Raw genomic sequence first — 142,650 nt, forward strand, 5'->3', positions numbered from 1 at the left:
TAAACGCCTGCTGAAACATTTCACTTTGGACCAAAATCATGGACTGATTGACCAAACATCATGGCATTAGTATGGCTGAGAATGTACCGCTGAATAATTTCTAACTTTTTGTCATTATTAAAGTAATAACAAATTGTAACTCAAACCCTTATAAAGGCACCTACAACTGAATTACGATCCTTTCAAAAAGGGATTCGGAGCTTCTTTTTTTAAATGCACAATATTGTGGCTTTTACACAAATCAAACTTTGACTAAAGCTACGGGTTGAAATTTTACTGTAAAGCACTCACACAAATCATATAGATTCATTCTCTGTATCAAACTGAAAGAAGTCTAAAAGCTGTGTATCACATTTACATTTGTGTGGTGTTAGAGGTGAATTCTGCTGAGCTTTTACATGCCTTACGCGTTATAAATAAGCCACAGAATCAAGTTTTATTCAATTTGTGGACTACTTTGAACAATCCACTAACAATCTAATATAACACATATCCTGTAACTTCATCTTCCATTGGAACAGATACGTGGGACAAATATATCTATACTCCCAAGTTGCTTTTGGGAAAATGTCTGTCTGGCTTTACTCGACCAGCCAGTCAGAAGCCCGCCATCGATCTGCTGTCTGGTACTGACCTGAACAGGAAACAGGCAGGCAGGAAGAGCTCAGAGTCCTCATCAATCAGCAGTGCATGATCACAATATCTGAGTGTATCAGCCCACGTCTCCTCCACGTCCCCACAAATCACCGCTCTGAAATCTGAAGAGGCGAGAACATGAACACCGCCTGTAAGTCAGCAACATCATTTATCTTTCCACTGGTCCTGTCTGTCTGTCTGTCACTTATACACGTGTCAGCAGGGACACACACACACACACACACACACACACACACACACACACACACACACACACACACACACATTTGTATCTGTAGCACTGTGTATAAAAAACTTAGGTAATCGAAGGATAGCACCAAATGCTTGGTCAAATTGTTACTGGTAATGCCTGATTTCAATCACAATTTTCACTCCAAATTCATCGAAGGTGCCCCTAAAAGATGCCAAACCTTCCATACTCACATACATTTTGCACTTAAAAGCCATATAAACAGAATATGGGACATACACACATCGCTACAGTCCTCACAGAGGGGCTATGGGTTCACACACCGTCCAACTCTGAATGAAACCAAGTGATTCCAGATGAATATAGGTTTAACAGTAGCCAACGTTTGCAAGCAAGTCTCTCCACACCGCATTGAAATGAATACTGAAATCAAAATTGTACTCCCTTACACTACTTGTTACTAAAAAGTAAGGTGTCAAAAAGGTACAAATGAATATATCTATCAAAATCAATCAGGCATCACATTGGCACTGATCTAAAAAAATTCAAAATGGCATCCAGCACCCCGGTTACAAACAATTGTTGGCACAAAATTGGACTGCATCACCAAATTTATTACAGATCAAAACTGACAATCTAATTACAGCATGTTGTCATGAAGCATTGCCTGTGACATCATTATTATTAACAATTCCCATTCCCATTTTTCTGGCCTTTATCTCTTGTCTGCAATTATAAAAGTCAAATCTCTCCAAAACTTCATCAAGACTGTGGAGCTTAAAAAATCTGACTTGAAACAATGCTTTCAGCAACACACCTCCCCACAATGCTTATCAGCTATTCAGATAAGAGACAAACTGAAGTGATGTGCTGTTGTGCTGCTTACGCTGAGAGAAAAAGGCTTCAGCTGTACAAATAAATAATGTAATACCTCACAAGGTGAGGCATGTTTCCTGCCTAATCAACATGACTTCGTTTGATAGCTGACTGTGTCAACATCCTTGCCCTTCACTATATGTCTCGCTCGGCTGCTACATCTTCCTACGCAACACCTTCCCGTCGCAGCACGGCAGAGACCGAGAGGATGAGATTAAAGAGGCCAGGAGAATGAAGAAGCAGTGTTTTTGCTCAAAGGTAGGAAAGCTGTGTTAATGAGCAGAGGCCTGACAGTAGATTCTAATTAGGATGTTGAAACCTCTGTAGCTTGTAAAGCCCTCTTTTCGTGTCTTGCTTCTCCTTTGCCTTGCTGCCTGCTGGGCTGCCATGCTGTGTGTAACATTTTAGAACACTGATAAGTCATTACCCAATCATTTTCAGGCAACAGAGGACTTCCAAAAAAAGAAAAAAAAAGTCCATAAGACTGGCAGCCTGGGGTCATGTGATGACTTAATTGAAAATGGGCAATGTGAAATGCTTTGAGCAGTCTGTGAAAGCACTGGAGGAGTGTATTAACAACCTCGAAAACCGCAACAGGAGAAACAACATACAGAATGCAGAGGGCGACCTGGTTCTTCAAATCCCTGTCTAGAGTGCTGCGTCTCCGGACCAAAGACACCAGGGGGAAAATTGACGGAGCACACTGGACCCCTGGTACGCCGACTGACCATCATTCCTGGCTGGTGGTAATATATCATCACAGCATCAGCAATATGCAGAAAAGGCTTCTGATGCATCAAGGGGAAGAGGCAGCTCCACTACGACGGACATGTTTTCTTTTAAGACAGACTTCTCACCTAAAGTTTTATCAGTAGGACGTGAGGTTTGCAAAAGTCTGAGCAGATTTGTTTCTTAACATACTAGCTGTACATTCTGTGTCAGTCATGACAGTTCAGATCTTTCCTTCAAGTCGTAGCACAAGGCAGAATCTTTCTTGATAAACTGGGTGAGGTTCTTCATCAACAGCTATCCACAAACACTGACTAAATTCCTGCTTTAACAGCAATTTCATGGGACACTGTAAGTACTCTACACTGCTTTTAGAGCATGACCTGTTTCTGGGAATGGGACTTTTTACAGCAGGTCCAGCCATGCTTTATTTTATTTAAGTTTTAATTTATCAGATGTTCAGCCACACCAGTTGTAAATTTGGGCCAAGCTTCATGGGGTGGCAGTACTGGATGGAACTGTATTTTTTGTTTAGTGTTAAAGTATGTTTTTTGTGAGGCTTTTGGTATTTCTCTTCTTTCAAGGCAATGAGTCTTTTCAGGTTTATGGATCCAGCATTGGTTTTGCCCCTTTTAGCTTGCAGTGGGTGGTGGGCTGTGGGTGTTTAATGTTTTATAAAAGGCTCCCATCACTTCCATCATTCAGGTGTGGTTGTGTATTGCACTTGATGTCTGTTCTGACTGTTCTGACTTTAATGCCTCACCCTTTCTCATTTACATTTATCTATGATGGAGTTAGTGCTTGGTTGCTTGTCTATTATTCTTTTCCATTCTGCTTAACATGAGCTGCATACAGATGTCAGCCTTAACATTCAAAGCATTAACCATGTGATTAAACTGTAAGGTACAAATCTGAAATATACATGATGCCAAAAATATAAACAGGTTAACAATAAGGATAATTCTTGGTGGGATGTCTTAAATATGTATGAGAAGTGGCATATACCGTAGCTATGTACGTTACATTTGATATTGTACGTACTGTACAATATCAAATCTAATGCACTGGTGAGTGTACATGGTTAATTCAGCACGTTAATGATTATGTCTATGACAACGCACATGATGTCCCATTACTGCAGACAGTTGTTATGATTGTAATCCACAGAGAGGCAGTAATCAGTAAGAGAGAAACGAACAGAGCAGAACAGAACGAAAATGGAGACAGGGGCCACCTCAGCACCCCATGCCTCTGCTTCCATCTCTCCACATGAGGCAGATGAGTTGTTTGACTGCGAGGAAGAAAGCATTTCCTGTGGCGTTCTGCAGTGCACTGTGGTGGTAACAGTCAACAGTCAGCTGTCATGCACAGTGCTCCTGTGCACGACCAGTACATTGTGGACAGGGTGAGAGTCATTGTCCATGATGCACCACAGTTTGCGCAGCATTCTCCTCACTGACACCACAAAAGAATCAAGCTCCACCCTCAGGACAGAGCTAGCCTTCCCAATGAGCTTCTGTCACCCTTCTTGTACACAGCTTCAGTGTTCTTTACCCAATCCAGCTTGTTGTCCAAGTGTACTCTAAGGTAGTTGTAGTCCTGCTCAGGGTCCACATCCACTCTCTGGATGGAAATAGGTGTAGGGGGTGTTTTCCGCCTACTGAAGTAAGACATGGGCCAAATGTACACAGCCTCCTTCCCTTTGCTGATGCAGCCCATAATTGCAGAATCGTCCAAGAACTTCTGCATGAGGTGGACTCAGTGGAGGTCTAGAGGGTGAAGAGAAACAGTGACAAGACCGTGTTGCTCACCAAAGTGTCAGGCACGCAGCCCTGCAGTCTAACATACTGTGGCAGACCAGTCAAATAGTCCACAATCCAGGACACAAGGGGAGCATCTACCTGCATCTCCATCAGCTTGCTCTCCAGCAGGGCAGGCCAGATGGTGCTGGGCGCATTAGAGAAATCAAAGAACATGACTCACACAGTGCTACTTGGCCTGTCCAGGTGTGCATTAGGCACGGTAAAGCAGGAAGATGATGGCGCCCTCTCCTCCCACCTTTGGCTGGTCAGCACACTGAGGGGGGTTCAGTGATGGTTTAAGCAAGGGCAGTAGATGTGACCAGCCTCTGCAGGGACACAGCTGGGCTGCACACTCTTTGAGTACCTAAAGCTGCTGGCACCCTCAGTCTTGCCTGGGTGGAGTCTCGTCAGCTCTCTTCTCACTTGCTCCACTGTGAAGGCCAGTGTGCAGTGTGGCAGGCCCTGGAGTGCTGTTGGTTGTGTGAGATACCGTCGTTCCAACAACACAGGGGAATTATTTAGGGAATTATATTCATATTTTTTGGCAATGTAAATATAGAACACATTTTTGGAACTGCACAGATAGGGGCCTATGAAATTCATTTTGATTTTTTCCAGATTTAGTTTTATTTTTCCCCAAATTCCACGCTTTCCATTTTAATTTTTCTGAATTCTGTGTTTTATTATTTAAGAGTGCCTAATCACATGGCGGATAAATAAAACTTCAACAACTCAATAAATACTTAAATTTAATGAGCATCAATAAAGTTGGAGCACAACATCCCTTTTCATGAAACAGATTGTTCCACTATATCTGCACCAGATAATCATTAAGTTTGCCTGTCTTCTGTTTGGTGCTTGGCAGGTAGCGTACAGTGGGCGTTGCACAGCTTTTACACTGAAAACAGTTGCCTGCCTACTGCATCTGGAAACAACACTAATGAGAGCAATGAGAGTGAACCAAAACAGTTAAGTCTTGGGCTGTAAAACCAAAACAAAGAGCTGAAAGATGGACTGTGAGCCAGCATCTCACTGGAATGGGTATGTATACTCCGTCCAAAACATTGCATTTGTCATTTGTCAGTGCATTTCCATTCTTCTAATGCTTGTCTGGTAAATCTGCTGCTAAGGGCTGTTATTGATTCTGATCCATCTTGCAATTCAAATCATGAGGATAAATGCCAAGAAGGGCGAGTTAGACAACTAAGAACACTGGTCTTTCAGCAGCAGAAAGCACCACAAAATGTGGTGTTGGTTTGGAAATCAAAAAAATACTCACTGTGGCACCTTGAAACAATCAGATTCTACCCCAAATAAGAGGAAGGGGAAGGCTGGTTTGAATGGTTTCAGCTTTGGATAAATGCAGAGACAGAGAAAGATGGATAGTGTAAACTCTGCATGTAGAAGAATGAGGAGGCCCATATACGGAGATGTATCCCACTCTATCTGATTGATGATGCAGACGTCATCAACCTGACATCTTTGCTAACTAAGCAGGTGTTGTTCCTAAACAACATCCATTCCAAATACCTCCAGTATTAATGAAGCAAGAAATATATCAGAATACTCTTTGCAAGTTTCAACTTCATGTCAGCTCACCTGGTATAGCACATACCATTTATTAAAGCTGAGGCCCATGCTGCATGTCATCCCTCTCTCTCCTGCCTTTCCTGTCCCTCTTTAGCAGTGACTCAAAGTAAAGCAGAGATAACTATATATATATATATATTTTTTTTATTATTATTTTTTTTTTTTGAGATATATATATATATATCTCCAAAAAATGAAATATAGACCCAATGTAGCAGTGAGTAACAGGACAGTGTGTTTTGTTGAATCTGTGACCAGTGCCAAAAGCCCAGTAGCATTGTGTGTATCGATCTGTCTGGTTGTAAAGGTACTTCAGAAACAGAGCAGAGCTTGTGAAGACACAACCTGGAAGACAGATCCATCTTATCTCCCTTGAAATGAAGTTAGATTTAAGGCTCCTCCTGCTCTGATTTCAATAAGCTTACAGAAGGTCATAACTTCCTTTCTTCTCTGCATGTGTGTTTGTGTGAGTGCGCGCAGATGGCTGAAGAAAGGGAGGGACCTCTTTTGGCAGGCCCGATCTTCTATTGTACTCATCTGGCCGGCACTCACATTCCCTTTGAACTGAACCCTGGGAAAGATCAGGGACACTTCTTTGGGGAAAGATTTGGGAAACCCTCTTTGCATGAGCAAATGTTAATGCTCCACTGTATTTAAGCCATATGAGGAGAGGTATAAAATCCAGTATGAAATAACTGTACAGTCTGACTGAAGTGTCAGATAGAAGAAGAAATGAATGTTTCTGCTGTTTAGGGAACAATGATCGTGAACAAAAGCACTGCTAAAACTGAAAATCAACTGACTGAGAGACAGAAAGTTTTAATTTGACAACTCATGACAACCGTGGTAAGACTACCAACTGGGCAGCAGCCAAGAGGCCCCAGAACACCCGAGGTTCAGTTGGCTTAGATAAGCTGACTGCAAATTTGTTGAGAATATAACCACTAAAGTACCATAATTTAAAAAGGCAGGTCCTTCATTTTCAATCTTGAGGCCCTGTCTTGTCAAGGTGGCGCAATCATATTGTTTTTACAGTCAGCGTCAAGATGATATGGACTGCAATAAATATCTTTTCATTTAAAAAAGCTTGATGTTCTCATGGTGAATATTCCAAAAAGTTGTGTTAAATCAAATTACCAGTTACTGGCACGCCAGGAGAATTATACCAGCATCAGACCACAAATTAGATTCTGGATGTCTCGTTAAATATTGTTACTTAATGGGAATTACATACATATTGCACAAGGGGTGACGGATTAAAGTGTGTGTGTGTGTGTGTGTGTGTGTGTGTGTGTGTGTGTGTGTGTGTGTGTGTATGTGGGGTGTCACTGGGGGCCCAACAACAAACTCTTGCCTTCGGCCCCTCTAACCCATTAATGGCCACTATGACGGCACCTTGGCTTGTTGAAACGTGAGCTGACTGTGATCATGTGTTATCACAGAGATTATTCATAGGTAAACATCACCACCCTGTGGCCAAGGACAGGTTTCATTCAGCAAAAAAGTAGGTAAATGAGCCTCTAAAGACTAGTTCCCTTGGATTGCATCCCTGTATTAAGTGCGAGTAACAATGTTCCTGTTTAAGATGACATTAAATAGACCATAGATAGGAATAGATAATTCCCTAAATCGTACTGTAGGACTTCCGTTACATCAAGCAGCTCCTGAAGCTATCTGTGTGTATAATGCTAATTCTGATATGCTGTAGACTATAGTTTTAGTGTGTGTAGGCAGTTGTCTGTGCGTGAAGGGGGCAGAGGATGTTAAGGTCAGCGAAGGCCTAACTTTAAATTGATGAGACCCTTTGGTGCTTTCCCATCAGCCGAGAGCCTTTGAGACGTCTGCAGCTATGAATCAGTGCCATCGACACGACCATTTGACAAGAAATGAGACGTGGCTTAATGACGGTCTGGCAGCATTTAATGGCGAGTGGAGACACACTACTAAAAGATGGTTTAAACGATGACTCATTTTATGTGTCTGAAAAGCGCTCATCTGCTGCCTTAAGTGGAATGTGTTTAACAACGCTAATACATTCCTGTGATCTGGGAGATGAATTCAACTATTGATTTTTTTCCCCTCGCCTCCTTCCGTTTAATCACAGGCTGGGCCAGCGCTTCTCATTCATCCTCACACTGGTTTCTACAATGATTCACCGCATGCTTTGGATTAGCCAACTCATTAGTCAACAGTATTAGAGATTTCCAGCTATTCGGAATATTACATGCATGGGTGGGGATTTAATGGCAATCGCAGTGAGTTTGAGGGTACAGAGAGGGTTAGCCAGTGTCAAAAAAAAAAAAAAGACAGCATCATCTTTGAGTGATGACACAGTGGGTTTATAGTTGGTCCTTTATACTTGGTCCTCACTCATTTTATGCCACCTGCACATAATTGAGGTTCTGACCTTTGAACCATGTGGATAATGCTGTTGGAGCTAAAGCCACTTTATTACTTAAGGAAAAGAACACCGTCCTCTAAGACACAAAAATGTGTTGAGCTTTTAAAACACCTCTGTAATTTTCACTGAAATGACTTGCAAACCCACTGCCAGTTGAATAAGATGTAATGAATTTTCCTGCAAACAGCCACAGCCAACTTGGGATTAGTTTAATTATATCACATTCTCTCTGAGGTACATCAGGAGAGATCACATGTCTCTCTCTCTCATCTCATTATAATTCCATGTGAAGCCTTTAAATGTCCCAAAACTAAAAGTACTGATCTGCTGTGATGATTCCTTTAGGACAACAAAGATCTGAGGAGACATGGAGAGATTTCATTGTCATGCTCAAAATACCGAAAAGAGCATATAGATTTCAGAGGTAACATTCATGTATTTGCTTGAGGTGAAGATTTTAATGTTTCACTATGTGGCAAAATTGACAACACCTCTTTGTGAACTTTTACACAATACACAGTCATATCTTAAGGCAGTTTTTCTTACAAAAAAGCCATTTCTATATCAAGCAGCAGCACCCCAACAAAACCACAAAAACCTGCACAAGCATATACTAGAAGTGAAGCCTAATTCCGGCCGGCCATCCAGAAAGGCCACAAAACGTTTCAGTGCTAAACACCCCTCCATCTGACCAGACCATTCGTCAAAAGGACAAAGTGCTCTTTGATTAAAACTGCTGTGAGCAATGCATTACAGTTGACAAATGGTCCCCCACTTATCCCATTGCAACAGCACTATGATAAAGCTCTATTTGCACACCATGCCTAATAGGAGCCATTGTCACCTTATAGAGGGCCAATTTAACTCCACACATGTGGTGTAAATTGAATGATGATGACTTTCTAATGGGCGCACAGTCACTCTGGTCTCTGTGATACTTACTGTGGCATGATCTGTGTTTGTTGCTTTAAAGAAGCAGCTTGGTGTCAAACTCTAACCTTTGAGTTGCTGTAGACAAGGATGGATGTTTGCCATGGATCACTGATACGAAAATAAATTCATGCAATGGATGTTTTTGTGTTTTCTGTGTATTGGCAGACCCTCTTGTTCTAACAGTTTGACATTTTCCGATTTGCCATGAAAAGTAGAGGAGGCTGGTGGAGAGCTGGCAGCTGGAGGCTGATTGTTGATGAGTGGCTGAAGGTTGCACCCCCCCCATCAACCATAATCTCCAAATATACACACTTGCATGTACACACACCCATGTACAAACACAAACATTTGTTTCTATCAACCTTAACCCAATGTATTCACCCTAAAATGTAATCATTGACATCATGGGGTCCAGCATATTTGTCCCCACACAAGCACATACCCACACCCACACCCACACCCACACCCACACACACACACTGCACCCTCAGATCCGTAACGTACAGCATGACCAACAAACACAACGTCCAGGTTCAGTGTTTAAGTAGGAGCAGTGAAGAGCAGTGCTGATGCAACACCTTTGGCTTTGCAATAACAGCAAGTTAACTGCCAATCTGGGATCAATGTGCTTAAAGCCCCAGCTGGGCTTTAGTTGATCAAATTCTGTGAAGTAGTGAAGAGGTGATGTTGACTGTAGATTTGACTGAAGCAATTTTCCTGCCTGTGGGTGATGGATAGATTTGAAAAAGAAAGCAAATCAATACAGCATAAGAACCTCTGCACTAAAACTTTGATGAAAAACACTGTGGAGCAAAGGTGAGTGTGCTAAGCTTTAGATATGAGCTCACTGCACTGAGTGCAGGTGGACTGGAAGTTCCAAAAACACACATATGACCAGCTATTAACCTCCCGTATCCCGACTGTAAGACAAACTGATAAAACGACCGGCCGATTAAGACTTTCTTTGACAACAAGTAATATCTTCAAATTTTGAGAATAATAAAACAGTAAATGCAGTAACTCCATCGTCAGTCCACGGATTAACACCTGTTAACTGAAAACCATTCCAGGTGACTTCCTCATGAAGCTGAGAGACTGGCAATTATGTGCAAAGCTGTCATTAAAGCAGAAGATGGTCCATTCATAATGCAATGACAGAATTCAATATGAAAATAAACTCCTTTTCCACTAATTTTTTAATATCTTAGAGATATTTGCAGGATGCCGACAAGATGGTCCAACTCTTTACACAGTATATACTTTCATGGCATTTAGAATGAGTATGGTATATAAAAGTGGCAAATTCTCTTCTCTGGAATGGAAAATGAGACCAGCTGAAACTTTGTCAAATCAATATGTGATCATTTATCCCAATAAGGTGTCTTCAAACATGTTTACAGGTGTGTTGCGCTGAATGCTTTTACTTGTCTGGAGGTGTTTACTCCATCAGTAGACCCTGGCAGGCCAGTTGTCCAGCTCCTTTCCCCTCAATAGGCCCATTAAGTGACTACCGCTGGCAGGCAAATAAATGTCAAATGTAAAATTAAACCATCAGAATCTCACAAGAAATGTATTTCAGAAGGTCAAATAAAAACAACATGGAGCAGCTTAAACAAAACATCATCACCTACCCACACAGACACATTTAGTTCACATAATATATACTGCAATATAAACACAAAAGCACATTTGTTTGTGTTCACAAAAGGGTTCAATCTGGAATCTCTAAAGGACAGGAGCAATTTCTGATGGAGACAGCATCAGTGAAAAGACAGTACATTTCTCTCTCCCTCTCTCTGATCTCAGTGAGCGGGGCCTCAGGTGAAGACAGCTGTCACCCTGATCTACAGCCCCCAGCAGCCTCAGTAATGTAGGCCAAATTGCCTGAGTCGCTGGAAATGATGCAGTCATTGTGGAGGAAATTGGAAATCAATTCTTGCCATCACTGAACATAACTCCCTTTTTTAGCAGAGCCAGGGCTCAAACGTGTTTGTGTTGGCTACGACAGCTCAGACAAAGATACCACTGTGGAGGAAAATGGAAGCAGACAGGAGCAAGATAAAGAAATAAGAAAGGAAACAGCTGGAGGGATAGCAAAGCAACTCTGGTAGTTTCAGCCAAATTCTTGTGTACATTTACCCAGGACGCATGTTTGACACATCATACATAATGATGAATGATGATGACGACGACGACGATGAATTGCAATGCCTTTGAAGTTATACAAAGCAACATCTGACCCCTGGAATATTAATCTATAAATGACTAAAACAATAAGGATTCACTCTGCAATTCTGCCCTCGGGGTAAAGAGTGCTCATAAAACAGATTACTCACCAGTATTTTTAAGTGTTTCTCAGTAATGAGTTTTCTAAACAGAGCTGCAGAACGCTCTTAGGCAAGACTAGGTTTGTTTTCCTGGAGCTCATTGACATTGTTTACAACTCTGTTCATTTCTTCAAGGAGACTTTCACTGTCCCAGTGAGATAGTGGCTTTAAGTGCAATAATGGAACATTATAGAATTGGAAATAAGGAGCTCTTCTGTGGACACAGTAAGTGTTGATATAGTATGCGTAACTCATGTAGGTCATACCACGAGGCGTGACACAGTTCAGTGCTTCTGCATGCTCGGAGCTTCATAACAACAATCCCAAGGGCGCCTGGGCTCAATAAGAAGCAATCTGCAACAGTGGCACGCCCTCCCCAGCTCTCCTCCACCTTCCCACAAGGCACTGCTCTTAGTCAGCCCCCATCCATTATGCATCAAAACCCGCACTACAAATCTCCTCAAATAGAACGGAGTGTCAGGTATGATAAAGAACAATCGACCAAGGGGAGGGAATCAAAGCACCAAAATTCCCAGGATGAAAAATATTCCACTTTGCTCTGTGATGTCGCTCTTTGTTTTTCTTTGTTTGCGTTGTTATTCGAGTTGTATGTTCATGTCTCTCGTGGGATGCTTGCCGAGGCGCGAGTCATCCGTCATCCTAATTGGCTGTGTTTAGAGAGCAACTGTTGTGTTTGATAGAGAAGCTTTTCCACTCCTTCTGGTCAAAACAAAGCTGCGGTTCTGCTATCAAAGATAGATAGCTATGTAAATAGAAGTAGCCACAGATGCGATTATCCCTGCCTTGTCTCTTCGTCTGAAAGTTTTTTGCCTCGGTGTGTTCAGCTGCTGTAATCGAGCTTCCTTCATCTTTATATGCCCAGAGCACAGCCAGAGTGAGCTTGCTGGAAGCCAGCAGCCCTGTGTCTGGTTTTAATGAGATTACATTAGGTAACGTGTTACTGGGTGTGTTAAGATGCAAGGAAAATCTCACAGGGTGGCTGCCACTCTCAGAGAAAACAGTTCCAATCCATTTTTATCAAGATACATGGTAAGTATGACCTCAAAAGCCTTTCTAATAAAAACTGGAATTTGCAGGGGAACAACTTCTCCCTCAAAACATACTGCCTTGCAACAAAACCACAGAATGGAACTGAAAAAACTTAACACAGCAAATGATGTTCAACTCTGTAAAAGTGGATTCCACAAAGTTTAGAAAGCCAACAGGTAGGTAATAAACAGAACGAAAGCACACTGTGGTTCCCACCACAAAAAAAGTTAGATGCCACACGAATGTAATTCCTGTACCAGCTCGCTTGAGCCTGCAAAGAAGAAAACAATGTCTAATGAATATATAATTTGTTCGCAGAAAAACAGATTTATGGGGAACAAATATGTCTAAATATGGGCTTGGGAAACAAATGGAAAACAGGCCTCGCATAAGATTCAACTGAAATTAGGAGAATCAAGGACCGCAACTTTTACAAAAAAAAAAAAAAAAATCTGATCCAAACCAGGGCTGCTAAACATATAAAAGTATATAAAACACAGATAAATCAAGAAAAGTAGTTCTTCTAGTTGAACTGATTGAATCGATGTTTTTTTCATGGCACACAATGTGAGTTGAGTGACATTCCTAAACTGTTTTCTGGCAACTCTTTAAGGCACACTGTACTTATCAGGGTTTACAGTGAAGGACAAAGCCAGCCCCTGGTGATATATTGGACAGCAGGGAACCATGGGAAATTCATCTCTGTCAATCTACTACTTAACATGGTAACAGTATTGCTCATAACGGCCCATTTTTCACTCCATCTAATCTCCTCACATCTTCCATTTCCTCCCACCCCCTCCTGTCAGATGGACATTTAATGGCACTGACCAACCATTACTCATATTAATGTGTGTTATCCGAGAAATCACATCACTTTTTCCAACCTGACTCTCTCACTCTCATTTAGTCATTAAAATTTTAGATCCACGCAGGTTTTGGAAATGTGACACAAAGTTTGCCAACTTCTTTTAATCTACACCACAGTGAGAAACAGTCACAAATGAGAAATAAGGAGTGAGGACAGTGTTTGTGTGACTGTCCTCACTAGAAAAACATCAATTTTGGTTGTTTGACGAAAAGCTTAAAGTGTCATTTATAAATCTTGGAAAGGTAATTGTTATGAATGTACATCATGAAATGAGCCATAAGTTGGGCGAGTATTCTGAGGGAAGTCAAGTATTAATGTTAAGCTATCATGTCATTAGGCCTGCAGAGGGAATCATAAATCTACTGAACCCCTCAGCACCACCAGTCTCTAATCTTGACCTATAAGAAGCCTTTGAATCCTACCTTCACCCAAGCAAAGAGCTTGATGGTTTGACCCTGCCTCACTGACTTGAGAGGCAATTTTCTGCTCAGTTGTCCAGCCACCATCAATGTTATCTAGCTCCACCAGTCTTCCAAACTACCACCAGAAACTTTTCCATGTATGAATCATGTCCTTTGACTGGTCTGACCAAGGAAAAAAGAAAATGGTTTCAAAAGAATCACTTTACCTGCACCCACACGGTCAGTCCTTTGAAGCAGGTTATATACACAGTTCTGTCAATAACACCACAAGTTCGAACATCAGTTAAGTGCATGCAAGTTAACAGCAACCAGCTACAAACATGCTCAGCTAATTAGCATGTTGCCATTGCTGGCAGCATGCAGCCTAGCCCACCAAACAAACCAATCAATCTGTATCCAAACAGTCTGTAAAATGACCAGCTAACACCAACAGCTAACCACAACCAGTTAACAATACTGACAAATGTGGCCCAATCAATAAGGGTGCGAGATAAGAAAATGCTCTCATGAGCCATTTTATAGGCCAATGATAAATTACTTATTTTGTTGACTGTGTTGGAAGGCCAGTGAATATAATTTGGGGGCTTGACACCAAAACATGACAATTAGCTAAAAGAAATCTATCAAACTTGCACACTTTTATCATCAGTAATGCAGAAAATACACTCATTCCTGGCACTTAACACTCACATAGTTCACAAATTTATATATGTCCTCTTTTCAGATTTTGTATTTGTGACTAGTGGTGGGACACTAACAACCACTTCATTTCTTTACTCTGTCACTGCCATGTAGTGGAACAGTAGCGGCCCTCATTAGAGCATTGCAAACATGCAAAGCAGAACATCTGGACATCCACAGCAGCTCAGTCAGCTCAGTATGGCAGGTGCGTATGAAAATGCACATATCAAATGCACAGAGGTTTAAGTCACACTAAAGTCTTCAGGATCAAGCCCTGACTGTGCCTCCCACCCACCATCTCGCACACACACCCACACCCACACATCGCTGTTAATGCTACCTTTCCAGGCCGTGCTCCATCTGCTTGGCCTTCACCGCAGCTGCAGCCAAGAGCAGCAGCAGCAGCATATGTCAGTGTTTGGATTGGAGAGCTGAGCTGAGCTCTCTGGCTCAGCCTTTCATCTGGTCCTTTGATGGGCCTTGCTGGCTCTGCAGCTGTGGATGAGAAGGTGGACAGCACACACTTAATTCATGTACTCTTAAAAAGAAAATCAATTGTAACATATCCTTAAGTCTCAAACTTTGTCTTTAATTTGTGTAAATCAAAAACAGGATTCCACCTCTTTCATTATAGTTGGCCCAGGAATACCAATATATGGCAGTTCATTCAACTAATACTGTTAATAACATACAAGAACATTTCAGGGAATAGCTAATTTGCATTGAAAACAACTGAAACAATCTGGTGAAGCTGGTCATGATATGTGGTACTAAATGATGATGCCAAATGATTCTGGTGACCCTTCAACCTTTCATTTCAATTCAAAGTATCTCTACTAGCAACACTTTGATCTTTGATAAACATAATTGAAAACTTATGGCAAGTTTTCCATGAAATTTGCTGATAATCAAGGTCCTCAGCGGATGAATCCTATTAATTTTAGTAAACCCTGTTTATATTTCTGCAGTATATAAATGAACACGCAATGCTTCTCAAGCAAAGCTTCGACAATCACATTTACATGTCACAAGAACTCCTAGCCTGAGTAACACATCATTGCTACACAGCTCCATAATAATACATAACGTGTTCAAAGCATTTGAAAGGGGACAAGTATGCAAATAGCAATGCTGAGGTAACATTTGTCATGTTACAGTGCGTACCCCCACCCATACTGTTATTCCTCATCAGACCTACAGGCCTTGAGGTATGAAAATATGAACAAAATAAGTATGGATGAAGGGAATCACAGAAAGTCAGTGCCATGACATCTGTGTCAAAATAGCAATTACATGCTGGCCTGATTCATAACGATAAACGCAGAGCGAGGTTACAGAGACCGTGAATACTGTCTGATTGCGCCAAGGTCCCTGAATTCAATTACACACACACACACACGCACACACACGCACACACACACGCACGCACACACACTGCTGGCAGCTCAATCAGGTGTGGAAACCTTGCTATCGCTGATATAACTGGAAGACTCTGTTACCCTTTTTGTGTGCGTGTGTGTGGCACACTGTCAGTATGTCTCCAAAGCTCCTCCACAACACACTGAGCTGTCACTCAAAGCTCATCTGGACTGACAGTCAAGTCTCATACTGTAGAGAAACCAGTCTAAGATCTGCCTCAGACTATGCCGTCTTTTCAGTCAAATGGGTTGTGGTTTAAATCCAGACTGACAGAGACAAACTGCAACAAGCACCTGAAAAGTGCTCTTGAGCAAGGCACTTAGGTCTAATCCACGAGGCTTCATAGACAAACCCATTTCAAGTGTGGTTCCTGTAAATCCACAAGGGCTTAGCAGTGTGCATTTGGGCACTCTCAAAGACACTCTGAGCTCTTTCTGAATGCTTTCCATAATCCTGCAGACCTTGCTTGAGGGAATGTGGCATGATTTATATAGTCGTGTTAAATATGGTAATGATTTGCCTCACAATATCTGCTAGTGATTTTCAGTGGCAGAATCTCTAAAGTGCAGCCAAGGAATGGAGAGCGCCCAGTTCAGTGGACACAGAATTATGTCTCTTATCTTTGCCAATGAAGTATACCTGTAGGCTTCGTTGGGCTCTGACCTCCAGCACACAGTGAGGAAGTCTGCAGCTGAGTGGTAAGTGGTTGTGATGAGGGTCAGCACCCCCAAGTCTGAGGTCATGGTATTGAGGAGGAAAAAAAAAAAAACGCTGTGAGATCTACAATCATGTGGCACAACTATTCAAACAGTGTCACAGAAAAATGTATGTCTTGTAATCCAATTTACATTAAATAGCTATGCCGTGCCAGTAGATGCCATAATCAAAACACCATTATGTCATATGACATGGTGTCATAGGGACTTTATGTATTGGAGAGGTGTGTTTGATGGCATGGGAAAATTAGATAAGGTTTTTTTCAGATGAGACAGCAGCAGCAGAGCACACAGATAACACAGATTATAGATAAGAAACATGCACGCGTATAATACTAATGTTTAATTCCAGGGGTGATAAAAACCACTGTTGGTACTCAGCGACTCCAAAGCGTGAACATGCTACTGTGTTACTATGAAACAGGGCAGCACTGAACAAGAGCATGAATGCTCAAAAATCCTTTGTACTTTATTCTTGTTATCTCAACTATCATGGCAGGGAATATACAGTATGTAGCATTCAGTTAACAGCTGCAAAGTTAATTTAGGGCAATCGGCCAGAGGTGATTTAGTATTAACAGTCCTATTCTCTGTTCCTGACAGGGACTGAGTCTCTTGCTGGAGGTCAAAGACAAAGATGCGGAAGTGGTTTGAAGCAGTAAAGTCTACTTATAATCTCTCTATAATCCTCCACTCACCGCCAACTGCGATTCACTGTCTTCCCTGGAGGAGATGGGGAATACAGTCCTTCTGGGCCGATCAGCTCAGTGCCATGATGAAAAGCACTATCTGATTTACTATTGCAGCTAATTGGAGCTTCACTGTGCTAATTAAATCAAGGAGCCACCTGGCGTGTGAAGCCCAATGTGTGTGTCCTCACAGAAATGAAAACTTCCCACTCATGTTTATGTAGACATTCCAGATGATATTCCAGTTGATTTTTTTATTCTCTCCATATGCACGAGCAGGCTGTCCCTTGTCTTATTTAAAAGCAATGGATAACATAAGAGCCTCGGCTGCCTGGGTGTCCTGAGCTCTCCGCAATCAAGACCATTTGAAAATGTCAGGCTCCCTTGTTAGCAATTCAAACAGGCAAAGAGGCAATTACGCCATTTTCATGTTTCCACCGAGGCCCCGCTGCCTCCGACACAACTCTGACATCGTGCCCCCATGTTTTAATACGGCCGACAGGAACATTACATTCCTCAGCTGCTATGAAAAACTAACCGAACCATATTAATACCCCCCCCCCCCCCCCACCAGCCTCCATTTCCACCGCCTCCCTCTCCTATCTCTCTCAATCACCCTTATCTCTCTCTCCCCAGCCCTCACCTCCTCTTTCATTTCCGAGACAGTCTATCATTTGGGAAACACGGCGGCATGATTGTGGCTTCCGCTGGAGGGGGAGAGTGGAATGCTATCATCACTCCCAGGGCCATAATCAATAGTGTCAGTAATGGCGATGGCGGGAGGAGAACAGTGGATTGCTGCGGGGTCCTCAGAGATCATATTGGAGGGCTTTGTCTTTTCTCTGGCTCTCCCCACAGTCCTGTTAAATTATTCTGCAGGCGTTCCCACTGTCAGCCTCACTCCACTGAGGGCTGCAGGAGGGGAGACACTTTTCTGTTATAAAGAGTCTGGAGATCATGTTTCCTGTTGAAAGGCTTCCAAAGATATAGTTATTGGCAAGGGTGCTCTCTGAATTTACAGTATACTATGAATAGTTTCAGCCATGCTAGGTGGTCAGAGATTCATTCCCAATGTGCTCATATTTCCCACTGAGTCATCTGCAACATTTTATCTCTCTATTAACATCATCACTAATTTATGTAACCCTCTTCTTTTTACTGGGATTATCGGCATTTTGGTGCGGCCTGAAGCACTCAACCTGTATTTAGTAATTTACTATTGCTCCTCAAATTAAAAAATACCCCCGCTGGTGTTATTACCATATTTTAAAAAGCTAGAATATAATGTTGCACTTGTAGGACAGATTCATTCAGAAACATTTTCATGGCGATGGGATTTATTGCACATACTATGTCTGACCAACATTCTGTGCTGCACAGGAAGTAAATCAACATGAGAAAGACCACAAGTGGGATAAGATGACACTTTGAAAATCATTCCAGGTCATGAATCAGACAAGCAATAATAATGATCAATGCTTGACACTGAACCTAAGGTTTGGTGCTGGTGAACCATCAACACAGGAAAAGCTGAATTCACAGCTGTGTTCAATGTTTGTGTGTTTTTGTGACCTCTGATGTCTTTTAAAATTATAATCCTTTTTGATACTATTTATGGTCTGCATTGTCTCATAGCTATTTAACATTTTTACACTCTATAATTTCCTCTCTATGTGGTAGTATCCATTGTTTGTGATGGGGTCTGCCACAATGAATTTCACCAGGATTCAAATCCTCTCTCTTTTACACGCACAAGGGATTCACAGGAGACGATGCAACACCAGTGTTACTGTTTATCTAATTGAGATCACTTTTACTGTTTACTCTCCTTCAGCTGTATCAGAGCTGTATTAAGTTATTGCTAGTGCAAACCAAGCACTTTCTGCTTTTGCTAGTTCACACTAAAAATATTCACATGGCGAAATACGGGATGACTTTTATTAAGAAGCAGTCACAGGAAACTCAAGGCATTTGTCACCAAGGTTAGGACTGACGGCGATCGTTCATCATTTTAGAATTTTGTGACAGCAGACCAGTTTTAAATATTGCAGGAAGTAGTGGAACAGCCAGGAGTAGCCACAGTGAGCTGTTAAATGAAAAGCTGCAAGGGACAGGCCACACACCTCTTCAGCAAGGTATCCAGATCTTTTTACCATGCCCTGCTATGCTCATGCCATGTGCGTCGTTATTAAAATAACGTGAGTTTGTTTGGATGCACTGAAAACAGATACAACAGAAGAGCTACTGTTGCTTCCCCCTGAATCCTGGAACCTGGAGCATTAAACTGCACTTGTTGCTCTTAACACCAGTGACACCAAACCAACCAGGACTGAAATCTTAGGGATAATAACTTAAACATGATCCTGTGACTAATTCCTCTATAGTCTTTGATGCAATTAGCTCAAATTGCCAAATCAAATAATTAAAGGCAATTGTATTCAGAATGAATAGAAGCAAATGAAATCTCTGGCGTGTTATGTATTCCAGTACTGTGACATGTCATCGTTCAGGCCAGCACTGTATGAGCCATAAAGCTCCAGGCAAACTGCTGCTCCCTTGGCCCCCTGGCAGTGTTGAGAAGTGTGGAAGAGCAATCTGTTCTCACAGGGGAAGCCATAGAAAAAAATAGGGCATCACTGTCAAGACATGGGAGAAGCCACAGAGGACCTGCGTAGGATTAGGCAAGCAGGCCCCAAACCGCATGGCTGCGCCATCTCAGCATCGCAGAGTGCACTTAAAAATCTGCTCAAACTACCTTGTAATGTTAACATATGGTACATTTTTGCCGTGCTTTCATTACATCTCAATTCAAATGTCCCTAGACGGAGCTTTTCAGCTCTGTGTGTGATTCATTTCCTCTGAGTGCTCTTACAAGACGACATTAGCACAATCGCCTGGTAATGTGGTAAGTCAGCCGTCTCGACTTGTGACAGCAGCGCGCAGCCGTTGTACTGCTGCCGTGTCACGGTGTTCCTGGGGTTTGTGATCCCTTCATTATTAGGTGCAAGAGAGCCAAGCAGAAGAAGGCACCTGATTATTCAGCTGTGGAGCAGAATGACTTCAGTTCACAACAGGAAGTGGGCTTTTTTTTTTTTTTTTGAAGCCAAGGAAAAAGCATTTTGCCATCCTGTCAGAGGACGGGGAAAGGAGCTGGTAGGAGGGGGTGGAGGGAGCAGAAAAGATACAATTTCACAGCTGAGCACGCCTGCTTGGTTCTCCGATGCAAGCAGGGAAGGATTTCACACCTGAGGAAATAACAGAGCGGAGGTAGAAGATGGGATCAAATTTTTACACAGCTATCCATCTGTTTCTCTTCATCAGGGAAGACGGCGTTGCCCTTTACAAGGTCTTAAACTAGCACCGTGCTTTAAAAGAGCAACACAATTTCTTCCATTCACTTACTACCACTTGTGCTCATTTTTCTCCCTTTCGCCCTTATTCATCTGGTGGCATTTCTTGTTGCAAGGTGTCTATTTTTATGTCGCTCTGTAATGACTGAACTGAACTGAACATATGTGTGTGGATTTCAGGGCTTGTTGTAATCATGGAAAATCTGCTCTTCATCACATAAATGAACTAATCAGCAGTGATATTGTTCTCAAAATGAACACCAAGTCAGTTTCTTAGTCAAAAACAAAGGGAGGTAGCAATCAAAATACATATTGTGGCTGCATTGCATGGCCTACTGAGGCTAGTGAAATTCATGTCAGCCTCATCCACAGTGGTTCTCTCCCTGTGAGGTTGTTGAATGTCAGAGAACCATCCTAGTTTTGTGCATTGGCATGCTCAACATTTGCTCACTATAGAGTGTAAAAACAAATTACAGCTGATGCTGATGGGAATTTCATTAGTTTTACAGGTATTTGATCATATATCAAAGTATTGGACAAATTAAACTTTTGACTTGCTGACTGTGCTAGGTGTAAACTTAAGGGAAGTTTTGTCAAACTCATGGTGGTGCCAAAGTCTGTGCCAATCCATCTCATGTGCATTGAGCCTTCACTAGAAAAATTAAAACTATTACCTGCTGGTGGCACAGGATGAAAGGTAAGAGCACCACATGAGAAGTTAGCTTTCATTCTCTGGGTGCCATGGTGTCTGTACAAAATTTTATGACGATCCAACAGTTGTTGAGACACTTCAGTCTAGACACAACAGGTTGACATTGCCATCCCTAGAACCACGTCACTCGAGTGGCTAAGAATGGCCAAACTTGTGGGAGGCCCTTGCTATTTGATCTTAAGGAATCAAAACCAGATGACAAATTTTGACATGAAAGTGAGTATGAAAAGTGATGCTTTCTGTGATTTCCTCTAGCAATCTCATCTCTGGTAATTTGAAAGCAAAAAACACCACCCACCTACAAATGTAAATTAACTTACTGACAGCTACAGTTGACAGCTACAGACTCCCGTGCTGTATCCAATCAAAGAGGTTTCTAATCTTATTTGTATAGTGAACAGGTACTATTTCCTTAGTTGAGTATTTCCACAATCGAAGAGAAGAGAAGGACTAGACGTAACCTGCTAAGCTGAAACCTTCGTGTGACCAGCACATGCACACACAGACAGAAACCCACATACCCGAACATCCATTCTCTCCAACAATAACACATTTATGGCCATCTTCATATTCTCCAATCTCACCCCTTCAACCCTGCCCCTTTCCATCGTTATGCAGAAGCCATTTCAGCTCATTAGGTGTCAGTCACTTAGGACGCTAAACACAGTCCTCAGCTGAGGAATCAATTTGCAATCTCGACAGCCCCACCGGCAAAGCAACACACATACACACACATCTTATAGCTGTAGCGGAGGATAATCAAAACCCATAATTGCTTTTTAAATCACAACGTTAATGACAAGATCTCTCAATTGTAATGCATTGTAATCACGCCATTAATATGGATATGACTGCAGCAATGGGAGCCATCTGTTTGGCTGAGGCAGCGCTGGAAGTTTTCCAACAGACATCCTCATTTCAAGGACTGTATTTTGGCCAGCAAGCACAGGCAACATAATCAATGTGAATGCCACCACCAGCACTGGAAAACGAGGGACCCAAATTGATCCATCAATCACCTATTCAGACAATGTTTATTCAGCTTTGCCTCACTTCACAGTTATTCACACTCAGAGATGAAAGCTCCAATAAAAAAGATGGCAAGGACTGCCGAGCAATAGCACGGCACAAAAACAGGCTCTCTTTACACAGGGCTTTAGTGTTCGCTTTTGGTGAGGTAGGTGATTGCCTTGGGTTACCTCTGGGTGGAATCAATTATACAAGCTTTTTAAAAGGCCCTCTTTGGTCTTCACAGGAATGCGCGAAGCGAGCAAGCTCCCGAGGTATCTAGCATTATTCCTTTTTATGTTTTTACATCAAACTTTCTCTTTCTTCTCAAACTTTTCCGTACTTGCTGCAAGACTGGAAATGTGGGGCATTTGAGATGTTATTGCCAAACTTCTACTGCCCCCCTCCCTTTCCTTACCCTTATGACTAATGTATTTCCAGTACAAAAGCATATGTATGTTACTTTTAAAGAAGCTCTGCTGAAACTCGTGGGTGCTGCCGCTGTGTTTGTGGTCGCTGGGGGGGAGAGGGGCAGGAACAAAAACACTCCTTATTTAGCCTGTGGGTATTTCTGACTCGTTCACTTTGTGTTTTAGCATTAAAGAAACGAGAGAGTCTAACCCATGCTTTGTTGTGACATGGGTCTCTCTGTGAAAGTCTGGGGAGGCCAGCGGCTTGAGGGGCATGAGGGGCATCCCAAGGGGAAAAGAAAACAGGAGCCACATTTGTCCAAAGGCTTCACAAGTGGAGATCCTGGTGTAAAAAAAAAAAAAAAAAAACCTTCTGTAATTGAATGAAAAAAGCATGCTCTCAAAGAAATGAACATAACAAGATTTTGCCAGACGCCAATGCTTCGGTGCCTCATTCCTTTTACTGTATTGTACAGTGTTTCGTTAATACAGTGATATAAATAGACCAAGAGTCTAGACATGGAAGACTGTGGGACGTCGATGTAACTGCTCCCTTGATAATGATGATGAATGCCAGACAGACTTTATGTGAGGGTGACTACAGACATGTTTTCCTTGTTCAGTCCTGATAGTTATACATTGAAGAAAAGCTCATTTGACGATAAAAGCAGAGGCAATAGGGGCCCTTTACTTATTGCATACAGCACTTACAGTTTATGCCTTCCCTGCACCCAATTTGCAATACTTTCCTGGAGTTACAAAACTCTTGAAAGAGACCATTTTTGTTACATCTTCCTAGCATGGCTTGAAGCACAAGAGTATGCAAACCACATGCTACTGTCTGTTACATCTCCTGCCAGGCACTTTAAATTTGAGTCTTTTTTACCTGCTGAAACATGGGTGCTTTGGGTCTTTTTTAGTCTGTGGTTAATTGGCAAGCCTGCCTACACTCCCTCTGAGAAAAAGACAGTCTGCAGGGAGGAGAGCAACCAATGCAACACATCTCATCTCTCTGCAGATTTCTTCATCTCGTGTAATTAACTGCATCTTTAAAAGAACAAAATGTAAATACGCTGCTGACACACTGCCAATTAATTTTAAATCGCCGTCTTCCTGACGCTTTCTGCTCAACCGAGGGGAAAATCAAAAGTTTTAGAGGGTGTTACGAAAGCTTTAACAGTGTCCCTTTGTTCCGAGCAACACATTGTGAAAAATGCATTCAGGCCTGACAAAGTGCTCCTGCTCCGTTTAATCAATTCCCTCAGCTTCTACCAGCCGAAGAAGACGGGGTGGAGGGAAGATCTGAGAGAAACCACCATCTCACTTGTCTCTCCTTGTTCTTTGATCAGGGAAAACAAGCGTCTTTTCACATCGAGTAAATGTAGAGAAAGAGAAAACCATCTTATCTGCACAGGACAAATATTCATTCACTCGATTATGTAGTTGGTAATTACAAGGTCAGTTCTCATTGACCTCCAGTCTGTGATCACTTAAGGCCAGCAACCATTCAAACCTAATCAACTGCCACATGTCAATGCCCTAAAGGACTAACACATAATGAAGATAAGGAGGTTTTACCTTTAACCATTTTGCATCCACCATACATCTTCACACCGACTATTATCTATTGTCTCAGCATTTAACAAAAAAAAAAAAAGGAAAAAAGAAATCATATGGTGACCAATAATGTGTTCATGAATGTGTGCACCAACTTTGAAGACAATCCACTGAATAAATGTGGAACCACTTTATTCCAATAGTTGCTGAGATATTTCAGTCTGAACCAGTGTAGTGGACCGGCCAACTAAGTGAAAACTGATTATAGCATGCCTTCGGGACAAGTGGAAAACAGAAAAGGTATCTATCTGTAACTAAAACAGTTCACTGAACCAACATGGACACAGACAGAAGCAGGGGAATTAAATGATGCGATATGAAATAAAGTGAAAATGCTCCGGGATTGTTCAGAATTCCAGTTTGGAAAAGTCACACATGAGATATCTGGCACGCTTGGCTCAGTATTGTAAAAATACTGTACTGTATGAGGGACCTTACTTCCAAATTCAAACAGCAGGTTTGAAAAGTCAAATCCCCAAAGAGCACTAGAGAGACAAACATTGTCCTTGTGGATGGCTTAGCAGAAGTCACAGCAGCCTGTGGGTGTTTTACTGCATTATACCTGAAGTGCCTTTCTCTCAAAGAGCCGCTGAGGCCAACAGGGAAAGAATGCTCTGCTAACCTCAATGACTCTTGTAACAAGCTGAAGCAGGATTTTCTGCTGCCTCTTAAGGGCTCGTCTTTTATTACTAGCAAGTAAACAGAAGCAAATTGACCTGTGATGTGAATTGAAAAAGCTGGAGGTAGTGTGTACCTCACTAAGTGCATTAAGAACACCATTTAAGTGCTTCCCTCTGGCGTTCTTGGGGAGATTTCTTAAGAGGTAGAGGCATTGTTGGCAAACAGTTTTCAATAAGGTTGGTGTTTTCACATCCTTGGCTAATCTGTCAGGCCTTTGAAAGAAATATCAAATAAGAGATTCAGCTCAAAATCCACTGACTCTGTGCACCACATTGCACTAAATCCCAATTACCACCATGTGTCTAAATTGAATTCTGAATGAGAAATAAAGCTCTGGTTACCTCTACAGTGAGCAAATAACACAATTCTCTTTTCTACAACGCAACACTACCAGGATTTAAAAAAAAAAAATTAAGTTGTCTTTTTATCAGGATACACGTATTCTGATAGCTACTCTAATCGAATTGTGTGAAGGTGTAAAAACAAAAAATAAAAAAAATCAGTCATTTGTCAACTTGAACTCACAGCTACTTCCTAATTAGTGTGTCATGCATCTGCCTTGAGGTCATGCTTTTGCATCAAACTCACAGCATTCTCTCAACTGATCCATCTGCTCATTAAATATCTATAGATGGAGCTCCTGCTAACATTATGTGGATGGATGGAGCAGTTATGTGTGTCTGTTGCACAACCGCAACTTAATCAGCTCATTCTATTTGATATATTGGAATGCCATCAACTTGTTAATGGCCTTTGCAGCATGACAGCTTGTGTCTAATTATAAAATGTCATCATCAGACTTTTCTAAGGTTGCCAGCATGAGAGAGGTCATGAATGTCACCGAAAGGTTTCCCTTGTGCTGTCTTCATATCAAACAGAGAGAAAATATATCTGTCTCACTTCCTTCTGTCTCCTCCTCAGCTCCCTTTTTCTGTAGTTTGCAAGTATTTCCACTTTCCTAGTATTTCGGGTGGTAGGTGTTAGAAGCACAGTGGCAATGCCAGTGAAAACAAAACCGCTCTGTGATTTCACCCTGACTTGCTTCAGGCATCTCTCATAGCATCAGGAAACTGCAGCAGCACAACAAACTGCTGCAGAGTGCTTCTTAAATGCCTCCACAACAGAGAGAGCGAGATGAGGAACTATGTGGATGCACCTCTTCACATAAAAGATTAGAAAACATACTGTATATTATCACCCAATTTGTACTGGATATAACAGTTTCAGAGGTTCGATAAAATGTACATCTTCTTCTGTCATTGTTTATTTCAGTGCCCGGCAATTCTTTTATATGTACAAGGTCGTTCTGGCTGCTCATACAATGGTGAGTTACTGTGTATAGAGGAAATATCTAAAATGTGAATGTAAGACATTCACATTTTCACTTGCAACTGCTTATTGCTCATAAACACTGTAAATCATAGGGTATGTTCCACAGTAACATCTATAACTAAGAGAGTTTTACATTTTAGCATAATGTGTGCAAACCTTGAAAACTATTCGCAGGTTGCTCTTGAAGGTTTATTTAATTAATGGGCTTAGTCTGACAGAGTGGATCTGTTGTTTTTAGTGTGGCAAGACTGCCCTCTGGTGAATGACCAGGAGATGTCTATTAGGATACCATGGTACAGCTGCAATACTATGGATTCATGTGAAGTAATAAGGGCAGCAAGTGAGTGCTACAATAGAAAAGAAGGCAGCCACTTCAACTAGGCTCTATAACTGTCTGTTGACAGTTAAAGCAGTTATGGCTTTGAATGATAAACTCTAAAAGACAACGGCATTGAAAAGACTTCAGAAAGTCAACAGCGGTTTTCAAGAGGCCCAAACTGAGATTACAATGTGATATGTCATCCACAGAATTGTGCAAAATGTATTTAACCAGGCAAGAATTATTCCATGCAGCGTTGCCTAAGAGTTGCATAAGAGGATTCGCTAACATAGGCCCTTTAACAATCTCACACAATACAGTATTTGTACATTTTAGAAGACACATTTCTGAGTTGTATTCAGGAGTAATGTTACATATTAGAAAGCAACTGCAACAGTGTGTAATAATATGCTTTGCCATGTAAAGATAAGACTAACAGAAGCTCTGTATTTCACCATGTTCATCTGAGTGTACGCCCTGCTGCCTCGGCACAGTCCGTTCTGTGTGTTTTTCTGTGGAAAATGCACGGCACTGTGTATCTATCTTAAATATGACCATGAACCAAACCAGTGAATGTTTTTTACTAGCAGGGCTGTCTGCAATACCAGCACAAGATTGACCACAGTGGAGCAAAGGAAGAGTTCTCTCCCAAGACCAAGTCTGGATGAGGTTTTCAACAGTGTCTATTCAATATTGCTGTTATTCAGCAGTTGAGTGTGATATAACTTAAAGAATCACTCAGGACATTTCACTGGATTTAAATGTGCAGCATCAGGAAAATCCCTGCTGGAGTACTTTACTCTGAAATGAGGAGCAGACTGCAAATTGATATTTGCTAATGTAGCTCCACTTCCAAGTAAATTCTACTGATCATCTGAATTCAAGTGAGCTGAGAGCAAAGGCTGCCATCTGCAGACAAATCCACCACAGAAAGCCACGAATGACTGACTTCACTTGGCCTAATTGGTTGCACTTTCTGTCACCTCTCATAGACCGGTACACCAGTTTGGCCCAGCTTCCCTGAGCCACATGGTCCACCTCCACTAAAATGAACTACTGCCATAAGAAACACAGACCACATCACACACACTGGCAGAAATTTCACAGAGGACCCACTCAAGGACGAAAAACTTCAAAAGAGCATTGCCTCACACTTCAGAATATTAAGACAATCTCCAGGGACCCATCACACCACCTCCCTCTGTTTCTCACACACACACACACACACACACACACACACACACACACACCAGTCAGGGACATAGCTACCATTAAGGACACAGAGGTTACGTCTTCTGTGTTTTCTCTGGGAATTTCAAAGTTTTTGCAACACAGGAGCTCACATTCTGCAATGAAACACCTACATATGGAGGGTAGTGGTTTTAGACGCAATATACTTCAATTTGCTTATTTATACTTACTAAATAACTAATGCTGGAGGGGGGGAACTGTTTTTGAAACACCTAGAACTTAATGTTGAAGGATTTACTGTTCTTGAGTCATGTTTTCTCAGTGATCTTAAATTTTTCTTTTGTTAATTTAAGTTGCGTTATATCTTCAATATCCTCATTAGTAACTGACACCTGAAATTAACAACTGTGTTTCTGTCATACTTCAGTATGTAAATAAGGATGAAATAAAACATATTCGAACTACAGCGGGAATGAAATTCTGTTACAGGCCAGGAACATCAGAGAAAACCTCATACCCCAGTTATTCATTTGCACAATTAGCGTTTTCACAGCTATGTGACATTTTGGCTTATAGGATCATTAAAGATGGCTCCGCTCCAGAAAGAGCACCGTTCAGCCATGACGGTGTGACGGTGAGCCGACGTGAACAGAACCAGGACTTCTGTGTTTGGACGTCACGGCTTCTCACTGGCAGCAGCTCCAACTCTACATCATACATATAACGCTGGACACTGGAGGCCATTTTGTTTTTTTTAATCATGGTTAGCGTTATTTCGTAGCTAATAATACAGAAACATGTACCAGAGGACTGAGCTCTCCAAAGGTTGAACTGAAGCCATTTTGAACCCATGCAGACATGTGGAGCTCTCTAAATTTAGGAACATTAAGAATGTCTTTTTAAACTTGTCAGTAGAAGTTTAAGTGGAGTTTTAAAACATTTTATTTAAGACCAAAATGTCGCTTTTAGCAGTTAATTGATGTCCTCTCACCTGACGCTGACACCTGGAGCTCCACTGTCCCTCTGCGCCTCCTCCTGCTTGTCCGTACATCGTGTATTTCTTTAAAAACACGTTAGCTTCGGCAGGTCTGGCTCCATTTTCAATGGCTTGTCATTCATGTCTACAGTAAACCAGCTAATGGTCTCCAATTGTACTCGTCCGCTCTTCTCCTACTGTTTGTCTCGTCTAATTATGCGCGTTCTCTTGGCACCGGCATCCTCCAACGTCTACGTTCAAACAAATATCACGAACTTCCAAAAATCGCGAGAGCACGGTGCGGATTAGCGTAAACCCTGGACATGAAGAAAAATGACCCCGAAAGCAGCTCGTTCAGATCGGAGACTGAACGGATGGCCATAACACAAAGTCAAACCAAAATGTTCCCCATTTGTTCCAAATACACCTCATCAATGAAAAGGTTTCTTTGTTTTATTACAAACAAATACAGTACAAAAGCTCTACATTTTATTTCAAGGCAACATTTTCCTTTTTTCATTTGCTGAGAAAAAAGGTCACAAGGCTTACAGCTTACAAAAATATGCCTAGCGTTTTTTACTTTCTACAAACTCTGACAGAGCACATGAGCATACATTTTGGAACAGATTGCAAATCAGGCGTCAAAAAAAGGAGTCTGATGGTAGAGAATGGATTCTTCAGTCCTTGACTTTAGTGCAGACTGAACAGAGTCTAATGAATACGCAGTACAACATGTCAACAATGAGAGTAACCCACAACCTTACATTGTCTGAAAGCCCTTGAAGGTGACATCAGTCTGAATCCATTTGTTAAAGATGAATGGATGTGTGTTGACAGTAGCCCTCTCTGAGGATGAATGTCTTTCGGAGGCAGTGTTTAGAGTTGTTGGTTTAAGTCCAGTCCCCCCTCTTTCTCTTCCTCAGTAATATGTGTGTCTGGTCTAAAGTCCATGAAGGGTAGAGCTGATGATGTCCATGAAGGTGGCCTCTATGCAGTAGCAGAGCTGGACATCAGGGTCAGCACCACCCAGTTCCTCTGCTGTCCTCTGAGGTAAAGTCAGCTTGGAAGAACCTCCTCCTGCAGCCAGAGCCCCCTGAGGCTTCTCCTTCAGATACTGCAGGCCTGAGGCAGGGAAAACAACAAACTTATGTCCATGTATAAACAAGGCACATGCACAATGAAAATCTACATGTTATATAAATATCATGTATGCTAAGAGTTGCTGGATTAATCCGCATGATCAGTATTTACAGCTGATCAAGGCTTTTTTTTTTCTTTTTTTTTTTCAGTAGATGAGATCTGGCACACTCAGGTTGGGACTGCCAGATGGTATTAATTGGGACACCTGGATAGAGCAGGCCACAAACTACAAAACATGTTCAACATTGCAGAGGCACAGGTTAAATCACTGCCTGTGGTGCTTCCAGCCAGATGGCAAACTATTGGCAGTGTTGGTGAAGTAGGAATTCAAAAGAAAGTCGTATCCTTTTCTCAGCCATTAAAGGAAATCTTTGAAAGATGCATTTTCTTAATCCAGACCTATATAACTGTCAGAAATGTTTATCTAACTTGTATTAGCTTCATTTGATCTAATGCAGGCCTACAGTAAAGTGTGTAACTATTGTGAAGCTCAGTGACATTGTGAAGCTCAGTGACAGTGTCTCCGACCGACACCATCTTGGCAGCACCTGACCGTCAAACTCCCAGCTGATCCAAAAATGGGCAAAGTGGTGGAGCATGGGTGGAGCTGAGGCAGGCCAAATGAGACCTGGTTGCTGACACCAAGCGCCTAGCTGTCACTTAAAATGATCATGCCAAGCATCAAGCAATTATTACAAATCATGCATCAATTAAAAGTGTAACCCAGTGGTTAAAAAAAAATAATAATACCATTTAAAAAACTGTTATAATGGCACCCAGGCGACTCACTGTACTTACGGGCAATGAGAGGGTCGATGTCTCTGGCTTTGGTGGCAACGTCGGAGGCACAAACCTGGCCCACTTGTACTAACAGAGCTGCCACATCATCATAGAGTGGAGGGAAGGCCTGGCAGAAAGCCACCAGGCATGGCAGGATGGGCATGAAGAAGGAGAAACGTTTGGCACGAGTCAGCACTAAAAAACAGAACACACACACTCAGAGCACTGACAAGAGCTGCATTAACAATAAATACAGTGGCTGCATTGTACACTTTATGTAATGGAGAGATAATGCTGCACTAACAGCCAAAGGCCAGATGGTGGCAGCCAAATATAGGAATACAAATATCACAACACACTGTATGACAACACAGATATGATATACTGATACAGTGTATACAGGCTGCATCGTGATTCACCCAGTGAGGGTGCTGGGAGCAAATTCAAGGAAAAAAGATAAAGATAAAGAAAAACAGCTCACTGACCTGTGAGGAGGGTCCCCATGACACTGATGGCCAACCTAGCCACACTGAGGGACTTGGGTAGGGCATACTGGGTGCACAAGTACGATAGCAACTGGATTGCAAAGATCTGTGGGCATACACACATTCACAACTGCTTTAAAAAAACAAGACTGTAAGAGAGACTTTGGCACAAAACCAGGGCAAGTCCAGGATTTAAAGCCAGGAAAAAGAGAAGAGATGGGAGGGAAGGTTGCAAGGCTTCACCTGCTTTTCCAACTGGGGCTGGGCCAGCAGCTCTGGGATGAAGTCCAGACAGATATGGATGGAGGGGATGCCTGCCACAGTTAGAGGCAGCAGAGCTTGAGGGTAACCCTGACAGAAAGAGGCACAGAGAGTGAGAGAGCAGGAAATATAAATCTTACGATAAAAACCAAGAATGATAAGGGATGAATAAGGAATACAGAGTCAATTCAATCAAGTAGTCATTTAAGTAAACAAAGTACTTCTATATTAAATGTGTGTGGACACAAATGCGCACAGCAGCTTCTGCTTGGGACTGTGGACAAGGGTGGATTAGCGTGACAGAGGAAGGGTTGTTTGATGAAGTCTGCCATATGGCCATCTGCTACTTCTGGGAGTTCTGCAGTAACTGACCACTAAAGCCAAGGCAGAACGCGATGACTAATGCTGTCAACATGATTTGGCTCTTCTTGAAAACTTATTTTCAGCAATATGGCATTATCCACTCAACCACTTACACAGATGATCACGTATGATAACATTACTTTCTAACAAGATAATCTAGTCATGCAGGAAGGTCATTAAGGAGCAGGTACATCAGAAAGTTCCTGATTAACACCAAAAGCCTGCGAACAGACCATGCCCCTGTTGGTCTTGGATTCTGCCCTGTTTCAACACTCTCGCTCTTACGTTTTGGACTCTAAACCTGCCAGCCTTCCCATTTTCACAGTAAAACAACAAGCAGGTGTACACCCTGCTTCTTTTTCCCATTGTGTTACCTGAAAGTGGACCAACTTGGCAATGTTGGGGTCAGCGATGAACATCTGATGCAGCAGACAACAGATGAGACATTGCACCTCCCTCAAGTCACTGAGCAGCCCTCCCTCTGGCTCGGCGGTCTCCACGTTCCCGCTGGCTCTCGGCTCCACGCTTCCGTGTTTCGATTTCCCCAGCAAGGGGCCTCGAATACTCCTCAGCAGGCTCTCCATGTTGGCCCCAAGCTGCTGCTCTTCAGAGGTTGGCAGACACACCTCCAGGAGAATCTGAACGGCTGCACTGTCCTATGGTTACATAGATGTTCTCAGGTGTGAAAGATGATCTCTCACATTTACCAGATGCTCATGACATGCAAACAAAAATGGCTCTTCTGTAAAAATGAGGTCTGAGTGTGTAAGAGAGACACAGTGTGTGTGAATGGGTCAGTTAGTGGTTTACAATACCTGCGCTGCGAGAAGGGCGTTCTTCAGCTCCTCCCTGGTGACCTCGGGTGTATCCGGCTGTCCGGGCACGCCCAGGTTTGAGACTGTCTGGCTCTGCCGATCAAAGTCAGCCGTCTCCTTCAAGTGGCAGTGTAGGTAGGCTTTTGAGGCCAGCAGGTAGCCATTCAGCATGTGAAGGACGATGTCCATCAAAGGAGGACACCTGGCAAAGAAACACAAACAAACATTTGCTCAACCTATAATTTTGTTTGCTTTGGTATGAGTTGCAGGTCTGGGGTCAACTGGTGGAATTTGACAAGGATAACAAACCCAAGGCTCTGGACACACAATAAACAGGAATACAATTGAAAGATGTGAGCACAGCAGAATCAGAGCTCCCCTGAGCTTCATTAACAGTTGAAACCAGACTTTCCTCAGAAATTTTTGTTTGTTTGTTTTTTTTGTTTTTAGGAAATCTGCCAAAACAAAACAAATTAAAAGAGTAAATGCTCAAGAGATCCAATAAATATACTTGATATGAATACACCTTTCATAATGGGCCCAAGCAATGTCAGTCGCTGCTGGACCTGTTGTTCTTTTGTTCTCATTAGTGTTATTTATTTTTCTTTTTTTGCTCTTATTTTTCTCCACAAAATGTTTGTGTCGCAAAAAAACGTAAGACAAACAAACACCAAAGTGAACAGCTGGATTGCAAACTCCAACCAATCAGGCACAAAAAACAACACTCGTTGACCTCAAGGTAGCGCTGTAATGAAGAAGTTAATATTTTTGCAATTTTCTCGAAAAGGTCTTGGCCAAGAGTCAAACTTCAGATTCAAATGCCAGATTTTCTGAAATTATCGCAATTTTCTGAAATGTATATTTTCAGAAACCTTTGGGCCAATGGTCTGAAACTGAGTCAGGGTCATCTACAAACTTTGAGGATCTTAATTTTGATGTGTCAGTCTGTTATTAAACTGAATGCTTTTTAACCTGTGTATTAAGTTCAACTTTACATAAATTCTCATTTATCAGAATTGGCTTAAGTGACTGTAACCAAACTCGGTGCACGTGTTCGAGTGCTAGGTCCGAGCTTCGCCATGCTGTCTTGGGATATTATGTCTCTAGGAGGTGCCACAAATGCAAGAAGTTAATGTGTAGTAGCTGGCTACAGGAATCTGTATGAAATTAATTTCACACATCTAATGTTACCTGTTTAAATCCAGCTTGGTATCAAGGTGTGTGCAAAGTACGTATTCATCTATCTGCTTATCTGCTGTGAACTGCTGTGGTTTAAAAATTGCCATGCCATCCTCTGTACGACTTTTGCAAATTCCCAACTCAAGTTTCCAGTCTCCCAGGGCAAATATAAAAGTAATATAATTTCTTCTTATTTTTCTCTGCTAAAAATATTTGGCAGTAAAAACCTTAAGACCTAGAAGTACCAAAATTTAACAGGAGGGGTGCAAATTCCACCAACCACTTAATTTAACGACAATCATTGAACTCATCATTGACATTTTTGCAATTATCTCAAACGGCTTGGCATCAAAACTCATTTTAATCTCTCAAGTCATTTGGTCTTCTGCTCTAAAAATGTCAAATCTTGCCATTTTTCGCCATCTGCTCGGGCCCATTTAAACACAAAATTGTTGCTGAATATACGTGTAAATTAAACAACACTTCCTTTCATGGATTTTGATATAAGATAATAGTGACTGGCATAGTAGTGTTTCAAAGTTAAGTAAAAATTCATAATGCATAAAGTGAGATTCCCATATCTCTTTTGATTATAAAGAAGGCCTGGGTGCTTTATAAATACTGTGAAAGTATCAAAATCCTCAATCCACTGACAAATGCACACAGCCCATATTCAGAAACTGTGCCTTTAAATGTGCCATCAGGACTTCCTTAAGGTTGTGATGTCACAACTATGGTCGCCGCTCTCAGTCATGTCCTCAGCACAGCTGTGGGTGCAAAAACTCAGGAGAGCTGATGCAGGCATACAGAGGTCAACACCTGCTCAGGCCTCTGAGAGCAGACTGGGCTTTTCGGGAGGCTTTTATCTTAAATAGATAAAACGCAGTGTTTCAGAGTGAGGGTGAGTAGAGGTGCTGCAATAATGGACAGTATAAGAAAGAGACTGTGTTTTCTTAACATTAAAACATGTAAATATTTTTGAGTAGACACTCACAATTACAGCATGAATCTCACAATGTGTGTGAAACCTTTCAACGATTTCTTTGAAGGTATCCCACACATCTTACACCATTCTTGTATATTGTGAAAATAAATGCAGCCAATTGTGTGGGACCATATGGTGAGAATTAAGAAATGTGTCAACAGGTCTGAGTACACAGACACCTAGTGTAGCATAAACAGACCTGCATCCATGTGTCTGTACAGCATTAGGCCTTTTAGAATATGTGCTGCAGTTACCTGTACACTCTCTGATCACAGCGCAGCACGATGAGAGGGTCCACCATCAGGTCATTCTGAGTGTACCTCTGCTGCCTGAGCAGCTTAGCTGAAGGTTGCAGGGCGTTTACTGTCATCACCCACAGCCTGCAAGACAGAAAGATCACTTTTAACCTTCATTCATATCACAGTGTTATGAAGTGGAGGAAATACACGACCTGACTGGGAATGTTAAACTCTTTTTGCTCAGCTTTTGGAGCTTCATGACTCAAAGAATTTCATTTCAAACTGAGGTTTGTTGAGTTTAACATATAAAGTAGTGTGACAACACATGACATTATGGCACATTTCAGAAAATCTGCAATTGCGTGACAAAAATAAACTTATTCAGATGAACTACTTACAATGAACTAATCATGAACTGTCCACCGTATTTCCAAAATGGATTTATTGTATTCTGGTATGCTACTAAAACATGACGCGAGGCACACTTCAGTAGGGGTTTAATGACTTCAGTAATTCAGTTACTCACAAATTAGCCTGTGGCAGCAATTCACCCTCAATCTCTCTTGTCAGACCAATGCTAAACTATAAACAGCAGGGTACTCTTGCAGCTCCAAGCCTTCCTGCAGCTTGTGCACCAGCATCAATCAGTGGGTCTGTGTGAAATTTGGCACTGCTGCCCCCTCCTAGCTTCACAGAGCCCGTCATCTAGCCCTCTGCACCACTGAATACTGTGAGAGGGAGGGGGCAACAATCCCTTACATCTCCCTCACGGAGTCTCCCTCAGTTTTCCTTCACTGAGCTTCTAGTTACAGCCTCCTTTTGGATCGATAGGATGTCTGCTCAGAGCTTTGGTAACTGTGCTCCTGTGGGCCCTGGGGCACAGTGAGGGTCACCCTCTACTGTCCGGAGAGTACCTACAGGTTGACACAGTTGCCTAGCTCAATACCTGTGATCTATTCACACAGTAATCATTGAGCAAGCAGTTTGGGGTTAAGGGCAACAACTCCTGTTTCACAGGTCCTCCTTTAATCCATTTACTGAGTCTCACAGCAACTTTACACTGCCACGGTAGAGACGACACCATGTCAAGCACCACTGTTAACCTTTTACTGAAAAGACACACAATGAGAAATGGAATCAAAAGCCCAAACAGAACATGACTTAATCTGTGGGTTCATAGCCTTATTTTTCTTTGGGCCTTGATTTTTTTGTTTAATGTACTTGCAGTTTTTACTCATTAAGTTAAACAAAAGATGCCAAATTCTAATTACTGAAGAAAAGATGCTTATTTGGACTCTTGATTGATTTTGAGACCCAATACCCAAGTGATTCTATTCATGCACACAAAAAGGCAGAAAATATCAAATATCCCATATCCACGAGGCACATCAATTATCTGGTTCCTATATGAAATTTGAACTCACATAATGTAAACTCACTAAATATTGTAATTACAGTCATGTATTATTCCCATGTGACATTCAGTGGGATTCTCACTGCGCTGCGATGCAAAATTTTCTGTACTTTGTCTATAAAGTGTCCAGAGCAAGTACCTGCGAGGCATCACAGTGTTGAGGCCCATCCAAAGCTTGTTGAGGGTCTGCAGTATTCGTCGGGGCACAGCGGGCTCCAGCAGCAGAGCCATGCTGGCTGTGAGGGCCTCTGAATAAGGGATCAGGTCTCCAGGTGAGAGCAGTGTTAAATGTTCCATGATCCGCATCAGCCTGGGACTGCTAGATGGTAACTTCTGGAAGGCTGGGGGGGCAAACGGCTGCGTTAATCTTCAAGGTCAAGAGTTGTGGATTCTTGTTGTGTGCATTTAACTGATCTGAACCAAATGTGTACACTAAAATGAATAGAAACCAAACATTTCTGGAGCATCAGATAAATCCAGTGCAAGACAGTAGCAACATCTGGCAAACATCTGTTCAGATTTACTATAGAACTATAATCATGTCATCCTTTGAACTCCAATCCACAAAAAGTGTGAATCAAAGCTATCAAGTGTCAAAACTACAGAATGCTCACCTCCTACCACCAAGCTCAGGGAGGCACAGGAGCTATTCTTCTATTCTTACCATATTTTTCTAGTCAGAATTAATCATTGTGTTTCTTGTCACCATTCTGCTGAAGAAGGTTGCTGTACAGAGGGAGCTTAAAAACACCCTGCATGCCTTGAAACAAAACAGTTGTGCCTCGTTGCATAAATACATAAAACATCAATTTGTAAATGTATATATACTGTACATTGACCGGCATAACGGCATGAATGCGATTACCTGTTACGCTTTTGTATTTTGTCAAGGATCTCTATCAAAAAGAAGCCAATTACTGCATAATCCTCTAAACCCTGAAGGATTAACCATTGATATAAGATTTCAGTTGGATAACAGCTTTCACCTGCAAGTGTATTATACAATATAATACATTTACAGGTACTGTACTGCTCTACTCAAGACTGGCAACACCAGTCTCTCATTCTCAACCCTGGCTCCGAGGATTAGTATCACTGGTGCTGGTTTGATGGAAAAATGCCTGTTTACCTTAATTCTATCTAATCAATTCATATATGGCCCTGACTGTTAAAGGACCAGTACTAATGGATTCAGAACTATCAGCTGAAACCTTCATTTCTTTCATCCCTCATTTCCACCCCCTCACCCTGGTGGAGCTGGCTCTGCGTGTATCTGCAGGTGTTGCTGGGGAGCATCATCCTCCTCAACAGGGGCAGGGTACCCGTCACCTCCTCCTCACACACCCAGTCCTCCACTAGACATAGGTGGGGATAGTTGGTGGCCAGCAGCCTCAGCAGGGCAGAGTGGAGACCTGGGTGCAGGGAAAGAAATAGGCAGGTTATTTGTATTACCCTTTTTTTTGTGTGTGTGTGTGTGTGTGTGTGTGTGTGTGTTTTTCCTTTTTTCCCCAAAAGTAAAAGTCTTGCTCATTTCCAACAAGGGTTGCTCACATTCTTTACCACTGCCCACAAAAAATAAACAGAAATGTGGTTGGGGGAAAGACAAACAAGATTAGGAGCTTTTCTGGGAGAGTAGTGATATTTACTGTGAAGTGATATGAAATACGGGCTTACAACTACAATTTTGTACATTTAGGCTCACCCCCTAGCTCCTGCTGCAGTCCCTGGGCCTGAGTAACCAAGTACTTAATGGGGATCTGGTCCATCAAGGCTGCTGAGTAGGACTTTGGCTTCCTCTGCATCAAGGCTTAAAAAAAGAGAAAAGGGAGAGTGAGGTGCAGAAACTATAAGACAGGAAATAGGGGGTGAGAGGATAAAGCAAGAAAAGGACAAGAGAGAGCATAAGTGTTTTATTTGGCAGAGTAAGGACGCCAGAGCCGCTGTGCCGATGCGTTAGAGGAGCTGAGGTGATTTTTCATTGACGTGGGTTCATTACCACTGGTGATGGGCTTCATTACTCCTTCCTTGAAGGCTGCGGGAGCACTTGGGTAAACACAGCAATTAAAGAGATGGGCATAAACTCTCACATAAATCTGGCCTAATGAAGGGCAAGAGCAGAGCTCGTCATGGGAGAGAATAAACACTGACTAGGCTAACTGCTAATGCTCAATCTAACCTACAGCCGTCCTAGTTAGCTCAGCTCCCGCAGCCATTGTACTTGGCTCTTTGTCAGCCCTCCATTTATTCTCTATGAAGCGGCCAACATTCAGTGCCGGGAGAGAAAAGGATGAATGACTGCACATCCAGAGTGAGAGCATCTCCAACAACTTCACAGAGGACAAAAGCTGCCTTTCTCCTCTCACTGCCTGACAAACTCCCTCCATCTCAAATACAATGCCTCCTTCAGTGGAGGAGATGACAATGGATGCACTTTAGACAGGCAGAAGAAGAGAACATAAGAAATGGGAAGGAAGTGAGCCAACAGCACAGTAGGAAGCCAGGCACAGTGCAGTCTTATACGGGACACAGCTATTGTCTTGTACATACCCAGTTGTTTGGTGCTCGCCAACAGGTTCTCCTCATAAGACAGGATGTAGTAGAGGATAAGGAGTTGGGTTGTGATGGAGTAGCGCTGTCGTCCTCCTCGACTAGCCTCCCCTTGCTAAACAACAGTGAAGGAGAGAAGCAAAACAACAGATACAGGTCAGGGATGGGCAACACAAGAGGGCTCTGCCACCTCAGTGAATGTGGAGATGGATACTGAACGGTGATAATGATGATGAATTGGTGGTAATTTCTATTTAAACCACCCAATTCAACAACTATGCCCAACTTCAAAAATAACTTCTGTCATTATTAACATATTTATGTCACAGAAATTGTGCAGCAGCAATTTAGCTTCAGACTCCTTTTGAAATTCAAAAGGATTTTACGGACTAAAAAAGATCTACAATTCTATATCTATAATTTGATTCTTATGTGTAGTGCAGCAACTCAATACTCATAACGTCTTTTTGAAATGTGATTACATATAAATCATAACTCCTGAAACCTGATCGCAACAATAGTATTTCATCTAACGGAAGACGGAATTGGATATGGATGAAAAAGCACAGAGTGCCTTGGTAGCTGAATGGTTACAGCACACGCCATGTAACCGCAACGCCGCTCCTTCAACTCCAGCCAGCGACCTGTGTAGCATGTCATACCCCAATTTACTGTCTACCTCTTCAACCCCCTTTGTCCAATAAAGATGAAAAAATGGGCAAAAAAAAAAATTAAAGAAAAAAGTGCAATTTGTAGAACAATAGAGTCTTACTGTATCCCAACAGTAATTACTGCTATTACAATAATTACGTAAAAAAAACCAGGGGTGGCAGAAAAACTGATAGAGAAGGTGTGATATGTAAGGAAGCAATCTGTTAAGTGCCATTGAAAAGAGGGAACAAAAGCAATTAATAATGGTAATGGAACGCAAAATGTCATGAACTGTTTAGGGTGTAGATTTAGATTTTTGCTGTTACCAAGAAACCCTCAGGCTGACTCACCCCAGCAGAGCTCTGGAAGACATTGAGGATCTCCTGCTCAGTGATGGGCTGGTTGGTGGCCTCTGGGTTGGCCTTGGATGCTGGAGTGAGGATGGAGTTGATGTAGGCATCAATTAGGGGAATCAGCTGGGTGTGGATGGGGGTGGTTGTCTCGCAAAGCTGCCGATAGATCCAATCCTGGCAGATGCACACAAGGACAGCACCGGAGGGCGAAATCAATATTTTAAACAGACTTATCACTTAGCAGCTGGTCATCATTATGGGCCATCTAGTGCACATCTCCTACCTTGATGGACACTTTGTGCTTGGTGAAGGCTCGACTCCGAAGCAGCTGGTAGATACAGTGAATGGGGAGGAATCCTGTGATGTTGGCACTTAGGCTGTTGGTCACTGCAACCCTCACAGCATGGGCCGTAACCACCTACACACCCAAATAAATGAGTTATCTAAACAGCACCAATGTGAAATGAACAAAAAACACCTACAAATTCTGTATATTTCAGCGCCACAATATCATTATGTGGCACAATTTAAAAGATTTCTTTCAAGATGACGAAGCTCTTTGATGCTTCAGGTATTAACTCACTTAACTGGATTAGCCAAAAACAGACATCCCTAGTCATGTTTTTTAATCTGTTTATAGGTTAAAAAACAGAATTTCCATATAATGTATAATAATGTGCAACAATATACAGCTAAAAGATTGCACATGTCATGACAGAATCACCCCTAACCAGATGTGATGCACACTCCTACTCGTGCATACAGCTACTGCTACAACACAACACAGACATGATACAACTGTGCTGTGCATAATCACAGTTCTCGTTCTGAAACGGACTAAAAAAAATACATCTTTAAAACTTAAAGGACCACGAATTTATAAAGGGCGTTAGACATTTTGTTTGATGACCTGATAGCAAGCATGATTAACTTTGTAGACATGACAGATAATATAATAATGTTTACAAAACATACCTCTACCCAAAACTGCTGGGTACTTTTAAATAATGTATATTAAAGTGATTTATGGCCAATTGAGGGACATTTTATTTCATTTTGACAAGCTGTTAAATTAAAAGCTTCTACATTCCTGAATTTACTACAGCTCTTGATGGGGAAAATAAAGAAGGGTTGATGAGAACAAAGGCTGACACAAACATCCAAATAAACGACTGAACACTGGAATTGTCAGGTAGAAAATGTGCTGGATGGACTTAAGCTGTATGTACCTGTTCTGTGAAGATCTCTTGTGTGAAGATCGTCTTCATCTTGCTGAGAGAGCTGGGCTTGATGGCAATCTGGAGAAAGTTGCACAGAAAAAAGGAGAAAAAGATAAAGACCGTCAACAATGGAAGGTTTACTGTGAGTGAAAACAACCTGCAGGCAACAGTGCTGGTATTTTGTAATTCCCTCCTTTCATATTTCATAAGAAAAATTCTACATGGCAGGCACAACACTGAATTGAGAGGACTGCCCTAGGGGTGGAAGCAAACAGGCTCTAAATCCAATTACATTACACATCTTAGTGGAAAATACACTGAGACAGGAAAACTACTTAGCACACAGGCAGGAAACAATAGTGCACTTAATAAGTAATAAAACAGCAAATTGGCCACAGGGTATAGAGTGTCTTAGCAGATATGTGCATGCTGCAAGTGTTTCATCAGTGGTAGAGTCTTTATATGCACCACCGCTGCAGTGGAGAAGTGGGGCCAGTAGCTGGTCAGCCAGACTAATGTATTGATCACTGTCTCTCTCCCACCTACCAGCTTACCTTCATCCCCAAAGTAGAGCACACCAACTCAATAATGGAGCTGAGCTGGTTGCTATGGAAATACATGGCAACCAGTAATAGCATCTCTCCAAAAGAAGCAGATACGCCTGCAGCACTGTGGGGAGGACACACATATATGCATGTGAGGTGAGTGAGAAAAGACACTTGGACATGTCGTTAAGCCTGCATCTTACAGGACGCACATTTTCATAAACTGATTATGCTAGCTGCATCAACCCACACATGCAGCGGGCACTCACGCACGCACGCACGCACGCACGCACGCACGCACGCACGCACGCACACACGCACACACACAACTTCTTCATCAGCCTGTGCCCCAAGCTTTGCTGAGTTTGTCCCTGCCTATGTAAACAATTACAGAAGGGACATCAAATGCCATAAATAAAGCAAACACACCTTCAAGTATGAATTCAGACATGGATTTATCAATTCTAACTCCATTTAACTGCTACTGCACCTTGTTTATTCTGTGGGTATTAGTGTTTCTGCCCTTCTCACTCATTTGTTGTCACGTTTCAATAAACTCTGTCACTGACACGCTCTGTTGGAGCAGAGGACTAATGACCGAGACCATATCAGTGTGGTAAGTGCAACAATAGAGAGGACAGTGTACCCTGTCTGAATTCTATAATGATCAGACATTTGCTGAGGAGAATGCTAAAAAGCAAGACTAAATGATTTGAAACATTAAAAAAAATCCTAGAAATCTGACAACAATCAAAAGTGCTAAATAATAAAATCTGAGAAAATAAGGAGTTCTGTCAAAATAATTGTGGCTGTCAGAATTACACATCATGTACTCAATATATTGAAAAAATGCTATTTCTCGGTGGTGTTTCAGGATTTTAAAACAGCCTCTTTTAAAACTGCTAATGTAGTTAAGAGCAGTACAAACACTTTGTGCTTTCATGTAAACTGCATGCTAAACACAGACACACTGTTCAGTCATTCTATGACAGTCACTGCTTTTAAGAAATACAAATTCACTGCACCACGGGCGACCACTGCATAATGTCAGTGTCAATATTTTAAACGTAAACTTAAATTACATCGTGCAGCCAAGACTACAAAATTAATATGGTGTGTATACATATTTTACAATGTCTCTTCCCATAGCAAAAAAACTGAGTTCAATTAAGTAAAAAGGCATGACCTGCATGAATTGCAATCTGTTCTACATAAGATAAAATAAGATAAGACAACACTTTATTAATACCCCGTAGGGGAAATAAGGGTGTTACAGGCAGCAGCAGTCAGAAGTCAGAAGGCAGATTTTGATAAACTTTTACTCACTGTTCATTTGGACTTGCAAATCCATACAATAATGCCTGTTCAATAATGCCCCATTATCATAAATAAAGAGATTAATCTTACCTTTCAAAGTATTCCTCTTCTTTGATCATCCAGCTGAGCCACATAACCATCAGCTGCTCTTGCTCTGGAGTGCTGGACATAGACACACACAGAGGATAATACTCACACTCTATATAACAAAGGACAGTGTTAAAAAGATGCAGAGAGGACTTCTGGCAGACAGTATGCATTGGCAAAAAAAAAAAAAAAATCAAACCTCAAAACCACTGGTAGTTGAATAGGGTTTGTGATCCCATTTATGTTTGCTGAATAAAAGAAAGACTTTCAAAAATAAGAGTTAATAAGACCAGCTTTATATACCTGACCAGGGTAGGGAAAGCCAGCAGCTTGCAGAAGGACAGAGAGACGAAGCGAACGCCGGCAGGAGTGGCCGGGGGCCGGCTGGTCATCAGCTGCAAGAGCTGCTCTGCCTCTTCATCTGTCGGTCTGCAGAGGGATCACATTGAGGATATTATCGTTAAAACATGAACCTTTTAAAATGAAACCAATACTTTGAACAAATTCAATGAATGGATCATCTTTAATATTTGCACTGGACTAAATAATGCATTCTTAGTTAAGAACTACAGGGAAAACAGTTATTTTCAAATCTCAAAATCAAACTCTAAAAACAACTAAACGCACATTGAAATCATTATCACACAAGCATCAAATGTCAGGAGGTCTGCTGCATCCTCTTTGACCTACCTGAGGCCTGCGATGCCCATGAGGGCGCAGTACAGCCGCAGCAGAGCACTGGCCTTCACCACATGCTCCTCTCTGAGGCCAGAGTACCCTGAGCCGCCCTCCTCTTCCATATCGCCGTCATTGGGCACGTGGGTGCTGCGGGAGCGTGGCAGGATGGCGACAAGCTCCAGCAGCAGCTGCCTGCGCATCTGCCACAGCACCGAGCTGCTTTCTCTCTTTCGCTGGCAGTACAAAGAGAGAGCGAGGGAAAGGCATGAGCCAACTGCTTTGCATGCGCCCAAGATTTACATCAGGGCTCCAACCAGTGAATGCTCTGGCATCCAAAAAATGATTAACAATAAAGCATTAATTGATAAACAAAATTGTTGACAATGCAGAGAGTGAGGACATTTTGGCCGGTCCTCACTACTTCAAAGGACAGTTTGACGTTAGAGAAAGAGAGAGAGAGACAGAGAGAGGAAAGAGAGAGAGAGAGGGAGCGTTCATAGTTTCACACTCAGCATGATTACATTACACGCACATTAGAAACCCTGGCTTAATCCTGACCATGGTGATGCTAATCTTACTACTACAAAACCAGAACATGTTCACGCCTTATTCTGAGCATCTAATCAAATTCAAATCACAATTCATGTCAGCATGGCCTAGTTTAACTTAACCTAGCCCTGTTTCATCCAGTAGACTACGAGTGTTTGCTTTAACATGGTGAGACTCTTGTAATGCGCTCCAAGAGTACACCACAACATCTTGTCTTGTCATCTCACACAGAGTGCTGCTGCCTCCGTGTGCTCTGCTCAACACGATGAGACAAGATACCAAAGTGGATCTTTTTGTATTACAATCTTCTTCATGTTAACTCGCCTCCTTACTGGAGTGTTTGTGTGTGTGTGTGTGTAATTACAACCTTAAATGAAACACAGAATAAACCCTGGCCCCTCACCTGCTGTCCATTGCGAATGAACATACTGAACCAGGTACGGACTTTGCTGTTGGTGCCCAGTAGTAGACCGCTGACATAAGAGACAAGGGGACTGACTGCCTCGTCTGCTGTATCTGGTTTATAGTCGAGAGTCAGAGCCACACCCAAACCAGGCAGGTGACACTCCTCCACCTAGGAATACAGAGAAGAAACACAGTGAATTATACTGTATATCAGTCAATATACAGTGTGATACAACCCACTCTTACTTTAATTGCTGAATAAACTAGAAGTCATAAACTATATAATAAAATAATATTACTAATAATAATGCTAATAATATTAATTAACAAGTCTTCATGTTTGAATTATTTCCATGGTCTTATTTTGTCTGACCACCAGTCGAAACAGCATGTTTTCCGCTCTTTTGACCACTCTCAGGACATTTTTTGTATGAGTCCTGCTGATGCATCCCTCAGCAAGGCTATGAATTTCTACTACCTCCTGGGGCGTCATTCGATAACTGACCTTGTGCTGTAACCTTCCTGAGAACGGGGGGGGAAGCAGGAAGACAAATATCTCCCTTCAGGGAGAGTATCACCAAGTGTATCACAACATAAATCAGGGACGACAAAGATCTTCTGTGTCTCCAGCCTTTATGAAGTTTTTGTGTGAAATAAGTAGAGAATAAATAACTATTCCGTTCAATTAGGAATTAACAAAAACCACAGCTTTCCTAAAGCCCAACGGGAAGTCTTATATTTTTCCCACTTACAAAAGACAAAGAACAAGAGCAAAACCTCACAATTATGAAGTAAAAACAGAGCATATTTGGCATTTTTGCTTGAAAACAATCCTGAAACAATCAATTTCTTATCAACTTTGTTGTTATTAATATTGTTGTCAATATTTGATGTCAGCTGACTCATCAATCAATCATCTAATAATTTCAGCTCTTTTTAATTAACAAAGCTGTGTGGCAACACATGGCATGTTGTGCATTGCATCAAATATATTCAGATTAAGAAGATCGCATTGGGCACTTGGAGGCAGCAGAAACAACTGGAAAGTTGTGAAGAGAAAAGTACCATATCATTACCGTTTAAGTTGATACAGAAAACTTGTTAGCAAACAGTGGCTCACTGACACATCCAGCAGTTACGAAGCAACATTATCATTTATTTGGAGTCGTTTTTCTGGCCATCTGATTAATGTACATCTAATAATTACTCTCTTTTATCTCTGTTTTTGGTCTCCACCGACTCCTAAGGAAGATCTGGCTCTTCAGCTGTGAAATGCTTGACAATGTTCAACATGAAAACAGCCAGGACAGCAGAATCAATTCAACACAAACGCATCTCCTGCAGAATGTAACAGCTGCACTGGATCCTCTCATCTGAAATAGATAAACTTTGGGAGGTGACGGGTTAAGTGCGATTCTGAGGTTAGTTTGGAGTCCTGTGATTATATTCATAGTGTAACTGACCACCATTGCTCTGATGTTGAGGGCCTGTGAGGGGTTCATCTGACATAACTGCCTGAGGGCTTCAGTCCTGCGTCGACCACCCACACTCTCCTCATCCTGACGCTCTCCATTCTTGATCAGACCTCTACAAACTGCAAAGACAGACATGCACATTTAAGTAAACAAACTGCACACCCTTAAAAAACATCATCTGGATTATTACATTTCCTGAAATTTTACATTTGATGCTTTGAATCAGGGGATTTTGCTGCCTACTAGCAACATGCTCGCTGAATTTGATTTTCCCACACAGTAAGGGAAATGCTAGAAAATCAATACATTTTAATGCAATATGTCATGTTGGTTTAATGATGTAATCCTTGCCTAAAGGTCTCCTGGTTTTCTGTACATAACTGACAGACAGGGACACTCTATGATTTCTCCAATGTCACGGCCAGGTCATATTCCTCTATAAACCGCAGAATCATGACTCATTTATTTGCTTGTAAATAAGACTTAACAGCCATCAAGAAGACAGCATTTCCACAGCCTCATCTCATTTCCCTTGTACTTTTCCACAGTTGACAGTTTAAAAGGAAAACGGTTTATGGTTGGCTGAGATTATGACAAGCACTGAAATGATATTCGTTTCCATCTCTGCCACTTTTGGATTATTTCATATGCCATAAAAGAGCCGGTGGAGTTCAGTCTGGTTACCAGTTTGTCTTCAACATGGCAGATCTTGATGCTTCCAGACACAACCACTTCCCACACCTCACCCTTAAATCAATTCATTTCACTTTCAATTCAGTGAAACAAGGTCTTTTCCTGTAACAAAGCCAAAAGGCTTCCTTGATGTGGATTGCTCTGTAACACACCAAAAGTTACTGACTTAGCCCTGACCCCTGTGTGTGATAAGGAGGCACTGGAGACAGCAGGCATTTTCTTATAATGCATCTCTCAAAACACACAGCACACTCAGCGAGCCAGAGTGAGACAGTAATGTTCATCATCAATCAAAGACAAATATATACACCCTTGGGCCAGTGGCATGGCCAGAATTAGAGGGGAAACAGCTCAACTCTGAAAGAAAATGTGATGGCAACTAAATAGCAAACTGCCTATACTTGAATGAAGGAGCGAAGCTTCTATGGTAATGTTAAGTAAAGCCCTGTTTCTGCCACAGCAGGTTCACTCGCTAACTATACAAAGCAAGTACTGGCAATTAAACAGCCACTCCATCTGACATTATCAGCTGACAGCATGTGCACTGTTATGAGACAGATGAATTACCTTCATTGAAGCTGTCAGGGACATTGGCAACCAATAGACACAAAAACCAGTCTCCGTTGCGGACATGAAGCAAAGCCTCTGCCACATCCACAATGGGCAGCAAGGAAGGCAGCTCTGAGAGAAAGAACAAATAAACACACACATACAATAACAATGTTTTAAGACTGGATTTAAAGAAATATTAGAAATATTTGTTGTGTGCTCATATACATGTCCTCGTTGTTGTCATCAAGGTGTCAGTTTTGTTGCAATTTATTACATGGTCTTAATCCAAAATATATCTCCATGCTGCAATTTCTCAAGACTACATTCCAACAATGGGGGGTGGGCATCGTGGATCCCACAATTTTGATTCTTGCAATGAGCACACTTGTGCAGAAGCCATTGCACACCAACACCAGCACCTCCAGGTAAAACTATTAAGATGATGAGAGGAGTCAGGTACCTGCTTGTAAAATGCAGAGGACATCGGCGACCTCTTCCAAGTAAACGGGGCTTTCAAAGAGTTCAGATGACTTCAAGAAGAACTCTCCATTTGAGTCTACGACCTGAGAAACGACAATGGAAACAGACTGTGTGGATCAATCATCCAAGTCATCCAATACGGGTCATTTAGAAAAAGTAAAGGAAGCTGTGCAATTTTGTTTCTTACTCCCACAACTCATTTCCACAAGTTAGATATTTTTCATGCATTTCTTTATATTTAGACAACTCCTCTCTTCATATTTTAGCATCAAATATGTCTTTCCACATCTCTATATTAAACAAAAGGCAGCCTTTCAGACGTAAGCCACTAAAATCTCCCCCATTTCTATGTTGTCATCAGTTATCTGGCTAGTTTAGGCTGGCACATTAAGTGCTCTCTTTAAAATCAACTGCTAACAGCCTTTATACATTCAATTTATAGGTCTTTGTGTGTTATTACTCTCATAAGAAGAATGCTTGCAAATCCCATTTAAGCTACCTCTGACTATACCTTATTCATGATGGCCAACAGTTCACTGAGGGTCAGACGGAGCCTCCTGAGGGGATCACTGTGTTCAAACTCCAGAGTCAGGCCATGCTGTAGCTGTGACACCAGGATGCTTTCTCCATTAGAGCCACCTGCCTTGTGCCTGGCAGAAGAGACAGCACATTGCGTATATTGATGAAATGAACTTCCCAGGCGATTTTGGAAAACAGTAATCAGTTGTAGAGTTTGTTGATGTAAAAACAGAGGCAGTAAATGCATCACCAAACTGTAGCAATAATCATATTACCATGAGAAAGTCATCTATACCTGAGCTGTTGCTCCTTTCGTGCATCCTGCTCCAAGGCATGAAAGTCCACAGACAAAAGTGCAACGATGGAGTTGACAGCTTCCACTCCAGACAGCAGGCGGAGAATAAGCTTCTTGTCCTGTGCCCAGGACTGGCTCTGATCAGCTGGAGCACATAAAGCCATCCTCACCAGGCAGGGCAGCAGCAACCTCAGCTCTGGGTCACTTAGGGCAGCCAAGCGCACCACATCCACCTTCTGCATGGCTTCAAAAGCATAGGAGCTGACAAACTGCAGCCCTGCACTGTCTGCCATCTCTCTGCAGTTCAACCTTGAGGGGACGAACGGGCAAAAGAGACAACTTAAGGGTTAGAATCTGATACCATCTGAAGCAAATTAAGTGGACAGTCCTCAAGTCCGCGAGAAACTCCACAGAGCCAAACAAAGCCAAGTAGTGTGCAGCTGACAGTTAACTGTGGCAAAGTGGCATTACATTTATTACTCGTTTTACTCACGTTAACGTTGGCAAAACTTTGCTTCATGAGTAATATGTTTGTCAGCTAATTTGCCTCGAGGTTTGGTTGGTCAGCTGCTCCAAAACAATATTAAAGCTGCAATTATCAAGATAACGTTGCATACAAGCTAAAAGCTGGGCTGGCGTTAAGCGTCAACGCTAATGTTAGTGGTGCTAATGCTAGCTAATACTGGGATTACAACATCGTTAACTTTAACTGACATGGAATTTGTTTGACCCAAGTCGAAACATTATTTCAACTAATGTGTAGCACTCCGAAATCTTTAATACATGCTTTCAATGCACGAGTTATACCATAGGAAACAGCATCTTATTCACACTAGCTACTAGCTAACTGGCAGTGGCTAACAGTCATTCAGTATCCCCGTTGCTTTTGGGGCGACTCTTAGCATGCTACTAGCCAGCTAGGCTAGGCTAACTTGTTAGACAAGACTCGTGTGTGCTGTCTGGTCCGCCTCTGCCGTGTAAACAGTGTATGCAAATGTACAATTCAGAAACAATCATCTTACCTCCCTTGTTTGGATGATATTTAGTCTTCTAGAATGGAAACTTCACGAACCGAGGCCCTCAGACCTCGGACTCGACTGTGTACGTTCAACCTCTAACGTTACGGGGGGAGTCCCGAGCCAATGACAGAGAAAGAAGCTTGTCCCAGCTGTTGCCGGTAGGTTTATGGAAATGTCTTTGTAATTTTTAACGCCTTGTCTATTATGGTTCTCGCATATCCGCTTGGAAATTACCTTTAACTAAACTGATTACGATGTCAGCGTGACAGTGAGCGAACTGTCAGTGGCTGGAGGCAGTATGATCCTCCAGACCTTCGCTGACTGCAGGCAGTGGTGTCATTATTATGGGCTGATACTGGCAAACTGCGAGTATGATGGAAATCTTCATTTCGTTTGCAGAATAAAACAGCATGTTTTGTAAGTTTACCTGATGAGTGGACCTTAGATAAAACCAGACGACTAGTGTTTGAAATGACCTCCCATTTCTGAACAATTTCCGCATCACTAACAATGAATGGGATACAGACATTGTAGATACCCGCTGGAATCCAGTGTTTCCTCCATGATCTTATAGCAGACAGGCTGTTTATTGTTTTCTGAAATGTATACTTTTCTTTTCTTTTTTTTTGTTCTATTTATATCTGGCTGTGCTGCAGAAAAGAATATTTTTTTTAATAACATGGGAAACAAAAGTGATTATGAATGTGCTACAATCTAAAAGTAGCTAAGTGTCTAAATGAAACCATACTGAGGTTGCATGCAGCATACATACTTGGTTTTAGTTGTGAGAAGCCATAGCCAAACAAACAGCCTAAGTGTCTGTCGATTTCTAACTATCTAGATTTCTCTCTTAAATATTGCAGACGTTTACCTACCCAGTCACTGACATGTTGTCAGTATGAATTCCACTAACATTTTCAAGGGCAAAGTGACAGCAGTTGCTGAGGGATGGAGGCAAACAGAGCAGGACCTCTGTGTATTCAAAGGCTGCTGACAGCGAGGAAAAAAATGCAGAAAAATCTCCAAAGAAAGAATTGCCAGCTGCTACTACACAACCCCGGGGCAATTCAGCAATTTACAAGTAAGATATCTGACTCAAATTATTATGCAGGGTTATTCCAATGCCGTTCCCACTTGTGAATAGAGTGTGGTAACAAGCTTGCAGACCTGCTGTACAGTAGAGGCAGATGGTTACTGCAAACAACCATGATTCCCCAAAAAGAAAACATGGCACTGAACTGACAATAAAATTTCAGGGTTTTATTAAATATTGAATGTATTTATCTACACTCAAAAGAAGACCAAACACATTTTTGATGGTCAAATTTTTCAAGCCAACAAATATTGGCAAATATGCAAAGTAAAGAGCAAATCAATGGATTTTCAATCGTCAAAGTACATTTTCCCTCTGAACAGGAGAAATCCAGACAGTAGATCTTCCTTTGTGCACAAACACTGCATATCCATCGGGCAGCCATCCGCAGCTGGTTAAAGTTCATTTACACCACACATTTACTTTCCCACCAAAGTAAAATGGGACTGGTCTAAATGCATCCATAACCAATCAGAAGCGGTGCCAAAAGAGACAGACCTCAGCCAATCAGAGTACGGAGAGGTGTAGTAAACTAAAGGGATGTGCTGAAAAGGACACTGCATGTCTGCCATGAAGACGACTGCTCTCACATTCTGGCTCTCGTTTTATTCCTCCCATATAAAAAAAGTTCAAACCTGAGGTGCCAATAGTTCTCCTTCCACTATTGGTGTCCTTGTCCAATTGCACATCACAGTCCCCCTCCCCAAAGCAATGAACACAAGCACAGGAAAATAAGTTGACATACTTTATTCCTAAAACAGGAGCCACACCACCAACTGCTGGCATGGCATTCATATATAGTTATTTATATATATTGCCGTTTGGTTTTGTGTCTAAATGTGTGGTATAAAATACTATATACAACAATGTACCTCTTTATTTGAACACAGTGAAGTTCATTGCTGTACAAGTCCTCTGTAGCTACAGCTTTGCTGTAAGTCCTTCATGCTCAAAGGCATGGAACATAATTCTCCACTCTAATTCTTCTGTACATTGTGACAATACAAATATTCTGTCTCCAATACAAAAAATAATACTCTAAAAGCAACCTACTGGGACTTTATGTAATTTTTATGGGATTTTTTTCCTGGTTGTTTTTTTAATTAAGACGATTACATATATCTTAGACCAATTGCTTTAAAGCAGGAAGGTGATATAAACCTTCTCCATTTTTTATATATAAAAGAGGTTAAGAAATAAGACAAATTATACATTTACAAACTTACAATAAATAAGATAGATGCAGGCATTTCATTTGGATACTATTTCATCCAAAGGAATAAAAAGGAATTTCAGGTCTTAAAACCAATGATCCATTCTTGAGTTTTTCCTTGATCAAATATGTCCCTTTTCTTCCAATAACTTTACAGATAGACTTGTCTCTCTGATACAGACTGGCCAGTGACTGTGCTGTCATGACACATACCATGACAACCAATCTGTCATTCTCTCACGTTCATTAATTGCGACTCAAACATCTGGTTTCCCCCTCTTCTTTATTCCCTTGTCTCTATGTGCATGTCTCTGAATCACAGGGACAGGATTCTCAACCAGTAACAGCCACGGGGGACAGGACTGCCTCGGCTTAGGACAGCCATCTAATCCCATCTCGGTGCAGGATCCAGCTCCATACTCTGGTCTGGTTCTTGCGGTTTTCTTCAGTCTTGATGAAAGCCCCTCTGGAGTTGTCACTTTCCTCTTCTCTGAAATGTTTCCCCTACACCCCCCATGTAAATGTTGGTTACAACATGTTCATGATGAAGTTGTACATCTGGTTGAGCACCACAAAGTGAATGGGTAGACACGATCGTCGGTCCTGCGTGGCCGGGTCGCACGTCAGCCAGGAGAGGGCGTTGTACTGCTCCAGCACAAATCTGTTCAGGCATACAAAAGAAATGCAGGTTCTCTTCAATTTGAATTTATTTTAAGGTTTTGTTTTCAAAGTGATCCAGTCCTTGGCTATAATCAACCCAAGTGCACACAAAACACTTTAATCTCAAAAACTACTTCAAATATGCATTTCACTCTCGCACAGTCACCACTTGCATCCAGAGAAAAACATTTCAAATCTGAAGAAAATCTGCAAATTCAAAAATCCCCTGAAAACACAGTCAGCAGGGTGGTAATAGTATTTTGTGCACTTGACTTGTGGCGGATGTGTTCTGGTGTTGTTTACCTGAGTACGTCTGAGGTCTGATTGGAGTCGAGGGGGTGGGAGTGTTTGCTGTGCAGTAGTTCATCTGATTGCACTGAAGACACATGGAGGTGCAAAGAGGCCTGAGAGAGGGAGCAGAGGTGGTGTCAATGGCATTATAATGAAGTTATTAACCTTTTATTACATCTCATCTAAATAATTACAGCCCTTTTCACAGAGCGGTGACAGCAGCAGTGAGTCTGTAGCCAATTCCAAAAGCAAGGGATATCAGTGCAAATCAAAACTATCTACTTTTCTGGTCCCATGTTTTTCTTACTCACAAGGGTTCAGTTACAGCCACAACACTCGCTGAGGTAGAGTCACATAGGCAACAAAACTGCCGCAGGAAACGTTCGCAGTTCATTAACGACTCGCATGTTAACGGCATTTTTAAAGGACAGTTGTGGTTTTATGGGGAGTTGTGTGCTGTACTCTTTCTTTGCCAGAAGCACTGGTGAGCTGGTTTCCAAGCAATCAGCAGAGACTCCAGGAGGTGATTGCACGTAGCCAAGAAAGAGTCCATCATATAACCCCTCATAAAACGTGTCATTTTTACACTTTTGTTTTCAAACAAATTAAACGAGCAAGATATGACAGGCTTATTAGTGAGCTTTAACAGGCGCGAGTAGACAGATTTTGTTATCTTCAGACAGAGCCAGGCTAGTTGTGTCATCGTCTCCAGTCTTTATGCTAAGCTAAGCTAATCAGATGCTTGCTGTAGCTGCATATTTAATGGATGGACATTAAAGTGGTATCTATTTTCTCATAGAACTCTCTGTAAGGAGGCGTTGTTTCCAAAATCTTAAATTGTTCTTTGAAGCAAAACTAATTAATATCCCCGTTTGTTTTTGTTGTACTCCGAATGCCCCATGACCTACCGTAATTGTTCCACTAAGCTGTCTTGTTCAACCATGAAAAGAGCTTTTTTTTTTTTACTGTGCACTAGTATAAAAAGGCAGCTCTATTTAAAAAACAAACAAAAACTATTAAATAACCATATGAGATGGTCAGAGTAGATACCTTGAGGAAGAGTGGACACTGGTTCTGAGCCTGCGGACAGGCTGACCAGAACCAGTCGGGTAGCGGGCCGGCTTTAGCCGTGGAGACAAAGTAGCCGAGGGCCAGAGGCTGCTGCAGGAGGTTCGGAACCTCTTCATGAGATTCCATGCGGTCTGTACTTTGGCCCTGCAACAAGGCAGACAACCCAGGTCAGCTTTGTTTTCATGCTTCGTTTCACATAATGTATTCTGACTCATTTAACAACATACAGAGGAATGGGACACACGAGGCGTGACATCAGTCAAAGGCGACACCCAGCCACCATGACCTGTGTGCACGTTGTCTCACCTTACTGCCATCACCCCCGTGGTGGTAATGAGAGCCAGGGGAGTGTACTGGTGAAGTGGTGGGTGAGATGTTGATGATGTCTGGGTCCACCAACTCGTTCTCCTGGTCCAGCAGGTCAAAGATCCCAATAGCATCAGACCCGTCTGAGGAGAGCAGGAGAATAATTCAACAGTCTGCAGCTGACGACGTGGTACAAAGTCTTTTAACTGATTAGCTCCCCTCTGAAAAGCATCTTTTCTGTGGCAATAACTGGCACAGTATACATTTCAGAAAATATAATGTGGACCTTCTACCGTCAATGCAGTTATATAGCTAGTTTTGCCATTTGCTGAGTATCGGATGTGAGTGACCATGCTTCATTTTTGTGGCAACAAATATATTTGCACTAAGGAAATAAGCTTGAGGGTGCTGTAGATGACTAAGTATGTAAACACACACCACTACAAAACAGAGTCTTAATAGACTGGAAAAGTAAACAGGAAGGATTTGGAAACAAACAGAGCAGATTAAAGAGGAAAACACAGTAATTGCCGCATTTCCCTTCAACATCTGTGACTTTGTTTAAGGTCCAGGAAACAGGAGGAGCAACAGTCAAGTAAAACTGCAAGAGCATCCCAGAGATCGACTGCAAGATAGATGAAGGAGCATGACTGACCAGTGGTGGCATTGAGAATGTCGATGTTGGGGTCGATGTTGGGGTAATTGGAGCTGGCCACCTGGACGAAGGCGGAGGTGGGGAAGACCAGGATGTGGGTACAGGAGGTGTCTTGCGGGGTGCTCAGCTGGGACGTCTGCATATTCAAGGTGGTGCTGCGGCCAAACACGGAGCCTGTCGACACAGAGTCTGACGGGATGCACAGAGGAAGAGTGACAGGGTCAATCAACAGTGTGGCTACGGACAATGAAACAAGATGCTGCAATCTTTAAATGGGGAAAATCTTTTAACTCTTCTCTGATGCAGCAAACTCATCATATAACTCACAAAAGGAACATAACACACTCAAACTCTGTAGTATTCAAGCAACACACAAGAAACATGAAACTGATCAAAGTGTAAAAAAATCCTTTCACTGATTCATTTCAATGCAACATACTAATGAGAATGTAACATCTTCAAGGGTGCACCAAGTAACAGCTTTACACTGATTCAAATACAATCCATTTCAACTACAACATTCAAACTTAATGAAATGACTATTCAAATATTAATGTCTTAATTTAACAAAATTGATCTCATGAACTAAACTCACAGCAGTAGGTTTCTGCATTCATAATCATACAAGGAACTAGATTTCTAATGTCACAACAGCTGCCAACAACGCTCTTAAGTCTAAACTCCATGTTGCAGTGATGTCACCCCCCTCCAGTCACAGTCCTCTGAGGACACAGTCTTGCTAATCTCTTTCAGCTTGAAGAGCTTTTGAGGAAGGAGATGTCCTCGGCCCAGCATCGCTCAACACAATCCTGGTATGATGCACTGACAATCCCCCACTCGTTTCCCAAAATAAACCCATTGATCTGACTCTCCATCACACCGCTTTGAGATCAATGGGCATCTGAGAGCTAGTGCTTTATGAGAGAAAGGTACATGATTTTCCCTGCCATCAATCTGATCTGGACAAGGAGGGGACACGCATTGTGATATGTTGCTGCCATCCATCACACCCTCACACTCACACTCGCACTCACACACACACACAAACAGACATGAGCACACCTCGGCGCTGCCTTTCTTGGTGGAGCAATGCGGCTCAGATGAAAAGTGTAGTGGTTAAAACAGTAAGTGTATTTATGATCTTTGTCGTGTGCACATACTGTACCTGGCATGATGATGAAGGATCCCTGGGGCTCCATGGCAACCAAGCACACGCTGAGGATACTAGGCGTATCTGAGGCGGAGATGCCACACATTCGACACATTTCCTTCAGACGGCGACTCAGTGACTGGAGGTTTCTCCTGCTCAGCAGAATACTCCAGTCTGGAACATCAACAGAGCGGAGCAACAGGGGTGAATGAACAAGTGACAAACTGGTATGAAACACTCTTGAATGCTCTCTTTTTCTGGTCATGAAAAGGCATTTTAGCATGACAATCCACCTTACCTTTTAACTCTCCATGTCCTATCCTGCCCAGTCGGCCAATCACCACCCTCCAGGGGACTGATGTCATTTGCACCAGCCCCAAGCACCAATCCCACAGCTTCTGCAGGCCCAGCCGCCGCACAGAGCCCTTTTTCCTCCGTGCCCTGTGGAACATGAATTGACACACATGTCGAGACCTCTTTTATTCATAACAAACATAAAAAGAAGGGTACTGTACATACAGTGTGCCTGGCTGTCAGTCAGTGGAGCTGGTTTAACAGTCCGTGAGCCTTACTCTTGATCTGGTAAAAGTGCTCATGCTTGACTGACAGTCGCGTGCCTTCCCACTCCTGCTTAATATATACTTAAGTGAAAAGCCAACATGATGTAATTGAAGGGAAAAAAAAGGAAAAATCACAGCTTTGATATCAGGCAGACACATTTAAAGCATTAGTGGCTGCTTTCACACACCTTTTGTAAGGTTCCATACATTTGTTGTACAGCTGTGACTGAATGTGGGATATTCACAAAGAAAAAGGAACCAGTCAAGAATGTGGAGGATGATAGCAAGTCACGATGTGACTGCCATGGTGTTCAGACACATGCGATGGACCAGATTGTTAAAATGCCTTTGATAGTAAATGCACGAAAAACAAAACATTGCATGGCAGCTAATACATTATTTTTCTTAGTTGTGTCACACCTGTTAAGGTGGTGTTAAGTGTGATAATAAAGACTGTAAAGCCAGTAAGTTTTAATATTGTGCAGATGTTGGTCGTCCTACCTGTTGGGCACATCTATGTTGATGATACACGTCTCCAGGAGTTCCCCATACAGGTCAGTGCAAGTAGCCAGGAGCCAGCGTTGGTCATGGGACAGACAGTATCCCACAAACAGCACGTTGTATTTTTGTGATGCCTCCCCAAATGTCTCTCCAAGCTCTGTCTGCTTGTCCTTCACTGGTGCTAGAACGAATGGAGGTGTGTAGAGACGTAGACACTCCGGCCTCTGCAGATTGGGAAGGGGAGATGTGAGGATAAAGGATTTAGGGTACATGTTCAGCCCTTCTACACAAATGGATAAAAACTGGACCGACTCCAGATAAGTAAATGTCATGCATGCATGACTGGCTGCTGGACTAGCAGTGACAGGAAATCCTTTGTTTCAATCATTTCGGCTGAGTTCATTCATTCATTCTTGGTATCTTTACACGATAAACTGTCGCATATGCCAGTCTCACTGTCCGATCCACATCCCAGTTCTCCCAGCATGGCAGCTCAAGGGTTGTGTTAAAGGGAAAAGGTAGCAGTGGCTGCAAGGAAATAAACCGAATTAGGTCCTGATCTAAAGCGCCCCTTTGTCTAAACCTGGAGTCGAGATCCCATTATGGAGGTCTCAGGGAGCTAGCCAAGCAGATAATGGAAAGAAAACTGGAGTAGCAGAGGGTTACAAGTTCTCTTGGTTCTGTTCCAGCAGAAAAAAACTACAAGGATGGTTAGCACTAAGAACTCTATATCTCATTGCCTTCTTTCTTTTCAGTGGCAGACTGAACACAGCCGGGGCAAAAGGCTGTGTCATATCAGGTCAGGTTCATGCCTGGCGGGAGCACTCGAAGCAACTGAAATGCTGCTGCTCAGGCCACGGTGTCAGCCTCTGTCTGCTTGCCTATCGATCAGAGGACAACACTAGCATGTTGATGCTAACGCACACAGCCGACGGGGTACTGCTACCGATCAGCTAAAGAGGTGAACTGCAACTGCACACTAGCACAACAGCTTTCTCTGCTTTATAGATGGATTATGTCAAAGCAACTGCTACAACTTGGCCATGTACTGCATGTACCTCTGGGCTCTTCAGCGCGGTGTCAATGGCCAAGCCCGGGCCAAAGCCCGTCAGTGACTTGACATTGGTGGAGGTGGGCAGCGGCCGTCTGCACTGAGCGAAGACAGAGAAGGCAAGAGACTTGAGGTGCTGGGCGTAGATATGACGGTCTTCGCCTCGTACTGGCTGAAGCAGGTACTGGCAGGGGACAATCTGAGGTGAAAAGACATAGGTGTGTTGTTAGACACAGACGACCTAAGTGTAAGAATCTCTCTGTATGACTTAATTTGCATTAAACATAAGAAGTTAAAGAGTTTCGATTCTTCTGGTCACTCAGTAATCATGAACAATTTACTGCTTCTGATGGCGATGACTATGTTAGTCATGATGCTCTTGAGTGTAATCTGTTAAACACTCAGGAGTAACTGACACACTGACATTGAATACACAACTAATGCATTCACTTCTGCAGTTACCTTCACGATAATCAAACACAGTATGGTCAACAATAAAAATGTAGTTCGACTGGGAACTTTATTTACCTGTACAGATATAGAATTGCGGATGTGTGGGGGCAGGAACTGAAGCATCTCAAGGTAGCAGCGTAGCAAACCCAGCGTCCACACACTGGAGTGGGCTGGCACAGGCCCCGGGCCACCATCGGCCTCCTCATAGCTGAAGGGGTCCACAATGTAAACAACAATGGCAGGTGGATAGGTGATGGCGTGGGACTCCCCGTCTGTGGGCACACCTACCTTCTCTCGTTCCAAAGTGCTGGGGAAAGCACCAGAGGAGCACACACACACAGTATTACCAAACTGATCTTGTCTGAATGGCTGAGTCACACATTCAAGACTACTGAAAAATCCACTTAAATGCCACTTAAACACAAAACTGTGTTTAAGTGGCAATGATCAAAAATATGCTGATATCATATATCAAATTGGTTCGTAAGTGTTGCTTAGCAACTTCATGGCTCGGACACATGTTTTGCTTTGCAGAAGACAAAAGGGTGCTTTACTATTGAATTATTATATTATGATTGTTTTCTTTAATAGAAGTAATTACCTACTCACTTAAGCTCTTGACAGTGACTTTACAACATTAAAATACTTAACATACAGTAGATCCACACTTGTTGTGACTTGCTCTCACCTATGTACAAAAACTGATCAAAAACAATCTGCTTTTGTTTTGTAGCTGTTGTATAGGCTTGTACCTTTCAGGAGGCTCTGTGGGCCCCTGGGCCTGGCTGCTGGAGTTGTCCCCTGAGGTGCCAGTATTCTGGGTACCAGCCTGCTGTCCCAGCTGTCCACTCTGGGGGGCACCTCCCTGGCCCTGGCTCCCCATACTCCCAAAGGGGGGAAAAGAGCTGGGCTTGGCAGACAGCATCCCGCTGCCAGTCTGGCCTGAGGATGTCACCAGGCTGTTGGATGACGCAGAGCCATTTGTGGAGCCGCCGTTGGTGCCGCTGTTGTTGGGAACAGAGGAGCCTGTAGCATTCACTGAGCCCTGCTGGCCCACTGAGCTGGAGGTGGAGCTAGACAGTTGTGCGGATGATGACTGGCTGGACGAAGGCAGGGGACTGGGCTGCGTGAGGAGGGAACTGTCCAATGGCTGTGATGCGAGGTATGGAGCTAAAGGGGAGAGAACACCGTTGGACTTTTATTAATAACATCAAACACTGAGAAAATAAAAAGGCTCTCCGTTTATTCCATTTCAACTTCACCTACTCCTACACTGATTTCAAACTCTCTTCAAGCAGTCAAGGCTCTCTAGCAAGCCTTTTTAATAACTAAAGCAAGTGGTGTCGAAGGTGGAAATTCAGCAACAAAGACCTGACTGCGCAATGAACAGCAGATGAACCAGGGGCCATGAAGTATCAAAAACGCAGCAGCAGTTACCGGGCAGGCTGCAAATGATACGTACCGAGGTTGTGGCGGCACACTTGTGCATAGAGTTTGAGCTTAGTGAAGGCGTCGCTGTTGCTGCTGGCAGCCTTAAGGAACCATTCGCTGACGGGTTGATCCACAAGGTTCTTGGCTCCATTGCCACCGACGAGCACTATGCCATCGGGGTAGCCTTTGGAAATGGGCCGGTGTTGGCCAAGTCGACATGACTGTAGAAAAACACAAAGCGGCAAAGACCCTGAGTGTGTGAACTGGTACATACAAGTCATTTCATGTGAGTTAACAAATGCAGACTTGAATGTATTTCTAGAGCTTTTTCGATTGGTCAGGTCAATAACAAAACATTCAGGAATAATAGAATTATTCTGTTTGCATAATTAACTGCCAAAGTGTTACATTTGGATGGCGCTAACAGTGAAGTGTTTGCACCCTTCTTCAGAGTCTCTACCTCGTAGACAGCAGTGAGATCTCGGAAGAAGCTCTTGGCACCGCTGAGCAGGGCCTCGTTGTCAGGACAAACCACCAGGTACCCAATGTCCCGCTGGGAGCCAAAGGGATCCAGCAGCAGTTTCTCCCAGTAGGGCAGACCAAACGGAGACAGCACCACAAAGTCGTACTCATAACCCACCAGGAAGGTGGGGATGGGCAGGGGCTCCGGGGACTCGTCTGTGCCTGTGAGAGTGAAGTGGAAGGAGTAGGAGAAGGAGGGGACAACCATGGAGGGTGGAGGCGTAGAGAAACACAAGGAAAGAAAGACCATTGAGTGTTGTTAACAGGTAAGCTGTCAGCTAGCCTCCCTCCTCCTCCTTCAGCCCTCCACTGTGCATCAGAATGTGAGGTCACCGAACGATCTGACAGCTCCTCCCAACAGAGCTGACATCTGGACCACAGCAGAGGGACCACACTGCTTATTGATCTGACAACAGCCAGAGTTTTTCTACCCCGAGACACACACATCCCAAATGTCACGCACACACAAACACCAAATGTTGTTATCGCCCTCACAGTCATGGATTTGACCGGGAATCATTTTAAATGCCTTTACTTGCAGGGAGTTTCTCCAGGAGTCTTATTCCCGGCAGGGTACTCTGACACCTCCGTCATATATGTGGTGGAAAACATTGATTTATTGATATCTGAATTTAATACAACTGGATGGGAGCAAAGCATCGTCAGACCTGTGCAGAAGGTGGATAAACTTCCCCAGCTTGTTCCCAGCTTACCGTAAGAGCCCCGTCCAGCCATCTTGTGGAACTGCTGCCAGGTGAGGGGACCCTGAACGCCCCATGACCTAACCGTCCTCTTCTTCTGGATTGCGTCCTGGAGTACGGGCTGCAGGGACATCAGCACCCGCAAAACGTCCTGAGAGCACAGCGCACTAACGTCCACTGCTGTACAACAAAGGAGTAAAAGGGAAGCAAAAGATGAATGGCACCATAAGAAATTCAACATAAAAAAACCACGATCTACTTTGATATTGTTCATCTGACAATAGAAAATTGGCAAAAAAAAAAACCAACAACAAAAAACGTGATGTCCATGCATGAAAATCCAGAATGGCATATTTCTCACCGTTTTGTTTGGCCCAGTGGTGCAGGCAGGTGCTCTTGACCAGCGCCTCGTCCACCTTGCCACCTGACATGTTGTCCATGAACTGCCTGCCATGCTCCAGGGCCATGTAGCAGTCGCTGTGGTAGTCCCTCTCCTCTACCCTCACACAGGGCGGTACAGGAGCCCCAGTTGGCCCCCGTGTCACTATGTCATGCTCCAGGGTTGAAATGGGTGAGAAAGGGTTGGTGCACTGGTCCTGCAGGAGGAGAATCAGCTCGTCTGGGACACGGTCACCCCTCCCAACTCCAGTTCTCTCCAGCGAGGAGAGCCGCAGCTCCTCAAAGCGCTTTTCTGCCTCTCGGCTGACGTCCGAGCCACGGCCGATGATATCCAGCTCGTCCTCCAGGAAGAGGCCCGAGCCGTTGCCGTAGCGCCGGTTGACCACGGCACTGAAGCCGCAGCTGCAGGGTTCCTGGGCCTCACCAATGGGGTCGCTCAGGTAAACGCCCACATCAGCTCCTTTTATGTTCATGTTACATACGCAGATGCAGCAGCTGTCAAAGTTGCAGTCCTTGAAGAGGTTCATGACTGATTCGGAGAGGATGAGGGTGACGTAGAGGCTGTGGGCCTCAGGGATGGAGGGTACGGTGGCCGGCTCTACAGAGTTGAGTGGTCGGCAGGTGGAGGGGGTGGACGCTGGCGAGTACAAGTCGGAGTTCTCATACTTAAGCGAGCCCTGGACGCTGGAGGGGCCTCGAGGTGTGCGTGGGGTTCGCGGCGTACGTGGGGTGGGTGCAGAGAAACGCGGGGTGGCGGGTGAAGGCAGGATGCCGGCGCCGCTGTTACTTGGTGGAGCACTGTTTGACATGAAGGGCGTGTGGGTCTGAGGGGTGTAGGTCTGGCTGTAATCCTGGTCCATGGTGCTGCCCACACTGGGGATGTTACTGAGGGCACAAAGACAAATATAAAGGGAGTCACTAGAGTATATCTGACGGTGGAAACAGGGTCGTTAAGAGGATTCCTGTGATCCCCAACAAAGCCATGTGAACAATTAGAAGGGATCCTATTTGACAATGAATAAAAATAACTATTCTAATCACAGCTTTCAATGTCAGCGTTGGTAATTTCTCATGTTCTTCACATAAAAAAGGAAAGTTTCCACTTTGGTCATGATTTACTGTTCATCTAATTGAGGCATGAAAATATGGAAGACACCCTGCACTAGTACACAGAACATACTTGTTTTCCCACGTCGTAGCAACGTTCGGTGCATTGCTTCAAATAACAATGTGCTGTTATCCAACTGTCTCACTGCATTTGTGAAGACAGTGCAAGTAATAAGGCAGTAGGGCACGACCACATTCACAACAAAGGGAGTGCAGAGTGGGTTTAAACTGCACACATGTTTACACATGAGAAAACAAGAATGCAAGGGGGGAGAGAGAGAGAGAGAAACGGGTAGCAAAAAGAAGCAGCAGGAGTGAGAGAGACATTCAATAAACATTTCAATGAACGTCCCTCTGAGGTAAGGTTTATTTTTGGGCTGGCAAGCAACAGTGAGGGAAGCTTGGAGGGAGACAGTGGATGAGAGAGCAGGAGAGAGAGAGAGAGAGAGACGGAGTGAGGGTGAGCACATCATGTCCCGAGCTGTATGTGGGGAACAACTCCTGGCACAGACCCATTAGAAGGAAGTCCCAGCACAACTCTGTCTCTCCTGCAGCCAAGGCACGTTCAAGATGGGATGCAGACGCAAAGGCAGCACTAACACAACATTATAAGATCTTCAGCCATGACGCTTTGGACATTGGCCAAGCTTAGTAAAGTGCAGACGCCGCTCACTCCCTCCACAGTCTACCTTAACCAGGCTTAGCACTCCAATTACACACTTAATGAAGAAAAGGAAATAATGAGTGCTACTCATATTAAAGGTATTTAAAATGTGACCACCTTTGTTGCTTGTTCTGCTCTACATTTCCTGTCATGCTCCAGTGTACACTTAAAAAAAAACTAATAATCATCAGGAAGAGGATAGCCCCACAGTTGCAATTAGCTCTGCTGCAAAAAGAATTAATTCCTTAAAAGTCAGACATTTCCCACTCAGCCTGAACCTGCTGGATAAACCGTATGCTGACAGTTCACTTTCAGTTAGAAGCAACATGCCCCTCTTTTCTTACAAGCCAAAACATTTTCCAATCACAACCACACCTGAGGAAATGTTCTGCCATTTGCTCCAGGCCAGTGTATTAGTTTGCAGGGTTTGTGTTATTTGTTTAAAACTGAATGTTTTGTGGTGCATTTTATGTAATACAATACAGCCAAGCACACAAAGTAAGGCTGACACTGTTAAAAGCTGAAATAAGAAGTGCATTGTGGTGAAAGTTTCTGTTCAGAGGAGCAAGATTAGATACAGATCAGTGAACCCCATTAGTTTGGTGAGACTGCCAGATTTCATGTTCCCGGGTCAATGCAAGTGTAATAAATTTAAGCCCATACAAATATAATAAAGGTCGACTGCCCTGATTACAGAGAAGCACAAAATCAATAGAACAAAACAACGTTTTTTCTGACTTTTCTGATAAGAGATCCCCTGTGTGTGTGTGGAAAGTAGGTGTAACTGTGTGTAGTTCAGAGGAACAGTGACAGATATACTAGAGACTTCAAGCTGCTATGGAGCAGCGAGGTGGCATGGAGCCGCTGTGGGGGCCCATCTCACCACTCCAGTGATAATCCTCATCTTCCACCAAGAAGGCATTTTACACTCATTTCCCTGCTCCGCCTGAGGCAGCCATGCATGGGAAATTGAGCAGCCTGCTATGGGGGTGTCCGGGGACAGACCAGAGGGTGTAAGGACAGAGAGGGAGCGCAGTATGAATATATGCTTCCTTGCACACATAACACAAATGCAATAAGCCCAGCCTTGGCATTTCTTCAGTAAGTCTAGATCAGAATGCCTCAGTAAACGTCTGCCCAGCTCATCATGACAAATTACAACAAATCTTTGAAACAAGCTAAATAAGAACTATACAGATATAAGGCTTGTAGAAGAGTGTCAGCAAGGCTGGCACTGACACCACTGAAATCACTTCATGCGCTTCAGTGGATCATTTTACTTGTTGCATGGTGCTGCCTACCCACAGTATCATATAAAAGATCTCAGCTGTGTGATAACAGCAACACCTGAGGACTTCTCTGAAGAGGACACCCACTATTTAAGACATCAGTGAAAAGCACCACAGCGGCATACCTGTCCTTGTTAAGGAAGGTCATGACAGGCACGGGGTTGAGCATCTCTCTGCCCATGGTCCAGCTCGGTCGGTAGATGCAATCCTCTGGTATTTTGATAGGTGGGAGGAACTGGCTGGGCAATGTCTTCAGAGGAGCAAACATGGAGCAGCCTACAAACGCCTGGCACAGCTCTGGCCTGTACACAAATGAATAGTCCTACAAGACAGACAGGAAATATGGTCAGGGCACAGAGAAACATGCTGAACTCAGACATATGAATAGCATGTTGAAAACAGGAAATCAAGGCATTGATGCAGCAGAAAAAGAAAGACAATTCATGCAGTGACATCATTTACTCATCAGGATATTTCACAGTGCTGCTGTGTCCCCATGGATGTATGAACAATTGTCACTAGATCACTTTGACAATGAGGGAAACTTAGAAAAAGTAGTTCTGAGTTATAAGGAGTATCTTTTCTCTGAGATTTCTAACTGGATCTATGTATGTTAATTCATGATGGACGTCAGCGATAATGATGAAGTGAAAGTCACACTGAATCTAAAAATGTGTTTCACACTTACAGCTGCAGAAAAGCAGTAAAGCATAAAGTAAACATTGTCTAGAACTCATATTATCTTCAGGACACTTGTTGCAGCACTGCAGTGACCATATGGCCACCCAGCTGCCTCGAAATGAGCATGGCAAAGAACATATATCCACCGACGATCATTCACTTTGACTTGTGGCATCTACTGGTTCTGGCAGTAAATTCGCCCTATTGGTTCAGTCAGTTGTAACTGACGCTGCAATAATGCGTGACAGATTTACTGAGTCTAGACCCACCTTGATCTCAGATGGCTTAGGGCTGCAGAAACTCTCCTCCACCTCAATCTTGAAGTGGCCTCCCAGAGATGAGGTGCCGTCCAGCGTGGTCATGCCTGGGTTGGCCTCCATGCTGCCGTAGTCCTTGCTGCACATGTTCATGGGCGAGTAGCCCATGATGTGCTGCTCTAAGGAGGGAGGTGTGGGAAACATCTGATGCAGGTCCGCTGAGCCTGGTGGGAGAGAGAAAAGAAGGTATTTCAAAAGCTTATTCCAACTCATCATACAGCTTTATGTGCTGATAAGAGATACTTCTTAATTGCTCCATACACAGCACCTAGAGAAACAAACCATCTCTTAAGATAACGAATCATGTGGACGACTTTAATATAAGATTTCAAGCTGTTGGAACTCTTGCTTCTGTCAAGATGCTTGCTGTTGTACGTTGTCTTGTTCTACAACCAAATATGATGAGCATCTGTCTTTACAGGCAGCTACCATGTAAATACAAAACAGATGAATACTTATTAGATATGCTTGTCTAATAGACATCTCGCCCACGGCTGATGAAATGTTTACATCATATGTCCCAGTCACCTTGGCATGTTGGCTCACATTTTTTTTCTACTTATATTAGTGAGAATATTTACAGCATCCAGCAGAGCTGTTTATGCAAAGTTTAAAGGTTGGGTAATAGCAGGAGCGCCTTCTCTTCATACTGCTTTCATTTCCATAAGTGTATTCTACTCCACTAGAATGACAGGTTTCCTGGTAAAGACATGCATATCTCTATTCGAAGACAGGCAAAGACTATGTGGGGAATACACAAGACCTGAAACTCTCAAAACATTTTTGTAATAGCCAAACACTTCAGGTAGAGACAAACAACACAACACAAAGAGAACAGGCACAAACTAGGAATGCACACTATCTCTTTATAAAGCTAAAGGGTGATCTGAGACCAGTTACCTTCATAGCAAAATACAGTGTCCTTAAATTCTCTTTAGTGTCCCTGAACTCAAAAGCTATGAATAAATAACGAAATGGAACAATAGAGAAAATAGTTGTGTTCAAGTCAACAAATTAGGTGTAACTTTAAGGTAAGACTCTGGTGTGAGCAGGATAGTAACAAAGGAGACAACAAGACAGCAGCAGGTTGACTCCAGCTGTCAGCTGCGACCTAAACACTGATGCACCATCAAGTTAACCACAGCTACATTCTCCGCCACTAGGTGGCCAAGCCAAGGGTGAGCATCAATGATGCTTGAGTTGTAAAAGCCTTGATTTTAATTAGCGGATTTAAAGGATATGCTGCCATTTCTCTTAGCTGAAAATGTGAGTAGGGGGAATACCACGTTTAAAACTGAAGTGACTTCTGGCAAAATCTCAGTGAACCATTCTTAATGTTCAAGGGACTCGCGGGGATGACGAATCTGATTCTAGATTAGCACTTGAGGTAAATCAAGCCTTGTAGTTGAAGGAGACGCGACACATCGCCGTTAAGGGAGAGGAGGGACAGACATCAGTAGGGGTAGATGCAGAGATACATACTAATGCAGGATACAGGGTCCAAAGTGGATGGCTTTGGTTCCTTGCCGCCAAATTTCTCGTCCGTTCCATTCACCGGCCGCCTGGAACCAGGCTGTGGACACACACACAGGCACGCACACACAAAAAAAGAAGTATTTCAGCACCTGATCATGTCGGTAACTCAAGGTGTCAGTTAATAATACTGCTGCTAATTCATTCCTGTTATATTTCTGGGGCCTGCAAGTCAGTATCATACATGACATCTTAGAGTAACTGCAGTGGGTGGTGATAAGTGTCACCTGATGATGAAACACACACACACACACACACACACACACACACACACACACACACACACACAAATACTCTATACTAACCGCCAGATCATCCTCGTCTGAGTTGAAGAGGTTGTCCAGGTCATTGATGGACACCACCAGGTCTGTCTCGTGGATCAGGCTGGTGGAAGCCATGCGGTTGTGAGCAGCCGCCCGCTGAGCATCTGCACAAACATACTTCCTGTTAATGCTAAAATATCCACCTGCAGATTAGTGTTTGAGAACTCCTTATTCCAACTATGGCTGTTCATGCTAACTGACTACCCAGACTGGCTTCAATTTATTCTCCATTCAATCAATTCAGGAGGAAGATTTTCTCCTAAAGTCAATTATGGAAATGCTTGCAGCATGACAAATCTGTTATATGAGATTTAAATAAAAGCTACTAAGAATGAGCGTTCCTTATTTTTGTGAATGAATGTAATATCTATTAATATGTTGGGAAGACTGAACTGAAAGTGCAACAGACAAGTTTCAATGTATACTGCCTCCCCAGATCTGGGAAATAAAGAGGCTCCTTACCATCTGATGGACCTGCTCCTCCATCTTCACCCTGTGAGGAAAAACAAAGATGGGAAGGTGAGAAGGACATATATCCATACAACCAGACGGACCCATCAAACAGTGAATATCTGATTAAACAGAGCTCAGAATGTACAGTCCAGACAGACAAATTGTTTAGAATAACATGACACCAATCCCATGCCGATGAAGCCTGTTCTTGTATTTAATGAGGCCTGTAGCTGAGCAGAGCGTGCTTCATTACTGTGTTAACGTGTGAGTGTTTGAAATCCTTTGAGTCCATAACTGTGATTAAGACCGATACAAATAAATTTCACTGGACCAGAGTTGGGATACACTGCAAAGCAGAATACAGAAATACACACAAAAAAAATAACATGTCATGAAGCAGACAGATTGATTTACAAAGGAGGGTCCTATCTCCAATCGAGGCACAAATAATAACAACAATAATAGTAATGAAAGAGGAGAAAACTGGACAGGAACAGAGGAAGAGAGAAAAGGGACTGCTTCTCTCTGCTGTGGCAAATGAGATTTCCAGTGTGGATCACAGTGAAATCATGATCCAAGGAATGGCCTCTTAGGCTCCCACCCAGACATCAATATGTGGGAGGGCTGGCCTTCTGTATGTGTGTGTGTGCGCTCTCATGACGGCTTGCATGTACAGTGTGTGCTGAGCAGTTCTAGCTGGGGAACAGGAAAGTTATGTCCTGGCCATTGATTTCATTACGCTCCAGGGCTTTTCTCTGAGTAACGCAGGCTTTAATCTGTCTCCATTTAAGGACCAATCCACAGCAGTGCACAACATCCGCACCAAGGCCACAATCTATAGGCGCTAATGATGCCTTGACCCCGTATCAATAAGCTGGCCTTGGGTGCGACAGTGTGTACATGCTGAGTGTTTACATATTGCAAAATACTGTTCAGCTCCTGCATGCATGAAAAGCATCCCATCACCTTCTTTCCTCCATCTCTCTTAATTCAGGAAGCTCTGACACAGGTGTACCACTTTAGTGTAATGGTTATACTGCATATACGACATTTTCTGGGTGCTGTTTGAATAGAGGTGCAGGACTTGCGTGTATATTACAGTGAAAAACAAGCACACAGTGAGTAAAAAAGTGTAACAGGAGCCAAAAAACACCAAGAAACTGCTTGGTTTACAGGGCTAATAGTCTAAACGAGGAATAAGGATGATATTGAAACAGCATGTCGAGCTCCAAACCCACAAACAAAAAGGGGGAAAGAGTCTGGAGTAATTACTGGATTTCCAAATTTTTATCTTGATATAATGAATTCATCTATCACGAGGAAGTTCACTCTGCTCCAGGTTTCCAATCCACATCAGCAGAGTGGGAAGTGAAGTATCCAGCAGCTGCAATAAATGAACAAGACGCTCAAGGAAAAAGGCCCAAAAACTATTATCTATCTAAAATAAAAACTGGGGAGAGGCACCCACACGCATGTGGTGGGTATACACACACCACATCAAGCAGACAGTGGAAGGGCTCCATTGCACAGACTGCTCTTCAGGGACTCTCCACTCCACTGAGAGCTGCCTTCACCCTTACATTCCAGCACAGACCGGGGGGACAGAAGAGAAGGAAAATATTTGAGTGCGCTTTTTAAGCTTAATGGTTCAGTGAGCCAGGTTTGTTGCTGTGGTTAGACTCCAGGCTCAGTGAAGCCTGATGCACACATGCAGCGAAGGAATGAACACACACACACACACACACACACACACACACACACACACACACACACACACACACACACACACACACACACACAGAATCTCCCTTTCAATGCTGTGGGCGATCCACAGCTAACAGGTGGCCCTTGTCTGGAGCTGGAGCCAACAACCCCAGTGGCAGAGGACTATGGTGCAAAGGGGAAGGAGGTAGAGGGCAGATCAAATAGGAAAAACATATCAACTTAAAGGTAATTGGACAGGCTAACTATTTGGTGTTCCCCTGGATTCAACGAACAACAGGGATTCAGGAATAGCTTCCTGTTCAGAGAGACTTGGGCAGCGAAAGCGAATGTACAATATGTGGAAAGCCGTTGCAATATTTTTAGCACAGTATTGCTGAGGATGCTAATGGCCTATTTTCTACCTCGCCTGCTCCCTGATCTTAAAGTTAGCCCTCTTGTTCCCTTTTTACCTTGGGCAGCGAGAGAGGGAGGCGTGGATGAAGTGCTCTTGCTCTCCATGCTGCCTTTTAGGAGGGCTTCATAACTGGCACTGCCATTTTTGCATTAAATCCAACGGGGTGTGGCTGCACACGAGAATCAAGGCAGCCGACTTGGAAAAGGCACTGTGGGTGGGTGGCTTATTTCTAGGCAGAGTGGTGTTCAGCATGGACTGTTTTTCAGGTCAACTACTCACAACAAAGAAATGACAGGCTGTCAAGTTGACGTTTATGACAAGAACCATCAGCTCCAGAGCTATACAAATATCCCACCATAATACTAGCCATGATGCTTAAATATCTTGTGAGATATTTGTGGTATTAAGTAGGTTTTTATCATAATTGTTCTTGAATTGCAGTCCCTGCGACAAGCCCTTCTGAGGCCATGGCTGTGGCATACTGATCACTGTGATCAAGGTTCAAATGTAAGTTGAGTTGTAACTTCAACTGTAAAAACTGTACTTCAAATGAAAGAAATGAAACATTAACAGCATTAAGGTAAAACACAGATAGTGTATGGGTGCTTTAAAACCTGACTGCAGTAACAGATCTGAGTATGTTCAAATAAGACACACACAGCAGAGCAAAGGGGAGCGTGTGTTGTGGGAGATGCAGTCAGATCTCTGAGAGTTGTACAAAGGTTATGTTTGCCAATACAGAAAGGTACTGCAGTTTGTTGTTATGGAGACAAGTTGAAAAACCTGTTTTCATCTGCATACCATTTGGTTGATAATGCAAATGCAGGACAAAATCTAATAGTTGTACCACAGCCTTGCAGTCTACCTGGCCTCTGTCTGATGCTTTTGTCCAGAACGAGCAAGCAAGAGGGACTGTATTTAACATCCTTTAATACTGCAAGGTTTAGACGAGAAACACTCCTCACTCCTCCTGCCTTGCCTTACCTTATGTTTCTTGCCTGGCTCGCGCTCCCCGCCTGCCTTATCCTTCTTGTTGGAGAATGTGAATTTGACATCTCCTTCCTCGAAGGCGTACGGGTCCACCTCCGGCTCGTGATCTCCGTCGGTTATGGCAGCAGATAGGTACTGGTTCCTCCTGGCTCGATACATCTGAACGCGCTCTTCAGACACCTTCAATGGCCATTTAGATGTGGACATCACCCTGGGAAGATGGAAAAGCAGAGTTGTGAGGACTCTGGGGAAGATGACCGTCAGAGAGATTGACAATTTACAGGAAACAGACACCACCTAGTCGTTCCAAATGTAGATCCCAAGAGTTATGTTTCAATCACTGACCTTTCTAAAAGATCAGTGAGCTAACAAATAACAGAAAGAAGAGTTGTATGTGAGTAGAGAAGTAGAAAACTCACAACTTCAAAGGATTCGGTTTTAAATTTTGGCAACAGGAACATTCCCTCAAGCGCTCTGTTTAGGCCTGATGCTGCCTGATATCATATGTCACATTTGTTATCATGTTTATCTGCAGAATCAGAAATGGCAGCGATTGCAAACTGCCCTGACAGCTGTCATGCAGCACAACTGGATGCATCATGTTTGTTGTCAGACAATTACATTTGGAGCAGATTTATGGAAACGCGCTGACTGCTGCACTGACTGCTCATGCACTTACAGACAGACACATTTATCACTTGTTACTGTGACATGGCTCATCAAAAGCTGTGGCTATGACTGTGGCCTACTTGTTCCTTATATGTCACAGAACAGGGGAGGGAGGGAAAAGAAGAAAACTACTGGCTAGTGGGCCGGAGAGGAGGGACTGACCCATCTTATGTGTTATCCCTAACCTTCACTGCCTCCTATATTTCTCTGTACTTCTGTCTTCTCGTCATGCCTGTCCAGCTCTGATGTGAGGTGATGGTGCGCAGTGGCCTGGGCCAGAGATTAGCCGCCATTCAGAGCTGTGGCTGGGAGGATTACAGCTCACTAGAATAGCCCATCCAAGCGGCTGGCCCCTTGGGATTGCATAACCCCGCCGATAATTCCCACTACGGCCACCCTGTGGCCTGTTGGTCACCCTGCCTGCCTTCACACCGGACAAGCCCCCTCTCTCTGTCCATCTGTGATCCTCTTCCTTGCTAGCAGCTTCTTCTTGGTGCAAGTCTCTCTCCGGTGCCTGCCAAACTGATAGCCAGCCGGCAGTATTTCTGTCAGCTTCAACTGTATCACAATAGGAGAGGTTTTTATCTTTATTTAACCTTACTATTATTCTTCCACTCTCCTAACTCCAGTGTGTGTGTGTGTGTGTGTGTGTGTATTTGGGGTGTAGAAATCGATGAGTAGTGCTGGCCCTGCACATTGGTGATGTATGATGTCAAAAGGGCACATAGCAAGAGATTAACATGCTGTGTGCACCTAAGCGCTATACCCAACATTCTGAAACTGATGGATGAGGGGGGGTCGGGGGGGATCTGAATGAGCGAATGAGAAAGAGGGAGAAGGTGGGTTTTGCATCATTACTCTCTCAAAACATTTTTTTCTGGACTATTGAAAGTGGTCCAAAGCGGCCCGAGGCCCCGCTGTAACAGGGAAAAAGGTAGGAGGGCTTGGATGCCTAACCGTTTAGTCAGCCTGCGAATGGCTGAAGCTTTTATCTCCTTGTGTGTGTGTGTGCGTGTGTGCGTGTGTGTGTGTGTGTGTGTGTGTGTGTGTAAGAGAGTGAGGGCATCCAATAGTGATGCTAATTGGCAGGTGTCACTCACTCTGTGACTGACACCAGGTTGTCCTGTGATGCTGAGGCCTCGTCCCTCAGCTTGTCCCCTGGCAGCAGTGGCGTGAGCAGCTCGGCTTCTTTCCTGCGGGGTAGGTTGAATAACCTCCATGGCGCGTGAGAGCTGTCCTCCTCCAAGTTGACCGCTGCGCCCACATACACTGTGGGCTCAGGGGGCTCGGAGTAGGACGACCCTCCGGGATGGGAGTGGGGGTGATGAGAGTGGAAGTGCTGATTCAGACCCTCTGGCCCGCCGGGCTCCTCGCCGCCACCCTTCACCCCCACCAGGCAGGGCTCTGGGGGTGGCTGGTAAAAGTGTTGGCTGTTGGGGGTTGAAGGGTTCTTCATGACCTCCCCTGACTCCTCGCTACGCTCGCAGGGGTGGGGGCTAAGTGGTGGGGGTTGGGGAGAGTTGGCCTGTTCCGACGGCCCAGCGCTGACCACCCCGCTGTGGAGCTGGGGGGCTTTTTGGATGGTGGACACATCCGCAGAGCGTATACTTGTGAATCTTCCTCCATCCTGACCCCTCATGGCCAACCTTTGGCCAGCTGTTGCCTCTGTCTCTATTGAAGCATCGTCACTGGTCAGACTGCGATGATGGAAGGGTGTCTGGGGTCTTTTCTGTTGCTTGTCACCTTTCTCTGGCTTCTCTCCTCCGGCTTTGTGCTTGGTAGGAGGCTGGGAGGGCTGGCCTGCTGACTGAGCTTGGCCTGGGGTGCTGCTGGTTCGCTGCTTCACTGATTTGTATCTGCAAGGGAGAAGACAAACACGGAAATACGTTGAGCCTATGAGGCACCTGTGACACTAAGCACATCCAAACCAAAAAACAATAAATCAAACAGACTCTGCATCTCACTCTTAGCTCTACTGCCTATGCATCTAGTTTATATGAGGCTGATCAGATGATGCATTACACTGCAGCGCACCCTACCAAGCCTTCACCATGATCATCAGGTTGCCCTGTGGGTTACCTGTTCCGGGACCACCTGGCCTGCCTCTTGCAACTACCACTGCCTGTCTCAGTGTTCCTTCAGCCTCTCCTTTGCTGGGTCACCACTCAGTCTACTGTGGTGGTTTCACATTAGGGTGTTGATAAGGAAGCGGAGCCTCTTTAATGGCCAGAGTACTTGCATGTCCTGACAATTCAATGTCAAAATAAGCAGACACATGGAAGGCTTCCATCCAGAAAACAGAGCTAATGGCCATTAAAACTGGCAATGCACAGAGCTTCCCATTTCTGTGTCGCCAAAGTGCTGGGTGACTTCCAACAAATTAACATGCTCCAGCTGACTGGCCAAATCCACTCTGCTCTCGTCTGAGGTCCAAGTCGTCTCTCCTCTCCCTAGGTGGAAAAAATGCCTAGCGCGAAGGATTCCCCAATGGAAGTCTGCCCAAACTTTCAAGGTATCTGCCAATCAATGCATCAGTTTAGATAGTCCTTGCTCATTAACCTTGATTAAGACTTTTCTTTCAGTCTATTAGATCAGTTCAGGATCGCCGTGTAGAGGCCAGTCAAGCATCCAGCTCCTATCCTGGATCCTTGTGAGCAAAGCAGTCGGTTGCGACTGTGGTTGGTCTGGACTGATGATAATTTGAAGACTGGGGGATGTAGGGGACAGCTGATTTGCTGTTTAATTCAGTAATGACATTTAAATGTGATGCAGAAAATAAACATACTACTGAAATCAAGCTTTTAGGGGGGATAAAATATTGGGGGGAGGGGGGTCATTTTCACTGTAGCCTTTCCCGGCCTCTGAATAAGCATCAACTGTAACTGTGCCCATCTGTCCTAGTAGATAAAACAACAGTGACATTCAACGTGTTTTGAGCTCATTTGTCAACATTAGGAGCATGCAGCCGGTACACGCTCCTTTTACTACCGTGGTATCCCTTAAATGCTCCATCAGAGGTCAAACTATTCTTTCTCCCTCAAATTATTCCCATTAGTGTGGGAATAAAAATGTCTTACTTACAGAAATACACAACCCAGCAGAGACGTCAGCCCCAGCACAGCTGTCATTTTGACAAAATAGTGATAAATTGAAAAGTATGATGAATAATATGCTTGTCAAAGTCTAGACGTAGATATAAGTTGCAGATATTTTGCTGACTATGGCCCTCAGCGCCAGCGTTCAAAGCTCCATGGGCTATGTATAACCTCTTTGAAATGTCTTTGAGTACACATATATGAGCAATACCTGCACATATTGTACATCCACATGGGAAGAGACTGACCTGGAACAGCTGCAGTATGACCTCTGTGAATGCTCCACAAAATCCCAGGCTCCCGCCTTCTCCGTCAGCTCCTCCTCACAGGTACCGTTGGTTGCAGCTGAAAACTTCCGCCTGGGGAGTGGAGAAAACAATTTCAGACGCAACTCGACTTCATCAGCTCTTTTTCAGAGACCCATCCTGTTTTTTAACATGATGACGAAACCTAAAATCATGACATGAATCCAAACAACTGCACAGCCCTTTCTCATGTTTCTTTGGTATACGGTGGCGAATGGTAAAAGCTTTGTGCTGAGGCTGATTTCATCGCCCTGCTTGGAGCAATAATATTTTGGCTGACAAGCCAACAGCTAACTCCAGCCGACATTCTGTGCTTGGTCAAGGGGCAACAGATCCCGGGTTGCTCCCAATGTGTCAGACTCACTGATTGTGAATAATACAAAAGAACATGGGACAAAACTGCAAGCTAACCCTTACTTTAATTACTTGCAATCATTATTTCCACCTCGGTTTTTCTGGCATTTTTGTGCGGTTCATGTATGAATAAATAAGACGCTGTGGAAAACGCTGTGATGCAATCGGTCAATGCAGTGTGCATATGACAGATTTGGAGTCAGAAGGTGCAGGGAAATATCATCAAAAGGCAACCGTGTCAGAGAACCGGGCTGTGCAGATTCACACCTCATTCAAAGTTTATTGGAAAAAAAATTAACCAAGTGTGACATCTTGGCCTGTGCAGAACAACTTGAACAAGTTGTACTGGCAGCGAAAATGAGATTTCAAACTTCCCAAGAAAACTTGAACAATAGAGACAACAACAGACTTACTTGTTCTGGGCTCGGTTGATATTGCACTCTTGCCAGACGCGCTCAACCACCTGACTGGCTAGTCGGCGTGGAATCTTGCCTCCGTGGTGACTTGTTCTGTCCACGCTGAATGCATCAGACGATGAAGGCATCTTTACCCACTTCTGGGCCGAGTGAGAGTCCACTGGAGGGGAGAGGGGCAGGGCAAACAGATATAAGACAATTATATTGACCAACTTAATGATACAGATCAATTCAAAAGCATTTTTAACTGAAGTCTTTCCTGCCCTCTCATAACTTTCCACTGTGCTCATACCACTACCTGTCTGTGCCTCCTCAGGCGACGTGGGAGGGGTGAGGGTCACCAAAGACATGGCGGGTTCTCGCTGGGAAGCAGGCACTTGGTGGCCACCCGAGTAGACGGTAGTGCAGTGGGAGGACCCCACAGGGGCCACAACAGGGATGTCTGACTGGGGTACCAGCACTAGGCAGGCTGGGTACACCATGCGCACACCACCTGTCCACACAGAGGCGGGATGTTCAGGAACCAAAGCAGGTAATCTCACATAGGTTAATGATGTACATATTTTCCTAGAACCGACCTACGAGGACCTCCACAGAGGCCAGAGAGTCATCCTCCCAGTCCATGTCCTCCCCCTTGTCCTCCGACACACCCTCCTTGGCGCTGGGGCTGATGGGATAAAACTGGTTCCATTCCTCAATCAGCTTCTGGGTGGGCGGGTCTGACATCTTGAACGACTGGCCAGTAAGTGTCCCATTCAGGCCGAAAGGACTCAGGATGACTAGCCAGAAGGAAAGGGTGTGGAGGAAAAAAGAGGGGAGAAAGACAAGACAATCATTGTCAGCATGAAGACATGTCCAACATCATTCTCACAGCACCACTCCTCCCATCTTCTATCCTTCACCTCTGTATCCTTCTCACCTTTTTCCTTTGAATAATCTGCATTCTTTCTCCTGTGTTTCCTTCTGTTTCTACCCTTTTGCTCTTCACCTCCTCCCTTCCCACTCTTTCAATCACTCTGCCATCATATCCTTATCCTTCCCCTTCTCCTCCTCCTAACTTGTCTTAATTCCTTTCTATCATTAGTCTGTCCTTATGCCCTTTCTCTCTGTCCTGGCCTTCTGTTCATTCTTCACCTCATTGATGTCCCGTTTTATATATTCTATCTTCCTATTTTAACTCTTGCAACAATCGAACGCTTCTTATCTTCATAATCCTTCCTGTCTTTCTTCTCCCACATTCTTCCTTTTCCCTGTCATTTTGCCATCTCCGGCTGAATCAGAAGTGCTCTGACCTTTCCAGAGCACTGCTGGACCCAGTCGGTCCTGGCTGACTCGCCAAATACTTACAGAGCAATCCAGGCGCCAATTATTGGCAAGCAGTGGCCTCTCAGAGCCCATAAACAGAGGCTTATAAAAACGGGCCACTCCTCAGCAAACACACTCCACTGCACAGACATATGGGAGTCAAACAGAGCCCATCAGCCTGCTTATAGAACAGACCAACATCCATCAGCGACTGAAGATAGTACTATAAACCAACATGCATAATGCATACATATGAGCACAGAAACCATATGCATATCAACTTCACAAACATATAGATATATACACACACCACTTGTCAGCTTGTTATGCATACATTTGCTCTCTCTGTGTGCAACATACATTTGAATATGGAGATGGGGAATAAATGGCTCTATGAACAGACTGGCTGGCTGGGTGGGTGGGTGAATGAGGATTAGTTAATGTCCCTCTCTGCACTGCTTTTCTAGAGTGTCATTACTAGACTGGATGGCCTCTGTCCCCCGCTATTGATCCTGCGGCTGGACCAGAGAGCAGCTTCCAGGATGGGAAAACGGCAGGAGGCAATGGATAGAAAAGAGCAGGAGAAGAATGATGAGATGCACCTTCCAAATCGTCCTGCACTTTCAGTTAGAATCCTTAAAGCTGTCATGACATCGAACCCATTTTTGAAACCTTTTATGGTCAGCAATTAATCTGCAATAGCCACTCAATATCATCTACATTTAATAAGAGGAATTGAGTAAGAGCACCGTTGAGCATCACACCAGAGAAAGTTAAGCACTCAGAAAGATTCACTTCACCCCATCACATGAACTCAGGTGGCATTCAGAACACTTACATACTGAAACATTTTTCAAAACTAAAGTGTGAAACATGTTGCCCAGACACAATGTATCCTGGACGCTCCTCAGAATAATGCTCACCTCAGCCTGCAGAACACACCACCTCTGCTAAAAATGGCCCACACACAAGTAAGAACAAAAGTTATTAATGTTGCGGTACACAACAACATCCAGCTCTGGTCAATCATATTAACCTTAATCACATTCAGCCGCACTCCTTTTCCCTTTCATTTCTACGTTTCTTGCTGCACACACACTCCTAAGACCTGAGGCCAGTTGTGGAGGAGAGATCAAAATCAGCACAATTATGGAAATGGTTTACCGTTTTCCCCATCACCACCCCACCTCACCCTCTCCTCCATCCCTTCTGCCTCTCTCTCCCTCTGACTGTGAGTCTATCTCTGGCTCCCTGAAGACATGTCAAATGTGCTCAGATCAGTGTAATGGGCTGAGAGTTCATTACATTCACTCTGCGCCCTTTTATGAGGTCACATCCTGGAGAGGTCTGCCTGCCGGAGCGCTCTGCCGCACCGTAAACCAAGCTTGGCAGAGGTTGGGGGGGGTGGGGGGGGTGGGGTGGAAGTCAGCCCTTCTTCGATGCTATGCTTGGTTAGCCAGGAGGAGATGTACTGCGGCAGTGAAAACACACACCTGCGCATTGACACACACCGTACTCAAAGACTGAACAAAGCCACACACACACACACATTTCAGAGACACATGTCTGACTACATGCCTGGGAAAATAAAAAGACTGATAATTGGGCAGAGGCAGGCATTCATTGACCAATGAAATGAGTCATAAATAACTATCTACTAGTTGGTAGCTGGGGAGCAATACAATCGTCCTACATGACGACCAAAGCCCATCAAAATCCCTACAGAAATAGATTTACTAAGTTCCAATAATCATTTTTATTTTTATCCAGGGCACTCGTCTTTAACTAGACCCATAATCACCTACCTTCAAGGGGTTGGCTATACAGGAATTACTGTGGCGAACGGAGGAAGTGATCACTGTTATTACTCTGGATGGGCCGTATGGAGAGGGGAGGGATGAATCACATTTATCTAACTATTTATGACAAGGCTAAAGAGGAAAACTTCTCCTTGGGGCTCATGGTTCGCTCCGCTTAATGTTTTGTAGACAGAGTAAGGAAGAGAAAGGAGATTTTAAGATTTCCTTCCCATCAAAAGTGCTCCTTTGCCAGTTTTAAATGTGTGGGGCTTTAAATGTGTGCATCATCGCCAGTCTAGTTCAGGTGGCATGTTGTTGTTCAGCCATGGTCCACTTATTTGACGTCTGGTAGAGAGCAATTTCCTTCCCTCCACAAAATAAGACAAAACGTATATCATAGCTGTTCCTATGTGTGAGTGGAAATGCAAGCAAACAGTGGTTTTGGGATTACATAGTATTTGGCTTAGGGTGGGGTAATGAATTTAGATGGGATATCATTAGAGCCACACATTTCTATAACTACACTACACTATAATTTAAAGAGACTGCAGAGGCTTTTCTTTTTTAACTGGCTGCAAGCCAATCTGTAATGAAAGCCTGACAGAAGATTGTATATGCATTATCTTGGCAAAAGCCCCCAACACAGCACACACATAGCTTACTAATATATTTTATTGGGGAAAAAAAAGACACGCTTACATGTACACTGAGCATTTAACATCGGCAAGAATATATTTTTTAAATGCCGCTGAAAGCCTATTTACCTTATTTTCTCCAGCATACTCCACCCCTTAAGTCCTTGTGGCAACATGCTGGGTGTTTTACTCAACAGTCTAAAGTTAGTTTGAGCTAAATGAGGTCCTTGTCTCCTCAAGATTAACATGTTTTAGTAGATTTGCAGGCAGTAGCGTGTCTACAAACCCATTTCTTTTGTGGTTAAATCGGCTTCCTGAAAATAAAAGTATCTAAAGCACATCCACTGTGTGCAAAAACTGATCCTTCAGTGTCTGGTCAGCATTGGGCATGTTGCGTCTTTTCTTTCATAAATGAAAGCAAAGGAGGCATTGTCTCCATGTGATGGCCCTTTGATGCATGGTGTCATTGTTGGTTGACATTTTTTTCATTTACACTTGACAGCAGAGATGTAACCACTTATGATTCAACAATGCATTTCAACTAGGGACTTTAATGATTAACCAATAATCAGTTAACCACTGACAATTTTTTGACCGGTCAACACACACACACACACACACACACACACACACACACACACACACACACACACACACACACACACCACACACACACACACACACACACACACAGTGTGATGCATTCCAGCCTGAGGCCATCACCCAGCTGGCGTGCCGTGTGATTGAGACCCATATGCTGCCAATCAGCGCGGAGCAGGGCGGGGGATCCAAAGGGCTAGTGTGGAACCTCAAGCCTGAATACCTTATGCCATCGAGAGCTACTGTGACTAAAGGCATTGAAAACCAGAAGAAGAAGAGAAGAAGAATGAACTAAAAGTTAAGCTTGGCAGTGCAGACAAGCTAGCTCTGATCACCGACAGCTGGACAGCTCTCACAAACGAAAGCTTCATCACAACCACCTGTGGCGTCATCAATGCCGACTGGGGTCAGGGTTTGTGTTATCAGGGAATTACCATTTTTTCAACCACTAAAATCTGTTGACGTCAGACATATCTAAGTCTCTGCAGTCATAATATTTAGTGAAAATAATTCCTGAGACAGATGTGAAAATATCTACAATATACTGTATATAAATATCTCTCTATAACATTTTTTCCTCAGGCTGCTTCTCTGATGTCCGCCCTCCCTCTCACTCCTCTTCTGTCCATGATGTGGTCAGACACAGAATAACCATCTGAGCCGGTCAGTGGCAAAAACAAACACTTTTAAGTGGATGAGCAAATGCATAGAGGGATTACATCAACTGGTCCAGTTTTAAAAACTATTGCCCCCATTAGTCACATAGACACAACAACATGGGGAAATAGGGTCCAGAAGCTCAGATATCTGACCATCGTTTCTCCCATTTGTCTGGGACACTGAAATCTTCCAGGACACGGCTGACTGACAAAAGCAAAATGAACGAAATCTGACACTCTCAATTTCACCTCATTTGAGGAAAACTTTTACAAGCTTTGCAATCGTGCGAGTGTCAACAATCCAGCATTATTCTTTTTCTTAAAAAACAAAAATTCAGCTCGGCAAAGTCACAGGATGATGAGCTTGGTTTTTAAAGCTTGCAGTGCCAACAGGAAAATTGATCCCAATTCTCAACTTTAGGTCTCCCAAGCTGACCCTACATTTTGAAAAAAAAGTTGCAAAGCTGAAAACACAGCAATGACAACAGGCTACTGGTCCTTCTGGCCTGGCAGTCTGAGTGCACAGCCATGTGTACAATCATCCAAATGTCAGCAGTCTTCTACTGGCTTCTGTCAGCTGATTCAATTCAAACTGTGCCTTTGAACTATCTGAGCGGCTCACAAGACAGCCATGTGTCGTGGACTGGAGACCCACCTTGGAAGGGGCTGGATGCCTGTTGAGCCAGAGTGAGGTGCTCCTCCGTCAGATGGTAGACAGGCTGGTGCTGGTTGATCTCCACACTGGTGCATACGTTGCTCTCGCCATGCAAGAAGAAGGTGAAGGCGCAGGATAGGTGCTCACTGCGAGGAAGAGGAGAGAGAAAGAAAGAGATGAGTCGTTTGGGATCACACTACTTTAATATGCAATTTGAAAAGAAGTAACGCTGGCAATGAGTAACTCCAGTAGAGTGTAAGGTGGAAAAGTGACTGCTGTGGGTTAAAGGGAGCAGATCAGATAGCCGAGTTCATGTTCCTTTTCACAGAGAAAGAGTAGGCGGGGAGAGGAAAAGTAGAGAGAGAAAATATGATTATAAAAGACCCTGTCTTCTTTTCTCAAAGTCTACAATGGAGTCTATGCTCTCACTCGTATTCTGCTTCAACATGACAGTGACTCTTGATAGGAAAGATGAGGCCAGAGATAGATACAAGGGAGTAAAAGAAGAAGCTAATCTGTGCGCCCTCTGGCAAAGATGCCTTATAAGCCTGTATCAAATTGTTCTGATGGTTAGACAAGTCTTTATTCTGATATTACTAAAGACAACAGGGAAGCGTATGTATCCCTCCAGCGTGATGTTAAAAAGTAATGCCTTCAGTAATTTGAGACTTTAACGACCTGCACAGAGGTCAAGATGCAAGTGAGTCAACACAGCGGAGCTCACAGGTGGTATGTGTGCACGAGCGCGCTTCTGTTTATATAGTGTGTACAGCGCTGTGTAGCTAAAACAAAGGGGCAGGACCTGACTAACCCTGGCTTTCAAGCCCAGACACTCAGCTCTAACAGTACATCTCTCTCTCTCTCTCACACTCAGACACACCAGCTCTTCTGCTTACAACAACGCCTGCCTGTGCCAGTCTGACCTCAACACCACACAACAAAAGTGACAAGTTGAAGAAGAAACGGAAAGCAACGACGAGGCAGACGGAAGGAGAGAGGGGCAGAGCAAAATGTAGGCCATTGTCTGCGGGCTTTCCTCTCTCTTTCAGCCCGCTCTCGTCCAAAACACACGGCCGCTAACACACACGAATCACACAAACGCAGAGGGTGCAAGAGAGACAGCGCAAGTGACGGATGACCGAATGAAAGAGGACGCTGTGAATTTGGAAGTGGATCAAAGAGGGTTGCCTCCTCCGAGGATTTGGTTAAGCAAATATCAGTCTTCTCTCCCTGTCTCTCTCTGGCACACCTACTCTGCAGAGGATTAAAGAGAAGGAGCAGAGAGGGAGAGCGAGGCAGATAGAGAGATGGAGAGAGAGAGAGAGCACTTCAAGAAGATAATACCACCTACGTAGTGAAGAGATGCCCTAAGCCCCCCAGAGCTTGACATTCATCTTACACTTTTTTTTCCTCTAAAAATGAAGGTGGTGCTAGTTGGTGACTAGCTATGAATGTATGATATTCATATTCTACAGCTTGAAGCAAGTAGGCTAATGAAGGTGAGTCAGAGCAAGAGAGAGAGAGAGAGACACTTGGAAATCCACAGCAGTGCTGCCAAAACATGCACATATCCAGGTATTGGACTGCGACTGCCATGAAATCTAAGGAGCAGGTCAGATTTATTCAAGTCTGTCATAATGCAATACTTACATGCTTATTTGTACATTCAAAGAGCTACTTGGCTGTAATCATTCCTCCTGTTTATACAGGCCGGGGAGCAATCCCGTCCAAACGTGACCACAATGTAAGTCACGGTGGACAAAAACCACAGTCCTCACCCTGTAAAACATTCATTCTTACATTAATCTAAGGTTAACATGAGGCTTCAGCAGTCTGAGCTGCTGGGCGTTCAGACAGCATTTCGTAGTTTGGCAAAAGCTTATACAACACTAAGACAAATCAGGCAGGCATTTTGCAAATTTACAGTCTTTTCAGCACTAAATTCCCTCTTTAAGTTTATTTCCACACAGTGTTTCCTCACTGAGCTACACAAGAGCAGAACCCAAAAATGGAACTCCACCCTAAAAAGACTACGTTTGGAGGATAGCCTCTTAATTGTCTAAGGCTGCATTTGGATGACATTATTTCGCACTACACGAACAGTCAGGCTACTCTGTTGATGCAGCGGGCTCCGAAAGTTTTACCAGCCATCAAGGTGACATCATCCAGAAAGGTGCTGAGTTGGACCATTAAACACATGTCAGCACACACTCCTGGTAGATTACTTTGCAATAATGCCATTTTACCTCACCATCATCATAGACAAAACGTTTGCTGCTGTGACGACTTTCCAGAGTTACAAAACTTGGTTTCATAATATCAGAAACTGATACAGTGGTACAGTGTTTCGGCATCTGATGCTCCCTCACACTGAGGTGCGCAATCCCACCAACACAACCCTTTGAAAACATTTTAAAATGCAGGGCTAGTTTTGGTCTAAACACAGACCAACTCTGACAGAAGCCTCATATTAGATGAACTTTAGAATATACTGAGTGCAGTAAGGAAAGAATCACTTAACAGTGAATATGGACAGTAAGAATGAGTGTAACGAACAATGACTCTTAAAATAATCTGAACCTATCCAAAAACAGAGATGTAATCCAAGCAGGCCAGGTTAGGTGATGGAGCCCAAAGGTGCTTATGGAGCAAACTGACTTTTCAGATTGCGCGACAATTTACATCATAATCCAATCTTCCAAATGCACTATACGTGTGCCAAAAAGACTCCCTGTCAAACATTAATGTTGGTCTATACATGGACAGAACAAGCGAGTTGAATTGCATGATGTCTATACAAATCAAAGAAAAGCTTTGGTGAAAAAAGTGAACACCGAGAGCGAAGACGCCTCTGTTTGAGATCTGAGACACGACTGCTATGTAGTACGTTACACTGGTGTGTACATCTGCAAGGGGAGTGTGAGCTTTGTAAAGCACCCTCCAGTCCTGGGGCATGGCATGTCACCCAACCACCTGGAGGGTGTGTGAGAAACAACAAGTAGAATAATAAAGATGGGGGTCAGACTGGTAGCCAGGCATGAGCTCTCCTCATTAGCATAACTTGGACTGAGACTGAGGCTGGCGAGGGGCGCTGAGGAAATTTAATGCTATTGTGAAAAGATTAAAGCACATTTTTTGGGGAGATGGATGGGCTGGTTAACCCGTCAGGGGATGAGAACATTGTTGTCTATATTGTCATTACAAGCATCCTGCTATTACCGTATTAATGCACATGGTGGCGAAATGGCCGAGAGAAGGGACAAGGGAGCAAAGGAAAAGCAAGTGAAAGAGAAACGAAATGTGTTGCTTTCTGCAGACGTCAATGGGACTGCGGTCTACCGTTCCCCTCTCAAACGCAGAGGAAACCTGACACTACACATTCACACACATCTGTGTTTGCAGGGCACTTGTAAACTCGAGGTAGAGGGCTGCCATCTGTGGCTCGACAGGCCGAAGTACACCACAACTCTGCCACACAGCATCACGCCAGGTTCAAATCAATTCTTTACAAATGTGATTGTACAGATTGCTCTGCCGGTGTCAGCTGATAGGTTAAGAAGATTATCAGGCATGCCAGCTGTTGGCATTAAAAGCGTCACATGCTAAATGATCACATTACTATCCAGTAGCGATTAGAGGACGACTTGCTCTATATGAAAATATCACTTTACATACTTAAATGTCAGTTAATGATTCTGAAATCAAATGTTTGTCTACTTGTATAAACAGCAAATTAGCAGTTATTGGAAGGTGTTTTTACTTTTTCCCAAGATAACATGAAAACTGGAAATAGTCCTACATGTCAGCCTCATTAAATGTTATTTTTAGAATCTATTGACCCACCTGAACATTTAGAGCATTGAGTCGCAGAGTGACTGCCGACAGAGGGGTGGCTCAAATATCAACAGGTGCTCGGTTAGCACTTGGCCAAGGAAGCACCGAAACATCAACAAAAACAACAGTAGCATGACCACACGCACGTGACACACACTAACACGCAGCATCGTGCCAAATTCAAATCTTCCACAAACATCCATGGCATGCTGGTGAGGCAAACACAACACGCACACACAACCCGGCATGTGGGCTACACATACACTGGCAAACAACAGCTGCTGAGCATGGTGGGGAAGTGTGTATGTGGTAGCTGAGATTAGGTGAGCAGGTCAAGTGTAGGCATGGGGAAGCCGAAACACTGATTCAACAAGCATTTCCCCTATATATCATTACAGACAGATTTCAGAACAGTTTGACAAAAGCTTCTGGTTGTCATTAAGTAATACACTCACATGTTGGGGTAGATAAGGTGAAATCTTAAAGCAATAGTTTAACTTATTAGTTTCTTTGCTGAGAGGTTGACAAGAAGATGGATAGCACTCTCATGTTTGCACAGTCAAGATGAAGCTACCGCGAGCAGCCAGTCACCTTAGCTGAGCATAAAACCAGAGGGACACGGCTTGTCTGGCTCTGTCCACAGGTAACAAAATCCAGCAGGCAGCACCCCGAACGCTCACTGCCTCACACACTACATCTCGTTAGCTTAATCCGTTCAAAACTTCCCAAACTGCTCCTTTAAATGAACGAGGACGTTCCCTGTGGGCCTCAACTCCAAATTAAATTCTAATGAAATTATGATTTCATTTGAAAACAATTTCTTACTTTGCCTAAGGGTCCCCAAGAACCTCCTGGGGGACCCCTCGGGGGCCTACTCCATGATACGCTGTGTCTGTTAAAGTGTGTCGAACCTGCCTGAAGACTCAGGTTCTTGGGGATTTCAGAATGTCAGCTCCCCTTCAGCGAGATACCGCGTGCACTTGGAAAAAAGGCCAAAACCCAAGGCCAGTGTTGAGCGCCACAGAAAGCGTGATTAAAACACCACCTGTCAGCAGAACGCCGTGCATGAGCTAATGGTCACAGAAATCCCTTTTTAAACAACTAAAGATTTCTCATCTCGTTTGTTTGCTCTATTATTAGAGGAGTTAAACGCCTCATTTTGACAATGGAGAGACACAGCAGGTTGCAGTGTAGCAAAAATACTCTAGATAACAGCTAGATATTTGTCAGAAAATCATGTTCATTAACTAGATGTGTGGGACTTGACTTTTATCTCCATCTCTCTCTCAGTCGTGTTGAGAAGGAGGGAGGGTTGCCGTTGTAGCCTGACAAAAAGCCAAAGATCTTTTAATCATCTTTTCTCTCGCTGTCTCCACCTTTCCTCCCACTCCCCTCTCCTCTGCTCTTCATCTATTAAGTGGCAAATAGACTGGGCTGCTCTGTGATCTGCTCTACTTTTCCCCCCTCCTTCACCACACGGCACACACACACACACTCGCTCACACTCCACTGCGAGTGTCCGCAGAGGCACTCCCTGCCCCACCTCTCAGATGCAAATGGCCAGTGGCCTTTGGCTGGGTGAGGAGACAATAAGATAGTCCAGTGAGGATTTGAAGCGGGGCCACATACAAAGGAGGGCAGGTGGGCACATTTGCCTTCAGCTGGCATGCCATGGAAATGAGGTGCCAAAGGCCAGCGGCGACCTGTGTGGCGGCAGGGAGCGAGTGAGCGAGCCGAGCGGGGCTGACAACCTCCATCAGCGTTACGGGGACAGTCTGCTGTGCAGCACACAGGCAGATGATCAGCCATTTCACCACCCTCAAGTTTTGACATGGCATTTATTTACAAAGAGGTTTTCCAGCTTGTTTCTTAACAGTACACAGAACAGGCCTTTTTGACATTTCACTTCATCTCAGAGCTTACTCACTGAAGCAACACCGACAAACCGAAACAGAACAAAACGCTGCCTTTTAGTTTCTTCAAACATTTCTAAACCGCACTGGTCACTATATTCTGCATCGTTTCCACTGTTTGCTATAAATCCCAAACTCTCTAGTCCAAGGTGACGGCTTCAAATGCCTTGTTTTGTCTGACCTCCAGTTCAAAACCCAAATATATTGAGTTCAAAGTGAAGTCAAACAGAGAAGAGCAGAGAATCATTACAATGGAAGAACAGGAACGAGTGAATTTGGTTTATTGATTATCAAAACGGTAGGTGATTAATTTTCGGTATCTCAACTAATTGACTCAAATAAGCCAAATTAAATGATCAAGATGGCTGATCTGCCTTAAAGAAATCAGCTCTATTCACTCAAACCTGCGTCCTTGAAAGAATTATCTGCTGAAAACCTGTTTTACTTTTTCACATAAATGGTGGACAACAGCAATGGAAAGAAAGCACACTGTTCTCTCTGAATAAAACAATGACTCTGTGAGTAACACCATCTCGCTATCTTCGCCGAGGTATCTTGATGAGGACTGCCAGCAGATTCATTTGTGGCATGTTGTTGCAGCAAATAGCAGCAAAAGCAGTTGCCCATGTAAACCTACAGGGACCGAGCATCCCACTTCATTCATGTACTGTCTGAGCTGCTGGAAATTCATGTACACTGTAATTTTTCTATCAGAGGATTATGATGTTCCTGCCAAATTGTCATGCATTAGTGGCATTTTCATTGAGCTTTAGTTCCTTAGTCCTGTCAAATTTGCTTCACTGTTCTAAAACATGTTGATTCTGTTCTTGAGATACTGTGACTGCAGGTCAGCCGATGGTGGATTTTGAAAGGGCGATATAATAGCGATGGCTTGGAGCGGGAAAAAGAAAATAGCCGATTAATCAGCAAATATTAACACCCAAGTTCGGCAATTCATCAGTCGCCAGCTTGATGTAACTTTTATGCATCCCTGCACTATTTTATCAGTCCTCTTTTGCTCAGTCTGAGTATTATCTTGTTGCAATAATAATTATAATAATAAATAGTGTCACAAGATGACCGAACTCTGTCCCTGACCACGAGCTGCTGAACGTATTCTATGTGAAGCTGCTCTTCTTTTCAGGCATACACACACAGCTACAGAGGCAATATCAAACTTGACTTAAGGTGAATCAAAAGTCAAATGGAAGCCACAGAGTCTGGACAGTTTGGGGGGAAGATATGAAGACAGAGAGGGCAGAAAAAGGAAGGAGGCTGCAGAGCTGTGACATTCCACAGATGTTTGTTGGGCTTGGCTGGCCACGCTCTAAGAACCGAGCTTCCGCTGAGCTGATGTACACTTCCTCAGCACAACAACAACGGCAGCAAGTGCCCCTGCTGCTGGGAAGAGTCACCCTTCCATCTCTGGTCATTTCGCATTACTGGATACAGCAGTCACCTCTGGTCTGCCTTGTATGTGGATATCTGCCATTTGCAGCAGCTTGTTGTTCCGAACTGGGGCATGTAAACATGTTTTGACTGGTCATGTGCTGCTGCAGCGACACTGCTTGCTGGCACGGGCACGCTTTCTGGCACAACATTACTAAACAATGTTGCTGGAATTAAAGCTTACGATAACAATCAGCCGCCACGCAAACAAGGATGAACTGGCTGTGGACAGACACGCGAAAGACAGCATGGTTATTGATTGAAACCTTTTCTACAAAGGAGCAAGGAGGCCATTTTTCCTGAACAACACTGGTACCATGGAGTTCGGATTATTGTTTACATGAATTACCCATCAGCAGAATATTTCAAGGCAGTGCAAATTTGACTTTCATATCAAAGCCACATTAGGAATTGACACGGGACAAGAAACATGCTAATCCACAACAATGGTACATATTTCCATGAAATAATGAGGTGGCACTGTGCTCAAGAGTGAAAGACAAGACAAATAAGGGAGGAAAGATAGCAAGGCAAAAAGAATGAAGGTGGTAAACAGCACTGAATTAGAGGACACACTTCCAGGCTGATATAATCCTCCCTACTGTCTAGCCACCTGACCACTGGGAAACAACAGCACTGTCTGCTGCCAAAGTAACACAAGCTCACACAAACACACAGAGCCCTGAGAGACGCAGCAGCGCCGGCTTTAGCACACAGTTCACACAGGAGAGTAGGTGCTGGAGGAAACACTAAACTGAAACTCTTAAGGCCAGCACATTCACTTACACACACTCAGAGCTCTATTACTTTGAATTGATTTCCCTCTGCCACAAATGGAGAAGGGGTGGGGGGTGGGGGGGTGAGCCTCTTTATATATGTCAGATTAAACTTGGAAGGGAGAGAGGAATGGAAAGAGACAGAACGACAAGTCCACAAAAAGAGGAGAAATCCGATCCTCTACAAGTCTATCATAGCCACACACAGATACAGCCAGAGCCGACCCAAAGATAATACTGACATAACCCTGACAACAAGTCAAGTTCCAACACACACGCACACACACACACACACACCCCAGGGTTCCTCTAATACACCTGCTGTCAGCTAAAAAGCAAACTGTCTCAATCTGAGCCAGACACTTTTGCTCTTGTGAAAAAAATATTCCAGCAATTATGCTCATTACCATGCTCGCATAATCACGTTGCAACTTCATCGCGATGCGACATCTGTTCCTTCTTGTGAAAGAGGCACTTAGTATATCACTGCAGTGTGATATGCATTTAATTGTCAAAATATGCACTCTATACAGAGAGCATAACACGCTTGCAAACAATCCTTCTCTTGAACTGTGCAGCATACGGCATCCTATAAACCCGTCAGTGACAAACGTATAGCATGTAAAAAGGGTGGAAATTTAAGCCTGTTTTAAGCCATGCTCACACTGAGTCATTAGGTCATCATGCCCTTAGTAATAGGAGTTGTGCGGCTGTAATAATAAAGGTTCATCATCCAGAGCCATGGCCAATTAGTCAGCCTCATCCTGGATTAAAGCTGGGCTTCTGCAGTTAACCCACAAAGGCGAGGCCTACTTTGGCCTCTTTTTTTTTTTTTTTTTCAAATTAGCTGAAAGGCTTTTTGAAAATCGTGTTATACTGCAGTTAGTGTGGTTTAAATTTTGACTACTAGCTGTGACATATTACATGGAAATGTAACTAAATGCCATGGCCGAGTTTGCGGGTTTTATGCAGCTCTGTGGTTAAATTAGACTTCAGCATCAGGTTAATTTTTGTCAAATTAAGGGAACACAAGACAGACAGCATACTCCCTTCCACTTTTCAGATATGACTGTTTATCTTTTTCTAAATTAGCTATGTGTGTTGGCCGAAGCACAATGAGAGAAAGGTGACTAATCAAGACCAGTTTCAAACAACATGTGGGGTTAACATCTCTTGGTGTAGAAATAGCTGTCCTTTATGCTCTGTGCATGCCAGTGGAAGCTTGCTCGTTGTTGTTGACACTTTGGAAACATCTGTTACACTAATCACACTCTCAAACAATGCTGGGCATTAACACAGGATTGAACCAAGAGTGCAGCAGAGAGGGAACGCAGATAATCAAAACAGCACATTGGAGCAACTGCTTGCATTTGTGTCCTAATAATGAAACTAGAAAACAATGGATGACAGACTTCAATCAGCTGAGCAGGTTGAAACAACAAAACTGTATTCCAACAGACTCCACGTTAAAAAGCGTTCTGCCTCCCTCCACTTGAACTGCATGACATTGCCTTCATTACTTCAAATTAAACATGACAAATATTTCTGATCATGTAAGCGATTTCAATCCACTTTCATTAACACGGAAAAAGAAGCATGCGTTACACCAACTGAGCTTTGAAGACAGAGGATGAACCATGAGTGGTTTCAGCTGATGTCTACACAGTGAGAAGGAACACGACGACACAGATCCAGAGCTCCATGTAAAGAACCCTCAAGTGCTGAAGGATTCTTTAGATGCATTATCAGCCTATGCGGTGAATGTGAGCTGAAAACCTACAGGTGGCTTGCACGGATCTGTTTGGAGTAACTTTGGAGTAACTGTTTGGAGCCACCATACGTTCTACAATGATGACGTGAAATAACTAACACAACACAAGTGATTAGCTTTAAAGGTCCAGTGTGTATAATTTAGTGACCTCAAGTGGTGAGGTTGCAGACTGCAACCAGCTGAAGACACCTCACCTCACCCTCCCCTAAAAAAGGCAAAGTGTGTTTGCATGTCTGTTCTGGGCTACCGTAGCTCCTAATAAACACACTGATTTTATTTTCAGATGATTATACACAAATGATAACAGAATTATGATTGTCATATTCCATTTCCCTGGAATCCTACAGAGTGGACCTTTAAATGTGGCCATCTGTCTGAACCTCTGGATTAAAGACAGTACCACATGAATCACAGTTACTTAGAGAGGGACAGAGAGCAAGGGAGGGGGAGACGAGGGGGGAGTGACGCCCGGTGGATTAACTATGACGACTTCTTCAGACCTTCGCTTGGCCCCATACTCTGCCGTAGCCTCTGGTCACATGGGAAAATGGGAGGAATGCAGTGTACAGCGGCTGAGGAGGAGGCAGGAGGGTGTAAAAAAACAGGGAACCGAGGAAACGTAAGGACAAAGGATTCCCTCCATGAAAAGTGACATTTGTCCCTTCTGCTCCCCTTGACTTCCACTGCTGACACAAATATGGTGCCACAATGCATAAAAAGATGATGACGCCCGTTAACTGTAGTAATAAGAGATAAATTCTTTGTTCTCTCAGGGCCTCTCGCTGGCATTAGAAGAAATGGGGAAGGCATTCAACAGTGGAAATTGGTTTCACAAAAAAATCTCACAATAAGGTACTACGTGTTTTCTGATGGCCTCTCGTTTCTTCACACTACTTGAAACAGTGTAAGCGTTTTGTTCACTGTGCAAACAGTGTCATGACGTGTTAATCCAAGTCATTCACTTGGAAATGGCATACCTTGTCCACCACGACAGAGAGCCATACTCCACCTGTGTCAACTGAGCAATAACATTTTTTTAGGTACCAGTTTGCTTATGAACGTCAGAGCTTACAGAGTAAATGATTAGTTGCTTTATCATGAAATAATCAGTAGATTAATCAATAATGACAATAATTGTTACCTGAAGCCCTAATTTCAATCAGGCAAAAATTCATGGATAAATATTGTTTCAACCAGTGCAGTCAACACAAATAACATGGTTGTTCTTGAGGCATTTCAAATGGTTAAAATGGATATATTAGCAGATAGCTGCAAACTGTAAGGTCTTCATAGGGTCAGTGATGCAAAAGACCTTTGCTTTAAATTGAAACACTAAAGTGAGGCAATGGGAAATGAACAATTAACGATGTTTAATTGTGCAGCAATTAAGGAAATGGCCCATGCCAATGAAAAACACTGGTATTTTCCTTTAAGAGCCATATTTATCTTCTGGACAGGATCTCTCCAGCAACATGATATATCCAGAGAGCCGGGTCACATGGTCCCTCAGCCCAGTCTCCCTGGAGTTCCTGTTGCTAGAGAGACTGATGAAGCATAGGGAAGCCCAGAGGGCAGGGGGTCGAGTGTTGAGAGTGGGGTACTTAGAGGTGCTGAGCTGTCCTGTATGAGTCTGTATGTACGCTACCTGCTGTATATGCATGCAGCTTTGTCTGGCTGCATTCCTTGTGTCTTATACCAATAATTCCAATGAAAAGCTTGTGTGCCAACTCCTCCACTGCTGTCGGTGTGGACTGGCTTGCATGCCGATTGTTGACGAGCATGTTTGTGTGCCTGTCTCCCTGTGTGTCTTCTGTTGTGCTGGGAGCAGGGAGGGGATAAATTTAGCGCTTTAGCCCCAGACTGGAGGCAGTGGCCCTTTATCCTGCACTGTCCTACTTAACAGAGTGCTGCTCTCTGCTTCCGCCTGCCACAGCGCACCAGGACTCACACGTTCACCTCCCAACATCGGGCCAAAACAACAGAGGAACAATGTGCTCAGCCACATAACATAAGTGCAGACAGTCGCGTGTGTTTATGCAGCCACATTTGTTCTTGTGTAACTACGTCTTGCATTCATTCATTATGATTTGCTCTTCTGGTATGAGCTGAAGCACACTGGCCTCATTTCATAACGGCTTGATTTGTTAATGATGCTTTCAGTCAGACAATAACAGCTAAATGTACAACAGACTACACATATTTAAATACAGTGGAGTAGTAATCCAACACTCTCCTGACTGAAGCGCAGCTGGAGTACATTGTAGATCTTGTAAATGCTGTTTTTATTACACAGCGCATACCAAGCAGATAAAAAGAAATGATATCCCTTTTGTCATGATCAAATTGAAACATCAAAGCAGGCTGGATTTAATGCTGCTCCGCATTTCAGTAACGCAGCCAATTAGGAGCAAGTCAACGAGTTAGTCTGCCTTAAGCTGACCAATAGAGCACGAGCATCCCGCTTCACCTTGGAAACACACGATCCCATGGTGCATTTCCCTGCTGCCATGACAACCAAGAGGAGCTCTCCCTTGCTCGTTCCCTCCCTCCCTTGTGTTCGCTCTCTCTGTTTCCTGAAGCCAGTCTACCTAGCAGCATAAGGTTCACAGAAACAACCAGGCTGCACAACTTGGAGCCGCCTGCACTCCAGACAAAGAGAATCACCGTCAGCTGTATCAACACGTACTGCTGCATTTGCAGCTCACGTGGAAAACAGCGGCTTCAACCGACCGATGTGCATTCATTTATTTAAGGAAAGCGTAAACAAAAAAACACTGTTTGTATTCAATGTGTCATTTTAACATTACTCTTCACGTTTTATTTATTCTTGTAGACTCATTAAAATAGAGTCTGCAAAAACATGGCTTATTCCTCATAAGGTCTTGATTTGAAAACATTATCAAGGATTCTGACAAATCAGTTTGTTGCTCAACGCTTAGGCTAAAATGCGAGGGGGGGGTGGGGGGGGGGGTGATGTAAGCATTTCAACACAGGCTGAGGTCTGGTGCTGAGGTTATGAACACTGTCAGCTAGCCACAGCCTCCACCAACTGGAGAGTTTGGATGCTGCAGAGGGGCTGTCTCATGATCAGAGGGGCTGATTTCCATGAACAGGTTTGAAAGGGGTGGCACACACAAAAAGACAGATTAGATGATCGACAGAGTATTAATCAGGAGTTATTTTGGTAATTGATTAAGGCAGTAAATATTCTTTTAATAATCGACTAATCTGACAAATATTCAAATTAATTCGTCAATGGGCTGAAAGCCGAGAGCCCCACATGGTGTCATTTAATGTCTGGTTTTGTCGAAGCAGCGGTCCAAACCTCAAAAATATTAATTCACTGAAATTTTCTCATTTGAGAAGCTTTTAACAAAAGAACACAGACATTTTGATTTGTTTTTAATAACTGCTGCAGCTCTATAATCAATTAGCCCTGTTAATCATTTTCCAAAACTACCAAATATTTGCTGGTTCCAGCTGCTCAAATGTTACGATTTGATGCTTTTTTTTTAAAGTCATATGACAATAAACTGAACATGTTTGGATTTTAACAGTTTGGTGAATAAAACAAGCTCATCGATATCTAAAAATAGTCACCTTAAGCTGTGGGAAATTTCAACGGTTATTAATAGCCACTGGAGATTTAACGATGAATATCACTCATCCTGCTGGTGATAAGAACAGCAAGGTGGGGTTTTCCCCAGTTCAAATGTGTGTCTTTCTATGGCTTTCCAGACTGTGCACTAAAAAAAAAAAAATATTATCCACATAGATTTTATGAGAATTTTGTAGTCACATAGGAAACGACATTATGCACTTAAAGACACTTTGATTGCTGCAAATCCACTTGGTTTCGAAGAAGAGGCGATTCTAACTAGCGCCTGACCTACATGTCAATGAAAGGTGAACGAGGTGCTTAGGAGACCGATGAGCAGTGGTGTTAGCAAACACAGTTAACTAATCAGTTTAGTTTGTGTTTCTGCATTTAGGGAGGAAGGAGAAGCATCCAAGAATGACGGGCGTGAAACAATGAACAGTAAAGGACTCTTTTCACTGGACAATAAGAGGAGGAGGGGGGATTCCCTGGAACTTTTCCTTCCCTATGGAATCAGCCAGTCACTGCGAATGATGTAAGATCTGAGCGCTGGCATAAAAGGTGCCGTCATGCCACCCGTGAGGATGAAGTCTCCCTGGGGGTGAACACCAAGTTCTCTCTAGCAGTACTGGTAGGAAAAAGTTGAGCCTCTCCATGGTGACAAGACGCATGGAAGGGAGAAGAGCTCGGGATCACATGCAAGTATAAGAGTGGTGACCAATCACACTGCACTTAGCTTTACTTTGTCCAACAGCAAGCAAAACGAGCATTATTAGAGCCATTTAATAACTACAAACACCACAGTCCTCCATCAATAACAGCCCAGGAAGTGTTTCACTGTCAACCCAGCTGGTCTGGGCGCAGTAGCGACATCAAAAAGAAAAAAAAAAAGCACACACACAAAAGGGGTCTAGTAAATTTCCGTCACAGTTTTGTGGTGCTTTGTTTGTCGAAATCTCAGTGTGGCTGGAGCACAGCAGAACACACCAAAGGGAGAGGACAAACATCCTTGACGACAACTAAGAATCAGGGTGGTTGCACCACTATTTATAACCTGCCCGGTCTGCTCCGTGACAGCAGAGGGGGATGGAGGGAAGGGGAGAGCGAGTGAGGAGAGGGAGCAGAGAAAGAAGCAGACACACAGACAGAGGGTGGCCTGTAAATTCCAGAGCAGAGGAAAAGACCATTGTTGTTGTTTTTTTTTTTTCTCCCTTGACTGGGGCCCTCTGTGATCAGCGTACTGCGTAATGAGGCAATAGAGCTAAAAACAAGCCATGAATGTAGCTGTACAGAGAAGTGGCTTGTTCTTCAGTCTTATTTTGTCTATTATTCTGCCAGTTAAGTGAAAATCTATCATACTTGTCCTGAGAGATGAGAGTCATTGTCTACAGATGCAAAGTCTACATTAAAGTTGGCAACTGTGATCTCCAAGCCCATATTGTGGTGATGATAAAGACACGCTGACAGCAGGTAACACAGTTCTGGGCTTTTCTATGCAGGACAGAGCGACTGGCCTGCGCACACACACGATTATGTCACTGCCTGGCCCCCATGGTCACCTGACTGGGAAATCTGGCAACGACAACTAAACAACTCCAGAAACAATAACACGGCGCCACATGCACATACAGCTGGTAGTTTTGCGAGCTATCAGATGTATTATGGGGGGGGGGGGCAGCCTCTTTGATTCTACAGCTTTTTCAAAGTTCAGAGGCTGCTGTCTGCTTTCTCATTCAACACTGCCCTGCAGTTGTTAGACATGCAAGCAGAAAATCCAAACCAAAACAAAAAAACTCAAGTTGAGCTCTCAAACAATAGCTGCCTGTGAAGTGTGGAGACAGGGTGAGGTGAGAGGAGCCAGGGAGCTGGTGGGGGTGCAGGGCAAAAACTGCTATGGTCATTTTCTCCTCACTACCCGCGTCTCCATCTCTTATCAATAAACCCAGACACCAAGGGCAAGAAATCCAGCTCAGCAGATAGCATAGAGGAGGTGGAGGATGTCTCAGTTGTACACAAACACACTCAGAGCGAGAGGAGAGATAGGAGCCAGAGAGTGCTGGCACTCTGGCACAACAGCACCTCTTTCAGTCGCTTTTAAACTCTCATATCGCCATTGTAATGTAGTGTACAATGCAGGAATGTCCAGAGCTGATCCGCAGGATCCGAACAGAGGCCAATGCTGACATATTTCTGATACATCAATAAAGTTGCATAAAGCCTGATGCATTTACAATCTTTTGTTTGTTTGCTGTGGGTACTGTCACTGTCAGAAGTGCCCAATTGCTCTCCATTAAAAAACAACTGCAACGCAACCGGCAAGCAAGCGACCTGAACGCTAACTGTGGGGCACAAAAAACAAATAACCAGCAGTCAGCAGTTTCAACTGAACTAATGATATGATTATGTGCAAGCAAGCTGAGCTGCTTGGGGTTCAAAAACAAGTTCAATTTGCATATAATTCAGCATCATTTAGTAGGTGAGTTACACATCCATACTCCTGCTGCTGGTTAAACACTGCCTTTGAACTTCAATATTTTGTTAGCGCTGGAGATTAAAAATCACTGTTTTATGCATCTTTACTCAAAGCTAAGCTTGCACTGTGCACTTGAAATGTTAAAAAAACAAGACAGACTAGATCAAAGAAAGATTGTCTAGGACTTATTATCATAAGACGCCGAAATCGAGATCAGCCGCAAATAAAACATGAGCAGGAAAACCCTGGTGCAATACGTGCTATTTAACATCTGCCTCCATTCAAAGCAGCCATACAAATACATGAACATGTATTAAATGCTGTCCAGTGGGACCAGAACCCCTCACCCTGGAAGTGTGGGTTCAGTGGCCTACACACTCCACTACACATAAAAACTGTGAACCCTGTGTCTGCTGGAGCAGTGCTCAGCCTGAGCCGCACCAGACCATATCACAGCCGACAACAAGAGACATAACATGTCTGAGAGGGCAATGGTAAGGAAAAAAAGCCAAGAAAATACCTATTTCCAGAGTGCAGGTGAGTGCCCAGAGCACTGCCACAAACAAGAGACAATGTGGATAAGAAGTCCAGGGCTGCCACTCTTTTGTCATGATACATTTCAATGACTTTTCAAGCACTCTCCAAGCACAAACTATTTCAAAATTAAGGGCCAATAATTTGCATAGATGTTCAAATATTCCAGTGTAACCAAGTACGGTGCTACACAAAGACTTAAGTGCTTTACTTTAATTACACTGCAATAGAAATTTTAAGCCAGGCACCACCCAGGAACAAACCAGCCTAAACAGTGCAGGCTGCCTCGACGACCAGGCGCATATATGAGCTAGGAACGCCTACCAGAGAGCACAACAGCCAATGACGCAGCACCGCGATCTGCAAAACCGCTGTACGCTCGTAGCCTACATGGAGAGTGACAGATGGGAAGAGAGTGTATCAAGCCTGGCACCGGATCAGTGCTCCTGATGGATTCTGAGATGATGGAGCGCACGAGACTAGAAGTCAGAGATTGCATTCGGCTAAATCCAAATACTTTCAAGTTCTTTCCAGACCCATGGCAACCCTGGAACCCAGCAGAACGAGCGGAGCCAACTTACCTCTTGTTGATGGGCTTCTCATCCTTCTCGTAGGGTTTGACAAACCACTTGCCAATCCGAACAAAGCTGCGATTCATGAGGCAGCGCTCCAGCAAGTTGTGGATGGCTTTGAAGAGCAGCGTGCGACATTCGTAAGAAAGGCCGTGCTCCCATAGCCCGTCGTCCTCGGCTAGAAAGCAAAAAAAAGGACAGAGAGACAGAAATGTGAGAGGAGTGGAAAGCTTAGAGAGTTTTTGTGCCATTCTCACAAACTTGTAAGAACTATCCATGACAAACAATGTCTATCTTGACAGCACAAAAGCTCCATTTACAATTACAGTGAGAGTGGTGCATGTTGCTGCTGTGGCTGGTAGAAGCATGGCATAAAAGAGCCTTACACTCGTTCAGATGGCACAGTCACTGACGGGCATATTCATCAGTGTTTACAAGATTAAGTACGCGAGCGCCAACTGTCACACCAAACATATTGTCACATTCCACTGTATCACCAATATCAAGCTTTCAAGTCACTCAGCTTTACCTTGTTCAAGTTAAAAAAATGTGACTCATAAAAGGTCTGACTGGTAAAAGAGTTGAAAAAAAAAGATTCATAAACAGCAAACACCACAAACAGCAAAGATTTATTTGTTTTGAAGAAGGGACTCTTCACACAGGTAGTTCAAGAGAAACTGAGGTTTCAGCATGAATATGTATACACTGTTTGTGTGGACGACATCGAGTCTGAGCACAGTTTCACAGTGACAAGCTCGCCGACTAAACGCACTCAATGAATTCAGCCCAATGGATCACATTATGAAACAGCTCGCAATTCCAGTTTGACAAAGTCTAATAAACACAGATGTAGTTGTGAGCAATTACGTGTCTCGTCAAACAAACAGGTAAGTAAGAACAGGGTCTTGTGCGTTCACTTGTAAGAACAATTACTGAAGCAGAGGTGTGACATGCTCTCTCTCTCTCTCACAAGCCATTTTAAAAGGAGCTGTCAGTTCACACTGGACACCTTGATACTGAAAATGCACATTTCCTGGAATGCAAAGCAGGAAGTCAAATCCGAAGCGATATCTGAAAATCATGTCACAAAAGATGGCAAACAGGCCATGCACAGCAGTGTCCTCACTGATGGAGAGAGAGGTTAATTAGAAACCTGCTGCTTCCTACTTTTAGGCTGTGGAGGTTTCAGGTGCTTTCGGTTCATCTGCACACTGACTTTGAATACCAGGGTTTAAGGGTGTAACGGTAGAGAGTCACAGTTCAACAGCGCCCTGGGTTTTGTTTTCAGTACAGTGGGAAAAACCAAAATTTTATTTCTCCTCATTAGTAAATGACTGTTAATTTCTACAGCTACAGAGTCAACAGGTGACAGCTATGGGCTTCAAATCTACGTGCACATGTAGGAACATCATATTGTGGCTCACACACTGAGCATACAATGCATAAATACATGTCTTCTGCAAAGGTGATCATGCTCACATGAGTAATGTCTCTCCCACTGTTACCGTTGCTGTTTGTAGCGAGCCGCTGCTTGAACACCGCAGGGGGAAAGGAATTAGCACCCACGGTCTGTTTCAGCCTCCCTCCTGTACAGTACACATACTCAGGTGATGCTGTCGCAAATAAGATACGGTGTTTGATGTCGCTCTTTTGTGTTGTTACACAGGCTGGAATAACCAAACTGGTGTGGTTAAGCTCACAGAAAGCAACTGACACAATGCCAACCTGCACTTCTCTGTTCTGTACCTGCAAAGAGTTAGACTGCAATTAGACTATGTTCGGCTCACAGGACTCTAATTATTTGGTTCCTATGTTGCACCGAACCAAAACGAGTCACACACTGGACTGAGTGTCCTGTACTAAGTTGTTCAGGGTGAATAGACCGTTAGACCCATATCAGGGTTGCTTTCTGAATCACATTCTGCGCTGGCCTGAATGCTGGTCTAATCTCATTAACAGCCACTGCTCACATCTTACAGCACTTAAGCTCCTTTCAGTCAAGTCTCCGGCAAACATCTCCCTGAGTGTGCTGTCTCTGCCTGAGCACAGATGAAATAAATACCGGGTGTGACCCACCCTTCATGTCAGTTTGGCATGCAACCAGAGAGGCACAAGCCAACCCAAAAGAGAGATAATCAAAATTTATTGAATTATTAAGTGAGCCCTTGGCTTGCTGTTGTAATGCGGAGATAGGTAAAGACATTTCAAATTTAGATGATTCCACAGCTATCAAAATAGGAAATGACATTGATTTCCTTCCTTAAATAAGAGAGACACTGTGGGCCCCGTGCCAGCCTGGCAGGTCTGAAAAGCTGCTTTAAGGAGATGCTGAGAGCTTTTATGCTTTTCCTGAGTTTAAGCAAACAGCCAGCTATGTTGCATGAATGCAATTATAAACATCTGCTGGAAAAATATAAAAGAAGTGTCAATTTTATTTTCAAAAGGAAAAAAAAAATCCCATCAAATCCACTTTCAAATGCCACAGCTCCACGAGGCACAGAAAGTTCCGCTAGCCTTTAGAACATTACATCCAACCAATGGAAAACAACCTCAGGCTAGCTGCCAAGTAAAGGCAGCTATGTGCTCGATGATTTTGAGAGCAACAAACTAATTCATCAGGTGCACGCACACACACACACACACACACACACACACACACACACATCTTAGGGATAAGATCAGGAATACAGAAAAGCAGGGCAAAGGCAGGAAAAAGGCAGGAAAACAGCAATTTCCTATGAAAATTTAACAGCAACTGCAGAATAGAAATAAATTGACATCAGTATTAAGCCATTTAACTATCTCAAAAATGTATATGTAATTGCATGAGCATGGGATCAGGTACAGCCGTGTGATGTGGCGATATATGTTGCATGAAAATCATCTATTGAGGAGTAACTTCGGTCTTTCAACCAAGCCTGCTTTGAGTGATTTGGCTGCTGGTCTGGTCATCCTGAGAAACATGGCAGGCGAGAGGGCAAAAAGTCAAGAGGAAAAGAAAGCCAGCACACTGAGGCACTGACAGCAGATTGAGAGGAAGGACAAGGAAAAAGAAAACAAAATAGGATTCAGGCCAGATTCTAATGCTGAAGAGACAAATCAATGTGACTGATAATGCTTGAAAGACAGGATCCAACCGCAGCAGGACCCAGTCCAAAGCATGCAACCCAGCTTGGATTTTGCAGTTCAGTCCTCCTTGAGTCCTCTGTGGATGATGGCTCTTCCGTAAAACTGGCAGAAACCTCCCTACACCTACTTTCACATCAGCCGCCATGGCAATCCCATCTGCTTCACTCTGCCAAGACCACATCTGCCCCGTACGTCCTCCTCCTCTCTGTCGCCTGCTCCTCCTCGGTCTCTCCCTCGAGCGCCAAGCAGCGCTAAAACAGGCGTCTGGTTTACATCAAGTGTTCCTAACGACCTCATGTTCATCATGCAATGCCTGCTGCAACACTCCCTGCTTCACACAGACACGGGGACGAAAAATGTTGCAGTCGAAATCTAGCCTTCGTTCCGATGTAAACAATGTGACACTCACTCACTAGAGCCGGCAATGCAACTTTAAAAAGAATAATCACTTTCGAAACATGACATCCAGGAGAGGTTTGACTCTCTGGCCCGGGACAGACGGGACTTGGCTTTGACATTTGTAAATGGAGGAATCCCCAAGACAGATGTCTCTGGACTCGAACTGCCACAAGGACACTGTAATAAATCCAGCATGGCTTCCAGGGGAAAATAATAATAATTAAAAACAAATCCTAAAAATCACCCCTGAGCGTGTTTGTTTTCCTTGTTGCCCTTGTTTTCCCAGGTTAGCATTTGCCTTCTTTCAGACAAAAACAACTGCAGAAGGCTCAGCTCTCAGCGTTACTCCCCATAAAAAAAATAAAAAAAAAACAAACATGCAAAACAGCGGAGTCTTGTAAGGTTCTGCTGAATGGAAAACCACTTTTCACTCCAGACAGATGAAAGCTAATCAGTGGATACAGTCAATTGAGAAGAAGTGGGTCATAACTTGTAACAGAGCATTGTCTGACTCCGACTGGAAGCTATAAAACAGCAACACAAAGCAAAGAGCTATTCAATAAACAAACCAGAACAATGCTCTTTTTAAACGTTTCATCTTATTTTTGAAGTAAACACAACGGCTGCCACTAACAATTATTTACATTATGAATACAGTGACTACACCACTATCAATGAATGGTTTATAGACACAACAAGTGATTCATTGTTGTGTCTATAAAATATCAGAAAATAGTGAAGCATACCCGCCACAATCAACCAGACAGCATTTTCAAGCTGCTTGTTTTATCGCATCAAGAGTCCAAAATACATCATCATATATGACAGGGAAAAGCAGCGAATGCTTGGCATTTTTGACTAAAACAACTAATGAAATAGCTGCAGATTAAACCTACAAATGTTTCAGCTCTGGCAAAAGCAGGAATTAACGTTAAAATTACTCAAACTGTCTGCAGTCTATGTGCGTTTTGCAAGCCTGCCTGCTGTTTCAGTTTTGTGCTCACATGCAGTGTTAAAGTGTAGTCAAGGATCAGAATGAACAGCTGAGGTACCCATAGTAGTTGTAAAAATTTCTTTTACATTTCTGACCCAAAAGTCCAGTTTGGTAACAGATTTGGGAGTGTACATGTGATGGGAGGGTGGGGAATGGTGTGCGGTGGTCAGTGCACGGGGCGAAAGATGAGTGGCCTCATTTAAACAAAGATTTATGAGCTCAGCTGATGGCTGGGACACTTTCATGTCTCTGCCTCCTGTGTCGCAGGCCCAGATGAGCTGACCTTTATAAGAGCTCTTAAGCGGGAGCACAGCAGCTCTATTAAGAACACTCACACTCTACCTCTCGCAAGTAACAACACCTTTTGAAACAAAAGCGCACAACACCTTGCCTGTAACACAATGCACCATCAGTACTCTGCTTTTTCCAAAAACATGTTCAAATACAACAAAATGGCACTTGAGCGTTTCTGGAGTCTATATAAACTGTTGAGAAAGTTATGGAATTTACCCCACACACACACACACACACACACACACCCCACCACCCCCACGCTCGTCTGTGTATAAGCAATTAGAGCAGCAGTCGGTCATTTAACAGCAAGATTAATGCCTTGTGATCGACTGTGCTCAGGGGGATTCTACCAAGCCTGGCCAGAAGGTTTTCTCCTCTCCTCCACCTCCTCTTCTTCCTTATCTGCAAGGAAGGAGAGAGAGAACCAGCGGTGCTCTGTAAAGTCTCCATTACTAATTAATGAATATTTCTTGAGCAGAGAGGGAAAAGAGAGACAGATAGAGAGAGAAAAGAGGGAGACTGCACCCATGGGTCAGAGCTGCATGCATGGCAGAGTCTGTGCTCTGTGCCGGTCAATGGAGATCCATCAGAGAGAGCGAGAGAGGGAGATGGAGCAGGAGGAAAAGGGGAAAGCAGAGGGTGGTTCACAGGCAGGAGATTAGCCCTGGAAAATTGATCCCCAAGCACAAAAGCCATCGGCCTCCTCAACTTTTAACTCCTAAGAGCTGGTCTGGGTTTATCTATTCATCATTCTCTGTGTTGCACACTGAACTTTAGAAGCGTCTTTGAAGGGGAAAAAAAAGTACCACAGATCCTAAGCCAAGGTTAACCGCGTGTATCACTGACCAATTATCTTGGTGATACACATCCACAGCTTCTCTGTGACCAGCGCTACACCAAACCAGTGTGTAGTTCCAACAAACTGTAGTTTCAGAGTGTTTCCAGTGTTGTTCAGTAGCTTAAAAAAAAAATGAGAAAATGCCTCTCGCTGAGACGAAGTAAAGAGAAAATAAAGCTTTCACAGTATTAACAGGGTGCTTAAATGCCATTCCAGAAAGCAATGTTTCCTGTCCCAATTATGTATTCTAAGTCAGTTTTTTAATTAGTTTTAGTCATAGCCAGGACGCCACAGCCCACCCTTTTCACTGTCCACTTTAAAGCTTTTGGACACCCTTTGTCCATGTTTACAGCTGAAGTGTGGAGATTTCAAAAATTCAGTTTGACTTTCACAGGCTGTCCAAGTCAATAACATTTGGAAATTCTAAAGAGTGAGTGGCATTTCTCCTTTCTGAATCCTTGCCTGGGGCATCCGCTGGGCTGCTGTGCATACAATGGGCCTTACATCATTGTGGGACTGAATCTTTATCACATTCATTTCTGTGTGTCATTGCTTCTGTCCCTATCCAAGAGAGCAAATATGCCATAACAATCTTTAAAATAGGACTGCAAGTGCAGACTCAGACAACCTCTTAAGTGATGGCTTGACATTTTGCTGTATGAATATGGCTCTGCAATAGACAAATATGATCCTGCGTTGTCATATTGCCAAAGCCGGTCAAGTAATAAAGATTAATGCTGAAAATCCAGCAATGGAGACAAGCGGGAAAAAGCAGATACTTGCACTGATGGGCTTCAGGCTGATGGAAACGAGCACTAGGAAACAAAGAAACAGTGCTGCATGGGGGCAGCACTAATCAAATAAACATGAACTAGTGAATTTAATACAATTGGTGTTTTAAAATCGCAGCTGTGTAATTTACGATTACAAAAAAACCTGAATATGACTTTCATGTGTCAAACATTAGCATTCCACACATCGCCTGTCAGGAAGATCTGTTTGGATCCCAACACGCCAATAACTTTGTCTGCCCATGCTGCTTTGTTTCACCAGTAAAATGAACTAACCATCAATAATATCTTTCTCTTTTTTAAGGTTTCAGTCTGTTTTACACCAAATCTTCACCTAGGTCAGGTGGCTAATCACACAGTCATTATACATACCGACAAAAAATTCAAAACACTGCAGGGAAAAAAGCCACAGAGACTTAATTTCAACAGATGTTTCAGCATTTGAATGCTGTGGATATTTGTTGTCAACAAACATCTGCATTCTGTCGGCAGTGCTTCAAACAGAGCATCTCTCACAGATGAGGGCAGTTCAATAATTCTGAAAACTTCACAGAAGACAGGAAAAAAAAAAAGTCTGGTAAAACAGTGAAACCTTCAGTCAACACGGCCCTCACAGACTACTGAAATATGCCCTTTGGAACTGGGTATTCTGCCCTGAGGTGCAGAGCAGGGTTGTTTTTATTTCACTTTGATTCAAATAGGCACAGAGGAGAGAGGTCAAACAAGAACGAAGAAAATCCCGTGAACTTGGCAAAGCTTAAAAAAATTCCAAGAATTACTGCAAAACTAAAACAACTGTTAGAAGATCATTGTGGAAAACAAGCTCATGAGCACACGGTGCTGCTAAATTGAAGTCAGTGGATGGATCCCAAACAATGCACTCATCACGGCTCAAACAGAGGAATACGCATGGATAGATGTCCCACATAGTTCCAAGATAGCAACACCAAAATTGAATGTCTTCATCAAATCAGAGGTTTGCTTAAGATTTCTTCATGTGTGGTCCCACTTCAACTTCAATCAGAAAGGTAAAGAAAGACTGCAGCATGAAGCCGACCACTCTCGAGTCGCACACAGCAGAGGGAACAGTGAATTACGAAAGGTCTGAGAGGGAAACGTGGTGCCAAACTGCCAGCAGAGGAAGCCCCAGAGGGACTTTGTCGTACAGGGGAAGTACACCATGGAGGGTGGGAAAAGGGACCAGGAGACACGAGTAAGAACTTAGGAGAAATGTACCAGAGAAATTACCCTCACAGACCGACATCCATTCCTAATTTCTACGCCAAAAAAAAAAAAAAAAAAAAAAAAAAAGAGATCAGTGGGTCTTTGAGGTGAGAAAAGGGCAGCCATTTATCTTTTACTTTGGATGCTCCTGGTCAGGAGATTCCACCAGCCTTTGAGGAGAGAGGACAATGAAGGGAGCAAGGCATTTGCATAAAAATACACGGCTATGCGCAACCACTGGGGGTTGGGGGGTTAATTCAGCAAAGGCATTCAGTTGTTGGGAATAATTTCTGTGCATGGTCAGGGGAAGATTAGAATTGGTTTTCTTGTTGTGTTAGTAGAGCAAGGCATGTTGTCCGACAGAGGAGAGAAGGGGCTTGGTGGTTACCCTTACATTCCTTCAATGGTGATTAAGCGTCAGATGTTAAAAGATCCCTCAAGTTTTCCACCCTTCACTACTCTCATCTCTCCAGCTCACTCTTTCTCCCCTCATCTCCCTGGAAAGAAGGGATTACTGGCACACTGGTATACAGAAATGGCACTTGCTCAAAATTAAAAGACTTTCACAGACCACTAATCTAATGAGGGTGGAGGGGGGGGTGGGGGAATGAGCAAGTGCCATTTCTGCCTGCTATAATGGAAGGAAAAGAGCGGATTTTCATGTTTACCACCAAGATTGCACTGAAGACTTCAAAAAAAAAAAAAAAACTAAGAAAAAAATTCCATCAAACTAGTGGGAAAAAGTGAGTGTGGCATATAAAAGGTGACAACAGTTGTGACATTCAAGTTGAGTGCATGTGTTGGGCTGGATCCTGCTGTCATCTGCCCTGCCAGCACTAGCTGGTGTTTGCCGATTCACGCCTTCACAGGCAGAGCACCCAGGAGAGGCCACAAGCGCAACAGACTGTCAATCATCATCCACACATGCAAACACTTTGCAAAAGCAGTGATCTTCCATCCGGGTGCTTGGGACCAAGACAACCTTCAATTCTTTATTCTATCAGCGTTTCGGAGGACATCGCCTTAATCCCTGTTAGCTGGTCAGAGAGAAAACCAGAGGGCGCCCTGCCATAAAGGCCCAATGACGCTAGAAAAGAACTTGTGGGTCCGACCTGTTGTCTGTCCATGTCAGAAGCCAAAAAGTGTGTGTAGGTGTTCGGATCAGACAAACTGAAAGGCAGGTGGTCATCCAGAGGGGAGACACGATATTGTTGATATATGGGGATACTGCACATGTTTTCAGACAGTGTCTCCCAGAAGACATTCACAGTGCTGCACTGTTTTTAACTTTCATTCCTCCATCCCACGTCTCAGCTGTGTTATCAGGTCTCAGGACACACCATCCTGAACACGCTGATCAGCAGCTGCAGATCGGATGGAAGGAGGATGAGAGAAAGAAGGCCTCCGGCTGACTTAAGATCCATCTAGAGGGGCTGCTCTGCTTCATTTCACTGACAGAGTCCCACCGCCGCTACAGGAGGGGAAAAGGCTCAAGAAGGAGGAGGAAGACATCTTCCTCAAGAAAGAAAGGAACAGCAGCTTCAAAAACAGGAAACATGGATTACGCCGCCCATCTGGGAACCATTCATGCCGACACACAGTTGAGTCAGAGTGCAAGACGTTTGAACATGGGCAGCGGGGAGTGTGAACAATCTCATCAGGTGCCCGGGATGCATGTCTCTGTGACTGTCCACATCAAGATCGTTCTCAAGAGGAATAGATACCCTGTAGATTTCACTAAAATTCAAGGAACACATCTGAAACAAGTCTTGCCAGGAGTCCTGCTAAAAAATGATTCATCATTTGGTTTTAAAATACCTGGAAGGATGATGTGCTGCTGATTTTCAGGTCAACAGTCACTTATATAATTTCTATCTCCTGAAATACAAAAGATATCACGTTGAGTCTCCTCAAAACCAGTGTAAGAACATTGCACTGACTCCAACAATTTCCAAATATAGATTGTCCATACCATCCCCTCCTACTTGAAATGTAGCACACTCCATTAGAGGGCCTGAGCCAGACGCTTCAGGTAATTACCAGGACCCGTTAGGCCTGAATGAGCTGCCCATCGTAGCCTTCAGCTCCCATTTTGAGTCCACTTCAAGCACAATGTCCCATAATGAAGGAGGGTCACAGACGGGCTGTGCTTGGCTCAGAATCCAAAGTTCAATCTGCATGGCAGAGAGCATGAATAAAGATGGCCTTTTCCACCTTCCACCTCTGATGTTACTGTTACCGAAGAGGGAAAAGAAGAAAGTGGGGGGTGAATGCATTTGCCTCATTTCTGCATGGCTGCTCCTGCATGCTGTGTTTCTCTCTCAAGTTATAATCAGACCGAGCTCACTTTCCTATACCTTCTTCCTTTCTTACTCATCCTCTGTGGAATGGCAACATGCGACTTTAGATTACCTGTTCCAGTAAAAAGAAGAAAAGATAAATAAATAAAATGCAGAGTGCTGCTTCAGCTGCTGTAGGGCAGCGGTCACTTACATATGATGCCCCTCTCTCAAACACACATGCAATAATGAGACAGTGTCTCCAGGAAGAGGGAGTTGCCCTGCAGGTGTTGGCACTACCAGCCTGGCTGGCTAGCTCATCAGTCAGAGGAGGGTAAGAGCGGGCATTAGGGAGGTATCACATCACACAGATTTTAACACTTCCCCGAGGCTCTCACATACAGGGCATCTCCCCTGTGCCTACCTGACAATCAAGCAATGAAATCTGTATCATTTTTCATTGTACAGCCAATAACATAGCTTGACACGGTGATCGATGTTCAAGTACTTCTTTTACAAAAGCTGCGAGCCCTCTACACCTCCAGCTATCTTTTACAGCCATCACTCTTTTAGCTATATAACCTTGAATGGATGCAACAAAGGGTGTATTGGTAGGGGAGGTGAATTTCATATTCATGGATTATTTTTCTTACCAGAGCAGTGGAATATTGAATAGCAGTCCTCTCTCTATTAATCATCAACTTTGCCAAAACAACGAGACAGACTAACTAGGCTGACTATCTGCCTAACTATCATGCAGCAGCGAGGTAAGTTAACTATTCTTTAACGATAACAAGCACTTCTATGTCAGAACTCCCATTGAACAGTGAATGCCTACATGTACCCAGGGTGTCGTCCAGCAGCTGACCCTGACCTCTGACCTCCATGTAGTGAGGAAGCAGCATAAAGAGGATGTACCGGCACAGGCTAAATGATGTCCTTATTAGGGATGGGTCATGTTTTTGAATTTTCGAATAGTCATTAAGTTACAACAACTGCCTTAAAAATATATTTTCTCTTGTTTTAGTAGTAGCAGCAGTCGTCTCTCTCATGTGTGAGAGTGAAGAGTAGGGTGCTTGCATGTTATCGCAGCCACCGTGAAGCACATGCTAGAGGTAGTGAGTTATAATAGTTGGTGCGCAAGTGTCCAGATAAATTCAAGTTGCAGCCTTTTATTGTTATAGGCTGTGTGTTCACTGCTAAAGAAGAAATAAAGTTTCAGAATGCCACCAGAAAATCTCACTACTACCCTTCATCAGCAGAGCAGTGACTGTCAGGACCGCTCGAGAAACCAGTGCCTTCCCAACTATGGTGAGACAGGACAGCTAGATGCTAGCATATCACAAGTCTACAACAACTATGCAGCTCTTGTTGTCATTTGAGAGGGAAGCACCCTCACTCTGTGTGTGTGTGTGTGTGTGTGTGATTGAAGAACAGTCGAACAGTTCCATGTGACTATGAACGCTATTTGCCATCCGCAGTCCTTATGCGTATGCCAATGGGACCCACCTGCAAGCTCGTGGTGGATGAGATCAGCAAAGTTGGGGTCATCCCCCCACCAGAAGAGCCAAAGCTCCCTCCGGCCCTGCCGCTGGCTGCGCCGCCATACGCTTAACACATCTGCCTTGAGGCAGCGGCTGAAGCTGCACAGGATGGGGTCCTCTTCTGTCACTGGGAAGAGGATGGGTGCAGAGGTGGGACCCTGCCACACAAACCTCTTCCATTTGATCCCTGTCAAGTCAGCCTGCAAGACAAGGGAGGGGGGGAAGGGAGAAAAAGAGACCGTTAGTGTGCAGAGTCAATGCTTCAGGGTCCACTCAGCACCTTGGAGTAAACATGTGCTGAGCAGGGTGTAAAGAGTAGGTATTAATCCTCTTTTATGGGGCAGTTCACCCACCAACTACTTCTGACAACAAGATGCCCAGGCTGTCAAAATTGAAGAAAGAAAAAGGGAACAAAAAAACAGAGGAAGGGGACGACCGAAAGATGGAAAGATACACAGTAAATGACAAGAAAATAGAGCACCATTGTGCGTTGATTCCAAAGAGAAATTGCCCTTGAAAATTGGCACATTTGTTTGTTTCTGCAAAGAACTGTGTACTTATGCTTCAGGTGCTTTCAATATCACCATGAACAACATGTTCGAAACATAAATAGGAAAAAAACTAATGCTGGTAAATGTGGTCTCACCACCTTAATCCTCATTATTGGTGAGTGCTGGGGGGGGGTTGCCTTTCTATAAACGCTGTCTGGCTTTTATAGAGAGAACAAAACACACAGGAAAAAGCCTCATAGGCAGTAAATCACCGGCGGGGTTATTAAGTGTTAAAGCAGGAACATTACGCTCCACTGCTAGCTAGCACTGCTGCTTATCACCCGAGCGCCGACAGACTACCCATGTCTCTCTAAACACACACGTGCATACACACACTAACTACCACAAAACACACACACGATGCTTTAGGTGCACATGCCCATTTCCACTGGCAATCTTAGCCCTCCATCTATCCTTGTAGACATTTCAAGTAATCTGTGCGAACATGGACTGTTCATTTTCATGCCGTTTAGTCCTCTTCCATTCAGGCTGAGTTGGCAAGCTGTCCCTCTGTATGTTCAACCAATTAATCCATTACAATTCAGGGGATATCTTAACTCAAGTGCAGAGGCGCTGAGCCTGAACAAGTGATTACCCGTGGTTGTGGCGAAGCGGTGGTCTTTCGCCTGGCTAGGGATAAGCTGGGAGATTTGTGGTGTTAGTTGTGATGGTGGTAGTGGGGGTTGGGGACTGTCAAAACAGAGCATTGTGTGGCGTCAGCTGGAGCAGAGCTGGATCACAACAAGTTAGAATACCATAAGACGTAGTGAGTAGAGACACAGGTGGACAAATCGTTCATAAACCTGAGGTTAAAAAGAGTTTTGACTGTATTTTTGACTCCTGTGCATGTCGAACTAACACCCCACGGCAAACATAAAGGCGTCATCAATAAAAAGAAAGCTTCATTTCATTTATTCTCCAACACTAACTCAAGGGGGAAAGTGTGGCAAGCATACAAAATCCCAAGATTTCATTGTAGTGTCACGATGATCTCTGATCAACAGTCTGGCTCCTAAGGAATTCAATAGCTGCTGCACATGCTGAGGTCAAGCTCCAAGGTGCAAACAGCAGAGCTAGATCTGCATCTAACGACAGAGCTGCAGCAGTTAGGCTTCCTGCTGGAGTGTGAGAAGCACGTTACACCTGCGTCTTGCTAGGAAACATCTGTGCACACGATGCAAAGAGAGTGGGGACAACAGTTAACTGTGAAACCAGCTCATAAGCAGTACAGATACGTAATTAGCAAGTGAACAGCCACATCATCTTACTGACCGAGGCCAGTCCCCAGCGGTATTGGTGTGTTTCATCATATAAATGGTTTTGCTCACAAGTGGCCCATAGATTTTATTATCGGCCACTCACACTTTTAGATGTGATTATGTGCTGCTCACAGACAGGCAGGCATCAAGCATGACTTTTATTCAAATAGGCGTTTCAGTAACAACTGGCCCCTTTGAGGCCAACGCCACACTTCCACACTTACTCATATCTAAAATTATTTCATCTATATTAGTTACAATTATTTGCATTAATTTTTGTTTCCTAATAGTATCCACATTTGCTTGTTTTGTCTGAAATGGCCTTTATAAATTCACTATGTTTTAAAAGTGGCCTTATAAGACAACCTAACTGTAACTAACAACCACTTAGCACATGTACATTAGCAGAGTTCAGCTTGAATACTACAAAAGTAAATACAGCTACATTTGTTATTGTCGAGGTCTGAGTGCATTGTCTCGGATTCGCATCATAGAGGGTTTAAAAGTAGAGCTGCAATCGATTTGAGCAATTTCTTACTGAGGGACAAAAAAAAGAGTAAATTCTCTGATTCCTGCTTCTTAAATGTGGATGTTTTGTGGTTTTACTCCTCCATGGCAGTAACCTGAAGATCTTTGGGTTGTGGATAAAACAAGATGTTTGACGTTGTCATCTTAGGATTTTGGGAAACACTAATTGACATTTTTCACCATTTTCTGACATTTTACAGACCAAACGACTGATTAATCGAGAAAATAATAGACAGATTAATCGACAATCAAAATAATAGTTAAAAGCCTTTTCAACCTCAACATTTCCTCCTGTATCTTCTTCTATGTAAACAACCCCTACCAAAAAAACATTTGAGCAGAGCCTTTAAAGGTCCAACATGTAGGATTCAGTGGCAGGTGAGGTCGCAGATTGCAGCCAACTGAAACACTTGGCCTCACCCTCACCTAAGATGCAAAAATGCGAAAGGCGCTCTCTGGTGCCAGTGTTTGGCTTGTCCTTGTCCACTCCCCCTAAATCCTACACACTGGCCCTTTAAGCAGGTAAGATCTGCTCTGAAGCAATTACACCATTAATTGATGAGTCAATCAATTAAGAATTGACACGTGACAACTTGCAATAGCAATTAACCATGAGTTACTTAAGGAACAACAATTAGAAAATAAATAAACACTTGCGTGTCAGACTTTCTCAGCAGGCAAATACAGGTTGAGCTGGTGTATGCTGTCGCAAAGATGATGAACAAAAAGCAACAGTCATATTGCTTTCTTCAAATCCAAGCAAACAAGCACCTCCCTGCACATGTGGTCATGAGAAGGTTAAATAGTTTAGATGAAAGTCAGCCAGGGATCAGGGGACCTTTCAAACGGCAGCAGAGGAAACACTGACATGCGTCTTGTTATTAACTACATTTACTCCAGAACAACTGTACACGTGGGGCAACTTGAACCAAGCGACCACATCCTGTGGCCACTGAAACTTTGACCTGGTTCATATCTGAGATTCAGCTACTGTAGTAGCAGTCATAGCCAAAATACTGATTAATGCTGCTGCTGCGCTGTTAACGTGTGAATGAAATACAACAGCCTACAAGAGCAGAAGGCTCGACTCTTCATCTTACTTTACAGTTCGATTCATCACCTTTTTTTGCGACTGTTTCTGTCACTATTCGGATGTTTGCATCTATGCTGCAGTTTCTCTGCCAAGTAGGAAATTGAATACATTATGAATCTTAGACAGCGCAAAAAAACCTTCACTACAGCAACTGTGACGTGGAAAAAAGTGAAACCAAATGTCAACAAGCAACCGTCCTCAGTAAAGACTTACTGAATGAACTGTGTTTGTTATTTTAAGTCTGTATCTGACATCTCTCCAACCTGTCAAAACCATCTCCATTCTTTCTAAACATTTGTCTCTGCAATAAATGACATGAAATTACAACATCATTATAGCTTTTGATAGATCCTTATCCAAAATGTGAGAATAATCAGCCGCGGTGAGGAACTGAAGCGCTCGCCGACATCCAGAGCAGGCTTTTCCTCTTCTGCTTATCATGAATTAAAACTGAAATGAAAAAGAAAGTAAGTGTTGAAAAAAAGCTGTTGTAACTAAAAGTAAATTTAAATTTATTATTTTTTTTTTTTTTAAATAAAACTCAGCTAAAATGATATTACCTGGTTAGGAAACTAATTAAAATTAAATAAATATGGATGGAAATTCATTTCAGTTTTAGGTGTTTTTAGCAATGCGGTATCAAGGTTCATTTACTGTCATTTTGCAACAAAAGGAAAGTTGCAGCCCCTCGTGCTACATAAATACATAGATCATAAATGCAAATATTTGAATTTGAAGCATTTAGTAGCACATTTTGTGAATGTATTAGCTCCATACTTCTGACACACTGCGCCTGGCCTAAAAAGGAACAAACTAAAATTACTGTAAAACTAAAAAAAATCTAAACTAAATCTTCCTGTGAACCTGAAACTAACCTTAGGCAAGCAAACCCATTCTGAAAACCAACTAAAACTAAACTCGCAAAAGTCAAAACTAAAATAAAACATGAACTCTGAAAATTCCAAACTTGTTCTGCGCTGCTTGGATGCTCGAGAGCACAAGGCCAACAAGTTTCAACTGGAGTCCTCACACTTCCAGTGAGATGCTGAGCTTCATACTGAGCGGATGCGGCGAGACGGTGGGCTCAAACTGGACTCAAACAGAAACTCCATGAAGTTTTTAAGTGACTACAATGTTTGAGAAAAGTGAGAAAGTGTTGCAAAGCAGCTCGTGATGTGGATGAGTTCATTTTGATGACACACATCTGAACCTGCTGAGCTTATCGGACAGACTCAGACAAAAAAAAAAAAAAAAGTCACTTTCAATGAAGCAGGCCTCCTCACAAGACTTCAAGTACAATCTGTTTTGTTTCCACAGGAAATACGTATTTACACTGCTGATTCACAGAGGATGTAGCTAATGATGAAGACTGAAAATGTGTTTATCTACGATTCCCCAGACAATCGAATAAACCCAAATGTTCCTTTTGAAACACTAAAAGTTCGTAGACCTGCTGAGCGGCCAAATTCTGGGTTTGAAACAGAAAAAGACTGATAGGGAGCATATTCAGAAACACTGCAATTAACTCTGGCAACACAACGCATCTTGTACAATGTCAATAAAGAAAGTACATTCACTCATGTTTTGTTGAATGCCGTATAACCTTTACACATCATTCCCAAGGTCTATTTCTTGAACAAGCAATCTCTCCGGTTGCACAGATTTACAGTAGGCTGCATTATTTAGGAATTAAACTGTCGTTAAACTGCATTTTCATCAGCAGTTGTGGTGTAGAAAGCAAGTCACACTGCTTGTAATGTTTTTGTTAGAAATGTCAAACGCACAAAATGCAAACCAAACTACAGACGACAAACAAAATATTAACTTTGTCCTTACATACTCCTGAGCTTGAAGAGGCAGAACTGAATTGCCCCTCTGTCAAAGACTAGACACGTCAGTCCTCCACTCCTCATCAACAATATCCAAGAGGCAGACTGCTCTATCAAGGATAAATGTGCCTTCTGCAGTTGTTCTGTCTGTCCTTTCAAAATAAATTAGTGGCAGCCTGTGTGCAAAAACAGAGGCTGCCAAAGATATCTGTGCATTTCCTTCCAACGTTCATGCTTTCCAGGCTCTGCACACGAGTGTGCCTCAAACACTTGATGCACTGCTATGAATCTACAAGGTTTTCCCTCAGCCTGTGTCTTCATAAATGTTAAGGTATGTGAGAAACTGTTTGTGGGTCGGGGGTTTTATGTTTCATGAGCCAAAGCCAAAAATCACAGTGCTGCATTAGGAGGGAATTTAAGACCAAAGCCACTGGATACAGCCAGGAAGTTTTCCTGAGGTGACGCGTACTTGGGGGGGGGTTGCGACCCCTGATTTTACCAGCTGCTCACCTTCCCTCTGGCCACTTTGGGTTCTGGGTCTGAGTCGGGAACACTGTGTCCAAACAGCTGCCTTCCTGCCTTTCAAGATACGAGACAAGCAACAGGTGAAGCTGCTCAAATCATGTTGCAGATGCTCCTCCACAACCAAGTCTCTTTTCCTGTCACCTTTCTCAGTTAACCCTGTCATGGAGCAAATGTGAAACTAACAAGTGTGCCTTTGCATTTCTGGTTTAGTGGAATGCAAATTCTTCAGTTTCATTTGAGCTGCTGGATACACAGCTCTTGTTAATTTATTGTGTGGCACATTAGATGCTATCACCAAACTCAAGACTTTTGCCAAGTGATTTTTAAAAAAAATGTTTGAACCTCCTCCGATGCCGAAATGCATGGCAGCTCAAACTACACGTCACAAAATGCCAGCTCCATAGGTGCATAACACAGGAACAAATCAACCGGCTCACGCTATGCATTAAATCCAATAAGCTCCCTTTAAAATGCAAAAAAAAAAAAAAAGTATGCAACAAGTAGTATCATACTCCAGAGAAGACTATCCTCTGAAAAACGAAGGGGGGAAAAAGTACCACAATGTGTTCGCATTCTTTCACCATAAAACCACAAAGTGGAGTCTGTTCAGTGAGTGAGTCATAACAGCAGTGGTGTTATGCTTAGTCTCAGTGTGCAGGAAAATGTCAGCCAGACAGGCACAGCACCACAACTACCAGCCTCTACCTCGCCTGTCCACTGTAGCCAACGCTGCCTTCAAGTTCTGCCGTAAACATTGTAATTACGAGTTCAGCACACACAATCGACCCAACTAAGTAGTACTGAGAGAGTGGGGATTTTCTGCAATGAAATGTTACCTTTAGGGGGCGGACAGCTTGGAAGCTGTGTCAATTTGTGGTAAAAGCAGTGTAGTATTTCACTATATTGTTATTATACTACATTCTATGTCAACATTACTATTGCTGCATTCCTCCTCTCACTCCTCGCTTAACTTTTAATGTCATTTTGCACACATATATTAACAAATCAATCTCGGGTCGATGCACTTTGTGGTCTTTAACTTCCACTGCACCACAAAGTGCTTCCTTGTCATTTAATCTCTAACAAATATCTACTTTTAACATCTGACAAATCACGTCGCCAACTTGCAACTGTGGAGACAGGATGTTCGGAGGAGCTCGTGGAGGTAGCATTACACTCTTTGGCTAATCTATGAGTGAAATTGTCGTTAAGCGTGCTGACAAGCCAATTAACTGCAACAACAAACACACTCAGACCGTGGTCCTGATTGTCTGGCCTGAGGAGGAACTGTACACTGAAGTAACACCTTTACATACACTGCGGAGGCCCACGGCACTATTTATCTCACAAGGGATTTAAAGAACTCCAAGTAGGATCCCAACCACAACTACTTGGGTTAATGTCACCTGACCACAAGTGACAACATGATACTATGATACAGATATTCAGAGACAGACAAACAGAGGAGCACGTTATACACCCCATCCCAGTGTACAGTGTAGTTGATAGTAGTAGAAAGTCTATCGTAGATATGTGGTTACCTAGATGTTTGTAATGCCCAGGAATGTGTGCCAGAGATTATATAATCAGCCTGGGGCCTGTGCCCTAGTTGGTGTGAATACTAGAAAATCAAGTCCAAGGAGATTAAGCCACTGACAAACAAGATGACACATTATAGAAATAACTCAGGCTTGCAAACACATACTGTTAAATGCTTGCCACAAAAAAAAAAAAAAGAGCTTTGTCGGCAAAGCATGAGGGGCGTGCTTTCACCGACGAGCTGTGCAAGTTGGCCATTGACATTCATTCCTCCAAGAGTTTTCAGTTTTCCAGAAACACAACATTTCACAGCAAAAGCATGAAGCAGACTCAGGGACACAAGTTCACGCCGCCAGCCCGGTGCGTGAAGTGTTTGGTTTACGGCTCACCACTTGATAAAACATGGGGCAGATGTAACGAGAACGAGATAGGAAGTTAATAATAAACAAGGTGTTGAGGCGAAAGGGAGAAAGTGCCACAACAACTAACTCGTTGGGAAACACGGCCGTGTTTTTGGCAGCAAAATGCACAACAGTTATTTCCGTGCTAACAGGCGATATGTTGCTGTCTGTCCGGAGAAATGTAGTAAATGAAGCTTAACAAGCGAGTGGCGTTAACCTTGAGTGTTTGGTTTGCGAGTGGAAAAATGGAAATGTGGCGGAAAGAGCATTGTGATAGACTGGCCGTTTTAACTCAGTGTCAAGGTGTTAAAACAAGGGAACGAGGGAACATTAGCGAACTAGGGTATCTTGTTGTCCTGAAATGATGTCAGCTCGACAGGGCCGTAAGCCTAGCTAAGCTCCTATCAACTGATGCCTGTGTGGCTAACGTTAGCTTAGCCCCTGTTCAGCTAGTTAAAAATGGCTGCTTTCCTTTAGTTTTAAATCTCTTACCAGACAGAATAGATTGGAATGGCAATCCTCCAAGCTGGCCCCGTTTGGTACATAACAAGAACTCATCCTTCTTCAGTGCGAGGTCCAACTCTCCATCGTTTCACTTCCCGGGAAATAAAGAACAATTTGCGGATTTGTGTTTTCTCAGATGTGCAGGCTTAATCAACGAGAAATATATTTTGTAACATTTGGCTGGAGGATAGTTAATTCAACAACCTTCCGATTGCAGTTCCCCCGCCGGAGCTAAAAGCGGATAAAAGAGACTGTGTGGTCTTTACGTAGACATCTCAAAAGCACACAGTAAAAGCAAATTAAAGGGAGCGAAAAATGTTCATAAAACAAAAAGAAAAGGAGAGCAAAGAAGCAACTCTCCCCCTCCCCCTTAGCCCTAAAACGGTCTCTGCTTAAAAAAATAAAAACGTCCTGTCTTACTCCTCCATTGCAAAAATTAGTCTAAAAATGAAACACATCCTATAAAAACCACTCGAAATCTGGCATCGGCCTATATTTCTACGATAATTTCGATCATTTTTTTCAGCCTCGGTTCCTGTTGGTTTCCATTTGAATTCATGGATTCCTTTCTTTAATGGCGGCCACAGGGACAACTCTGCCTTCCACAGCCTATTGGCTCATTCGTGGTCAGAGCTTTGTCAAGCTAACCTGCGACACACAGACACACGTCAGAAAGTAGGCAACATTTCCGGCAAAGTAAAACGGAAGAATTGTGTTATTTACGGTTATGACTAATGATATGCACATAACATTAGAAAAAACGAAATATAATTTTTATGTTTAATTAATGGAATAATATACTTGATTTTCTTTGGGTAGTTTGTGTGAAAAAAAAGTGCTGTAACATGTTATTGTTGTGCGCCTTTTATTTTGACAGTCCTGACAAGACGTTCCGTTTTTTGGTATGGCTACCTTGACACCGTCGTGGTCATGAGGGCTGTAATAACACAAGACTGATAGGTATTGCCGCTAGGCCAGCGCAAGTGGCGCTACTGAGCAACAGATTTTGTTCCCAGTGATCAAACCCTATAAACTTGCTCACTTACACAGTGCACCACCTAGCGCATGTGATGTTGCACTTGCAATTGAAATGTGCAACCAAGATGCATTGATGCGCCCTTTGTTTTGTTTTATTGGAATCAAATACATTCATTTGACCTCAATTTCACACCGTGTGGCTTAAGTGAGATAAAGAAAGCCGTGAAATCAAACACTCGGGGCCACAGCTGCGGGGCGAAAACAAATGCATATTATTGAAGAAAATTCAAAAAGTAATTACATCAAGAGGACATACTGAGAGCACTTCGGCAGAAAAAGACATAAAAACGTATTTGCCGACACATTTACAGAAAAGAGTGAGCTTTAAAACCTGACAATAAGGACGCTACAGTAAGAGGGAAATAAAATAAAAGGACACGGTAATGAGTTCTAGCCTATAGAAAGAAACGCACCTTCTTGTCCACCTCTAAATTTACACACTGTTTTAGATCATGAAAAATAAAACCAATTCGGAGCAACATCATAGCAATATTATTTTTCTGGTTACAACTCATTCATATTATTACTGTAGCTGTCATGCACAACGAAAATCAAACTTCATTGGTCCCATTTCATCAGCTTTAAGTTTTGACAGTTTACACATTATTTGTTTTTCTTCCTGCCTCGGAGCAGCAACCATACAACCAGCATGTTGCTCAAGGACTCTTCAGCAGGATGGATAGTTGTCTTCAGGATATTCTCTGCCTTTCTTTATTTTATTTTGTTTTATTTGTGTATTATTATTGCAGGTTTTGGCTGCAGTCAGCAGCCAATTTGTTGCTCAAACTCAGACAGTTTTATATCACTGCCTTTTGCTCTGGAACAAGCTGTGTGATACATATCATTTTTCCAAAATATTACAAAACATTGCACAATTGAGACCACACTTCTGATCTCATACAAGTAGCATCCAAGCTGGTGTTGGGCCAAACCAAAAGGGCTTCAATTACATCTAAAATAAACCAAACAAAATATATCCCCCCCCTCCCCATTAAGCTTAAGGCTAGCTGATTTTAGTGGGCTCCTGTGTCCAGTTGAATTTGGTTAACCACTGGATATAGAAGTTTTCCTCTGGAAGCCGTGCATGCAAATAGCTGTTGCAGTCAGTGCTATTGAAGCTGACATTTATGGATCATTTCAGCAATGAATCAAGTTCTTAAACTGTGGATAAAAGATTATTATGAAATATACTGTACTTACAACATCATGACGCAACATTGTCAGCAACTGTCATGCGAATCAGTTTGACATATTCTTCCATCACTATGACTTTTTGTATTGTTGTTCAGATGTTGCTGGGTTTTTTTGCTTTTTTTTTTTTTTTTTTTTTTTTTTTTTTTTGCTTTTTTGACAATCAATCGTTCAGGCAACCCAAGGAATTTTAACTAAATTCAGTCAACAGAACTTTCCTTCCATTTTTACCCTGAGGCACACTGGAAGCCAGAATATTACTTCCTCTATTTCCAAGTGTGAGTGCTGTAAGTTTATGGAATATTTTTAATGACTTTTTTTTTTTAGCAATTCCTTGTCATTATGCAATGCCTTTAATTATAATACGTTAGCTGTCTTAAATCTTGGGAGTTTCTAAGAAATGAATGCAACTGGTCGGCCAGTGAGCCCACATTCTGTTATCCTGTGATTCACTGATAATTCCTCTCCTTCAAGTGCACTTTTTTTTAAAATAGTTTATTCTAGTAATACCACTGCTTTGCCATGTAACCCCAGCATTAATGTCTCTGTTATTCTAAACTGTTACTATTATTAAAATCGTTTCTGCCTTGTAGTTTTGTAAATAAGTTGTAAATAATATAATAATACCAGACCAGAATTATACAATGACACAGAATAATAAGCAACATTTCCTGTTTGCAATACTGAAAGTGAGAGGTGGGAAAGGCAGGTGATATCAGCAGGTCCTGGTGCAGAGAACAGCTGGCTGCTCCTGAAACGCTGATGGAGTCATGATGGTGTGGCAGTCTGAAGAGTGATATTACTGGAACAGGCAGCAACTTGTGAGGAGATCAATTTGTTCCAAGTATTTATTGGGGGGAGACTTCACCAATATGACCTGCCGAGGTTGAAAACAATGTGGACCCTTGAATGCAACATTCTTCCATTGCAAACATACAGTGTTTGTTCATTCAACAAAAAAACTCGCAAAAATATTCCAGATCTAAATGATTTGATCCAGCATGGATATGTTAATTATGTGAGCACTTTAAACTCATTACAAATACAATGCATAACAAGAGTTTTGTGCTTGTATTGTGCAGTCTCCAAGGCCCTTCGACATTAGCTTTGCGTCTTTCATCTGATCCCAAAGGACTGAGCAGCTTTCTCAACCTTAAATCTCCCCATAGGAATGAATGATAATCTCACATTCAGTTTTTCCCACGCTTTATCATCACTCTCCTTGATGTGAAAAAAAGAAAACAATTGTGGCATGATAGCATCTGTAAAAGATTGTTTAACAGAAAAAAAACATCTAATAGCACAGCCGATGAACACAATCATCATAGCAGAGTAACTAATGTGAATACCAGATCGCTATCATATCGGGTGATGGTTTTCTCTCACTTATCTCCAGCTCCCTCTTATCTTAAGTCCCACAGAGACATTCTGTCATATATATTCTATCCCAGCAACACTCAAGAATACTGGGAAATGAAAGTGTAAGACAGTTTGGAGTTGGCCAACTGCTCTTTTGACATTTGATTTGACATGCTCTGTGGTCCCTGCCATTCTGCTATAGGAGCATTTGCCAGAGGGCCCTGTCTCAGTGTTGTGTGACTAAATCCTGCATGAGAAAGTGAATAATAAATCTGAGATTTAGCCAGAAAGAGAGCATGGGCTGAATTTAATGAGTGCCGGTGGTCAGATAAGAAAAACATTAATGCATCAGATGGAAAATTAGACTCAGTGTTCATTTAACATGCTCAGATGGTAGAGCATGAAACACACAAGGTGAGAATACAGTATGGAGGAAGGTGAGGCTTCACCCTCTCATACCTGTGCGTGCACATGTGGCTGTGCATGTGCCCTGACCTTAGAGACAGGCCGAGAGACAGGATAAACAACACTGCTAAGGAAAGATTACAAGATCACGTGACATATTTGAAAAGCTTTCTGTAAATCAATAAAATTGACCACGCAGACAGGAAAGGTTTTTTCCCTTCACTGGCAGACACAGCTGAGGCATACAGCAGTTAAGAGCGTGACTCCAAGGTCCATAGTTCAACTGCGTAACTTGTGTTTACAGAGGCTAAGTGGTAATATCCCATTGTTGGCCTCTGTAGAGGAGGAATAGTTATGAAGAGGGTCAACAAGCATGCCGTGTTCAAATAAAGTAGCCCTCCTCCCAACCCCCATGTTAAAGCACACAGAGATATGTGCTTTTTGCTCTCCCCTCCTTCCTGAACCGCTCTCTCTCCCTCTCTTTCTCTCCCTCTCTCTCTCACACACACACACACACACACACACACACACACACAAACATATATACACTGCCTATTGACCTGTATTCCAAGCATCCACAAACCTAGTCTGCAAAGATGAATTGAGGAGAGCTTTTGAAAATAATGAGAACAAGCACTTATTCCATTCATTTGCTCACATAATGGCACTTGGCCCTGACTGCAAAGTTATTAAAATGTGGAATAAAAACATCTTGAGAGCCAAGGTTGTGCTTGAATTACAATAATATAATGTTTTAAGAGCAATGAGGCTGATCTGAAAAATAAGAGTGCTTGAGTTTCAAGTACTGTATTTGCTTCATATTCTCTACATGGTCATTAGCCCTTTTTTAGACCACAGTAAAAAAAATAAAAGTAAATAAAAACATAATGGTCAACTTTTACTCTTTCCTGTGAAACAGCCACAGCATCTCACTGAATCCAACTACGAAATTCACTTTTAAAGGAGGAAACTGAAAAGCAAAACATGAAAATAAAAGCACAAAGTCTGCTGATGAAGTTGCATTTAGGAAAGTAGAGTAAATCTCTTTTGCGCTGCCACATAAAACATAATGACACAGTTGGCTAGTACACCAGACAGTGAATATAAAACTGAGGGAAACAGAGAACATCATGCACGGCACTTAATTGGCTCTTGTTTGGCTTGAGATCAGACGTATATATAAAATTGCATTGTTTAAGTTTCAGAGAGCCTGTTTCCCGTCACCAGAAATATGGGATATTTGTAGAAATTGTGCCACAATGACACAGAGACAGTTTAACAATGCTGTCTGGCATTGCATTGTGCTGTGTGTGTTCACCATAAATACTGTAATAATTTAGCTTGCATAAATGTGAAAAATATGCATAGGAAGTACAGAAACATTGCACTCAGAACAGCTTGTACACCTTGAAGCGGAAAATCAGAAAAAGGACCCTGAATGAAAGTGAGCTGGAGGCCCAGCAGGTGTTGCAGGGATGGTCTGAGCTCTGTCAGATCAAGTATGGGGGAGAGTTGTGGTGTGAGAAAAGAACACATTTTTAATAGGCAGAAAAATCAGTTTCAGTTTCTGCTTTACTCGACATCACACCCCACTCTGCTGCCACTGTAAAAACAGTTGACACTGCCTAAACGTGAATGGGAACCTCCGAGCCCCTCCCACGTAGACACAAGCGCAGAAATGCCAAATTGAGAGTTCTTCGTATGACAAAGTGGGAGCAGCCCCTCGTCATTAGCTTGAGAGGGCTGCAGAGTGCTGAGGATGCAGAGAGGCTGGCTCCGTGCCCTCAGCCTCCATCTGAGCAGCCGGGGCTGGAGAGTGTAAAGGCTCGCTGAGTGAGGGGTCAGGCAAAGCAGATTGTGAACCACAAGCACTCTAACCAAAAAAAAAGAAAGAAAAAAAAAAGAAATCCTGGTAGTTTTGCAGGTCAACAAGGCATTACAGCATGAACACATAATAGCTGTCTGCTTGTAAAACTGATGGATGAACTTCAGTTCTTTTTCAGCTGACACCTGCTCACATCCAACTCTACAGCCTGCTTTGGAACAGGACCAGTGTGCTACAACATGACTCTCTTCAGAACGACGTCAAACAGTGTTATTCAGAGGCAGTTAGGCAGAGAGCTGCTCTTTGTTGAGAGACTTCTACAGTTAAATAGTGTGAAGTGCTTGTCAGCTCAGTTGTTGCAACAATGCTTTGCTTCTATATCTGGGGTGAGGTCTGGCTGAGGTTAGCGCCATGTTCCCTCCCTTGATGGAGCTGAGGGTTAGTTGTTCTGGTGCTGCCCCTGTGCGCACAGGAACATTCCAGGCGCACAAATAAAGCCATAGCTGTGCCTTTGTTGCAGTGCTGACTAGACAAGAGCCTTTCTGCAGGGCTGCTGCCTTTTAAAAGACGAAGTCGTGCATCCCCGCTGGTATATGATCTGACACACTTTTTCCCGCTGCAGTCTTTTCACAAGCCCTTGTTGTTAGGCTGTCGTTGTTATTCTCCCTCTCCCTTCCCGCCTCCTTGGTTCCTTACCCTCCCTCCCCCCTCCCTCCTCTCTTTTATACACTTATGCACACACATTGCAAGCAGATGGAGGAAAAGGTGTCTATGTCGAAGATATTTTCCCCCTTCTTAAGCAGCCTTCCACCCCGCAGAACCAGCATGGGATTAATAAATTCAATATGAATTGAAAGCTAATGAAATGTGCACCCCCACCTCTCCCTCCTGACTGCCAGTCGCTGGGAAGAAGGCTGAGCACAGAGCTCCTTGAGACCAGGCTGAGAGAGGGAGAGAATGAGATCATTGTCACAATTACACCATCAAAAGCAGCAGTCAGCAAAACCATAAAACTGGCCCGCTGTCAGGAGGCTGACCTGGGTGGCTGGCTACAACATGCCCAGCATTCCTCTGTGACATGGTGCTTTGTCATTTTCGTCACAGTTACACTGAGGGACAGGCCACGTCCGAAGAAGCAACATTCACACCGTGTTTCAGGGTGGTGTAATTATTCAAGCCAGCTTCTGTGTCAAGTTATTTCTCCAGAACATGCATGAATATTTGACAATATGGTTTCCATCTTGTAAAACATGAAATTAAGTTTAAAAGGACACACACAAGAGACTATCCCCATTGTCATGTACATTAAGATATTGCAGGCAATCCTTACTCTTGGATTACGGCAGCTTGTGCCATCATAAAGGACGCAGCAGCCACAGGAAATACATCCAGGTTTGCAGACACTGCAGTTTTCCCACCACCCATATGGACCACTGCAATTAGATCAGAAACTGAAGCAGAGAGAGAGACAAGCAGACACAGAGAGAGAGAAAGAGCAGGAGGGGGCAGTGAGACAGCGAGCAATGGGGATGTTAGAGTTCAACTCAAGGGCATGCTGAGTGTCATGGAGCAGGATGACCGAAGGGCTGTTGATGTAGTGGAGGCCCTTGTGCAGCAGGACCAACCATGTTTCCAATTATAGTAGCCTCGGCTCCTAATTGCTTAATTGGAGGCTGTGTGTGGGATGGAGGAGGCTCCAGAGCCCATGTGTTCTCCTCTCCTCCTCAGCTGATTGATATAGAGGCCTGTTTACCACCCAGCAGGCTTCCAGCCCTCATGATAGGATTTCATTGCCCTATCGACACCTCCACCAACACACATCAGCACCCCCGCCCCCCTTCCAGCCTCGCTCCTTAACTTTGTGCACTGCGCTCATTACATTAGTTGATCGTGCTCGAAAAAAAAAAAATGCAACCCTGGCATAAATGTGGAAATGAAAGCAGCGCTGTGATGGATGGATATCGCCGACCTCTGTTCCAACCGAACAACAGATGTGAGACACAACAGCCCTCGTTTCAGTCACTTAACTCTTGAGGTCCGACTCTCAATTCAATTTCCAGCTCATAAATGTCAACGTCTGAGCACCAGTGTGATGCCCCAAGTCAAGTCAACTCTCAAGAAGGTTGTGAAACAAGTGAGGTCAAATACAGTCATTGAATACACTCAGATTCTGATGAAGAGTCTATTATTGTTCCATGTTTAATAAAAAAACCTAAATCTATGTCATGTGACTTGGGCTTATGTCACAAGCTAAATTAAAGCTTAAATACATATAAATAATGCTAATAAATCAATTCCTATTCCTAAGATCATTAAGCGATAAAATAATATTTTCCCTAAAACAATTAACATTCTGGAAACAGACTAAAATAGCTTATAGTTTCAGTTATTTGAATAAGCCTCCCTTATCCTAAATGAAATGTAGAAAATTCTGCAAACTAGATCATTTACATTAGATATGAGAGGATCTTCTCTTTATCTTTCTTTTTTGATATCTGATTCATGCATTCTTACACATTTATCATTCTAATCTTGCACGCCACTCAAATTCAGTTTCAGTGTTTAGATACTTGATAATGTTTAGGTCCCATATTATGGAAAACCCACTTTTCTGGGATTTGGGGTGTTATTGAGATACTGAGATACAGATTTCTGAAAGCACCCTGCCTGCAGCTTCCAAACGAGCCGTTCGAATTTGGGGAGTACTGTTACATAACAAGCCCACACATTTGCATGCTCCCACCCACCCAACTCCCCGGTGTCTCTCCACCTACCAGATACAGCGCTACCTTCTCACAGATCCGCCATTTCGCTATCGAAAGCACCGTGTTAGGAATCATTATGTCAAGCCGCCGCACCCAGTGTTCTGTTGGTGGCTGTAAATACAAGCACAAATCGCTCCATCGGCTCCCAGCCGCAGAGGACAGAAGAGCGCTAGCTTCGAAACTACGACTTCAGCCATGAAAGGTTAGCTCGCTGCTACCGTAGCTTTTGGTGCATCACACCACGTCTCCGATCTTGCAAAGCATTTAATACATGTTCGAGGGAGATGCCAGCATTCACAAATATTAAACTGTGTTCATTTTGCAGTTTTACACGAATTAACCAAGAAGTGTTTTGCCACATAGCACAAGCTAATGCTAGCCGCTAGCTTCTAGTTAGCAATCAGCATGGTCTCCATGTGTAAACCCAGCGACCTGGTAGGTCAAGCGATACCTACACAGACGCTCCGCAGGATCTAAGCTTCAGGATTTTGAAATAATAATGCATTTGGAAACGTTTTCTAAACTGGAGTATGTTAGAAAAGCCCAGGGCCAAATGAGTGTATGGTTGAGACTGCTACATCACAGCACAATTTACACTCCAAGCGTTTTTTCTCTGGAGTTTATTTATGAGGGATTCTTTTTTTACACTGTATGTAGTGGTTGGTATAGTTTTACACGTAAGATAAGGTTGATGTCACTTCTCTCTTTTTATATAGGCTAGTGCATCATTACAGTTACCTGCTGTTGATCGAGTGTAGCAGTGAGCAGTTGCAGCCTTTAGTGCTTGAATTTACACTGTAACAGTGCTGTCATGTTTTACTCCTAAGTATGCCCTGTTATCATAACAATATACTGTTGTTTCAGCTGTCCAGGCTACTGTGTCCTGCAAGGACCACTGTTGTTATGCACTGCACACTGGGAGAGTGCAGAGCCAAACCAGTGAAGACTTGGGCCACATTCGTAAGTGTTAACTCAAAGAACTAACATTTATATTGTACATGACACAAAGTACCACAACTCAGTACTATGAACACAATAAATAAACCAAAAAAAAAAAGCACACTTAAATACCTGAGAAACTACAAAATTCAGTGAAAAATGTCACTATATTATATGTTGAATAATCTAATAAATGATACTAATGATTCACTTTTTTCTGTGTGTCTGTGTATTGCACAGGGTATATTGATGATTTGATGGACATGATCATGGAGAGGATCTTTGTCGACCCATCATCGTACAGAGCTGAGATTCTGAAGACAAACATCTCTCCGGACGTGTCATCACAATATGAGCATCCAGACAAGGAGGAGGTCATCGCCAGCTACGTGTAAAGATTCAATGTGTATGTGTGTGTGTGTGTGTGGGGGGGGCATATCTTCCCTGGGCGTCAGGAAACTCCCAACGTATCTGAAGTACTACGTATGATGAATGACTACACAAATCTTCTGCCCAAGGAAGCTCCAGCACCAGCTCACAAAACTCATATAGGCTTGATACCTGTAATGAGTGAGAAAATTGAACATTATGTTGGTCAACAGATTCTATAGTGTCAACATCTGTATTCACATTTTTCTAATATGGATTCAAATATTCATGACTGCGGTCAATAAATATTTATTGCATATCTGTAAAATGTTTCATGTGAATAAATGTGTAATATACAGTATTTGCTAAGGAAAAACTTGGCTATATGTTCAAGAAAAAATATGACTGACTATATTTAGATTATTATGGTGTATGAACAGTGAAGTTGGTTATTAGAGATGAAACTCACAGCTCTGTCCCCCATAGCTATAAAGGACGGTAATCAGCCCTGTAAGTGTTGTATGTGTTCTGCAGCAAGAGTCAAACAGGTTCTAAACCTGGATGGTTGATCATGCATGGAGGCCTTTCATCCAGTGGCTGCAGCCATCTCGAACCCTATTATGCATAACATAAGGAGAGTATCTGCAGTGGCATGTTATCTGCGATCATACACTGCGATCATACTGTAAGTGTAGGTACAGATAATGTGACCTGTGGCACCTCCTGGCAGTATATGTTCTCAGGTTCTGACCACATTGTTGCACAATTTCCACGTGTGCACTAATACAAACAAATAAAAAAAATGCAGGTATAAAGCTAAAGAAATAAGAAACCTTGTATACCAGCATTTTCAACCAATAACAGCATCCACGTTTTACATTTGAATGTGTGTGCTCTAGCTAGCTACTTTTTTCTCAGCCTGAGGTGAATGGTCAGTAGTGCTGCTCAGCAGTGTTGCCTGTGTGCGCTCTGCCCGTTCATGTGTAAATGAGACGGAGCGCTGAAACTAACAGTGCAGTTAGACGGTCAATGTCTCAGCAACCCAGTGATTACTAGAAACCCCCTCCTCTTTATGTAAACAACCAGGACCTTCGGACTCTCTGCTTTCATATGATACCAGGCTTGTGTGGTTTGCCTGACGTGGTGAAATCAGCAGACGTGCTAAAGTGGACAAACGCTATTTCCGTGTTTTCGTTACACGCGCACATAATTTCTTGGGGAATGAATTTTATTTTGTTTGGGTGGCAATGCTTGGTAGACGCTTTTAGCTGAGTTTCTCCCCGTCATTCTGGTGTGCTACAAGTTCGGATTGGTGCTTCTTAGCGTGAGCATTGACCGTCTGAACTGCGGGCCTCTCACGCTGCCCCCTGTACAGGCGGCGCTCGTATTGAAGAGAAAGATAGAAAGACGTTTTTTGACTAACCTTTCAGAAGTGTCCTCCTGAATTCTCTGAGGTTCTGTAGGAGCCTCCCCTCCTTCAGGATCCCATTCAGGTTCGAACATGTACGGTTGAACTACTGAAGAACTCGGTCTGTCCACTGCCGCCATGTCCGCTACTTTCACACGGGCAGTGCTACGTGAGTCTACGCTCTCCTCGTTACCACGGTAACATGGGTGGGACAGCAGCAACTCATTTGCATTTAAAGCTACAGACACCAGAAACAGCACATTCTGAAAGGGACTGAAACAGAGGGAAATAGAGGGGGGCGAGAAGCTTTTCCTGAAAGCTATTTCCAGCAAACAGCTTCAAAAACATGTTTTATGGAAATCATAGACCTATGTAACTTATTGAAAAAGCTTCATAATATGTCACCTTTAAAGCTGTATTTGTGATAGCTGGTTCAGCAGTTTGTATACTCACATTATGTTTGAAATTTCAATGATCTCAGTGAAAACTATTCTCCCTGAATGCAATTCACCAGAAAATCGGGGAATACTTCAGGATTCATTAGGTCTCTAAATGAGATTACATTTTGAATAAACATAAACCATTGAACCTTTCAATGATGAATAGAGTGTGGAAATAAATTACATTTCACTGAGTGTTTCACAAGGTTCCACTTGTACAAAAACAAGAAGAGTTTTTTAGTTTTTATATTTTCATGTAGGTAAAGAATGACTTTTAGACTATTTCTGGCAGACTTTAACATTCATGTGAATACATTTAAGAAAGAATTCCATCCGTGCATCCGCAGGGAAACAAACAAAAACACACAAGCAACGATCAAAACAGCACGCTCAATATTTTATGGGACGTCGGTCAATATTCATGAGCAGGGATTATTTGAACATGCTTGTTACTGGTCAATAAGTTTACCAGGTGCAGCATCCAAGGCTTCTGTAAACAGTTTCCACCCAATAGAGAATACTGATGGATACAGTATCCTCCTCTGCTCAGTGATCAATAAATGCAGTACACTAAATCTGCTCTGGATGTAAAGAACAGCATAGTAATGACTTCTCATTATTAACACTGAATAGAACTGACAGTCTAGTGAGGACTGCAGTGTACATTTCTATTAATGCATGCAATAATACTGTGTACATGTCATTACTTGCTCTGTGCAAGCCAAGCAGGTAGTTTGATACAGGCTATAAGCTGCCAAGAAGACATCCGTTTGTACTGCTAGCAGAGCCTGCTTTGTTCACTGGATGTGTGCCTGCAGACGCGCGTGCATCGATGTACATGCAAATATGAGTGTGTGTGTGCGTACATATGTGTGTTTGGAGTCATTATTCAGGGTGCAATATGCCATAAATACTCTCAACATAGCACACTCACATCGCAATGTGAACACTTGCTCAACACTCATGCATTATGCATGTCTGCATCTGTGTCTTACATTTACTGTGTAGAGTGTCTTGTTCCGAGGGGCAATATGGTTGGCATGCTGTAATGTGTGTGATCAGCTTGCACCATTTCCTGCACTGAATGGGATTTACTTGATATAAGCTGAGAGTCTCAGCTTGATTGTACAGTGCATTCAGAAAGTGTTCAACCCCTTTCTTCATATCTTGTTATGTAGCAGCCTTATGCTAAAATCCTTATTTTTCCCCTCATCAGTCTACGCTCAATTCCCCATGTGGACAAAGCGAAAACAGGATTTGTGATTTTTTTTTTATTTTTATTTTTTCAAAATTTAAAAAAAAGAAAAATATTGAAATGTAACATTGACATAAGACTTAGCTGATGCACCTTTGGCTGTGAATGCAGCTTTGAGAGCACTCGCGTATGATGTAAAAAGCTTTACACACCTGGATTTGGGGATTTTCTGTCCTTCTCTACAGATCCTCTGTCAGGTTGGATGGGGACCGTGGACCATTTTTGCTTGGGTTCAAATCTGGGCAAGCCACTCAAAGTCTCAAAGCCACTCCTGCGTTGTCTTGGCTGTGTGTGTAGGGTCACTGTCTGTGGTCATCTAGTCCATGTTTTCATTAAGTTTTCCTGAATTCCTTCAGGGCCTGTTACTGAAAAACACCCCCACAGCATGATGCTGCCACCACCATGCTTTAATGTTGAGATGGACTATTGTGCGGATGATAAGCAATGCCTGGTTTCCTGCAGACATGACGCTTTGAATTGAGATCTCACGGTTCCCTCCTGGTTTCATCAAACCAGAGAACCTTGTTTCTCATGGTTTCCTTTAGGTGCATTTTTGCAAAACTCCAAGCGGGCTTTCAAGTGTCTTTAACTGAGGAGAAGCCTCCATCTGGCCACTCTGCCAAGCCTAGATCAGTGTGTGTCGCAGTGACTGTTGTCCTTCTGGAAGTTTCTCCAATCTCCACAAAGGATCTCTGGAGCTCAGCCGGAGTGACCATCAGATTGTTGGCCACCTCCCTTACCAAGGCCCATCTCCCCCAATTGTTCAGTTTGGCCAGATGGCTAGTTCTGGTCCTTGTTGTTCCAAACGGCTTCCATTTAAAAACTATGGAGGCCATTGTTCTCTTGGGAATCTTCTATGCAGCAGAATTTTTTGTAGCCTTCCACAGATCTGTGCCTCGACACAATCCTGTCTCTGAGCTCTCCAAGCAGCTCCTTCAACCTTATAGTTTGGTTTTTGCTCTGATATGCGGCTGTGAGACCTTATAGACAGGTGTGTGCCTTCCCAAATGATGCCCAATCAACTGAGTTTGAGCATCATCTCAAAGATGATCAGAGAATTCTGAAGCACGTCAGCTTAATTTAAGTGTTATATATAGTAAATAGTCTGAACACTGTGTGAATGCAATGTATTGTCTTATATCACTGTTTTAACAATTTATCTGAAATAAGAAAGTCAATTTTAAGAACGTATGTTTTCAAATTGTCAGCTTTGATCATGTGAATGAAAAAGCAGAGTGTGGAGATTACAGCAAGTTTACAGCAGCAATGTTCTCCTTTTAAGAGCTTCCGTCACTGTGATCTCAAGACGACAGCAGATTGAATGAGAAGTGTTTAAGTTACAGTTCTGTCAGTTTATCTGCAGCTTGTGGCAGCCGCAAAAAAGAAAAACCCGAAAAACCTCAACCTCTTATAATTTAGTGTCAAATGGTTCTTTAATATACTCTAGAACTGAAAGAGACTGTTTTGGCTGAGGGTATCTGGTTTGCAAATCAGATGTGCCCTTACATGTTCGAGTGCTTTCATGATACCACTTACAAAGCTCGGGGCACAGTTGGCTGAGCTCGCTTCATCATCATCACCGCAGCTTTGACTGGACCACTGCCACTGAAGCTCAAAGCTGCTCAGTCAGTCGACTACTGCAGGATTTACCCCCCACAACAGGTAGTGCAGGCAACGACAGTATAGTTACTGGAGCCTCGCTGTAATAGATGACAGATGATAAGACTTTGTTGCAATCTCTTTGTGTTCATATTGATTAGAGATAAACATCTGTCCAGCAGTATCAGCCACAGAGGCTCTGTGTTTATGGGGTTTTGAGGACATATTAAAACCTTTTATTGTACTTCTGGCACCTCCACTCAGTGCCCACACACATACACACACACACACACACCACCACCACACTCTGGCCTTTTCTCTCTGATTCATGGCTGTGTGTGACTTGATGACTCAGAGTTGGCCTCAGTGGAGGATGAATGAGGGGTGGGAGTTGGTTAACTTCTCCGTCACTCTGTGTCAATTTTTCAAGTCAATTTTAAGAATATATATATAGTTCAATGTCACAAATCACAATTTGCCTCAAGGAGACTTTACAATCTGTACAGCATACAAACTCCCTCTATTCTTAGATACTTGATTTGAATGAGGAAAAATTCCCCTTAAAAAAAAACCAAAACGTTTTAATGGGCAAAAAATAGAAGAACACTCAGGAAGCGCAACAGCGGAGGTATTCCTCTCCCAAGGCCATCAGACATGCAATAAATCATATAAATCATTGTGTATATAATTACGATGTAGACTGTAAAACATTAAGTGAAGAGGATGGATCCAGGAAGACAACAGAGCAGCTCCAGGTGCCTCACCATCTCCTCTCTACCATAGAGACCTGCAATGTGGACAGGCCACACAAACACAGAAGAGGACACCGCGATTGACACAGAGAAGAAGAGAAATTAAAACATGCAAGAGGCTATTGTTGCATCCTTGATTGTAAAAAACAGAATGTAATAACTAATCCTAGCTAATCCTTTTTGACATATACTCAATTAAAAACAGCACAAAGTCAATATATTTAATGTTTGACCTCATCAGCTTCATTGATTTTTGGAAATATCTGATTATTCTGAATCTGATGCAGCAGAATATTTCAAACAAGTTGGGACAGGAGCAGCTAAAGACTGGGAAAGATGTGGAATGCTCCAAAAACACCTGTTTGGAACATTCCACAGGTAAACAGGTTGATTGGTAACAGGTGATAGTATCATGATTGGGTTTGAAAGGAACATCCTGGGAAGGCTCAGTCGTTCACAAGCGAGGATGGAGAGAGGTTCACCACTCTGAACACGATTGCATAAAGGATGTTACTACATGAGTTCAGGAACACTTTGTACAACTTTTGTCAGTAAACAGTCTGTTTACAGTTTGATTTTTATTTAATTGTGCAAACAAGTTAGTCAGACTCAGAACTACTGAGTTGGCCATTCAAATTCATCAGGTTGATGTGCCGTCACCTATCGGTGAAATACCATAACATTCTGCAGGATCACTCAAGAGTTGATTTACAGTCCACATGTGGTTCTAATTACACAATGTATTGAAAAGTAATGAGAGCAGATATGTAAAATAGGCCACAACTGCAAGAATTTACTCACCGATTATATGGCATATCAACATAACATTCTGAAAACCTTTTTGAGCCCATCAAAATGTTATGAACAACGTTTACTGAGGCTTAGATCAAAAGCGACAAAAATAGCTATTTTAGTCACCATTTTACTAAACAGTTGGGGTTTAACTGCAAAACTTGTGGGATCAGACCAACAGGGAGGAGGAAAGCAGCTCCCACTGAGCCTGTGAATGCAATTTCCATGTTTCTCCAACCATCAGTCACAGCAGGGGGCCATGCAAACTGGACTCCCACTGCCTGCGTTCATTAGGGGGAGGTCCAGCTGAGACTCAGAGAGGTCTTCCTGCACTGAGCTCATGATTAACCCTTCCCAGAACGGAAACTGACCTGGAGACAGATTTTAAAGACCCTTGCTCACTGGCCTTCTTGTGCCTCTTTTGACACGATCAGCAGTGAAAAGCTAAGCATTGGTGTTCAATCAGATCAGCACTGAGGGGAGCAGTGGTAGACTGTTCCCCCTATCGTTCTGAGAGATTTAAAAAAAATGGCTCAGCATCCCCGCCTTTGTCTTCTTAATGATTTGCAAAGTAAGAGAAGATAGAACTCATAAATCACAAAACATAAGGGTGCTGGAAGGCAGACGCTGAAAGCAGAGATTGTGCAAAACCAAATTGTTTTGATTTACAGCATCCCCAGGTGTTTTATGGTGCCTGATAACGCCTCTTCTCAGGACAGTGCTGGCGCACACAAACTGGGCTTGATTGACATCTCCCTCAGTTGGCGTTGTTTGGCGGGACAACAGCTATCATTCTTATAAACACAGAGTTGTGTACCATCATGTGATTTCCAGGATAGCAGCAGTGAACTCTGGCCTTCAGCAACTTTAAATAAGCTCATACGACAAATCTTTCCATTGCTTAACTGACACATCCAGCTGTGTAATCATAAAGGTTGTAGATATTTTGGTGGAGACACCCTTTTTCAAACGGATGATATGCAATGCTTAGCTCTCTACAGAGATATCAAATCTGTGTGTGTGGTGGGGCAGTGCATTTTAAATATTGGTTTGTACTGTCAGGAGAATGTAGAATTTACCTCCCTATAGAAATAGATGAAGGAACCCCAGAGGAGCAGAGTGAGTGCTACATAATTTAGGGGAAATGTTCCTAGAGTTTTATGAAGCCTTTTTTAGATCAAGCGGACATTTTCTGACAATCTTGCATGCAATTAGTTTTATATTGTTACTGCCAGTGAGTCAGGCTGCACTCAAATCAACGAACGCTGTGGGGATAAAATGAATTCCAGCTTGTTTTTTTTTTGATTATTATTATTGTAAACATCCCTTTTGGAGTGAACCTGGAACAAAGTTAATCTAGCCAGCACTCATGTGTTGTCTTATGCCTCAGCAGAAACTAATGTTTGGAAGTAAACGAACTCCAGAAAGCTCGTTTCAAATAATGATAACAAAGTCATGCAGTTTGCAGTTAACATTAAAAGATAGTGAATAACAATTTGATACTTTCAGAGTTTATTCCTCCACCTATTTCAACTCAAAGCTAATGGAAACAGATTTATTTCCTTGGACCAATATGGTGGCATGGAAAAATGTTCATGTTAGTAACTATTTTGGCAATTTATATGCAGTAAGGAAAGTTAAACACTCATCATATCAGAAGTATTTATATACTGTATTTTTTTTTTACACACAAATACAGTATGTGGTGGCATAATTATCACCCTCCAAAGCCAGATGTATGCAGAACACATTATGTGTGATATATCTTGTGTACATACCTGATTTCAGGTGATCCTTGATAATTAGTTTGGGATTGTTATTAACAGGCTCATATAACTCTATCATGCCACCCAGTGCCTTTCCACACATTAGTGCTAACTTGCTTCCCCTACATATAGATCCTCCTGCTGTGTTTGGTAGCTTTAGCCTTAAGTAACAGCTACTGACACTCTTCACATCTACTGATGCTTGATTAGAGCGATAGAGATCAGAGGCAGCCTTGCAGAGTGATGGGGACTGACTCTTCGGGCTTTTCTCAGGATGTGTCTATGCGTGTGTTCTTCTACCTCGATCCTCATCAGGACCAAATGTCTCCATGAAAGTGAAGACACTTTCAAGTACACAATCAGTTGCTTTCAGGTGGACTTGAGTATGTTGTATCATCAAACTGTGATTGCTGCATTGGGGTGGCACTGCCAACCTGTTGGTCAGTCAGCCGGTCAACTATTTCAGTCCCTGAAATCATGTACAAACAATCATGGTCCCCAGAGGATGAATCCTAATGAATTTGGTGATCCCCTGACTCTATCTTTACCTCAATTTATCCAGTGAAATATTTCAGCATCTACTTGATTGATTGGTCGAAAGTTTCGTAGGGTATCCATGATTTCCAGACAATGAACCTGAATGACTTTTCCTCTAGCGCCATCATGAGGTTGACATGTAAGTGAAATCTCTCAACAAATATTGGATGAATTGCCTCGAAATTTGCCAAAGACATTCATGTTCCCGTCAGGACAAACTGAAGATCTCTTAAAGTCCAACTGAAATCATATTTAGTTCAATCATATTTAATTTAGGAAGAAAAAAAGGGTCTTTGGGGAAATATCAAAAATTCTCCTTTTCATCTCAGCTGGCTGGAGGGGCGTGTCCCTGTCAGTGCTTTATTGACAGCAGTTGGCAGGCTGCCAAGTCATTGTTACACTGAAGGGAATGAAAGACAAAGTAAACAAAGTTGAGCTGTAGCCTACATGTCAGGGGCAGACAGCGTGTTGTTTGTGGTATTGAAGAATCAGGACCACATGAGCATCAAACCGACCAAAGTCACATTTGCAGGTAGTTTACATACAGTTTAATGTGCTGCAGCTGAACAGCTGAGCAACTAATGCTGAAGCTATCCAGCCTGTGAGCTGACGTTAGCAGTGCACTTTTCCCTGGTGAGTGTTTGTTTTGTCATTTGTTCAACAAGCTAAGGTTCGGGACCAGACGTGTGTTCATGTTTGTGAGTTAGATAAGGAGACTTTAGCAGGAAAGCTAATGGGAGCTGTTGTTCACAGTCTGTGGCTCTTGTGTTGTGCAGCAGGCTGCTGCCTCAGTGTGACCGTCTGCTCTGCCTGTGATAGAATACTGACATTACTGCTTTATGCAAGATTTGATTGGCTGTATAAAAATAGGGTCTCCATCTACATTTTTGGATGCTGGAAGGAAACTTTTTTCCTAGGATAGTGACGCAAATGTCACGTCGTTCATCCAATCATAGCAAACAAACTTTACTTGATGTCACACCCAAGAAGGTTCGGGTTAGTGCAGAGAAACGAGACGGCGCCCTGAAGAGTTATTCCCTCCTATGGCTTCAAACTAAAGCTGGATTTATACTTTTTTAGTGTATCCAGTTTCCTTCAACCTATGTCAGCAGTTTTCTACATTTTATCATCCACTGAAGAATGGACATCATCCTGTAGCTATCAGCTGTTGTTTTATGTGTAGGTGGACAGAGCAGAAGAGACAGGCTTAGCACAAGGTTTTCAGTTCAACAAAAGACTTGTGTCTGTTACTCAAAAGACAACATGTCTTGTAGTTTTTCTGCCCTCTGGGCTACTGAGGATACTGCTGGTGGAGAGATTAATTCCCGTGAATCATCCACGACACATTCCTCTGTGCACGATTGGTGAATATTGATGCAAAATGATGAATCTGGGAGGAAGCACAAACTTGCTGAGTTCGAGGGAATAAAAGCCACTTAGAAATGCCTCTGTTACGAGTCATTGTAGCACCTCTGTGCTGTGTGAACAGGTAAATGAGCACACACTGAGAGCTTCTCTAGAAATAGAAGTCTACAAGTTCTACTCTGAATGCTATAATTAGGCTGAGATATTAATGAGTGATAGCTGTGTAGCTATGTGTAATCTTAGCTGTCACACATGCTCCAGTTATTTCACTCCTGGAACAGCAGTTTCAATTTTGCTTTCACTGGAAAGAACAATCTAGAAGATCTGAAGCTGCATTTGGTTAACAACGCTCCCATTCATATTTCAGGTTCTCTGTCATTGTTTACTTTCTGAATATTTAACGCTGGCATGTTTGATTAAAGCTATATTAACTGGTTTGTTGGCTCAGCTTTTCATCCCCAGAGAGCTTCTCCTGCCTTTGTTTCTTATTCCTGTCAAACATATTCTCTTCTCTCTCTCTCTCCTTTTGTGTGTACGTCTCTCTCACTCTCTCCACCCGCCTCACTCCCCCCATACAGCTCGGAGATACCAAGTGAATGTCAGTTCAGGGAGTGTGTTTAGAGGGATTTCTGCTGAGGGGAATACATTTTTAATGACAAATCTGCAACCGTGTCTCTTTCAACCTCACCCATTCAGCCAGCCTCACCCAGCCTCCTACCTCCACCTCTTTCGGGCTACTGTCCCTTTCTATACCTCTCTCCTTCCTTCCATTACCCTGCACTAAAACAAGGGGGAAAAGAAAACTCATGCACTTGACTGTGTTTTACAACTAAGGCTTTAGCAGCAGTCAGGCTCACAAAATGCAAGAGCATACGTCCGGGCTAAATTAGATTTGCACTGTGCCTTTATTTATTTATTTGCCTTTCAACAACTGATTAGTCTCCTATGGCCCCCGAGTTTCATGCTAGACTTAGCATTTCAATTCAGCACACATCTAGCTTTATCCTGGAGCCAAATAAGTGTCTGTCTCCAGTGGGAGTTTCAGCCCACAAGAGCGCAACCACTTCTGTATGTGGTGGAGGGGTGCTTGAGGACCGGAGGGGAGGGGGGGCTGAAAGGAGGGGAGGGGAGGGGAAAGCACTGTACACTCACTTGCAAAGATGAAAAATGACAATGAGTGATCGCCGTGAGGGGAACAAGATCTTCTGGTGTAGACGGCAATGCAATTAAGGCAGACAAACTGGACAACACGTAATACCCTTCCCTTCTGTGCGAGCTACACACAGCTGGAGAGGCAGCAAGGCTTCTGCTTCCTCCACTGCTCTCCACAGCACAGCCCCAGAAGCAGCAGCAGCAGCAGCAGCACAACTACTGACGGGGCTGAGGGGGGCTATTTGTAACAGGAAAACACCTTACCAGTACATCTTAATGACAGGTGACAAATGAGCCTCAAGTTCGGCTGGGTTATTCTCTGTACATAAATCAAGGCAAACTGCAGACAGGGGTGTATGTAAGAAGATTGGTTTACTCACTGCTCCAGAACAAACCTAAATGACACCAATGAAGCAAGCAATCTAGATCACAGATGTAGGCAGGGAGAGGCAAAATTCTGCCTGTAAGCACTTTGTCTTGCCGACAGTAGCTCACCTTTTACAACCCACAGAGTGCAGGGCCAACTAAAACACACTACATGACCACTGAAATGTTCTAATCACTGGAATGGATTTCAGGCCTTGATTCAAACTTCGTAAGTGTGACCAGGGGAACTGGTGTGAAAGAGAAATGTATTTCCAAACTACTAAACAGGAATCCCCTCTGAATCAACTAAGAATTCACCCCTTGGATTTTCTCATTTGTCCCTGCATTTAGAGGTTGTGGTTATGAACATCTGGAACACACACCTCTCTAACAGTCCAAGACAAAACAGGCTAAAAACCTCTCTTCTGATTTCAGGCCTTTTCATTTGGCCATCTATCCTCCCAGAGCCCCATTTTTACTCTTCCCCTGTCCTCTGACTCCAGGCTGTGTTGGATGAGACGGATGCTTTTTGCCGGACTTTTCATTTGCCAGTGAGCTTGGCACAGGAATAATTACCTGTCTCTATGATCAATTACCTGATTACTCACCAGAGACGCACAAGATGTCTAAAGAGTGCAGCCTGGGCCTGTGCTGTAGTAGAGGACGGGGCTGCTGCACCACCTGCACACACAGTGCAGACACACAAACACAAACATAGACATAGAGAGAGAAACATGTACACTATGCATGCATCCATATAGATAACTCCCGCTCTCTTGCAAACACATCCCACGCACGTCCAGAGGATCGTACTCTCCTTATGTTATCCAGGCAGCTAAGCAGCTGACAGAGTCAAGGACACGCTGACTGGTGGGCCATTGAAAACACAAGGAAGTCGTTAACAACGATCCTGAAACACATCACAGCAAGAAGGCATCCCTGTGTGGGGCAAAATAATCCCCCTAAACTGCCTTGCTATGATGAGAAATGTTTACCTGAGGGCAATGCCTGAAGAGAAGAGAAAAGAGTAAGCTGTTAAAAGGAAGTACTGGACGTCGTTATGGGATATTCAGATATTATCCCTGTGGTCTGAACAAACACTGGAGTGAGATTGTCATCATGTTGTGCAAGGCCCCTGCAGTGCTCGTCATGATATATAGCTTGACCTCTAAATAACACTTACATATGAGCTCAGCAGCCCCCTGTTCTACACAGTGATCATCCACACACACATACACAAACAACGCAGGAGGAATCGCCATGACATCCCCTCCATCCACCGCCACGTCACATCTAATCCCACACATAGTACACGCAAGTAGCTTGCCTAATGTTTGGCTATGAAGCAATGTGTAAAGAGGTTTGCACGAAAGGAGAACATTTGTCCGTGCACAGTGCATATATTTGTCTTCTGCACAGCATGTGTCACACCACACAATCTGTTTCTCTTAATCGCGCAGTGAGACATTTATTCAAACCCAATCCGGCTTTTACTGAGCAGAACAGACTACACCTAGTCCTTACAGGAAAACTGGATTACACTCCTGTGTATTAGCACAGGAGTGCAGTTTGGAGTTTGTGCACAAACGTTGCTGTTGTGTGCTTCTTTAAAATGTTTTGTCAATTGTCACGGGGCAGTATTGTCTGAGTGACAGCCATTATCTCCTGTTGTCCAATTTATCCAACCAGGACACACCGCCAAGGCCTAGGTATTGTTTCCTGATTTGAAGTCTGATAAAGACCTGCCAAGGTGGAAACTGGTTGTTTTTTTCCCCTATTGTTTCAGGAGCAAGCCATGCACCCAATAAATGCTTTTTAATTAAAACCCCACATCACTCCTACTCCTCTGCGTGTGAGGGCCTGAAGTTTGCTCTTTTATTTTTCTATTTATTAATTTCATGATTATTTCATCCAGTCACTGCACATGTGTAGACCTCAAACAAACATGTATTAACAGACTGTATACTGTAAGATCAGAGTCAGCTCTCTCATTCCAAGAGAGAGAAAAAAAACCCTTTCCAATCAATTTACACCATTTCAGCCAGTAATGAGGATTGGCAGGCTTGAAGCTGCCTTCCACTCATTGTTAAAGGCACAAAAATCTCAAGGTCTGCGTAGGAAAGGTGGAGAGGTACACCAAGTCAGAGGCTGACTCAGAGGTGCAGGCTGCTTCAGCAGGGCCCTGCTTTCTACAGATGCACTCCACAAATAATCTCTCTTACAGTGGAATTAATATCACTCCAAAATTCCTAAAAAGAATGACTAAAAATGAATGAATTATTTAAAATTCTCTCTCTCACACACACACAAAAGAAAGATCACACAAACACACAGTCATTTCTTAGACATATTGCATCTTGCACAGTTTGGTAAGTCACTCACACAGACAAAGCTCTGCTCAGGGGCAATCAAAGCTATGAATAGCTCTGGTTAGTACACACAGAGCAAAAACCTTGAAGCTGACTGCTTTCATGAGATGCAGACTCTGAGTGGCAGGAAAACACAAATACTACTCCACATTCCTTTCTTCTCCTCTAGCAGACACCACATTAACATAATATAGCCTGCTTGGATTCTTTCATCTCCACACAATTATGACTCCCCATTTAGACTCACATGCTAGTCAATAAATTCACGGAAGCGAGTCACAGCCACTCTCTCTTGCT

General features: G+C 43.2%; 2 protein-coding genes across 2 annotated transcripts; both read right to left on the reverse strand.

Annotated features, from left to right (window-relative positions):
- Positions 1-29,384: 29,384 nt before the first annotated feature.
- ints2 (integrator complex subunit 2) lies at positions 29,385-50,320 on the reverse strand. Its single transcript, XM_076751335.1, has 25 exons — positions 49,999-50,320; positions 48,977-49,285; positions 48,674-48,812; positions 48,143-48,245; positions 47,698-47,811; positions 46,426-46,556; positions 44,961-45,131; positions 44,021-44,241; positions 43,634-43,759; positions 43,334-43,405; positions 41,936-42,050; positions 41,391-41,459; positions 40,445-40,579; positions 40,159-40,335; positions 39,158-39,272; positions 38,313-38,417; positions 37,858-38,022; positions 36,750-36,951; positions 35,212-35,337; positions 32,794-32,995; positions 32,353-32,634; positions 31,598-31,705; positions 31,355-31,460; positions 30,888-31,064; positions 29,385-30,071 (listed from the first exon to the last, which is right to left on the reverse strand). The coding sequence occupies exons 2-25, from the start codon at positions 49,267-49,269 to the stop codon at positions 29,890-29,892; spliced, it is 3,636 nt and encodes a 1,211-aa protein (XP_076607450.1). The 5' UTR covers positions 49,270-49,285; positions 49,999-50,320; the 3' UTR covers positions 29,385-29,889.
- A 920-nt stretch (positions 50,321-51,240) lies between these two features.
- On the reverse strand, positions 51,241-119,258 carry med13a (mediator complex subunit 13a). The gene is made up of 30 exons (XM_076750196.1): positions 118,650-119,258; positions 110,398-110,632; positions 98,950-99,118; positions 82,021-82,166; positions 76,946-77,146; positions 76,666-76,860; positions 76,365-76,527; positions 75,541-75,651; positions 73,298-74,053; positions 71,523-71,739; positions 68,429-68,459; positions 67,949-68,070; positions 67,593-67,683; positions 66,063-66,274; positions 65,238-65,434; positions 62,015-62,937; positions 61,666-61,833; positions 60,891-61,114; positions 60,462-60,651; positions 59,752-60,169; positions 59,075-59,306; positions 58,554-58,745; positions 57,496-57,719; positions 56,733-56,875; positions 56,450-56,608; positions 55,285-55,473; positions 54,630-54,772; positions 54,303-54,467; positions 53,265-53,365; positions 51,241-52,962 (listed from the first exon to the last, which is right to left on the reverse strand). Exons 1-30 carry the CDS (start codon positions 118,713-118,715, stop codon positions 52,830-52,832), a joined length of 6,516 nt encoding a protein of 2,171 aa, XP_076606311.1. The 5' UTR covers positions 118,716-119,258; the 3' UTR covers positions 51,241-52,829.
- Between the last annotated feature and the right edge of the window lie 23,392 nt (positions 119,259-142,650).

This window comes from Chaetodon auriga, chromosome 15 (genome assembly GCF_051107435.1).
Source record: "Chaetodon auriga isolate fChaAug3 chromosome 15, fChaAug3.hap1, whole genome shotgun sequence".
In the NCBI taxonomy this organism is placed as follows: Eukaryota; Metazoa; Chordata; class Actinopteri; order Chaetodontiformes; family Chaetodontidae; genus Chaetodon; species Chaetodon auriga.

Excerpts from the sequence above, each read along its gene's own strand:
- med13a (XM_076750196.1), bottom strand. The coding sequence starts at position 118,715 with ATGAGTTCTTGTTATGTACCAAACGGGGCCAGCTTGGAGGATTGCCAT. Across the intron at positions 99,119-110,397 it reads CATCCACCACGAGCTTGCAG|CCGAGGACGACGGGCTATGG; the intron begins GTGGGTCCCATT and ends TTTGCTTTCTAG. Across the intron at positions 56,876-57,495 it reads AACATAGATGTGCCCAACAG|GGCACGGAGGAAAAAGGGCT; the intron begins GTAGGACGACCA and ends CATGTTCCACAG.
- ints2 (XM_076751335.1), bottom strand. The coding sequence starts at position 49,269 with ATGGCAGACAGTGCAGGGCTGCAGTTTGTCAGCTCCTATGCTTTTGAA. Across the intron at positions 47,812-48,142 it reads CCTCTGCATTTTACAAGCAG|AGCTGCCTTCCTTGCTGCCC; the intron begins GTACCTGACTCC and ends TCTTTCTCTCAG. Across the intron at positions 44,242-44,960 it reads TCATTCGCAATGGACAGCAG|CGAAAGAGAGAAAGCAGCTC; the intron begins GTGAGGGGCCAG and ends TTGTACTGCCAG.